Genomic DNA, 144179 nt, shown 5'->3' on the forward strand with positions numbered 1-144179 from the left:
ATAGTCATCCATCAAAAAGATTATTTTTTAGTTTTGGATTTTAAAGCAGTAGTTTGAACCCTATGAAGTTGCCTTTAATTGATAAATCTGCCCTGCAAAAAGAGCAGTTTCATGTTTTGATGTAATGTTACATGTCCCTTTTACAAACTAGGGAAAATAAAAACATATAAAATATTTTTAGCAATTTTACCTTTGAGTTACAATCATTAAAAACATTTAAATAGATCTTTCATACTCCTTTTCATTTTATTTTTTTTTTAATTTTTTTCTTTAATTTTTATTGTTGGTTGTTCAAAACATTACATAGTTCTTGACAAATCATATTTCACACTTTGATTCAAGTGGGTTATGAACTCCCATTTTTACCCGGTATACAGATTGCAGCATCACATCGGTTACACATCCACTGTTTTACATATTGCTATACTAGTGTCTGTTGTATTCTGCTGCCTTTCCTATCCTCTACTATCCCCCATCCCCTCCCCTCCCATCTTCTCTCTCTACCCCATCTACTGTAATTCATTTCTCCCCCTTGTTTTTTTCCCCCTTTCCCCTCACTACCTCTTGTATGTAATTTTGTATAACCATGAGGGTCTCCTTCCATTTCCATGCAATTTCCCTTCTCTTTCCTTTTCCCTCCCACCTCTCACCCCTGTTTAATGTTAATTTTCTTCTCATGCTCTTCGTCCCAACTTTGTTCTTAGTTACTCTCCTTATATCAAAGAAAACATTTGGCATTTATTTTTTAGGGATTGGCTAGCTTCACTTAGCATAATCTGTTCTAATGCCATCCATTTCCCTGCAAATTCTATGATTTTGTCATTTTTTAATGCAGAGTAATACTCAATTGTGTATAACTGCCACATTTTTTTTTTTTTTATCCATTCGTCTATTGAAGGGCATCTAGGTTGGCTCCACAGTCTTGCTATTGTGAATTGTGCTCCTATGAACATTGATGTAGCAGTGTCCCTGTAGCATGCTCTTTTTAGGTCTTTAGGGAATAGACCGAGAAGGGGAATAGCTGGGTCAAATGGTGGTTCCATTCCCAGCTTTCCAAGAAATCTCCATACTGCTTTCCAAATTGGCTGCACCAATTTGCAGTTCCACCAGCAATGTACAAGTGTACCCTTTTCCCCACATCCTCGCCAGCACTTGTTGTTGTTTGATTTCATAATGGCTGCCAATCTTACTGGAGTGAGATGGTATCTTAGGGTGGTTTTGATTTGCATTTCTCTGACTGCTAGAGATGGTGAACATTTTTTCATGTACTTATTGATTGATTGTATGTCCTCCTCTGAGAAGTGTCTGTTCAGGTCCTTGGCCCATTTGTTGATTGGGTTATTCGTTTTCTTGTCATTTTATAGAGGTCAAATCACATTTTGTGCTACTTAACATTATTAACTCTTTCAATTCCATAAGATTATTTTTAAGTACCTCTGGAGATACTGAATGCCTTGATATCCAGAATATTCCATTAATAGGTGTAATGTTGTATGCTTAGGTTGTTTCTATTTTTTTTTTTTTTTTTTTTGCATTATCAATAACACTCCTAGGACTCATTTTGCCAACAGTGCAAACAATTTGTTAATCCTTATACAGATTGTTGGTCAAATTGCTTTTCTATGAGCTTTCACAAAAATTTTAAATTTATTTTATTGTACTCTTATATGAAATAAGTGATTTTAGAATTTCATTGATGCTAATATGCATTGTCATAATTTCTAATGAAGATAAATTTAAAAGTATGCTTACACTTAGAACATTTGTTTGGGTTATGATTTTAAAGTATCCAAGTACTAGAATGGCATCTTATCCATTTATTTCTGTACTTTAAAATTATTTTAAAACAACTCATGTCATTAAAATCAGAATGAGTGTCTTTTGTTGTTTCATCATTGTCGTTGTTGTTACCTCTATTTATTTGCCCAGCCCAATCTGGTTAGGGAGAGAATCCTGTCATGGCTTTCCTGAATTTTGTTTTCTCTGACACTGCCATTTAAATCAGTTTAAAATTAGCAAACATTGCTTAATTGTCTACTACCCGCAAAGCATACCTTCTGACTGTACCTCATTTGATAGCAGAATAAGTAAGGTATCAAAATTCCATTTGCAATTCCAGAGTTAAACTGGGTATTACAAAAGAAGCATACTTCCCATTGCCTGCTAAAAAGTAATTCACTATTTAGCAAAAGTCTTTAGAAGTTACTGGCAACATGAAGAAATATTTTGAAATTGCTATTCTCTATAGCTTTACTCGAGGGGGTATAACCCCTTCTTTTATCTTTATTATTTCTCTGCAAAGGATATTTTCCTCTTATGGTTAGCCATTGTCGTAAGCAAACTGGTCACAAAAGGGCGAAGTCTACAATCCTTATGCTTTCTGGCGGAGGTACTTAAGTCAAAGCACAGGACCAAGTTTCTGATGGACTCTATTATGTCAGTGAAGCAGACAACATTTCCATCACAATAGTGGCATGAAGACTAGGGATGATCAAGGCTTAATTAAAAGTTGTGGTATGTGTTAGACAGTTAAGGCAACTGGACAGATTGTAAAGAAAGGCACAAAAAAAGTTCCAGGTAAATGAATCTTTCAAATGTTTGTATTTTAAAAGTAGAACCATAAATAGTATATATTTAACTAGTTTTTAATTTTTTCTAGTGTGACATTTTCAAAACAATATATTTGGTGCATCAACCTAAGAATATATTTATGTTAATGTGTGATAGGAAAATGATTGTTTGATAACTTGTAGTTTAAGAGTCTATGGGATCAAATGAGATGCAGGCTAAAATAGATTACTTCCTGATTTATGACAACTTTAAATTTTTCTTATGTTTTCTTCATTTGAGGGTGCTTTGCAAGAGATCTAGGGTAAAGAAAACAATTAAATTTAAATTCAATAGAATTCCCCACTTCCAGTGATGGCACATATCCCTGAAGAATAAACTGAGGAGTAGCACACTAAAATACAGGGAATGTATTATCAAAAATTTATAAGTGAAACTTCTTTTAATGCCACTAGATGGCAGACATTAGCTGTGAATCTCACTAAATTTTACAGAGTTCAAGATTTAATGATTCTTGTTATACATGCATATCAGAATATCACTTTGGCACATGAATGTGTATAACTATTGTTTTAAATTAAAAATAACATTATCATATCATATTTTATAAATATTAATGTGTAATTTATTATATAATACATATAAAACCAAATGTTTAAAACAGATTAAAAAATAGAACAGTCATTTTTGACAGTGACTCTATATGTAATGGTCTTTTTTGGCACATGCAAAAGCTCGCAGCACAGTGCCTGTCACAAAGAAGGTGCTCAGGGTACACTCTCTAAGTAAAGAAATGGAAAATCTCTCATTCTGTTAATGTAGTTTAGAGCGTTTATTATTTTCTACATATTGAACTATTCTTGAATCCCAAGGATAAATACCATTTTAACATGGTGAATAGTCCTTTTTTATGTGCAGATGACGTTACTAATATTTGTTGAGGACTTTTGCATCAGTGTTCACTAGAGATTTATCTTGTGATTTTCTTGAAATGTCTTTGTATGGCTTCAGTGTCAGTGTAATTCTGGACTCATATGTTTTTGGAAGAATTTGAAAAGGATTGGTATTCGTTCTTTTTTAAAAGTTTGGTAGAATTTACTGGTGAAACCATTTACTCTCAGGTTTTTCTGTTCTTTTTTGTTGTTGTTTAGGAAGTTTTTGATTATTGACTCAATTTCCTTACTAATTATTGGTTCAAATAGATTTTCTTTCTTTTTTTTTTTTTTGTGATTTAGTTTTGTTAGATTGTAGCTTCTAGGAATTTATCCACTTCTTCTAGTTTATTGAATTTGTGCTGTATAATTGTTCATAATAATCTTTTAGGATTTTTTAATTTTCTGTGGCATCAGTTATAATGTTTTCTCTTTCTGATTTTAATTATTTGAAACTTCTCTCCATTTTTCTTTGTCCTAGCAAAGCTTTGTCAATTTTGTTTTTCTTTAAAAAAAAACTCTGTTTCATTTGGTTTTCTATTATTTTCAAATAGCATATCTTATATGTAGAAATCCTTAAAGTAACAAGATTCACATGCCCATAATTCTAGCTACTCAGGAGGCTGAGGCAGGAAGAATGCAAGTTTGAGCCCACCCTGGGAGAACTTAGAGAAATTCTGTCTCAAAAATAAAATAAAAAGGTGAGAGGCTGAGATAGCCTCAAGTTTAAAGCCAGCCTCAGCAAAAGCAAGGTGCTAAGCAATTCAGTGAGAACTGTCTCTAAATAAAAATACAAAATAGGGCTGGGGATTTGGCTCAGTAGTTGAGTGCCCCTAAATTCAATCCCCAGTAGCAATAATAATAACAATAATAATAATAATAATAAAATAAAAAGATCTCATGATATAGCTCAGTCATAGAACTTGTAGAGCATGTACAAGATGCTGGGTTCAGTCCCAGTACCACAAAAATATAAGCTAAAAACACTTCACAAAATTTGTTAGAACTAATAGGTGAATTTAGTAAAGTTACAGATACCAAATCAATATACAGAATCAATTTATTTTCTATATACTAACAAACAACTACCTAAAAAGGAAATAAACAACTCATTAACAATATCATCAAAAAGACTAAAATACTTAAGAATAAACTTAACCATAATTATAAAAGACTTAATATTGAAAATCCCATACAATAACGATGAGAGAAATGACAAAAGTTTCAAATACATGGAAAGGCAAACCACATTGATGAATTGGAGGACCTGACAATGCTAAATGTCTATATCACCCAAAGTCATCTACAGATTCAATACTATTTGTATCTAACTCACAATAGCATCTTTTTATGAAAGTGAGGGGAAAAAAATCCTAAAAGTCATATGGAATTACAAAAGATTTAGATAACCAAATTAATCTTGAAGTATAACAAATCTAGAGATTTTATTTTTTTCAAAACATATTACAAAACCACGGTAATTAAGAGTATATTTAGACACAAAGATAGATAAATAGACCAATGGAACAGAACAGAGAGCTGAGACTTCAACGCATATACTCATGTTTAATCATCTTGCAAAAAGACTGCCAGCTATACACAACAGGGGAACAATCTCTTCAATAAATGGTATTGGGAAATCGGAAATCTATGTGCAATGAAGGAAATAGGAGACTTATTTTAAATCATATACAAAATCTAACTCAAAATTGATTGAAGACTTAAATTTAAAACCCCAAACTATAAATCTCCTAGAGGAAAACATTGGGTAAACCTACTTGACACTGATCTTAATAATAATACCTTGGATCTTATGCCAATAAGCAATAGAAGCAAAAAATTGACAAATGGGCCTACATTAAACTAAAAAGTATAGCAAAAAGCAATAGTAGAACAAAAAGTCGACCTAAAAAATCATAGAGAAAATAAGGGGTTAATCTTCAAAATACATAAAAAACTCCTACAACCCAATAGCAAAAAAAAAAGAAAGAAAGAAAAAAACCTAAAAGCCCTATTTTAAAATGGGCTAAGAACTTAAATAGATTTTTTTTTCTAAAGAAGACATGTAAATCTCATTTTTATGTTTAATTATAAAGCAGTCATTAAAAATAAATATAATGGAGACCAGTAGAGTAGAGGAAGGAGCTCAGGGAGAAGCAGGAGGGGAGGGTATGCATGTCACAATGAATCACACTATTATGTTTAATTACAATGCATCAATATAAACATTTTGTAAAAGAAGAAATGCTTTATTTTTGAGACGATCAATTCAAAAAATAGTCATGTGGGTCATAGTCAGCAAGGAATCTTCTTGATGGTTATCAACTTTGAATGAAAAATTTGTCTCTACACGAACACAACTATACAAATACATTATCTGAGAAGGACTGCTCTTAATAATGAGTACTAACACATCATGCATCAACTGAGGTCATTCTCACCTATTCTGAGAAAGGAGGCAAGAAGACAAAAGGGAAGAAATTGAGCAGCCCAAATTTTTAAGAGAATCACCTCTCTCATCTCTAGCAGACAGAGGTCAAAAATAACCAGGCTCAGGCCCAGGACATAATTATATGAGGTGTGGAGCTCAGTAAAAATTCAATGCTCAATTCTGGAAGGTCTGTTCTACCAAGGTCAGGACCTTGATTGGAAAGAAGTGAAACTATGCATCAAGGCATCTGGAATGCTATACTTGATCAACTTGAAACAGTCTCCTCTGTACCTTCTGGGTCTACAGAAGTGACCCATTTCTCCTTGTCATTGAGTAGATTTCCCCTTAGCTTGAAGATGCTTTAACATTTATTCTGCAGGTAATTGAGGACTGACTTCCAATTCTTTTACCAGGCCATTAACTAGGATTAAGTCAAAATATAATCCAACAGGGAAAAGCTGACTCTGTCATGGAAGAAGGATCATGCACCAAAGATTCTGCAGATCTGAGCTAGAATGTACCAGCAGAAGCCTCGAGAGAATGTGTGGGACTAAATCCTGAGGGTGCTGAATTTGAAAGATCTAAAGTTCTGTGGCAAAAACTTGATAAGAATGTATCAGTGTGACAGTGGCAATTAAAACACTGGCATAAACCATAAGGAACAGGGCTAATATGTTCCTTGGAGCTTGGGAAAAAATGAAAGGACCACATAAAATGAAGTAAGACTTGCAGAATTTTTATAGCAAATGGTCAGGAAGGAAAGAAATGATTCACGTAAATGTCATTGTAATATAAGTATACTACACAAAATCAGAAAACCCACCTCCAAACTATGTTTCATAAGAGGATCCAAAGAACACTACAATATCAAATTAATAAGGAGTTTGATGATGAGTGACATCACCATCAAGAGGCTCAGTTGATGCTGTTTTCCATAAATCAGAGCTGAGAGAGTTATCAAAATTTTGCACACTAGTTGCAATGAAGATAATAGGATACTAAATAGAGAGAAGCCCGGCTCTTAAATAAGAGTCCAAAAGAAGATGTCTCTCATAATGAGAAACATGGTCAGAGTGGCAGCTACACGTTCTGAACAAGAGAGCTATGGGCATTCTTACTAAGGCACATTGTTCCATATGCACAATTGGTGGATAACCTGTTAGAGTATTTCACAATTTATGCAAATAAGCAAATTAAAAGTTTGTGATCTTGAGATTTAGGGAAGTCCCTCCAATAAAAATCATATCTCATACCCAGTACCCAGAGCTAATTTGCAGACCCGGAATTCATTAATTAAAAAAGCAGTTGAGTCCTTATGAGGAGGAAAAAAAAATCAAAAACAAAAACAAAAATTCCCACTTCAGCAATAATTACCCTTTCTCCCAGGAAATCTTAGGTCATTTACTTCTGGCAAGTGATCTGTGTAAAAAAGGAATATCAGAAATTTTGAGAACCATGAGTCCCAGGGTTCAAGTTTGATTCTTAGGCCTAACATATCACTGTGATCTCAGATTCAGGGCTCATGGGGGGCAGATAAAATATATGGAGTCCAAGTCCAGCTTACTGTCTACCTGTTCAACTCATGTTCCCTCTGGTGAATATTTCCAGGCTGCTCAGGTACATGGTAAAATATAATCAGAGTAGAGATGATTTTTGGCATAAAACACAACATTAATGCCTTTTCTTGTGACAAAGATCAAATGTAAGCTTTTGAAACTGCCCCTGGAAAGGACAGTAAATAAAAAACAGCATCATGATCTGGGGATAGATGGGAATGACAAAGATTAGGGCTGACCTTAATGACTTCAAAGACAGTTGTGGCCCTGTCCAAGCCCCATTTAAATTATAATTCTTTCCTCTACAAAAATTATTTGGCTCCTAATGGAGGAAAGGAAACTACCTCAAACTCAACCAAGAAGGAGTCCCAGTTTCATGGCTGGCCTAGATATAGTGACTTGACAAGAGGAGAACATCTCTGCCTCAGGTAAATAGTATAAGGGCATTGATTTGAGGGGTATGTTATTTTTATTCATACGAGAAATGGATTTACATTCAAGAAGTAGACAATGATATATATTTATGGTCTTTCTCAGGTTTAGGTTAATTCTTTCACCTACCATCACAAGGTAGTTCCATGGGATCATTGTTGTCTGGACATGACATATGGTTCCATTTTTATCTACCCCATTATATTAATTATACATATGAGCAACACATGGTAAGAAAGCTGGAGGCCTGGGTAAGACATCTGCACACAAAGGGTGGAAATGAACCCTATGAAGATTCAGATGAAAAGGCCAGCGCCCTTACCAATTTTTTTCTTTGTTTTTTACCTCCAACTCCTGTGGTTTGGGATATGTTGGGATAATTCTTCTAAATTAAAGGATAATTATTCCATTTTGTATTTCCCATCCACTAAGATAAAAACATAACACCTCAGAATCATACACTGATCTATTTATTCAGTGACATTAAATGGTGACAAATTTGACACTTACAGCAAAAAAGGGATCTTTAGCAGGTCTAAGCTGAAGAGTAGCAACCCTTCCTCTGAACCACATGACCCAACAGGGCTATACTGGAAGACTGTATGGCAAGAAAGATATCATGGGGAGTTTATGGAAAATCCCCCAAATAGTGGACATTAGTGGTGCACACTTGTGAACCCAACTATTGCAATCTCAGCTCCGTAGGAGGTTAAGACAGGAAGATGGCTAGTTTAAGGCCAGCCTGGGCAATTTAAAGACAACTTGTTTCAAAATTAAAATAATAATAAAGGAAATAAAAATGGTGGGGACTGGGTACATAGCTCAGTGATAGAGCACTCCCGGGTTCAATCTCTGATACTAAAAAGCAAGAAAAGTTATAAAATTGTGTACCAAATAAATATTTGATTTTTATTTTGGAAAAAAAAATCAAATTAAGTTTCTGAGTAGCCTAATAAAGAATTTTGTATTATTTCATGGTAAACTTTTTATTTTCTAAATTATTTTCTATGAATTATCTCTATTTTAATGCCTTAATTGTGATTTTTAAATACAATCACAGTCTGAACACAATTGGAATCCTCAGTTTTTTTTTCCATTGATTATTAGAAAGTATATCTATGTAAATTTTTACTCAAAACAACCACATCTCTACAGCATATAAGCCTTGACATAATTGCAGAAGTGAAATTTAGACCTATCAAAATATGTGACAAGCTACACAAAAGTATCTAGCAATGTTGAAAAAAAAGATTATGTTTTATTGTTAAAAAGTTGTGTTTTTAAAAGACCTTTTCAAATAAAGAAAGTGACATGATAACGTGGTGACCTTTATGCTGGTTAAAGTCAAATGTCTCCCATTTGAGTCACTTTCTTTTCTTAATTGTTCAACATCTTGACTTCTCCTGTCTGAAAATTGAATAGATATTGCATTCCTGTCAGTGATAAAAAAGAAAAAAAATATTTGTAAGAACTTGAATGTCTACTAGATAATGGAAATATAAGAACTGTCCAATAAAGGTAAGGGAAATGTTTTATATTTTGTTAAATATAATACTTGATATTTATTTTGTTAAGATGACTTTTACAATTAATCATTGGTTCAATGGCTATAGATAAATTTCAGAAAATGTGATTGAGTATAATTGAAGTCACAATCAACCCCATGGCACCAGGTTCACCAATAGTTAACATCTCAGATTATATATAATGTATGAACAAAGAAAGAGGCTGGAGATTTGGATTATTAATTTTATTCTTCTTTAAAAAACATAATGATTATATTTCTACTGCTTATTGTTCAATTCTATTAATGAATTTCCTTGTCTTACTCTGGAATGCTTCACATGTCTTTTTGAGAAACTCTTATCTTCACTGTCACTAACATCTACTGAATTTATCTCCCAAAACCCTGAAGAACTTTGTCATGGAAAGATTAAGAAAGAGGAGAAATCTTCAAGGTGATACAGAACATATACACAACAGGTACACAGTTATCCAAATATTATGAATCAAAACAGCCAGCCACTCTTTTATTCAACATATTGAGTGTCACCTTAGAGAGGTTGGGTTGCAGGCTCTGGCTCTAATCCACTAGGATTTGAATCCTGTTTTTCACATTTACCAGCTACAAACCTTATTCAAGTTATTTGACTTTTCTCTGTCTTGTATCATCATATACAAGGTGGGACTGGTAAATAAAGTACTTAGCTCCTAGGGTTGTTGTGAACATGAAATGAGTTTATACATGTATGCCTGGTACATAAAAATTGCACAACAGTGTAGGAATTTTTGTCCACTGCTCATAAAGTAGAAATTATTCTTATTTGTAATGTTTTATGTATCCACTGATTTATAAAACTTATATTTAAATCATATTGCCCCTCAATAAAGAAATGGGTTAAGCAGCAGAAAAAGCAGGTAGAGATCAAGAAAGAGCAAGACTGATTTGAGAAAACAGTAAATTTAGCATTTAATAGAGTAGCTGCATCCCCAGACCTGAAGACAACTCATAAACTTCTTGAAAGAGCACTATGTGGGGTTGAGATGTCTCAGTTCCCATATGGAAGGTACTTTGGTATTTAACACTGAGACTGACTTTTACCTATTGTAAAATTTTTATGTATAATACATATTTATTTATTTAATTGTATTGGTTCATATTTGTCATACATGAAGATAGAATCCGTTTTGAAATCATTATAAAAGCATGGAATATATCTTCTTCTAATTCAGACCCCAGTACCACAGCTTTCCCTCCCCCAGCCCCTGATCTATTCCTCTATTGATCTTTTTGCCCTTTATCTATAGTTATATTTTTAATCAGTTTTTTGTGAATGTACATATTGGTGAGAGTCACTGTGGTATATTCATGTATGTACATAAGAAAGTATGTCAGATTCATTCTGCTGTCTTTTCTTTTACTATCTCCTCTCCCTTCCCTTCATTCTCCTTTGTCTAATCCAATGAACTTCTATTCCCCAACCCCTTATTGTGGGTTAGCTTCCACATATCAACTAAAGCATTCAAACTTTGGTTTTGTGGATTGGCTTAGTTCACTTAGCATGGCAGTCTTCAGATAAATCCAATTATTGGCTAATGTCTTAAAGTCATTCTTGTTTATGGCTGAGAAATACTCCATTGTGTGGATATATATCACATATTTTTTATCCATTCATCTGTTGAAGGGGACCTAGGCTGGCTCTATAGCTTAGCTATTGTGAATTTTGCTGAAATAAACATTGATGTGGTTGTATTACTGTAGTATGTTGATTTTAAGTCCTTTGGATATATATCATGGAGTGGTATAACTGAGTCAAATGGTGATTCCATTCCTAGTTTTTTGAGGAATCTGCATACTACTTTCCTGAGTAGTTGCATCAATTTTCAGTCCCACCAACAATGTATGAGTGTTCCCTTTTCCCCACATCCTCACCAACATTTATTTATACTTGTATTCTTGATAAATGCCATTCTGGCTCCATGTAGTTTTAATTTGTATTTTTTCTAATTGCTAGAGATGCTGAACATTTTTTCATATATTTCTTGAGCATTTGTATTTTTTCTTCCTCTTGAGATGAGAATTAATGAAACATTTTAATAGCAAACATGGCATACTTAATCCAATCTTTTTTCCTTATTTTTTTTGACAAAAAAGTCACAGTTATTGACATGGATATGAAACAATGGAAGACATACTGCGGTAAATAAATACAGAGATGAATGAGTTATTTTCTATCTGAAGAAACCACAGTATATGGAGTTGGCCTTCACTGGCTAAGAACACTTGGTCTCCTTTACTGAATACTATAAAACTGTAGATAAACTTCCCTTGAGTACCAGCATACACACAACACCCATGAAATAAGCATTGATATTTACTGGGGTCACATTAGTCCAGGTTGAATGTATGGTGAAGAAAAATATTGGGATAGAAACAAGATTATTATAACAATTGCTTCAGGTTGCACAGGGGGATAGCAGAAAGTTCTGAAAGGAACATCTTTGGAAGAATAAAAACTAATGATGTTGGACGTGAACTATATACAATAGGTACAACTAGAAATAAACTTCTTTTGAAAAACTAGTAAAAACATATTTTTGGATCATTAAGAAAATTTATTTCATTAAGCCATATTTCATATATGAAGCCCACCAAAGCATGCCATGATTACAGAGGATAGAAAGCAGGAAAAATAATGACTCAATCTTACTGATAACAATATCCTCCTTTATGTAGTTTAGAGCCTATAATTCTGGGACTATAGCAGTGGCCTCTAAGGTTGGGGACACACATGAGAGAAGGTGCACAAAGCAATCTAAAAAATGTAGAACATTTTCTAGGAGTTTTATTTATTGCTGTTTTTTTCACATTATAGCATATATTTTGTCTAAATTTTTGAAACATGTCATAAAACAGTACAGTACTTCAAATACAAACACTCTTATGGAATGTTTTAACAAAGACAAGATGTATTGGGATTGTTGCTGAACATGTATTTCCTGGTAGGAGTGATTATATAGCAAATAAAATGGCATGCTTGAATATTATTTGTCTTTCAGTAAGGGATTTACATAACCACAATATAGCATGGATTATAATTTATTAACTTTTAGTATACAATTACAGTTGCCACAGAGGCAGGTGTGTACTAGGGTGACATGGGGTGATGAGGAAGGCAGTTGATTTTCATGACAAGCCTTTGTTATTATTTTATTTTTTACCCTGTTCTTACATTATTTAGGCCTTTCAAAGAAAACCTTATTATTTTCTTAAATTGATTTTAAGGTGAGCGTTCTGTCTTGTGATAGTGGTATCACGTGCTATTATCAAGTGGTACATTAATCAGTCTGGAAGCTAGACAATTATTCAAATTAGGGTTTTCTAACTACTCATGTCTTCACAATAATCCAGAATATTGGTTAAAAATACACATTTCTAAATTCCTCTCCTTAAAGAGCTGGGGTGGGGCCCATAATTATATAATATTTTAAGCATCTCAGATAAATTATTAGGATTGGGCAGTCTTGGAAAATCTTGCTCCTGAATAAATTTCCTGAAATTTTGATGGAGACATGAAGTTGTTATTTTGACAAGTTTTCCATGGCATACAGGAGGTTTATCTGTATCTGGTAGTATATGAAATTTAAAATCTACATGACATTTTTTTATTTTACATATTTCATTCAGTATAAGATGAATAACAGGTAGTAAAAATGTTCATGTGTTTTTATTTTGTTTTAATTTATGTTATTCAAAGCTCATCTGACATAATACTTCTCTCTATCTGCAGATAGATGAACTTTTGGATGCCCCACTTCAATCCCAGTTCCAACAGGAGGAACAACTCCCTCCTCCTATTGGCTATTGTATTCTCAATCTTATCTATAAGCTTCTACTTCTTGCTTAACTTCTTCCTACATTTTTCAGAGCCTATTCCTCCTGATGGGGTCCTCCTATTTCCAATTGTAAATGGGGCTAGAGCAATTGAACGAAAAGGACATTGAATGTCCGTCCTTCTACTTTGGGCAGTGTGTCTCAATCAATCCCGATGCACACTTGGAATCACCTGGGAGATAAGTAGGCCTTTCACACCTCCCAGCCCCAGTCAAGGGGAACTGCTGTGACTAGGACACAGATGTCAGCACCTTTTAATAAGAGTGTTATCTCCAGCTCATGGGTGAGGGAACTGAAAGTTGAAACAGACTGTTTCCTCCAAATTATATGAAAACTAAGTGATGCATTTAGGGTACCAGGATAGCCCTCCGTATTCCCAATCCTCTTTTTGTCCCTGTATCTCTTTAAAATACGAACAAAATTTTATCCATTTTAACTCCATTTGATATTCCAGTAAAATCTCCCTCTTATCATTATACATATATACAGGTAAGAGACAGAGTCAGACATATATACCTGAGAGAGAGTGAGTTTTAACCTGTCCTAAGAAAAGAATATTTTGTCCTAAATACTTTGGATTATCTCTTAAGTCAAAAAGGACTTTTAAAGGACAAAAATAATCTATAGGTATTCCTTTATATTGTGCTACTATTCTTTCTCCCCTTCTGCAAGGAAATCTCAGTAAAGAACAGCTTACACCTGATTACTCATTTCATTCAGTCGTTACTCCCTTGTACCCAGATATTTACCTTCTTAAAGGTTACCAGCAATCTCTTAAATAGCAAATCCCCTCTTAAGAAAATATGTGTGGAGTGCCTAATATTTACTTGGCAGCGGGGATAAACATCCAATTAATATCTCACACTCTCTTCCAAGAAGAAAAACAAAGATAGAAGCCAATGATATCATATGTGATGGTGTTTTAGGAACAAAGTGGAGACACACCCATTCAAGGAAGTTTCTTCAGGTGATTTGATGTCTAAACTGTCTTGTTTTACAAATAGAACTTAGCTGGTTGAGGAAGGGTAAAGGCAGTCAGAGCATAAAATGAAAAAGTGATATAACTAGAATACATGTAATGATGTTCTTCACAAAGAATAAAGGCATGAAACATTGTGACGAATTTACTAAGCTACAAATGGTGCTATACTCATAGAACTGATAAAATGTATTTGGGATTGAATATTTCTAGGGATAGTGAAGACTATGCTCATTTTCATTTGCTAAGGATTTGGAATTTTGACAATATAAATTTAGCTCCCAGTCTCTATTTCCTTGTGGGAAAATTTGGAATGTTATTACCTCTCTGTGGCTTTATGAGGACTGAACATTATGTGTTTTTTGCCCACAGAGACTGGCACTTAGAACATGCCCACACAATATTGTCCATAAATAGTTGTGTCATTACATAGTAATTGTGGAAGTAGTGTTTGAATTTATTTAAGAAATTTAGGAAAGAAACAGGGAGGTCTTGGCAGGCAAAAGTGATTAATTAAGTCTATTCAAGTAGTAATAGGAGATTTATGGCGGATATGGAGAAAGAATTTGAAACTACATAAGAATAGGGTTTGTGAATTTCAGAATATAGATTTTAAGAAAAAGTATGTCAACAATTCATGAATCATTGTGATAAAGAAAAAAATAAATATTTTTTTTAAAAAAACAATACAACAACTTATAATGTACTTGTAATTTTAATCAAAAATAAGCATTTATAATTCTTTAAGTTAAGCATATTTTACATAATCAAAATTTAACATTACACTAATCACTCCATAATGCTGCTCCTTAGTATTGTGAAATTGATCCTGTTTAGAAAGTACTTTTTTAAACATAGAAATATTGATACCATATTCTGCTTCTTGCCAGGATCAATTACATGCCCATCACACTGTTGACAGCTGGAAGAAAACATGTACAATTATTATTTTATTCTAAATTGTCTTCCTAAATGTCAACAGTGACATTGTCAATGACCTTATAATCCCTAATAGAATTACTACTTTGCAATTCACAGGCCCACTATACTAAAGTCATTCAAACTTCAGGAAATCTGACAACTGAATAAAATAATTGTCTTGTTTATCTAATTATTCATTAAGTCATTACTTAAAACATACGGAAAGCCTCTGTATAGTTTCAGAGCAGTTTACTGTACTGAGGTCATATCCAAATATTGCTCACCATTACACAGTGTTCTCAGGGCAGCTAGAAAGATTGTGCTCTATCACCTTCCTATTGACTTGATAACAATAGGTATAGAGAAATCAGAATTAGGTCAGACCTCTCCTAAATCATATGTCATTGGAAATTTATATAATGGCTATTTCAGTGGAGTATCGAATATGTGGAGATCTTTCACTGAGTTGAGTAGATACTTGGAGGAGAGAAATTATGTATAGTCAGCTTATACAAGTATTTTAAAGGATAGTACTCTGCAGAGTAACAGAAAAGAGATGGTTACAGAAAATGTGAACGGGGTCAGAGGAAGTACTTCAGAAGTAGTAGATTTTAAGTCATGTCAGGTAATGCAAATAACCTAGCAGTGAAACATAGAAAATGTATCCATGAGAAGACCAGAGATGTGGGTCCCCAAATTATAACTGGAGTGGATGGATATACCCAGAAACAGGAACACTTCTCTGGACTTGGGATGTAAGAATGTATGGTACTGATGCAGGCATGTTAGTGAAATTGGTTTTTAGAGGCTTAGAGTTTTTAAATCAGATATGTCTTTTGTTTGTAAAATGTGCAAAGAAATCACAGTTCAGAGTGAGAAGAGATGGATGTGTTGAAGATTTGAGAAAAGCAGGAGAGCTGTGAATTTTCATCACTGAAGGTGGTAAAAGTGAATTTATGTGGGATCTATAGTCTGATGTGATTACATTGAGCTACGATTTGAAAACATGGTCATAAATCTGAACTGAGTCCAGAGCACATAATTGTGTTACTTTCAATAGGAACACATTGCTGCTTAAATGCAGCCACAGATTCAATGACAGATTGCTTTAATCAGGACTGAGTTCTTTACCTGAATTTGAAGGAGATGGTAGGACAAAGAGTGAACTCTATGTGAACAGAGTAACAGTGATGAACAATGAAATCCCATCAGGATGACAAGTAAAGTGACATTAGAGAACTAATAGAGAAAGAAAGAGAAACACAGTCTTTAGCATAATGATGTGGAATAAATTAATAAATATCTAAGTATTTTGGATTAAGTTGGATAATAGAGAATATGATATTTGGACACTAGATTTTTGAAGTGTTATGATTATTGATGATGTTACAGTCTTGGGTGTGACCATAGGGATGGGTGTCTGGAATAGGAAGAAGGACAAAAGAGCAAGAACATAGGAGTTAAAAGAATGATCAGCCATGATAAAAGTTGATAATTTCTGTGAAGGTTAAATATGCTATAAGATGCCAGGAAGTATTATAGGATAAAAACCCCGGAAGCCAAGAATTAAAGTCACTGAAGGATTAGGGGATGATAACAAAAATAGGTAAGGATTGTTAAAATCTAATTATATACACCCCAAAGGGCAATAATTTGTAAAGGAGGAAAGAGATGTACACTGTGCAAGGAAGAATTGTAGAAAAGGTAAGTCACTTAGTGCCAGCCTCAGCTTTGACAGAGTGTTTGTGCTTAAATTCCACGGTGGTGTTCTTCAGGGACATTTCCATTAGTGCACAAAAGTGAAAACAATAATGTGGTAGGAGAGCAATGAGGAGATACATGTAGGCCCTGTAGATGCATTTAACTTAGACTGAGTGGTAGAACTGGAGAAGATGACAGGTATGAGAAATGCAAAAGAGAAAGGAATACTGGCCCAAGTGGAAGAAAACTTTGTGAAAGTGTTGGCATTTGTTCACCATGCTTCATGCCAAGACTATGCAACCTTTTCCCACTCTTCCCCATCTATAAACACACACCAATTATTCACCATATCTCCAGTGCTCATTCTTTTACAAAGTCTTCTCTTACTGGTCTACCTCACAAGGACCTTGCTGTTCTCTGAATTCGTATGGAGCTGATTAGATGCACTGTGCATGTTAAGAAAAATTAAAAAAAAAAACTACCATATATTATTCCCTACAATTTTTTACTTATATCTCTACCCAGCTGGATTATGGGTTCTTGAAGAGCAAAAGCCATATTTTATGCTTCCTTAGATTCTCCCAAGTAATCAGAAGAGTGGCCTATGATAGTTAAGTGTTGCATAAATGCCTATTGAATTAATATTATGGATTAGAATAATATATATGCTAATGACCTTGGTATTAAATGGAAAATACCTCTCCAAAGACATTGAATCAAATATGGTTTTACATAAAAATTAATCATGTAATTCAACAAAACATTGCTGTTTGCAATTTAATTTAACCTACCTTTTTTCATCCTTCAAAAGGGAGAAAACATAGTGAAGGAAATTTGAAAGCCATTTCACCAATACACCATCAATATAGATTTCTCTTGCTATATAATTTCATTCGTCACTGTCACCAATGTCAAGCACTTAAAATAGAATGTTAGCTCTTTCTTAATTTTCACTTCCACACTCAACTGAAGTGCATACAATCTCCCATTTTGATTTATGAGTTACCACTTATGACAGTTTATTTGCAAATGCTTTATTGTCTGGACACCATGAAAAATGCAAGAATAACTTCTAGTATCTCTGACATGAGTTCTCTTTTTCCTTACCTGATGATTTCCAGGCAGCAAGTTTGGTTTTGAGTTTGGTTTGGGAACACTACTCAAAGAGTTTCCATGCCTACAAAAAGTGTTAAATAAATTTTTGAAATATTTATTGAATCTTTAATGCAAGTGATATATTTTAGTGGTTATGTACATAAATAATAAATGATGCAATGGTTTCTTTTATAAATCAATAGGTAAGCCAACACTACATAATGCTATATTTAAATAGACTATAAAGTATTTCTTAATAGCCTCCTAGACATTATAAATCAGAATCACTTATGTTCTTAAGATTAATAGAAGTGTTTATTATTAATAATCTCAGATACTATCTCTTCTAAATAAAGTAATGGATCTCGATGCTGTTCTAAGTAAAAGTTTATATATTTCATTTGGTTTCTTGAAACATGATATTTGTTCTCATCCCTGGGACACTTATGCCTCTTATCATTAAATGACTTGAAAACAGTATTAATCCAATTCAATGGCAGCAGAAAACTCATACTAGGTCATAATGAGCATTTGTAAATGCAATTCTGCTCTCTAGTATGCCTCTATAATTGAAATAATATTAGGTAGTCAATAAATATTGATGAATTAAGCTTGGGCTACTTAAAAAAATTGACAAAGAATTTAAGGGTTAAATGTAACTTTTTAAAATATCAATCAAAATCTTATATTTCTAAATTTCATGTCTATTGAAGCATTTAGGACCAGTTTATAAAGCCTAAAATTTCTTTCTTTAAAACATCAAATCTGCTTTTACCTTGGTACCTGCCCTGGATCCTTGGCAGTGAGACTTGGTTGATGCTGCTGATGTTTGTGACAGTGAGGAAATAATCTTGAACAGGCAGGAACACTGAAGTTAAAGGAGGTTGGGTAGGGGACAGGGAAGACATTTACAAAATGAAACCAATGTGCTTATTTTTTTTATCAAATGTAGTTACCTGCTTTAATCTTACTAGCATTGAGCTTCCCAGTTAACCGTTCCCAGGCAAAAAAATAAATAAATAAAATTTAATCTATTAAATATATGCCAGTTAATAAGAATTTCTTTTGAATTTTAAAATGAATATAGTATACTTAATTTTACAAGGATAAATAAATTAGTTTTATAGTTTTATCCTTCATTTTAATAAAACTTCCATAAAAATAATTATTTGGGAATTGGGTGGTATCCTCAAAACTGAGAAAATAGCTTTTTAGATGTTAAAAATATTTCAGAATAACATTTCTACATTTAGGGGGGGACTATGGGATATATATGACATTAGATATCAGGGGAGAAGTTTCTAGTTTGATAGATACTGTATTTTAGCACTTCGATTTCTGTCATGCTTGGTTGTAGCACATCTACAAGACCCCTCCATGATAAGCTAGTTTTAAGACCAGGAATTTCTCATAGGAAGAAGTGGAAATAAAAATAAAAACACTGATTATGCCTTCTTAATTCACTAACTGCTTGTTTTTTAAAATAATAAATTATTTATTCAGGCAGTTGATACTACCATTACAAATCCACATAATATTCTAAGGTATATGTCACCTTCAAAACAGAAATTTAAATTCACTGAACTATCTCCGCTTCATATAAAGGTCACAACCTCTTTATGGTCCTTCCTAAACTTTTACTTTCAGGCTAACCCATATTACCTTGTGGAGTCTACACTCCATCCTCCAGGATAAGAACCAACCTTACTAGTAACTAACATTACTTTCTAACATGAGTAAAACTGTAGAGTTCATATTAACCTATTCACGTTCCATTTCTATCCTTCTCAAAAGAAAAATAAATCACTTTAAAATACATTTTGTGCCTTTTATATTTTTCCATTGGCTCTTTAAAAGCCAGCTTCAGTAGCACTTTGTCCATGAAAATTTCTTACCGAATCCTTCCAGGTGAGTTAGGTATATTGCAGAAACATGTTTAAATCCTAATTAGACCCCTATCACTTTCCTTTATAATCTAATGTAACTATTCATTTTCCTGTGTCCTTTCTACCAGAGATGGTGCTCCTTGAGGGCAGGTATTATCTGTTATCATCTCTGTATTCTGACCACCTGTCACAATATCTAAACCATAAGAACTTAGGTAATAAGTTTTAAATGAATTTGATCCTCCTATAGTTACTATTGCAATTCTTTATCTTACAATTCTTTATCTTTTGAGGACCTCTATCTATCCTTAGGTAGGTAAATATCGTTTATACATATGTACCAACTAAATTTTATGTATTTTTTGTAGTATCTTTCAAAATTTCATTTCTTTTACCTTTTTTTGTTGCGTTTGTTTGTTTGTTTTAATGCTTGTATCATTGGATTGATCACTTAGAGAAAGAACATTAGCTTTTGAACCAAAACATCCTGAATCTAATCTAAAACAGAAGTACTATTCTCTCCAGCTTTGTTGCGATTATCAGCAAAGATAACATTTACCAAGCACTAAAAGTAATAGGTGAATTTATCTCAACCTTTTCTTTCCACTTTCATCCTGGTCTTTTAAAGCCATTCTTGATGTGTTTTATGATATTCAAACAAATTCAAATGGAAGCAAAACTAAAATCTTACTCTTTGAAGAGGCACCATGCACCAGCATAGAGGCACGCCATAAAAAGAGCTCCTGTTAGAGTTAATACTGCAGGAAACCAGTTATCAGGGCTCCAGTAATATGAAATCTTCTTCAAGACAGAAGTAGTAATCTGAGTAATACAGGAAATGTTTACTAAACATTAACAATGCCATTGACAAAAAATATATAGTGTACTCTGAGTTTTTTCATATATCACTGTTTACTCTTTATTATTAAAATAAGATTTTCATATAAAAATTGAAAATATTTCACTTGATATTTATTTGAAAAATTAAAAATCCACATACAGTAAAATACAAGGAGTATCAAACTAACTCCTCTTTCTACACTAAAGACAAACAAACAGTTCTCTTTAGAAATAAATATCTTTGTTCGTAATATTGGATCTGGCCAGAACCCTCTTTCCTGCCTTTCCCTCGTGGTGAGCATTTGTTCCATATCAGTGTCATCCTCTGCCTTTGCTTTTGCAAGAACCTTTAACTTTGGGGGTAGAATTGCCTTACCCACTCTCTTTCCTCCTATTTCTACTGTAACATCTAGAATATTTTACCATATTTATTAGTTTTAATTCTGAATTTTCCTACTGAGAAGTAAATTATTAAAGAAGGACCATTTCTCTGCAGCTCTTGGCACAGAAAAGACATTAAGGGAGTGTTGGCTAAATGACAGGTAGAATGAATCAGCAAGATGTTTACAGGGTGAAGTATTATTTTAAAAATTAGTCAGATCTCTGTTTCCCTTTTCTGCTTCCTATCATAAAAGCACAAAAAGGCTCTTTTTCCTAGGTGAATCCCCCGCATCATCTCAGGGGGAACCACTTAAGAAGCTAGTAATTAACACAAAGCTCACTGTAGATTTTAACTTGGCGTCCTTCACTAAGGAGTATGTTCCCAGCAGATGGCAGCATAAGATAGGATAAATTCTGTGAACACATGCATCACATGTGCCATTGCTTAAGGTAACTTAAGTCAGGAGACTGGCTTCACAGAAATGAAAAATAAATAAGTAAATGAAATTAAAAGGTGTGGGGAACAGACCTTTCCAAAAAGGATTAACAGTGGTGGTAGCAGAAATAGTACTATTTACATGATTCAATGAGAAGAATCCTGATCACTTTCTTGATTGCTGTAGTTGTAGAGATTAAGTATTGTATGACTAAACATTCTATTTACAGTACAATGGTAGGGGCGTGCCTAGACAAGAAAGATCAAGAAACCAGACTAGTCTCCCACAATGTTTGTTGAAATACTGTACTTTTATTTTCCTGAATAAATAATACTCTATTGCATTTCCACATAATAAAAAAAAAAAAAATGAAAAGGATGACAGACAACCTGATTACCACCTAATCACCTAGCTCTGTTTTCAGCTCCTTAAGAAATAATACCCCTACCAAGTGCAAGTGGGAAGAATACTATTACTAATATAAGGAAAGAGACTACAATCTGTACCAGTGTTTCTTCCAAAAATATTTACTGAACACCTACTATATTCCAAGAATTGCTTAATAGAGTATAGAGCCTTACAACTCCAAAGGGTAGAGTTGGCATGCATTATTACCCACCATGTGCCAGGATTTGTCCAAGTCTTTAAGCTATTTCTGTTTCCCTTAATACCCATTCTGAAAGAGAGGTGTTTGCCACCAGCAGTTTACAAAGGAGAAATGAAGGCCCAGAGAGGCTTGGTGTGTTACCTGGAGTTCTACAGCTCCAAGGGGCAGAAATGATGTTCACATATAGATTTGTATATCTTCAAGCACCAGGTTCTTTCCAGCTTTCTATGCTACCTTCTCCCCAAACTGAGGATATTGTGAGAGTTTTTTTTTGTAATGTTTTGAACAATCAATTAAAAAAAAGAAAAGAAAAAATCAAATCTGTATCAAAGGGTTGAGGTACTGTTCTGTAAATCACCATAGTTTTCATGTAAAAGTCATCATATAAGTTTTTGTCCAAGAGAATCCAGCTCCATAGAGCCAATTAAAGGCACTGGAAAATTGCTTAGAAGCTGGATGAAAGAATCATCCTCACTTGTACTTTGCTTGTCTGATAAACAAGGCTATATTTTCCTGTTTCTCTATTATTCCCCATCTTTTTCTCATGTACTTACACAAAACATATCTAAAGCTTTTATTATAAAAGGAACATTTTTTTAACATTTCAAAGCCTAAGACAAGTGGGGATATTACTTTGTTGCTGCAATAATATAAAAAGAGCAAAACCTTTCTACAGGGATTAAATATAATATTAATGGATTATATTTACATAACATGTTTATTACAAGAGCTTTCATATCTCTTGTTTCATTTGATCTCTATAACGTCTTTTGTACAATAGATACAGCTATTCTAATCTCTCTAGTAATCATATACACTGAATAAATATTTAAACGTGTTTTATGTGCAGGCTTGGTGCTTGCAAGCTCTCTCTCTCTCTCTGTACACCCTTTCAATCAGTGATTCAAAACAATTTGAAAAAACTGAATTTGGGGATTAGCATTTCATACACTTGATGTTTCCATAGCTTATTATTCCCTTATGTTTTAATTGCTTTTAAGCTCTTTGGAGCCCCCAGAGGATAATAATCATAAGGACAAAGGCATTTGCTCTTTGTTACTTCTTGTAGTTCAACCTGACTGGACTTGCTGCCTCTGGTCTTTTTTTCTCTATTTAATCCTTGACTCTGCTGGTCTACTTTCGGTTCCGAAACTATCTAAATTGGCTATGTATTATTTATAAAATGAAGCCCAAAGTCCATGGCATTGACTCTGGGTCCTTGTCAATCTACCTAATCTACTTACCTAATCTATTTTTCTGGCCCTGCATCTGGCCACCCTGCTTTATGGACTCTAGACACACTTGGTTGTTCATCTTTGTGAATAATCCATATGATCTCACATCTGTGCCTCCATTTCCATCATTTATGAATATCTTTGCTTCTTATTCTGTTCATCAAAGGTCTTCATCAAATTCAAGTATCCTTTTCATAGACTTTCTCTTATTATTCTTCAAGCCAGATTTTGCTACACTGTCTGGCCTACATCTGTTTACTCTACCTTTACAGCACTGGTCAAAATGACTTGCAATTTCATTCATTGGATATAAATTTCTATACTTACTATGGCTTATAAATCTTTTCAGGATATGACCCCTTTATTCATCACTTCATCTCACTCTTTTTCTTCCAACTCACCAAACTGGTCAGAGGATTCCTCAAATCTGAAACATTTCTCTTGTCTCTTTCACAGTCTCTTTGGTTCTACTAAGTCTGCAAGCTTGAGAAAATTATTTAAATTCCTGATCTCTCAGTTCTCTTTCACAACATAGCAAAAAATAGTTAAAACTTTGAATCTGATTAAATCAAGTGATGGGTTTATTTAATGTAGAAATTTTATGTATGGATGGGCTTACACACAAATTTCATAATTAGGAAATTTTGTTCAAATATTAATTTTATTATTTTCTCCTAAGGGAAAACTATTTAAATTCATTTTAATTATATCCTAAACTTTCTGAATGTCATTTTTAGATCATGTGTATGTTATTGTACAAATTGCACCTTTTCACCCGTTGTAAATATGCTATTAAATTCAGGCTGAAACTTTTTTTTTTCTGTTGCTTGCAGGTTTGCCCAAACAGACAGTACAAAGATACTTACACACTTTGATGATTGAGCAGTTACTCCTCTCCTTTAGGATCATGAGGAGTGATGAAATAAATGGCTAAGGATTGACGGGACACTGGAGTTTGTATGTCATCAGACATTTATCTCACCATTAGGTAAATCACCAGTGAAAACAAAAGAATTTCCCATCTGTCATTTGGTCACGCACTAAGCTCCTTACAGCTGTGTGCAGTTAATTTTGTTTGATTCATAACCTTAATTACTTAACTAGTTATATTTTACAGAAAAGACAATAATGATAATCTTCCCTGTCATGACAGCTTTCGTCGTGGATATTAGAGTCACAGCAGATGTGCAAGGCTATAACCTAATAGAACACAATTTATGTTATTTCTACTGACATTCCAATTATTTCATCTAACTCTCACTGAAGATTTTCTTTAAAAGATTGTCAATAAGAAGTTCCAATTCATGTATGTATTTAACTTCAAGTTAAATATGGACCAGACTTCTATAAGAAATGTTAAGTACTTTTTAGTAATAAAACACTGATAACTTAAGCAGAAATGCTAGTTTTGCCAACTTACTAAAAATATGATTTAAAATTAATAAATATTGTAAAATAAGCTTTAGGAAAAAAATTAGTAATATAAAGAAAACAGGCCATATTTTTCCCCCTCAGTGCAGACTATGCAGGATAACCAGAGGTTTTGTGACTATCTCAGCAATCACTTAAGCCTGAATATTTTTAAAAAATAGATTACTGTCTTCAATCAATGAATTAACATTTATACAACAATTAATACAATACTAGTACAGATTAATGGCCTTCTTTATTGGGCATTTAACTAAGAGGGCTTATGAAATAGCTGTTAATAATTGGAAATGGAGGCTCAAGCCTGGTGATGGCTCAGCACAGGTTTACAGTTATGAACTGGGAGAGCTGGGATTTGAGCCAGGACCCCCTTCATTCTCATGGCCAATCCCTGCTATATACTACTTGGGACTTGAGATTATCTACTCTCAAATGTAAAAACTGGTTCAACAGAGTCTGCGTGAAATGAGACTGTTACCATTTCTTTCATTTCAAACTTTGGGTTGAAAACATTATTTCCCTTTAATAAAGAGGCTTGGTGATACTATGAATGAAAAAATATGATAAAAGTTTTAGAAATTAATGTCTAAAGTGTTTCGTGAGCATTGTTACTATATCAAAAAAAGTCAACTGCTTTACTTTTTTTGAACTCTGATATTACTCCTAAAACTTATTATTTACTTTCCATTCTAGATCCCAATTCAATCAATATGTCATCAAATGAAAATAATACACAAAAAAGAAAAAAGAATATGGAAAATTATTTTAAAATATAAAGACAAAAGTTTAAAATAATTTATTGTCCAACTATCATTTTTCTACAATGGCAGAACAATTAGCAAAAAGACATTACACAATAAAGGAAAATAAAATGATCTAAAATAATTTTTTAAATCTCTTTAATCCTAGTGATTTGTCCCACTTTGATGACCCACATTATTATTCTCTGAAGGCCATGGAAACTTTTTATTTGTTGTAAAATGTTAAATAGATTATTGGCTTTTACTTCTCAGATTACTTTTTAAAATAAATTATACTAGGTTCTGAAAAAATTCTATTTAAAAAATAGTATTAAATGTGATATCAATGTACTAAAATGTATAATTATGTAACAAATATGATACAAATTCAGAATCTGCATCATACACTGAGCATTACTTTATACTTGTACTTCATGCCTGGCTACTTGTTAAAGTTAGATGTCTTCCCACATAAGGAAAATCATATGTAGATGGAATATTTATGTATTCAACTTGAGAAGGTATCACACTTTGTAGGACTTTTCTATAGGAAGTTCAGTTTATGTGACCAAGCACAATCTTCAATTTTACTGGGGGAGGATGGTGATTTATTTACAAGAATTTTATTTCCTAAATGAGATAAACCACCAAATAAGAGACTCGTGTAAGTAATGTTCTCAGTTTTGTTAGGTAAGACACTATTTTCCTTAAAAATAAATTCTAGCTTTGCTATTGAGTAACCCAGGAATACATATTTACTTTTATGCAAAGGAGTAGTTAAACAGTCAGAAAAGAAAATTATGTAGCAATATCCAGGATATATTTTACTTATAAAATGATAGGCTGATGTACTCAATGTTGGTTTTCTTTAATGTTGTCCACACCTTTTCAAATGCCTCCTTCCATAATTCTTATAAGTTATTCTGTATCAATTTCCTACTGGGAGTTAGATGGACACAAAGACCAAGAAGTAAATGAATATAAAATGTGATTCTATTTACTCATGGAACCTTTAAAAATAGACTGGCTAAATGCAGCATAATACACATAGAAATAAATGCTCATACAGTTGCATAATATGTCACTTCTTAACACAGCAGAAAGTGAAATGGCTAAAGGGTCATAAAGAGATTTTATTCCAAGTCACACCTAAAGAAAGAAGGGTGACTTGTATTAGCTTTTTGTTACCATCTGAGAAAAATGAATTAGAGGAGGAAAGATTAATTTTGGCTCACAGTTTCAGAGACTTCAGGTCTTGTTCACTTGGTTAATGTAAGTAATGCTTTACCATGACGGTGGGCAGCTAGTGGTGAAGCAGGCTTACCATGTGGCAGCTATGAAACAGCCGGAGAGGACGGAGTGTGGGGCAGGAACAAGAAATACCCTTTTAGTGTAAGCCATAGTGATCTACTTTCTCCAGCTAGGCCCCATGTTCTAAAGTTTCCACAATAATGCTATTGCCCATAGACCCATTAATTCATTAATGATGACCTCATTGATGAGGTCAGAGCTCTTATGATCTGATCAGTTTCTGAAAGCCCCACGTTTGAACATTTCTGTGTTGAGATACAAGCCTTCAACAGATGAACCACTGGTGGACATTCCAGATCCAAACCGTAACACTGTCTTAGCTGCTTAGTTCCCATGTCTGAAACTTACAGACAGAGGTGAATAGTGGAATGCCTCCAGATATGCAGCAAAAGCCCCTTCCCTAGGTCTAAGGGACCTGTTATTGTTGTTCCACACAAGGATAATATATACATCATATCCCATCATACATAAGTCCTGCATGCTCTGATAGAACTGATAAAAATGGACATGCTTCCCTTAAATATACCTCCTTATAGCCTCCAATTTCTGGCCAACCATAAAGGTATTATCTTTATCATCCCTGAGCCATTACATCAATCTTCTTTACTGATTTATTTTTAGGAATAACTTGAGATAAAAGAGGCAGATTTGTTACACTTCTGCTCCACACCTTAAGATATTATAATCAAATATATATTTTTTTACCTTTTATAAAAAATAATGTAAATCAATGCTGGGTGTCTGGGAGATTTATTTTTCTTCAAAAGGGGTACATGAATTAATCTAGTTTAGGAAATACAGAAATAGTAGAATTGCAGTACAAACATGGCCTGTGGAAACAGACCTAAGCTGTGCTTATGATTTATCACAATTTGGACAAGTCAATTTCTGTTTGGGACACTGCTGCCTAGTTAGTAGGGTTGCTATTAGGAAAAAACATACCTTATGGGAGTTTGTATCATTCTGTAAGCTATCAGTTTGTGACCATTATTAACGCTGCGCCTCTGCTGCTATTTTAGTCATCATATTTGAAAAAGACAAAGAACAAGAGGAGTTTAGTTCAGGAGTAAAAGATGTTGGTTAATCCCAGCGATGCTACAATGAGCTTCACTTTCTAGACTGACAAAACAGAGAGGATATTAAATCACAGCTCACAAGTAAGATATTGCTGTAGTCTCTGCTGTAGTTTTACCAAAAGAAAAGATTAGATTCAAGTTGGCAGAAAGTGCCTGTGACTTGTAATAGGTACTTTGACCTTTAAAAATAGCCATACTACTGAATTACTCTTTGAAGTAAAGGGTAATAATGTAGAATACATATTCCTTTCTGTTTCCATGGCTTCATTTTTGCCTATTAAACTTAAGAATTTGTTAGTCTTACTTTAAGTTTTTTCTACCTTCCCGAGTCTTCTAAAGAGTAATATGGACAAGCCCACTAGTCTACTTGTAAACCAACTCTTAAAATACAATTTTAAAAACCCTGGTATTAGTATTTGTCAGTTTCATGGTATAAATATTTCTACCATAACCTGATTTTTTTTTTTTTTTTTTTTTGCCCTTGGTTACTAGGAATTGAACCCAGGGGCAGTTCACCACTGAGCCACATCCCAAGCTCTATTTTGTATTTAATTTAGAGATAGGGTCTTCCTGAGTTGCTTAGAGCCTCACTTTTGCTGAGGCTGGCTTTGACCTCACAGATCCTCTTGCCTCAGCCTCCCAAGCTGCTGGGATTACAGGCACATAACTTATGTTAATCTACAAAAAATTTAACAATCAAACCATAAGCTTTCTGAGTAGCACTAGGCTTTCATTACTAGGCTCCCATTAGTTGGAGTGATCCTGCTCCAGTACACCACTAGCTAAATTCTTGACTGAGAACAAAGTACCAGGAAGACTGGATTGCAAATTGGCTTATGAGTTATACAATGGTAAGGACTTCTCTTTGATGAGGCAATGCCAGCTTGTAAAAGTAGTGAACCTGTGCAGTGAGCACAACAGTGGAGCAAGCATATAACATTATGAGTCTCTAAGCTGCCATTATATCTTTGGGATTAATCTTTAAAGTTCCGATTAAGTAAAAGACATGGAAAAATCACAAATTTGTCACTCTGTGAACCTAATGCCTCTTCAGTTCTTCACTGATGGGACAAAATTCTTTTTATTATACTTATGCACATCATGAAATATGAACGTGTTATCAGGATGAACCAATGAAAAGATTGACAGACATTTTTTAATAGGCTCTCTCCTTTCTACTTTTCATGTTGAAATAAAGGTCAAAAACAATTATAAATTAGAATGACTTAGAGTTTCTGCTGTCTTCCATATTGTCAAAATGGACATTAGTCCTGGAATTTTTATTATGGGTTCAATTTGCTACAAACAGATCATTTCAGGAATTTTGATTCATCATTCCTTAGGGATTATGTTTGCAGGAAACAGTGTCTAGCCAGTTACCTCATTGTCTTTTTCTACAATCTTGATTTAAAATTGGAAGAATTTCATTCAGTTCATGAAAGATGACTTAGTTTCTTTTTTCTTCTCTACCTGCTCTGAGACTGACCTCTGAATAAGCAGGTATAGGTTCAAAGACTAAGGTGAACCAGGAGATAATGGTTCAGTTTATTTAAGCTAGTTTAGGTTTTTATTTATTTACTACTAGCTTGTTTAACTGTTTCTACATTTAAGATGAAATGATTTCCTCCTATTTTTCTTTTTAAGTGTCAGGTATTATTTTACCAATTCTAGTGTCAAGAAGAGGCTGACAAATGTCAATATATTTAATGAATATTCCACATAGTTTTTTTTTTCTTAAGCTATGTGTTAGTGGCTTATCTTGCAGTGTTTACACTAATGGAAATATATTTTGCTTATGGAAAAGTTTTTACCAATTCAAATGTAGTTGATAAACCCATTTTTAATTGGGGTTTCATAATCCAGGTTCCATGAATGGATTTCACAAGCTGTAAAGTGTAATATAAAGTTGTGTACACACATATATGTGGGCAATGTACTGCAGTGAGGGACTATAGTTTTCATCAGATTCTGCAACAGTTCATGAACCCCCACCTCTACCAATTAAGAGCTATCACATACCTTTCTTATAACATATGGCATGAGTCTTTTGACTTATCAAGTACCATAGTTGGCACTGTAAAATATACAAAGGTCTTTATGGAATGCTTTCAGCAAATTGTAGTATATGAGATACCCTATTCTTTTTCAAGAACCTACAAGAAATTTTTGTTGAAAAGTTTGTCCTCCAGCTGAAGATGTCTTCTATAATATTTATAATACAATTGATCCATTTTTAATTACTTTGAGCTTTTAATCATCAGGCCTTTCTCTAAAATTTACAAGCACGCACTATTAGAAATCTGGTTTAAGAATGTTCTATTTTTGTAAGGGGCTTTTATAGTTATATTTTAAAAGCAGATAAATTTCTGGTGGTGTTCTTTAACCACTTAGAAATGTTTTTATGTTTTCATATCTAATTCAACATTCTAAATTGAAAGATATGCCTTGTAATAATCGTAATAAAACAGTCTATAACTTTAATGACTAAATTTTAAGAGAAATTCTTTTTCCCATGATATATTATAAAAGTACACATTATAATACACCAATTTCAAACAAAATAAGATGGTAAATTCCATTGCTAATGTATATGTGAGATGTAGCATTCATTTCAACATGAAAGTCTTATTTCAAGGCTTAAGTCTGGATTATTAAAACAAGGCTATCTGTGTTCATGTACTCCATCCACCAATATTCCCTTCATGTTTTCTTCATCCTCATTCAAACATCATAAACATATAGAAATATCTGATCTTGCCATCCTTATCTTGTACTCCCTCTTTATCTCCTCCCTGATTGGAAAATAAAGTCCACCTCTCTTAGATTGCTATGCAGATGTTTTCAAGTTTTTGCCTTTACAGTGCCGCCCATTTGCTGAATAAGAATGTTTATTATTTAGACCAAGTTAGATATTCTATTATTTATACCTGCAAAGCTTTTCTCCAACTTATTCAAATTTGTATACCAACAGGCAGACCAAGATTCAACTATATAGTTGGTAAATAGACAGGTGGAGACATAAATGATAATTTTATTACATTCCAAATTATAAATAATAGCTAATCAGTAATAGATTTAATAAGCTTTTAGACATATTAGATGTTTAGAAAACTATCTTAAAATATGTAGGTGTGCTTCTGTGTCTGTTTACTCACTCTCAAGCAGGTGGAAGTTATAACCTACTTTGGTATCATTTCTCCTTCCTGCACAATGGTCAAGTTGAACTATAGACTTTCTAAGGTTTCTTCTGGTCTGGTAATACTTTTTGCAAGAGAAGCACATATATGTCCCTGCAGAGATGTATGCATTATATAAGTACACACATAAACATTAAAGCTCATATGGCTTATGGAGGAAAGCATTTATTCCTTGGAAATAAATTCATAAGTCACAGGTTGGTAATCATTTCCAGACAGCCTTAATTGGTCTGCCTCTTTTAGTAAGCCTAATGTACTTTGCCAAAGGAAGTGTATGGATTACAGTTCCACTTAGCTCAACTACAAATTTAAAACTCCTTTCACATTTTGCTGAAGAATTTATTTATGTTTTATTACAATGCCTTTTGCTTTGCTAGATTTTGCCTTCTTAATCAGGAATTTGGATGGTGGAAATTCATGTGTTAATGTAAGTTAAGATATTTCCCCCCGTAGCAGTACAGGCTAAAATAATCTCTCCCAAAGGAGTAAGATCCAGCGCAGAAGATTGACTCATAATAGGGAGTTAAGGTTCATGTTCAGCCCGAAATAAAAACAATATATTTTAACCCTTTGGAATGTTCTTCTAACATCTTACAATATCACCAACAATATAACTGGATTTCAGGAAAATTTTACTTGACTTATAAAATTGTTTGAACACATATTTGTTGAGTGTGAAAGAAAGTTCCATGATCAATTATACTGGCCTAGGCAGAAAGACTGAGAACTAATTTAGTGATGACCAGAAGACTATTCATGTTTAAAAGCATAAATTATAGAGTTTGACTATATAAGAGGTGTGACAAAAAGCTCTAAAGTAGATAACAGAGTTTTAATGAATAAGAGAGTACTTAATTTATGAGGTATATTTGGAGAACAATTTACCACATAAAACAGTAATAGTTTAACAAAGTACATAAGCCATCATATTATTTCCCTTTCTGTCATTTTAAAACTATCTTGTGATATCTAAAATGTATATGACAGTTCAAAAAACATAGTAACTCACCAGATACACATCACACAATTTAATGACCACAAATTGTGCCGGATTTAATTTTTACTTTTACTTACTCCTTCCCACTTCTGATTATCCTGGAGCAAACATCAGATTTCCCATTATTTCATTCTTAAAAAAGATGTTCTTACTTTGAAGGTACTTAATATTCTAAAAATTTTATCACTAGATTTTTAAAAAAAAAAATTTGGTCCTGAAAAAGCCTTTTCTATCCCAAAATTATTATGATAGTCTCTTATATTCTTTCTAATGTTTAGTTATTTTATTTAGTTTTGTCATTTAAATTTACAATTCATTTGGACTTGATTTAGGCAGAGGATTATTCCTACTTTGTATATACCCATACCGATCATCCAATATAACTTTGTGAATCTATCATTCTTTTATCATTGCTCTGTAGTGCATACATACATCAAATGTCCACATGAACTTGTACAAAATTTGATAATAATTAGGCTGTAAGATAAGTCTTAAAATATTTTCAATGGATTGAAATCTGTCTAAAATTATCTCTGATCTTAAATATTATATTTAATTAGATATGCATAGTGGTGCATATCTATAATCCCAGCAACTCAGGAAGCAGAGGCAGGATGATCACAAGTTCAAGGCCAGCCTCTAAAAGTTAGTGAGACCCTGTATAAAAGTAAAAAAAGGCTTCCCCTGTAGCTCAGTGGTGGAGTGCTAGAAGTTCAACGCCCAGTTTCACAAGTAAATGAATAAATAAAATAAGTAAATAAATAAGTGATAAATAAAATATAACTAGAAAATGTCTCGTATCTTTAGAAGTTAAGAAAATAGGAATATTTAAAAATGAATGAATGAAAAGACTACATAATAAAACTGAGATATATCAAAACCATATATAAAAGCCATAAACATACTCTTAAATACACATTTATTCAGTATAGAATACTAGGTTGGCAGTTACTTTGCAACTTGAACATTTTCATTTTTTCTGGCTTCCCATTGTAAAGTTATCTGTTACGTAGACACTCTTTTGACGGAAATCTCTTTTTCTTGATAGATTTTCATATTCATGTTATATTTGACTTTATGCAGCTTTTCTGTGTGTGTTTAAATATAGATTTCTTTTTGTTTTTCCTATTAGTTTTGAAAAACAATTAGACACTGTGCTGACTTTTGTATTTCAAATCAAAATAAACTAACTGTTCTTCTCATGTTTATGTCCTTGCCTTTTTCTAGTATTTTTTATCACTTTTTTCTTCAAACATCATGCTGAACAGTTTCTTCTGATGTGTCTTCAGTTCTTCATGGACTCTTAAGCTATTTATAATTAGCTATTAAGTGAATTTATTATCATAATTTCATGTATTAAGTTCCTAGATATATTTGATCTGTTTTTAAATATTCTATGTTATATTTACAGTCTCCAATACCCTGGTCAGATTTCAAGCTTGGTTTATGGTTCTTGAACTTAATAAACATAATTATTTATGGTTTGTGTTTGATAATCCATCGCTACATTTGTGTTTCTACATTTATGTTTGTATTACTTCTTGGTTTTAATTTACCTGGCTCTGTTCAATCCTGTGGTATATCCACAGGATTCAAAAGTTGTTAGAAGTAATTGGAAGCATAGAATATTGTTACTTTCCCACAGAGATCATTTTAATTTGCTTATTTTAGGCATATGAGAGAATTAACAGTTCTATGCCATTTTTATCCAATTTACTTTCTTTTTACCAAGGATATTAAAACTTGTATTATAATGATTTTGCATAACTAATACAAAATTTCTTGACATGAAGTCAAGAAATGGAAGAAATTTGCTCAAAAAAGGCTTTTTTAATTCCAGTGTCTCTCTTTGGGTTAACTGAGTTATGTAGAGACCATCATACTAAAGTTAGTGAGGACATGGACATGAATGCCTAGTTGACTGCTTTAAACCCCTCCTATCTGAAATCAAAAAGACCAATTCTATTGCATAATTGATTTTTCTCTTTATTTGCATTTTAAAGATTACCAAACAGGGAGCATTTGTCTTTCCTTCTTTGAAATGGTTATAACTTCCTGTCATTGATATTTGTACTTCTCAGCTTTACAGTCAAGACATCCTATGTTTAATAGTTTACATGTTTATCATGGGCTTCCTTTTTCTTTACTACTGAGATATATCCTCAGCCCTTTTTATTCTGGCAATACTACCTTCACTACCTTCTCAACATTTCCCAGAATACATATTTTTCCCAGGGTAATCCAATTTTTTTTCTTCTCTTTACATTAACACAAACACACACACACACACACACACACACACACACACACGGACTCTCTCTCTCTCTCTCTCTCTCTCTCTCTCTCTCTCTCATCTGTTCGGCAAGAACTACATCATAATTTTTGTCCTCTCTTTGTGAAGAACTCATGGCTTCCTAGAGCAAAAAGCCTATTTTCAATTTCAAAGTTAAATAACATTGTACTATAATTTGTATCATTTAAAACTGTGTATTCTTTATATAAATTGTTCTAAACATGTTAGGGACTAAATGATGTGTTCCCTCAAACTATACACATTGAAATCCTAACCCTCAATATAACCATATGGGGAGGTAAGGTCTTTATATATGATTAGGTTATGAGTGTGACACTCTATTAAATAGCATTAGTACACTTACAAAAGAGACCTCAAAGGTCTCTAACTCTCCACCACATGAGGACATAATGAGAAGTTGGATATCTATGAACCTAGGAATGGACTTAGCAGACCTTGAATTGGCCATTGTGTTAATTTTGGGTTTCCATGCTTACAGAATGGTAGGTCATGAATGTTCATTGTTTCAGCTACTCAGTCTATGGTATTTTCGTTGCTCGAACTAAGACAAAGTATATGTCTTGTCTCTAGTGAGACTATGTTTTTCAAGAAAACAAGTTATCAGATATTTTCAGAAACCTATTATGGTGCTTTGTTTATAACTGTTCTGAGTATTAACTTAAATAAAGAAAAGTACACTATATTTAGAATCTACAAAATTACTAAGTATCCTAAACTAAATGGCATAAAGGCCTGCAAAAATTATTAACGTTGATATATTTATTTTTTTAAGAGAGAGAGAGAGAGAGAGAATTTTTAATATTTATTTTTTAGTTTTCGGCGGACACAACATCTTTGTTTGTATGTGGTGCTGAGGATCTAACTCGGGCCGCACGCACGCCAGGCGAGCGCACTACCGCTTGAGCCACATCTCCAGCCCCAATATATTTACTTTAATTCAAACTTAATAGTTAACAGCTACAATGATTTATCCTTATTTTGATGATGAGAATTCAGCAGAACTAAAGTAATTTTCATTTATGTCTTTCATTGCGAAAACATCAGGATAATCCTGTGAGAGTACCCAAGCACTTTCTATGTTTATGACTAACTCAGACTACTTTAGAATTGCAGTTTATCACTAGATGCTTACTGTAGTTGTGGATGTTTTTGTGGAAGAAGTTGGCTGTGCTGTGGTCCAGGGAAGCACATGAATTATGACTGTGGTAGTAGCTGACAGCTGACGAGCTTTATTCCCACCTAATTCATCAGTGACTTCAATAAGCAACTGGAAAGTCACTGGGTCTTGAATCCCTTGAAATACATCATACTGGAAATTCTGCCTGATGACCAGAGAAGGAGGATCAACACCCAGTCTCCGAAGTGTGAACTGATTATTTGTATTTCCTGAAAATGATGAGGTAATAAAACAGACAAAAAACTACATTATGTATTATTGTTTCTACAGTTTAAGTTTTTATTTAAAAGTATTCCCCAATTTGTTTCAGCTACTACTACAGTTCCCTAATTTGTTTCCAACAGTTACAAAATATCTCACATGGGTATCTTATAAAATAGCAAAGAAGTGATGTATTTGCAATAATCTGTCTTACCTCCTACAATCGAATAGCTCAGATGTTCCTTTGGAGAATCTTTGTCTGAACAGTTGAGGTGAACAAAAGGAGCCTTAACAATGGAGTAAATCCGAGTTTCCAAATGTGGTGGATTGCATACAGGAGGCTCATCATTTATATTCTATAATACAAGGATATTATCTATTTCAGATTATCTCAAAAGAATTGGCGTATTTAATCAATTATTTACTTAAATTTTATAGTACACTAGTTTTGCTTTCAACAATGTTGTTTGCGCACACTTTTACAAATCATCTTAATTATGTTATATTAGAAGAATATATTTTAATGTTTTACCATAAAACTTTTTTGTTTGGAGTTTCCCAGCAGTGAATTCCATATTTTACTTAATAAGTGTCTATTTCATATGTAATATTGCTAGGACAGGTACTCATACTATTTATTATATTTTTAAATTTTAAAAATAGATTGAAAGCTCAATGTGATCTACAGTAATCATTTCCCTTTATTGCAGACATATGTGTCAAAAAGTTTCCTGAGTAATGTTTAAAACGGGGTAATCTCTACCTAAGAAGAAGCACATTTCACTCCTGGAGAGTTTTACTTGCTGGAAACACTGACTTTTGTTTATCTCAAGTATGATTTTTTTTTCTATAAATTCATCCAATTTGTTGTTTTTCAGAAATTTATGATCTAGTATAAAATGTGACTTACATTTCAAACAAATGGATGATTTCAGCAATTAGATTGGCAAGGGAATTTTATTATCTTTAGGAATGTTTGAATCTCAGAATTCTAAGATTCTTTGACTATCATCAGGATACAAACTAATAAGCTACTTGCCATCATCTCCCTTTTCTTTCTCAACTATAGAAGACATTGTTAATCTATTAAAGTAACAGCTTCGTTGATATCTTTCATCGCCAAAACATAAGGATAAGCACTTTCTGTTTGTGATTAAATCAGACTGCATTAGAATTATGTTTTCTCACAAAGTAATTACTATAGTAATTACTATAGTTATTGCTCCTGAAGAATATAGATAGTCTGAGAGGTATTTCCAAAGTACTGTAACACAATGGAATGTGAAATGAAACCACTTTATGTCTGTGATTTGGGAAAATGAAGTGCCTAAATCAACTTGTACATTCCTTATTCCCCTTACTAATATTTCTTGAAGTATTATTACACTTTTTACTTCATGCTAATAAGTTCACACATTTTTTTTTGCCACACTAACCTATTTATATATTCACTTAAAAAAATCTCTGTTCCTTATGAGACATTCTGAACAGTGTAAGTTAATTGAAAGAGGACATTTTTCATCATATAAATGATAGTTGCCGCAGTCCGGCTGCAGCAAAATAACCGGGGGGGGTGACGAATAACTTGTGTACGTTGATACAGCAGGAGTGGGAGCCCTTTATTGCAGGACAGGAGCAGTATTTATACATTCCACACAGCTTATCTAATTAACATAAACTAGATACATCAGTCAACCAATAAGGAATCTCCACACTTAATGGCTTGTTTTTGTTACTTCTCAAACCACTCCCTCTGGCATTTTGCCAGGCACCATCCAGACTTGTTTATGAACTCTAACATTCCCCTGGCAAAATGCCAGGTGTTATTTTGACTTGTTTGCAGACTCTAACAGATAGTCCCTTATAGGTACTCCTATGCTCTTCTAGTCTAGGCAACTGTTTTTTTTTTGTGTGTGTGTGTTTTATAACTTCTTCTTAATTTACCTTAAATATTAACAAAATTTCAATCTCTTTTCCCTCACTAATCAAATTTTATTTTTAATATAGACCTAATGTAATTTAAACATTTTGAATGAAATGTTGCTTATAAAGTATTTAAAAACCTAATATAGGGATCTATGATTCTCTATCAAATGAAAATTGCCCAGTATCCAATTTAATTATTATTATTTTTCATTTTAATATAAAGGGAAAATATATACAAAATGTAGGAGAAAATGCCTGTGTAAAACTAGATATAGAATGGGTATTGGAGGCATAAGCCAAAACACATTGAAGAATAGTAATTGATAGATATAGTAAGATATAGGTGGGATTCTATTAGGCTTAAAATTAATTTCTTCTCATTATTATCTGTTATTGTAAGTTCTTATATGCTGTTTTGTCCTTGTCATATTGTAAGTTTCAGAAAAACTCTTTTCCTTTAGGAGTTAATTTCATGTTAATATTCAGATAATTAAAATATACTATTTATACCAAGGACTCTCATGGGCAATAATGCTGTTCTTTACTTATCCATCACTAGGACATTGATCTTTCTTTTATGTAACAAGTGCCTACTCACCTAATCAGGAGCAAACTTTCCCAGTTTATCAGGAAATATATGATCTGGAACAAGTTGTTCATGTAGTTCTCTTGTTTTGGAGAGTGAAATCCCTAAATTATGTTGTGGATAATTTCCACAGAAGGTACAGATCTGTTTTCCTCTCCACCCCACTCCCCCACACACCCATATCAAGTGGTTAAGATTCTATGATGGCAAAAAAAGATCAAGCTAGTTTAAATCAAAACTGGATTTTGACAGAGTTCCTTGCTTTTCTATATCTGTTCAATGTGTTACTTCACAGAAAATTTATTTTGTCATCTAGTTACCATTGGACTTATTCATTCATTCACCTTTTCCTCTCTCTTCAATTGATTTATTTGTGAAATAAAATAGATAGACCAGACTACTAACAATGGTTGTTTGAATATTCCGTAGCTCTTTCACAAACAATGTATACAAAAGTATATTACTTAGTTTTGAAGTGTCTTACTCTAAAAAGTTATATATAAAAGGCACTTATAGAATCTCCATACTGCTTTCCATATTGGCTGCACCAATTTGCAGTCCCACCAGCAGTGTATGAGTGTACCTTTATCCCCACATCCTCGCCAACACTTCTTGTTGCTTGTGTTTGTAATAACTTCCATTCTGACTTGAGTGAGATCTAATCTTAGAGTAGTTTTGATTTATATTTCTCTAATTGCTAATGATGATGAACATTTTTTCATATATTTATTGATTGATTGTATATCATCATCTGAGAAGTGTCTGTTCAGGTCCTTGTCCCATTTATTGATTGGGTTATTTGTTTTTTGTTTTTTTTTTTTGTTTGTTTGTTTTTGGTGTTTAACTTTTTGAGTTCTTTATATACCCTTGAGATTAGTGCTCTCTCTGATACGTGAGGTGTAAAGATTTGCTCCCAAGATGTAGGCTCTCTATTCACCTCAGAGATTGTTTCTTTTGCTGAGAAGAAACTTTTAAATTTGAATCCATCCCATTTATTTGAAAATTGGGAATGGAACCACCATTTGACCCAGCTATCCCTCTCTTCAGTCTATACCCAAAGGACTTAAAAATAGCATACTACAGGGACACAGCCACATCAGTGTTTATAGCAGCACAATTCACAACTGCTAAATTGTGGAACCAACCTAGATGCCCTTCAGTAGATGAATGGATAAAAAAATGTGGTATTTATACACAATGAAATATTACTCAGCAATAAAATAGAATAAAATCATGGAATTTGGAGGTAAATGGATGGAGCTGGAGGAGATAATGCTAAGTGAAGTTAGCCAATTCCAAAAAACCAAATGCCAAATGTTTTCTCTGATGTAAGGAGACTGATTCCTAGTGGGGTAAGGAGAGGGAGCATGGGAGGAATAGACAAACTCTAGATAGAGCAAAGGTGTTGGAGAGGAAGGGAGGGGGCATGGGGTTAGAAATTATGGTGGAATGTGATGGTCATCGTTATCCAAAGTACATGTATGAAGACATGAATTGTTGTGAATATACTTTGTATACAACCAGAGATATGAAAAATTGTGCTCTATCTGTGTAATATGAATTGTAATTCATTCCACTGTCATATATAAATTTAAAAAATAATTTTTAAAAAGGAAGTTATGGCCCCTAAGTTCTTTGTTAAGGAGGTTCTAGCAGTGTACCATCACTGGAAGGACAATGTGAATGGAAGGTACAACCAGAACTGTGTAAGAATAAGCACTTTACAGTTACAAGGATGAGAATTAAATGGGAGGGTCATGACTTCATGGAGTTGGACTTACTTGTGAATTGTATGCTAAAGCTTGTTACCTTCAAAAATTAAGTTCTTTAATGAGGAATTAATTAACAAGTCTAGATAGAGGAAACATATTGCTAAAAAGGAGGGAGAATACAGGCAAACAAATATTCCTCAGAGGGAAATTGTATAAAGGCTTTCAAAAAAAAACCATTTCTATTATAATTTTTGGCTCTTATTTATTGATAGCTTCCAAATTCATCTTGTGACCTAATTTTCTAAAGCTGTAATTTTCAACAATCTTTTTGATATCTCTATTATATTTTTGAACTCTGGGAACACGTTGGAAAGATAAATTCATCCTTTTCCAATATTGTTTTGACCAGCCTTTAAGCTAGTCCTTAAATTAAGCACAGGGAGACCCTGCCAACCTTGAATCATCAGTTCCTTTTTTCTGAGGTGCTGTTTTTATGGTTTGGGATTTAATATATTATTCCAGAGTTGCTTGCCAGAATTAATTTTGGCAAAAGACCATCATTTCCTTGACTAACTAGATCTCCAATTACAGTATAACAAAGCATATTCATGTCTCTAAGTGTTCTCAATTAAAATATTAGAAGTATAACTAGTTCATGGAAATTTGTTCAATACAAAGTCCAAAGAAAAACTAAGGTTTTACTTGTTATGTGTGATGAAAATTTAAACCTATTAAACTCCTAGAATGTTCATACTCTGTAATTTTATTACATATATTTATTAGCTAAATTTAAATAACTAAAAACAAACTTAGCTAATATATCTGGGAAGTTCATTCAAACCTGTTCCCAATTAAAGAGAAATAAATTGACTTAAGATTATCTTTAACTAACAGGAAAAGACATTTTCAATTTCTGTCTTGTTGCACACTAATCTAAGGTTTTAATAAAGAAACCAAAGCCATCTGTGTTTTTTTTTCTAAATTAATAAACCATTATTATTAGTGTAGGAATTAAAAATTTAAAATATAGTTATAATTTTAATTTTATATTCTGGAGATAGAACGGATTTTCTTTAAAGGTAGAAAGTGTATTGATTCTTAAACTACAAATAAGTTACATTCATGGACAATTTGGGCAGCTATGAACCATTTCCTTGTATAAATTATAGTTAAATAAAAAATACTAAATGGAAACTTAATAAAGTTAACCCAATTTCTGATAATAATTTGCTATGCTAACATTGGCACTGTACACTGATTCTTATTATAAAAAGCAGAGTAGTACAAAAACAAATAATAAAACAAAATTAAGTCTGTAAGAGGATATTAGGGGATTAGTTATAAGTTGATAGGGCATTCTCTCACAAAAATGTTTAGAGAAGGTGTGAGTCTAATATCTAGTTGAAAATGACTGTCAATTATTTGCCTGAATCTTCAGTGCCTGCAGAAAATTCATGAGCAAACAAATGGACTTTCCTATTGCCTACTGTGTTTGGAAGATCTTGGTTCTTACAAACTGGCAAACTAAATAATAATAATATCCAGGGAATGGCAAAGGTTTTTGAATATAGTATTCTACAAATATGTAGAATATTACATCACATGCTAGTTTGTGATGAATTCTTGAAGTTTATATTTTCATCAATCCCTACACGTTTGCTCATAACAAAAAAAAATGGAATTCTGAATTTACCAATGATGCAAGATGACTTGCATATGTTCTAATACATAAAATGATTAATTCTATTGAAGAATCACACTGTATTTCATGTTATTTTAATTATATTTTGCATGAAACCTCTCAAGATCAAGTTTGTATTCAAAACAATAGTTACACCCTATGAACATTACAGTCATTTTTATATTTGTATACTACTTAATAATATAAATGATTCTTCAAAATTTTGGTTAAAATACACATTACTGCCTTCATTCTTGTTGAAATCATTAAGCTGGGCAACTTCTGTTATTTACATTGATATATATTCATTTTAACTAGAACATTAATAATCAAAATCACTCTGTGACATAGTAGATAAACTAAATGTGGTTGTCACTATTTGGTGAAACAGAACTGGGAAGCACAGAATAGAAAAACTGGGTGCCATACCATGTGTTCGTGTTCAACTGCAGAAGCCCCAGTGATAACAGTTGGAAAATACTTTCTAATAAAGGAAGAGGGTCAATACAGTTCATATGTGCATGTTTGGCACAATCTCACAGAAATATATGTGGCTTGTTGGCATTATAAATAATCAAAAGAAAATCATCTTCAAAATTAGGATTTAAATATACATTCATTAAGTTTAAAAATCAATGCATATGTAATTATTAGTTAATGCAAACCCAAATTATTTCATTGACTTTGAAAGTTAGAAGAAATTTAGCTATCTGTATTAGAAGTCATCAGCAGCTCTACACAGAAAAATTCCTGGTGGGCTTTTAAAACATAGCTACTCAAAATCCAATGCCTCATATCTTCTCCCCATTAAATTAATATTCATGCTCTGGTATCTTTAGTTTTCTCACTTGTTTTTAACGTGTGTATGTTCATATATGAATTTACATACATATCTATATATATAATATACTACATTTAGATTTTGATAAATGTATTTTTATATTTATATTTATGCAAATACAATATTATATCTTTGAATGTATTACTATATATAGTCTATATATTTGTATATTTATAGCTGTTTATATACATGTAATTTTATATATATATTCATAATCATGTGTGTGTGTGTATATATATATATATATATATATAATATATATATATATATATATACATACATACAGAGAGAGAGAAAAACAGTGAAACAGAGATACAGACACTGAAAGAAAGAAGACATGGATACCCCACGACATAAATACTAATTGGGAAAAAAAATTAATTCTATATTTTTATGAAAATAGACAATGAGTGAAGGAGAGACTTTTGTATAAAAGTGATAGAGTTGCTTTCTCTTGTTTCAAAACAATCCTTTGCAATCCAGGACACTCCTTTACACTTATACTTGTAGCTGAGGATACATGTGATATCTGAAAAGAGGATAAACCGTAATTTGGACAGAAAGGAGACACTAAAATGCAACTTTGGTATAGTGGTACACAAAAAATTAAGCTAATTCATAAACTCCCAGCCTGGACAAAAACAATGTGATTGTGTTTGTGTAGCATGATCTCTGCCAAATGAACACTTTAAATTTGAATATAATTACTATGTTATATTTGCATATAATTGTACATATAAATATTCATATAGGGCTAGTTATTAACAAAATCATGTCTTTATATACTTTTTAGATATTTGTTCTAAAAACTGTAAGAAAACACTATTACATGATATTAGTGTCTAATGCCAAGGATTATCCTCATCCCAAACTCTGAGACAAAATATTTATGTATTAAAAACTTGGAAAATAAGTGTGCTAAATCAATCATCACAGACTTTCAGAAAACAGGGACATAACAGTTTAAAAAGAATTCTTACCAGAAGCAAATGAACTATATAGTGAAGAAATTCACCTCAAGTCATTATAAATGGCTAATGTACACACACTCAAAATCCTATTAATAATTATAATTGTTTTGATTTTATTAAAAATAAGAATAAATCCAACTGTCAGTTAATTCAGGGTCCATTTATGTAATTTGAGTGGGAGAATCAAGCCAAAGATCATTCAGTCTACTGTCTTAAAACTGATTTAGAATTACCTGGAATTCTTAAAATTTAAAGACACCCAGTTTCCCAAGGATTCTAATTTCCTTAGTCTTTATGGTTCCAAGAATTTCTATTTTGAGCAAGCCATTCATGTGATTATGATGTGCTCAAATGTATGAGATTAGTGATTCACTGAATTATGCAATAAATTCTAGAAAATAATGGTTGGAAATTTGAGGAAAATTATAAGAGTTTGAGATTCAAAATGATAGGTAAATATTCCTAAAAATTTTCCCAATTATATTTTAGATTTGTGGCTTTTTTCTATTTTATTTTACATGTGTGTACTTTGTTCCTTGTAAACTGACAAATTTCTAATAAAAATTATATTTTGTGAGTGTTTTGTCATTTTTTCTAGCACTACTGTGGATGACTTACAATATCTGATATAAGAATAAATTTTTTCATTAATAATCTAAATCAGTAAAAGTTATAATAACAGTACTTCATATAACATCTTTCACTTAATTTAAATGAAATTTCACGACAACTCTAAAATGAGTGATTTACTGTCCTCATAAATATATTCTTGTGTATAAGTTTATTCCCAAGAATTTGAGTTCCAATTCTTGCTATGTTTAATGGGAACTAAAGATTTTATTTGTGTGGTAAAATGTTTAGTTAACCTAAACTTTTACATAAATCATCTGGAACTTGCACTGAAATAGCTCCAAAATATCTCTAAAATAACCTCTAAAAATCTCAAATAGAAATTCAGGAAAAAATGATGATGCTTATTCAGGCAAAATTAAAATAAAAGTGGTAGATAATTCTTAAATTGTTTTTATAAAAATACCAAAATTTTACCTCGGAATATTCTTACATGCTTTGACTGTGTATACTAGTAATTTCCAAGTAGCAAGTTGCAGCAGAATCACTGTCAAGTATTTATTAAGTTTAAGTAATAAAAAATCTATTTGAGAATTTGATTTTGGTAGTAGTTAGACTGGTTGTTCTGAAGGACTCTACTGCTACAAGTAAATCCTAAATTTAAAAGTCATGATTAATACATTCAATGAATCTAAAAATTTGATATTGTATAGTCAGGAAAAAAGAGAGAGAAGGGAATTGGAACTCAAATTTACAAGTAATTGCTAAAGATGACCAGTGACTATACTGTCACTTACATCCTAAAACTTTTTTTTTTTTTTTTGTGGCATGTAAGGCTCTTTTTTTTAATTGATTTTATTTCTAAACTACATGACAGCAGAATGCATTGCAATTCTTATAACACATATAAAGCAAAATTTTTCATATCTCTGTTTGTATATAAAGTATGTTCACACCAATTCATGTCTTCACACATGTACTTTGAATAATGATGTCCATCACATTCCACATTATTCACATTCACATTATTGCTAACCCCATGCCCCCTCCCTTCCCCTCCAACACCTCTGCCCTATCTAGAGTTCCTCTATTCCTCTCATGCTCCCCCTCCCTACTCCAGTATGAATCAGACTTCTTATATCAGAGAAAACATTCGGCATTTGATTTTTGGGATTGGCTAATTTCACTTAGCATTATCTTCTCCAACTTCATCCATTTACCTGCAAATCCCATGATTTTATTCTCTTTTATTGCTGAGTAATATTCCGTTTTGTATATATGCCACATTTTTAATCCATTCACCTACTGAAGGGCATCTAGGTTGGTTCCACAGTTTAGCTATTGTGAATTGTGCTGCTACAAACATTGTGATGTGGCTGTGTCCCTGTAGTATGCTGTTTTTAAGTCCTTTGAGCATAGACAGAAGAGTGGAATAGCTGGGTCAGATGGTGCTTCCAATCCTAGTTTTCCAAGGATTCTCCATACTGCTTTCCATATTGGCTGCACCAATTTGAAGTCCTACCAGCAATGTATGAGTGTGCTTTTTTCCCCACATCCTCTCCAATATTTATTGTCTTCATAATAGCTGCCATTCTGACTAGAGTGAGATGGTATCTTAGAGTAGTTCTGATTTGTATTTCTCTAATTGCTAGGGACGATGAACATTTTTTCATATATTTGATTGATTTTATATCCTTTTCTGAAAAGTGTCTGTTCATGTCCTTGATCCATTTTTTGATTGTTTTTTTTTTGATGCTTAGCTATTTGAGTTCTTTATATATCCTTGAGATTAGTATTCTATCTGATATGTGAGGTGTAAAAATTTGCTTCCAAGATGTAGGCTCTCTATTCATATCAAGTGATGAAATAGAAGACACCATGAGAAGCCTGCCAACCAAGAAAAGCCCAGGACTGGATACATCCTAAAACTTAAAGCAGCAAGAAGTTAAGGGCACTGAACCTCAGAAGTCTTCTGAAAAAAAGATAGTATTTGTTTTATTAAGTAGGCAGCCCTTTCTCCAAGCAGAAGCAAAAGTAATTTGTCTTTAGAAGAAGACATCCTCAATTTTTAAAAAAAGAAGAGGGGTAATACAGTTCAGATGTGTATGTATGGCATAATCTTACAGAATTGTATATTACTTGTTGGCATTATAAGTAATCAGAAAAAAATCTATCATAATTAAACCACTCATATATGAATTAACATGCAAGATCAAATAGAGAAAAGTTGCCCATTATATAAGCAATTGTTGATAACAATTAGCAAGAGTTTTGACCTCTAGGTGCTTTATATATTTTAATTATTATGTGAATGTATAAAATCTAAAAAGAGACTATTAGAAATAAGTAAGAAACCAGAGACTATAAAAATTACTCCAAGAATATTGAAAAAGAAATAAATAAAACTTTAATAAATAAAAAATAATCAATGGAACTTAATGTACAATCAATATGTCAACAGAAGATAAGTCACAGGTAGGAAGAAATAATATAGAATATGATAGGAAATAGAAAATAAAAGGGAGTAATTCAGAGAATTGTAGAATAGAATGGATTGTCTCACACAATGTATAATTGGTATACAAAATAAGAAAAATAAAAAGAAAGAAAAAAATTGCCACGTTTTACAACATGATGAGCATGTATTTTCAAGAACAGATTGATCCACAGGAAGGTGTAGGAAGCAGAGCATAGTTCAAGCAGGGTACACACACAAAAAAGTCTGTATCAGGACACATTAATCACATAACTAATATTGAAGAACATACATTAGCAGAAGTAATATTTCAAGACTTCTCCACCATAACTGCCATTAACTTGTTTCCATTGAATTATCTTTCAATGTTATTTAAAGTAAAATGTTATGATAAAAGGGGATTCATTACTAACATTCCTATATTTTAAAAGCATTTATATAAGAATTTCAAGGGAAGGGGAAATCACAAGAAAAAAAATTCTGAATAGAAGAAAGGATGGAAAACAAATAGAACAGGCAGTATGTAAGTAAATGTGAACACATTTTCTATTGCTATTTTAAAGTGTTGATAATAAAAAATAAGTAAACTGTGCTATTAAAAATACAAACTGAACTACATAGTGATAGCTTGTGTATCAAGGAGGCAAAGGAAATATAAGGGTCATACGATTCTGAAGTTGATTGGGAGTAGCTTTCACTACAAATTAGTAATATTGTTTTTCTAAAATTTTAAAAATTTTTTTTTAGTTGTAGTTGAACACAATACCTTTATTTTATTTATTTATATATGGTGCTGAGGATCAAACCCAGGGCCTTGCATGTGCTAGGTGAGTGCTCTTCTGCTGAACCACAACCCCAGCCCCAGTAATAATGTTTGTTAAATTTTTGTGTTAGCTCTTTGTTGCTGTGATCCAAACACCTGACAAGAACAACTTAGAGGATGAAAGATTCATTTTTGTCTCACAGTTTTAGAGATTTCGTCCCTGGTTGCCTGACTCCAAGGCAGAAACATGGTGAAAGGAGCATGATGAAAAAATGCTTCTTAGCTCATGGCAGACATAGAACAGAGAAGGAGAGAGAGGGGGAAAAAAAGAGAGAGACAGACAGACAGATAGACAAAGGCCAGAGAGAAGACAGACCCTTCCAGGGCACAACCATAGTGACTTACTTCCTCCTAGTAATCTAGTCAGTCATCCATGGATTAATCCCCTGGTGAGGTCAGAGGTCTAAAGGTCTAATCACTTCCCCCAAATCTACTTCTGAACACATGAAAATTTGAGGGACCTTCTAGATCTAAACTATAACAGCTCTTATGCCAGTTATCTAAAGATTGTCTTGAAGGTTCTAATTGCTATTTTTGTCTGGCTTTGTGAAGCTGGAACTAACTAGTCCCTTCTAACTTTGAAACATTCTCTTTGCTAGCTAACACACTTTTACATGGCTTTGAATATGGAAGAGCTTTGGGGTCAGAATATCCACAGGAAGATGTCTCTCTTCCAAGGTGTAATCCTCCTTTTAAGTGGGGGTGGGTGGGTTATTTTTATTTATTTATTTAGGTATGGGATTTATTTTATTTTATTTATATTTATTTTATTTATTTATTTATTTTATTTAGGTATGGGATTCCAGTAACCCTCACAGACTACTTTATCTCTCTCTCAAGTAATACTCCCACTCAGCTGTTCCCAAACAAGTCAGCGGAGGAGCTCCCCAGCAGTTCCCTGCTTGCTTAGCTAGATCTAGATTTGTTCTGTAATCAGTGAACTGAACTGCTTTCTGGGTAATGCCAGTGGTACCATCAGGGTTCTGTCTCTGTTTCTATAGATCAGCTTAGGCCCTGGCCTTTGGGTACCTTTCTTTACCATAGGAAGGCCACAGCCTCTTGTGGTAGCCACACCCTCTTCCAGAGATGATGAGCTCAGCCTTAGGAGAAGGAGGCCCTATCCTAATTCCTCAGTGCTCACATTGTCCTCTCCTTGAGGTGGTGACTCCTCTTTTACACTTGCTGCCTCAGGAAAACTTAGCATTGTCCTTTAGCACATTTGTAGTTAACCACCATGGTTAACTAAACAACTGGTTGTTCTTGTTTTTTAAAGGTCTCTGTATTAAAAGTTTATATTCAATATTTTGTCCTACAGTTTTAAATTCTATATTTATATTAATTTCTATAATCTTATTTGTGCTTTTAAAGTATAATTCTTTCTATTACATTTTGCCTGTTCATATGACTGAATTTCTGTCTACTTGATGAACTCTGACTAGTTCCAAGGAAATTTTCAGAGCAGCCACTATATAATATAATGTATCGTCCTTGAAATAAGTAGAGAGAAAAAGCAGAAAGAAATTCAGTCAACCTAAAAGAAGAAAAATCAAGAAAAGGAACTATAAGCAAAGTTTTTTAAAACATACAAATAAAATTACAGAACAAATCTAGATATATCAACAACTACAGTGAACATAAATATATCAGAATTGCCAATTTAAAAAATACAGACCATAATATTAAATTTTAAAAAGTAGAACTTAGAATTATACACAGAATTGCTTACATATTAAAAAATATAAGACATAGAAATGTTGAAAGATAAAGTGAATATGGAAAAATAAGTTGATAAATATGAATGACAAGTTACCAGTACATATAAACACAGTATTCTTATACTAAAAGATAAAGCAATATGGTCCAAAGCAAATAAGCAAGTGAATAGAGTATCATCAGTCATTAGGAAAATAAATATTAAAATCACAATGTAAACCACTTTGTATCTGTCAAAATGGTTGAAATAAATTTAGTAACCACACCAAATGCTGAGGAAGAGAAATTGAATCTCTCATACTTTATTGATGGACATGTAAAATGGTCTAATCACTCTGGAAAAAAAGTTTGACAATCTTGTTTTTGGGGGGATTTTTGTTTTGTTTTGTTTTTGGTTGTGTTATTTTTGTATCTTAAGGGAATGGCTTAGATTATTAATCTGAGTCTTTTCTGTATGTAGCCATAACAATTTGTTTCCATATACCACTTTAGCTGCATCCCACACTCTGATGTAATTTACAGTTACACATTGGAGTGTATGTATTTATGACGGCTGCTTTAAAATTTTCTTCATATAATTCTAACGTCTGATTCAACTCACCATGGGTGATTTTCCCGGTTCTTGGTATTAATAGGTGATTTCCTATTGCATTGTGAACATTTTATTCCTTATACAAGGAGACGTTTAGTTTTGTTTTTTTTTTTCCCCCTTTTTGCAGTACTGGGGATGGAATGGAGGACCTCATGCATAAGAGACAAGCACCCTATCACTAAGCTAAATTTCCAGCCTTCTTTGTTTATTTTGAGACAGGGCCTTACTAAATTGTCCATAATGGGTTCAAACTTTCTATCCTCAATAGGCAAATGATGTGTGCCACCATCCCTGGCCTTTTGTGTGTGTGCACAGGGGGCAGGGGACAGGGGAGTAACAGGGGTTGAACTCAGAGGCACTCAACCACTGAGCCACATCCCCAGGCCAATTTTTTCTATTTTATTTAGAGACGGAGTCTCACTGAGTTGTTTAGCACCTTGCTGTTTAATGAGGCTGGCTTTGAACTTGTGATCCGCCTGTCTCAGCTTCCTAAACCGCTTGGATATAAGGTGTGCGCCACCATGTCCAGCATCCCTGGCCTTTTTGTTTGTTTGTTTGTTTCTGCAACAGTGACTCTGTTTAGGTTTAACACACAGGTCCTGGTTTGCTTTTCTGTGAGCTCTGTTCTCAGTTACCAATTTAATTTGCAGAACTGTGTAGGTTATTCTGGCCTCCTTGGTTTAAGTGGTACCACTGGGACTACCAGTGCTCACTTTTGGTGCTGCCAAAAATGGCTTTCCCTGGGTAAATGGGACATAACTTCCCTATGTTCATATATGAATATATGACCACTGTAACTCCACATCACGTATATCCACAAGAATGGGAATTTATACTCCATGTATATATGATATGTCAAAATGCATTCTACTGTCATGTATAAATAAAAATAGCAAATAAAAAATAAATTTAAAAAAAAGAAAAGGCTTTCTCCGAATCAGACAACTAGGCACATTTTCCCTCCATCAAGAGGGAAATCGGAGACCCATAGGGACAAACTGGCTTCTCAGTCCAAGGCTTCTGTCTACGTCATTACTTCTGCCTTTCCCATGTTCTCCTGATGAGAAAGAGAAGGCTCAGGCCCACGTGAGTGAAGTAGCTTCTCTGACTTGGGACTCTTTTAGCAAGAAGTCATCTCTTTTGCTTCTGTAGGACAGAGATTACCTCCGGGGTCATATTTTGTTGTGGTAAAAATCACCTAACAGTGACTTCTGCTGTCCTACTGTCCCTCGGTAGGGGATGTGTTATGGTTTAGATGTAGTGTCCCCCCAAAGCTCACATAAGTCCATGCAAAAAGGTTTGGAGGAGAAATGACGGAGTTATAGCCTTAAAATAATTAGTGAGTTAATCCCTGATGGGATTAATTGGGTGTTAACTGGAGGCCAGTTGGTTGTGGCTGGTTCATTGGGGGTGGAGCTATAAGGTATATATTTTATGTCTAGAGAGAGGAGTCTGTCTGCTTTCTGGTCATCAAATCAGCTACTTCCCTCTGCCACACTCTTCTGCCATGATGTTCAGCCTCACCTTGAGCCCTGAGAAATGGAGCCTTCTATGGACTAAGACTTCTGAAACCGTAAGCCTTCAAATACAATTTTCTTCTCTAAAATTCTTCTGGTCAGATCTTTTTGGACTGTAAAAGTTGACTAAAAAAGGAGAGGAATCCCAGGCCTTCCCATGCGAGCAGCCTCCGTGGCCTGGCTGTATTCAGTGGTTGGGTAATGTTCTCAGGTTCAACTCACCTTCCTTGGTACCTATCCACAAAAGACAGGGAGAATCTTGGGAGAGCGCTTCTAATGGCTGCTAATTGTTGGCACAGATCCTGATCCATCCTCCACACGATTGGCCTTCCCTGTGGTTTCCAGAGGAATTCCCATCCCATCCTGAGGAGGAATGAGACTACCTGGACTGCTTCCTGTTTTTCTTAGGGGGTCAGAAAATGAAAGGTCTGGATCTTCTCTTTCTGCTATGTGAGGAAATGAGAGATGATGTGCTGATATGCTGTTCCTTAAATCTTGGGGTTCCAGTGCAGCTCCCCTTCTTCCTAAAATCTTTCAGAATTCTATTTGGTTGTCTCTAATGTTATGTTCAGGATTTATAGATGTGTTTAGCAGAGAAAGAAGAGACTATTATATCTCCATCAGAAGATAACTTGCCATTACTAAAATGTGTCTTAAAACCTAATCCATTCCTGAAAACTTCAAGGCCAGGGAGAAGGAAAGCTGATAGTGTCAATCAGCCCCAGGAAAGGCCTGAGAACCAATGTTGGGGAGGGGATGTGGTGTAACCAGGATCTCTAATATTAAAAGTGGGGAGGATGGATATCCTAGCAGGAGAAGAGAAAGCAAGGATTCCCCCTCCCTCCTTCTTTCTATCCAGACTCTTAGTGGACTGGATGATACTCACCTATTTGGTGAGAACAGATCTTCTTAACACACTCCATGATTCATATGCTGATCTCTTCTAAAAATACCTTCACAGACACACCCAGAAAACATGTTTTCCCAACTTACTGGGAATTTCTTGGATCACTGAATTGTACACAAAGAACTGTCACAATATTTTCCTACAAAATCTCTAGAATACTAAAAGTTGAGGTTACTGAATTGAATTTACAAACAAGAGATGGAAATTTGTTGATGTCTTACTGGAGAGAAAACTGAAACCCAGAACAAGGGTGCAAGTTCACTTTGCATCATCAGATTTGCTCAGATCCAAAGAATGAAAACCTTGGCACTAGTGTCTGCATTGGGACTATGGGGGATTAGACTTTAAGACTCAGAGAAGTAAGAAGTGAAAACTGACAAGTCTATGCAGAATCAGCATTTGTGAGAGATAGCACTCTAGTTAGGAGTGTAGCTACCTACATTCTGTGCAGAGCAGAAAACCTCTCTCTGTCCAGGGCTCTAAAAAGGAAAAGCAAAAATTCCTTGGAATAAATAAAACCTATAACACTGTGCTTTTTCTGGTATAGGGTTCAGATTTGCCCTATTTTTCATACTGTGGGAATCTCAACGAAAGGATTAAGCAATTAATAAAATTTGATCCAGACTATGTAATATTCAGAGTGCCAAGCAAAAATAAAAGCAAATCTGTTCTAGAGAGAAATAATTTCATGAGCCAGACAATGGGCTTTCTATTTTTAAAAAATCCTGAAAAAGGTAAGTATGCAAAACTGTAATGCAAAAAGTTCTTCAGAACATGATAGAATTATCTAAAACAGACAATAAAATAAATGTATTTGAATTGAATAAAGTAAAATTTTAAATATTAAAAACCACCGGAAAAGCATAAGTTCTCATGAAAAATTCAAGATCTGATAAAATGTCATTATTCATACTTCATGATTTGAAATAATAGTAAAAATAATGTAAAATATATTTTTATGTAAGGGAAGAGCTTATGCTAATTGTAGTTTATGATCTCACTACTGAACTCTTGTTTTAATAATTTATAAACAAATACAGAAAATAGCATCCCAAATGGAGAATATGGCATCTCTGATCTCTTTACACATCAGGAGGCTATCTACAACTTAAACAAGATAAATTTGCTTACATCCAACTACTTTACTTCAGGGGAAACTAACACTAATCTAAACTACAAAAAAAATACAGGAAGCCAATGCAATTAATGATGTGTCTGTCTGTCTCTTTCTCTCTCAAACTGGTTGATTTTTGCAAGTAACAAGACAAGGTAACCAGCTGTATAAGGTTTGCTAAGAGAACCAGAAATGACACTTGAACTACTCATCAAATCTTCCTTTTGATTCAGTCCTATTTTCTGGAAATTAGGATAGAAGACTGAAATATATCCCTTAACTGGCATAATGGGATTCAAAAATCATTCCTTTATTATGTTTTTCTTCTTAGTTTATGGGATCAATTTTCCATATGGTATTTGTAGTTCTTACAGAAAAGTTTGTATTTTGGCTTTCTCCCTTGTAAAACACATGTTCTTGAGTTCTTGCAATCTGATTGAACATCTTCTGTCTCAGAGGATGCCTGGAGGCCGTTTTTATGTTATCTCTGGGGTTTAGATACACACAACCTCCAGCCACAAGCTGGACTTTAATTACTTTAACTTAGGAGGGCTTTACAGTTGTGGGTGGGCATGAACATTTTTTTTTCTCTTTGTCTTTTTATCCCCACACAGACTATTCTTGAACCAAAACAGCAAAAGAGTAATAATAATACTTCCCACCCTGGATGTCATCATGGCTACTAAAATTTACTGCATTTCAGAAAAAGACAAAGTAGTGGACTAAACACTGAAAATAGAAGCAAACTCATATCCAGGGTCAAGGAAGCCACAAAAATAAGAATCTCCTCAGCCCCCCAGGCTTCATTTTGGCATTTTTGTCTTTTGGCCAAAGAAAAAAGAGAAAATGCAAAAAGAAAAGCTCTTGTATGGGTGTATGCATCCAACACTGTTGTTGTCTTAATGTTCAGAATCTCAAGAGAAACCTCTGTTTCCATAGCAAGTGCAATTGTATGTCTGACACACTGTAACAATATAAGATGGTATGAATGTTGACAGAAAGGAAAATGGCACTGCAGCCAACATCAGAGTATCTGCTCAATCATAATCTGGAATTTCCTTTGTTATGGTCTGGCAAATTTCCCATTACCAAACTGGAGTAAAAATAGTAGTACTACTGGGGATTCTTCAGTATTAATTTGTCCAAATCTTTTCCATGTTTCTTTTGCTTCCAATACAATTTTTTCTCATTATTAGTATATGGCCCTATCCACTTTAAGTCATTGAGGACATCTGAAATAAGTGTTTTAGTTTTTAGTCCCTAAAATAAAAATTTTGATAACTTTTTGTCCATTGTGCATAAAACATTCTACATATCTATCACACTTAATAATTCTAAAACATAATTTCTCAAGTAAATTCATAATAACACTATAGGTCACATGTATAGAAACAAAATACAGTGCCTATTTGATGACTAAGGAAAGAGACATAAAGTAGCAAATAACTTGGCTGAGGTATCTATATGGTAAGTGATTCAACAGGTCTTGATCCAGATTCTGCCTACTGCCCTACACATTCTGAGTCAGAATTTTGGGTTCAAATCCCGTTTCCAAAACATGTTCTTTGAGCAGGGAACCTACCAATTCCTCGCTTTTAAAACAGGAATTAAAAGCTACCTGTCTTTTAGATTTTTAAAGAATTTAAAGATATGCTGTATATAAAAATATTTAGAGCAGCAACACGAGAGTATGACCTTATTTCAGGTCATTTCTGTCATTATTTCATGAGAAATATATATATATATATATATATATATATATATATTTTTTTTTTTTTTTTCAACTTTCCCGTAGACTTTGTACCCTTGCCTGTATTTCTTTCCTCACTCCAGTCTGTAACTGTCTTTCTACCTTTAACTATTCAGTCTAATCCAGTGTCTACTTTGGATCATTCCTTTCTATTTACCAATATATCCAGATTCTTTTTTACATGGAAAAATGATCATCCTTCCTCAAGTATCATCTTTTCTTCTCCCTCTGTTACTCTGAATATTTTCAAAGAACCACAAAACTTTTAACTTTCCAGCTGGAATGACCTTCTAATTCCTGTTCCTCCTTTCACTGATTAGGCACACAGAGCTTTGGGCAAGGAAACAAGCACCCACCCAAGAAGCAGGAGGCCCTGAAGTCTGTCAGTCCTCCCAAGTGGAAGGAGGAGGGGCTCCTTCACTTGCCTTCACTGTTCAATTATTCATCCAATTATTCATCAATTTTCAGCCTTTTAGATTTTTTTTTTTTTTTGCTACAATACTGTTCTAAAAATGGTAACTATGGATTCACTATCTTTGGCATGCCAAACCTTGTTTACACTTTACATCTCTACTTTCCAATACAACACATGACATTGAGCTTCATTTTTTAATTATCCTTTTAAAATGTACCTTTTTTCTCCCCTCTCTTTTTTCTAAGAAAGATGCTCTACTGACCTTTCATTTTAGCATCATTTCTCACTGTACTTCTACCTTTGGGTCCTAAATTTTCTCATTTTCTTTCAATCATAACAGCACTGCTATTAATTTTCTAAACAGATTCAACAACTCAACATATACCTTTTAAATCCTACTTTTGAAGCATGCCTTGGGCCACACACTGAGTATGGAATTAGAAGGAATAAGATCTGTTCAATCCCAAGCCTCAGAGACCTTATGAATCCTGTGGTGATACACTAGGGTGCTGCTATTTAACAAGAGACTCGACATCCATTACCAAAGAGAAAAAAAAAATCCAATTTATAGAGTTTGCTAAAATGGTATAACAATCTTGAAAATACTCAAAGAAAAGTTGGGAAGACACATTAATAAAGAGCACTTGTAAGCCAATATTAATCGTCTCTAGCATACTGTGAACTTAACATTAAATGTAAAAACCCCAATAAATAGATATTTACAAACTTCATAAATAGTATGCCCAGCTGACTTCTTTCACAAGTATTTGCAAAGAACCTAACTTTTTCCATTATAGAGCTCTAATTCTTCAAAATGCTTTTCATAATCTTTTTGTTGTTTAATAATAGCACTAAATAAAAAAATAAAACAATTGTTACTACAAATATTATTTGGAAGTAAGTTATTCTGTAAGCAGTGTACTCCTTTTATTCTAGTTATCAAATTTTATTTTCTAAGGAAGATTTAGGTTCTGATTAAAACTATGTGGAAAGTATAGAGAGAGGCCATATACTCCTGTTTTCATACATACACAATTTCATTACCTGTTAATATATGGTATCACAGTGGCACTTTGTTACGATCAGTGAATCTATATTGACACAAATACCAATCAAAATCCAGGTTACATTAGGTCCCACTCTTCCTGTTGTACCTTTTATGGGTTTGCACAAAATATGATAGTATGTAGCCACCATTGCAGTTTTATGCAGACCAGTTCTCTGTGTTCTGCCTCTTCTTCCCTTCCTACCCCTAACTTCTTATAACACTGATCATTTTATTGTCTCCACAGTCCTTCTTTGTCCAGAATCTTGTGTAATTGAAACTATATAGTGTATGGTATTTTCAGACTGGTTCTTTTCACTTCTTAATATGCTTTTAAGTTTTCTCCATGTCTTTGTATGGGTCAATCACTTATTTCCTTTTAGTGCTGAATAATATTCAATATTCTATATGTAGTACAGTTTATCTACTCGACTACTGAAATTTGCTCCTTAGTTTAGGCAATTACAAGTAAGCTGCTATAAACAGTTGTGTACAGGTTTTGGTATGGACATGTTTTCAATTCATTTGGGTGAACATCAAGGAGCATGACTGCTGCATAGGATAGTAAAAACACATTTTATTTTGGAAGAAATTATGGATTTCTTACAAACTGGCAGTACCATTGAGCATTCCCTCCAACAAGTAATATGTGTTCCTGTTGCTCCACATCCCTGCCAGCAGTTGGTGTTATCATAGCTTTGGGTTTTACCCCTTCTAATGAATTTGTTATGGTATTTCATTATTGTTTTAATTCATGATGCTCTAAGGACATATAATGTTGATCATATTTTCATATGCTCTCTTGCTCTACATGTCTTCTGTGGGTAAAGTATCTATTCAGGTCTTTTTTCTATTTTTTACTCAAGTTGTTTTTTTTTTTCCTTATTGTTGAGGTCTTATCATTATTTGTGTACCTTATCAGATATGTCTGTTGAAAATATTTTTTCTCAGTGTGATTTGTGTTTAAATTCTCTGAACATTGTCTTTCTTTGAAAAAATAAGTTTAATCAAGCCCAGTTCACCAATTCTTTTTAATGTATCTTGCTTTCCATGTTGGGTCTAAAAAGTGCCATACCAAACTTTCTCTAGGTTTTCTCCAACATTAATGTTAATATAGTTTTGCATTTTACATTCAGAACTATGAAGTCTTTGTCTACATTATCTCTTTGCATGAAGATACCCTCTTGTTAGCACCATTTATTGAGAAAACAACTGCTTTTGCTCCATTGTATCACTTTTTCTCCTTTGTCAAATATCATTAACTACATTATGTAGGTCTACTTCAGGGCTCTCTTTTCTGTTTTATTGCCTTGTCTGTCTGTTCTTTCATCAATACCACATTATCTTGACTCCTATGAATTTATACTGTCTTAAAGTCCAGTACTTTTTCTTAGTCTTCTAAGATTATTTTTCTCTTTCAATATAGTTTTGGCCATTTTGGGTCTCCAGCCTCTCTAAATAAACTTTAGAATCAGTTTGCCAATATCCATAAAAAAATGGCTAAGATTTTTATTAGATTGCACTGAACCTGTAGATAGCATTGTGAAGAAATGATATGTTAAAGACACTGAATCTTCTATTCATAAACAGGGAATAACTTCCCATTTATTTAGTTCTTCTTAAAATTTCCTTCATATGAGCTTTACAGTATTTCTCACTTAAAGCTTGCAAATATATTTTAATATTTATACCTACCTATTTCATTTTGAGGGGTCCTAATATAAGTTGCATATTTAACTTTCCTTTCCACTTATTCCTTGTGGAAACTGGAAAAGAACTGATATTAGAATATTAAACTAGCACCTAAAAACTTATTATAATGGATTATTAGTTATAGAAAATTTTGTTTATTCTTTCAGATCTTTTAAATAGAGCAGTCTGTCATTTGCAAATAAAGACAGTTGTTTAATCTTCATCTATAATCAGTAACTGTTTTATTTTTTATTCTTGTCTTATTACATTAACTATGATTTTGAAAATGATGAGAGAGGACATCCTCACTCTGTTTCTATTCTCATTAGAAGATCTATGGTCTTATTGTTAGGTATGAGTCATTAGTTTAGTTGTTTGTAGATATTCTTTATCAATCAAAGAAGTTCTCCTCTATTTCTAGTTTTGCTTGGATATTTATCATGAGTTGGTGTTGGATTTTGTAAGATGCTTTTTCTGCTTCTTTTATTTGATTTTATATTTTTCTTATTTATTCTATTGATGTGATGAAGTGCAGTGATTGATGAATGTATGTATGTATGTATGTATGTATGTATTTATACTGGAGCATGATCCCAGAGCCTTACACATGGTAGGTATGTGCTTTAATGTGAGAGGGGTCTTCATATAAACCTGCCTCAGATGAAGGAACACTTTTGTGGTTGGATGGCATCACTGCTAATCATCTTTGCTTCGAAGAGGTTAAAAGAAGGATCAGAAAAGCTCTTCTGAAGAAGGCACCTGGTTGTAGGTCTACCACTTGCGCCTGGATTTTGAAAATTTGGGGGAAGTTTGTTCTTCCTGTGTAAAAAAAAAATCTTCACTATTCATTCTATCAGTAGCTAAATTATGAATGTTTCACAATAATTCTGAGTGTTTCATAATATTGTTTTGGGGGGAAAGCAAAAAATGAGAAACAGTCATTCATCTATTATCTTTTTTTTCTCTTCTTTTTTCAAGTCTTCAAATTTTTACCATATCCCTTACTGTAAAAGATCTTAACATTAGTTCTTGATGGATAAGGCAGACATCCTGCTCATAGCACCTATTCTTCAATATCCAATCCACTTCCAGTACTTGCATTGTTATTTAAGCCATAATTTTGCTCTCGATCTAGGTCCTCTTCAGTACATATATAAATAAAGCCTTTCATTAATTTGAACTGTCTTCATCCATTTTTAGGATGTCAGCTTTTCCCTAGTTGATAGATTTTATAAACTTTATTTTTAAAAAATACGATTTTTATATCCTTCAAACAATTTTGCCTGTCTCTTTTATGGCCCATTTGCATGATATGCATGTGCATCATGTATGATCTCCTCTACCTTGAGATGGTACCTTTATAGGTGTCATGTAATTTGGAAAAGTTATGTCCATTAAATTCTAACTATTTTATTTGTCCTCCTTAATTGTCTGAACTAAAATATGACATAGAAAATAGACATATGTGGTTTCAAAAGTAATTGAAATTTCTCCATGGAAAAAGCCTAAATAGGTATTATTTTCAAAATAAAAATATCAAATAATTTAAAAATGTAACTCTAAATTGTTGGCAAAAATAAAATAAAATAAATCAGCAAGTGCCAACCAAAACATTGGTTTCTTTATTTTTAGTTTAATTATAACAGTAAAATCCCTAAAACTAATCCATAATGTTGTCATATAGAATACCATAGTAAATAATTAAAGCAAGAAAGTTTTAGCTGTATAAATAGATGTCTAAGAGGTTAGATTATAAATAATATCTGTATAATTTAAGTCATATTATTGCACTTAAATTAATTATTTTAATCATAATTTTGTACAATATTTCTCAATGTATGTTCGAAGGAACATTATGTTTTCAAGATATGCCATCAACAATTGCTCCATGAACAATGAGTCTGTCCCAACTCTAAACTAATTTCTTATTCTCCCCGAAGAGTCACAGTACATGTATAATAAATACCCTGAAAATTTGATCAGAGGATTAAAAATTTATATTGTATGTTCTATACTTTCCTTTTCTATGATACTTGTGAACATCATTATTTTTTGGAAAAGGATACCTTGCATATTAAATGAAGTTAAGAACAAGTTATATTGGAACAAACTGGGCCCTTAATTCAGTGTGGTATCCTAAAAGGAGGAGACAGACACACAGGGAGGGCAGCACATGAAGACACAGCCAGACATTGCATTGACATTTCTACAAACCAAACGTGTGAGGATTCCTGCAGCAGTAGAAATTAAGAGAGGGCATGGAATAGATTGTTTGAGCATTCAGAGAGAACATGGCTCTGCTGGCATCTGGATTTTAGATTTCTAGCATGTAAAACTGAGAAAATGTATGACTGCTCTTTCAGGCCACCCAGTTTCTGTTACTTTGTTAGGGTAGCTCTAGAAAACTAATACGAGTGACAAAATTTAATAGTTCGAGCTAATAGGTGCATAAACCTCTCATATTTATAGAAACATTTACATACTACTAAGAGATAATTGATATAGAAAATAAATACCATCCCCAAGTCTGCAATGTCATTTGAATAATTATTTTCAAGTTCATTTATATAAAATAATATTAGTTGAATTCTCATTTAGAAAATATATATATACTTATACTCATTTAGAAAATATATATACTTATTGTTATTTCAAAATGCTTTACATGTGTTTGTACTTTATCAATTCTGCTCAAATTTAAATTTAGTACAAAATCCTACTTTTTTAGTTAAAAGTATAGTATACAAAATAAATCCCATAATGTTCGTTAAGTTTGAAGTAATCGTCAAATTCCTTGTCTCTAAATGTGTGTGTGTGTGTGTGTATCTCAACTCTCACTTAGGAAAATTCTGCATGAAGCAAAAGAGTTATAGTAACCAATAAATATGAAAAAAGAGTTATAGTAACCAATAAATATGAAATCTGATTCATTTGGGACAAGGTTAATTTTTGCTCATGTCATAATCAGAATATATATATGCATAGGTGGGTATTTGAATTTTGTGTGTTTTCCAAGATATATCTTAGTTTCTTATAAACATCTATAATAGCTTTCTATAGCATTGAGTCACTATCCCTGGAATAACTGTCTTCCAAATAAAAACAGAAGATACAAATCATAGAGAATGTTCTTCCAAGAAGTTGATTTCATAAATCACTTAATGCTGGAATAAAAGAAATGCCAAAACAGACAAAGTTTAGAATTGTGCAGGTATTTTAGTATTTTTGTGGTTTTTAAAACACATTATTATCTTTTATTATTGAAGCTGTTTTTTTTTTGTTGTTATTTTTGCTAAATAAGTATTAAAATTTACTAGGAAGTCTCTGAACCCTGTATTTTATCATTCAATAATACTGGAAAATTATCAGTCAATCAGAAAATCAGTTTTTAAAAACTCAGCTGAAAAAAATTGAAACCAGTGATTTTTACAAGAACAAGTCCCATATATAAATGATTAAATATTTATAAACTTAAAAAAATATAATATCACAAAAGTTTTTTCTTGATGTTAGAACAGAGTTGTTGGTTACTATCAAACATGGACATATAAAACATAGAAATTTGTGAGAATTTCTATTATTTGAAGGAATCCAACTCTTACTTAGGAAAATTCTGCATGAAGCAAAAGAGACAAGATCATGTTATAGTAACCAATAAATATGAAATCTGATTCACTTGGGACAAGGTTAATTTTTGCTCATGTCACAATCATAAATATTAGGAAGCTCTCCTTGGAGGATCTTTATCAAGGAGCAACTTGGAGATCTTCCTTCCTTTCATTTTGTACTGATTCTAGCTTTAGGAGGAGGTCTTTGGGAAGCACCTTGAAAAGGTGAAGTGAACAATTGCACTGGGGTTTTTATTGCCAGGTTTAGAAAAGTGCTTCTGTTCATATTCTAGTCAGGAACCTCTCATATCATTGAAAAATAATCAGAAAATGTAATATTTCTATGTTCACAGAAAATAAAATAGGATCGGATAAACACAAAATAGCATCTGACAGGACTTCAACATTAGTCTCTATATATTTTGGAACTATCAATAATCATATTCCTTTTGACCACCTAATAAGATAAATCTAAGTTTCTCCTGTATAAAATGAGAGGAAAAAGTTTTTTTTTTTTTTTTTCTGTAAGGTTTTCTCTAGCTTTAAAATTATCATATTCTAAGATAGTTCTTAGGTCTTAATGAATTTTTTTCTACTCAAAGTTTCTGTATATACTTCTCATATATACTTTTATTTCAGTAAATAATTTATAAAATTCTATGCTTATTGGAGATTAAATATACCTAAGAAGAAATAATCTTCACCTCAAGGTCTTAACAACTAAATTGAGTAAAAAATTATTTTAATAAGACAAACCAGAAAGAGCTACACAACAAAATAGAGATATAAAAATATTGGGAAACTGTCAAAGAACAGTTGATATTCCATTTGGCTATCTTCTAGAACTCTGAGGGGGGTTTCTTCTTTTGTTTCCTTCATCTTGCATTCTTTTTTATATTTTCTCAAAATGTGATCTTATAAATAAAATCTGTAGTAGGTTAGTTCTCTATGCTATATTTTCAAATTCCTTAAACTATGCCATATTTAGTGCATGAAAGAAATTGATTTACAGTTTCAGTTTCATATTAACATAAACAATTCAAGAAACATTGCGCTTTTAAAAATATCTAAGCTTGTGACTTTTATGCTGTAGCATTTATTCCATAATTTGCAAAAAAAAAAAAAAAAAGAACATTTTTCAAGTGTTTATCAGTCACACTTAAGTGGTTTCTAGCTTTTGTTTTGATGAGGAAATGATGAAAATCCAATCTCAATACAATATGTAGATTCAAGAGAACAATTTCCATTAGTTTCTTCTCCTGCTGTGGAAATGGAATGTGGCTTATTCATTTATGGAAAACTTGTATAGGTTTACTATGTGCCACTCAGAGCTTTAAAAATATTCAGTTTTTATTTATTTATTTATTTGTTGGTTTATTTATTCTTGTAGTGCTGGGAATTGAACCCAGGGCCTTGTGGATGGAAGGCAAGCACTCTACAAACTGAGCTATATTCCCAGAACTATATTCAGTCTTTTAAAGCCTCATCTCTACTTCGTGAGTAGACAGTACTCTTACCATCATTTTGTAATGAGGAAACAAGGCAAGAAAGATTCAGTTACTTGTCCAACATCACCACAGTAAGGGCTGAAGCTGGGATTCTTATTCAGGCCTATGGCTAAAGAATCTGTTCTCTAAATACCATGCAACGGGTGTGAAAGAAATTTGGCAATTCACTAAATACTTGTACATATAGCGGCTCTCGTGGTTAACAGGCATCCGGGAAAAGGATAAATAGATTCATGTCTAGTTCTTTGACACGAAAAAGTCATCCAAGAGAAAAATAGCCACCAGAAGATATTAAACTGTTGGGATGGTCATTTCTATATTTTCTAAAACCTTTCTGTTAGGAAGTAAACAGATAAAAATTTCCTTTCAAACTAGTTGTTTTATATATAAAAACAGGTAAATTTAGTATGGACATCACTGTGTACTTTCAGACTAGTTACTTAGAACAGGAATGAAGTTTAAGAGTGTGACTACTCTTAAAAACACGCTCAAAGAAAGACAAACACTAGCTTCTAAGTCATTGATTCTATTACTATTTTAGATGTAAAGAAAATCACAGAGCTTTCCACGTTCCAGAAATGAAGTAAGCATCTGGCCACGGGAGAGTCGCTGTACTCCAGTTTGGAAATAAAGGGCATGTGTTTGGTAACAGTTTCTTCAAAAGAATTACAGAAAAGACAGCGATGATTTAGAAACTATCCTCTAAGGAAATTTATCATGCTCTTTGCAGGAGACAAAACAGCCTTCAATTTTGTATGCAAATTCTTGTCAGCAAGTACATTATGGTGTAATAGACAATATATGATCATGCTATGAAATTGTTTTTGTTTGGATTTTTTGTTTGTTTGTTTGTTTTGTTTTGACATTGGTAAAGATATTCTTGATTTGGTTTTCTTCAGATCCAGGCAGGCACATTATTAGTGTGAAGACTTATTTACTTACCTGAGTGCTATAGGTACAAAACTTTTTGTCTTTGACAAGAGAAAACCACATTGCCTTTTTGTTACTTGCTTTGTGTCACAGGACAGAGCTCCTTTTATATGAACTGTTTTGCAAAGTGAGTTATTAGTCATTCTAATCCCATTTATGTAATAATTTATCATGAACCTACTATCTTATATTGTGGATCCTAGACCTACTATTGTATTTCACTGACCTATATATGTATTGACAAGGAATAGATCTTTTAAAAATATTATAGATTTCTAACCTTTGTATATTTGCTAAAACAGATTGGCGTTTGTCTTAGTCTTCTTACACTGCCATAACACAAAACCATAGACTAAGGGTTTAAAAAAACACATTTATTCTCTCACAGTTTGTTTTAGTCAGCTCTCTTGTTGCTGTGACCAAAAAGACCTCAAAAAAGCAATCAGAGGGAGAAAAGTTTATTTGGGGGTTCATTGTTTCAGAGGTCTCAGTCCATAGACTGCTGGCTCCATTTCTTGGGCCATAAAGTGAGGCAGAACATCAAGGCAGAAGTGTGGGGGAGAAAAGTGGCTCAGGACATGGCAAGGAAGCAGAGAGAGCTTGTTCTCAACAAGAACAAAATATATACCCCAAAGGCAGTCCCTAGGGACCCACCTCCTCCAGCCACACTCTACCTTCCTGCAGTTACCACCCAGTTAATCCTTGTCAGGGGATTAATTCAGCGACTGGATGAAGGCTCTCATAACCCAATCATTTAACCTCTAAACCTTGCCTGTCTTACACATGAGCTTTTGAGTGACACCTCACATCTAAACCATAACACTGTTCCAGAGAGTGGGAAGTCATCAAGGTCTAGCAGTGCTTAGTCTCTGGTAAGGGTATTTTCCAGGGTGCAGGCAATCACATTCTCATGTGACCCTCACTTGCAGGGGAAAGTAGGCTCTCTGTTGTCTCTACCTAAAAGAAAATTAATCCCATCAGGATGGAGCCTCACGATCTCTTCATCTACCTCTAAATCTTAACACGCCTCAACAAGACTCCTAAAGTACAAGAAGTAAAATCAATAATCGATAAATGAGATGGTATCAAACTAAAAACTAAAAAGCTTCTTCACAGCAAAGCAAACAATCAAGAACATGAAGAGAGAGCCTACAGAATAGGAGAAAATCTTTGCCAGCTGCACCTCAGATAGAGCATTAATTTCCAGGATATACAAAGATCTCAGAAAACTTAACACCAAAAAACAAATAACACAATCAACAAATGAGCAAAGGAACTGAACAGGCACGCACAGAAGAAGAAATAATAATGGTCAACAAATACATGAAAACATGTTCAATATATCTAACAATTAAATAAATGCAAATTAAAACTACACTGAGATTCCATTTCACTCCAATCAGAATGGCAATACAAGCAATAATAAGTACTGATGAGGATGTGGGGGGAAAGGTAAACTTATACATTTTGCTGGGTGGAACTGCAAACGGGTGCAACAACTCTGGAAATCTGTATGGCGATTCCTCAGAAAACTTAGAATGGAACCACCAGTTGACCCAGTTATGCCCTCCTCGGTATATATCCAAAAGACTTAAAATTATCATACTACAGTGATGCAGCCACATCTATGTTTATAGCAGCTCAATTCACAATAGCTAAACTATGAAACCAACCTTGGTACCCTTCAATAGAAGAATGGCTAAAGAAAATGTAGTATAAATGCACAATGGAATATTACTCAGCAAAAGAAGAATGAAATTATGGCATTTGCTGGTAAAGGGATGGAACTGGAGACTATCGTGCTAAGTGAAATAAGCCAATCACCCCAAAATCAAAGGCCAAATGTTCTTTCAGATATGCAGATGCTAAAAATAGAAGTTCACTGGATTAGACAAAGAGAAATAAGGGAAGGGAGGGACGATGGGAATAGGAAGACAGTAGAATGAATTGGACATAACTTTCCTATGTGCATATATATGAATACATGACCAGTGAAACTCCACATCAAGTACAACTGCAAGAGTGGAATCCTAATTAGAATAAGTTATATTTTGTGCATGTATAATATGTCAAAGTATACTGTTATGTTTTCTATTCTATTTTTTTATTTTAAAAAGAATTTTTAAAATCCTAACACAAATACAAATAACTCTCAAAGACATCACACTGGGTTTAGAGCTTCAATGTGTGGTTTTGAGATGGAGTGTAATCAGTCAGTTCATAAAAGGGGTAATCTTTTATTTTATTAAAGACAGATTTTTGCTGTTTGTTCATTTCTATGGATGAAATCTAGATTCACAGACTTACCTATGAATGAAGTTGTATTATTATGTTTCTCTTCATATGTTCCCTTTTGGGAACAAGGTCTACTTTATAAACAACTGCATTGTATTGGGGAATATGGACCTCAACTTATTTTTCTGAAATATTTTTATGGTTTTCCACCCCAAGTTTGTTTGAAAGTATTAGAAAAAGATATTTAAATTCAATAATGACATCTCAGGCATAAGTTAAGCCCACCCATAAGATGGTAGGAAATGTATAGTTTTTGCCGCATCTCAAGAAATTCAGTACTCATTCCTGTGTAAATTCTTTTTAGTTTCATAAAAGAAGAAATCTGAATGGTTTTATAGATGAAGAACAAAGAGATACTTTGCTCTCATCCCTACTGGAACATAGGGGTTTACACACAAAATGAAAATGGCAATAACCAGTTTAAAGTAGTACAGGCAACAAGGGCATAATACTGATACTCGAGCTGTAACTCAGTATACTTGGGGTGTATTATTTTGGAATCTTGCGTAAGGAAAAGAGGTTCATTAGCTTCTAACATCGTTGAGTCATGGTTGAAACCATTCGAGTCACTTCATTAAATTTCTCTCCACAAAGATTTTGGCCTGGTTTATTGTGTTTTCCAGACATAATGGGCCTATGGTGGGAATTATAACACTGAGTCATGGACAATGCTGACTATTTTAGCTCACCAAGAGCACATATGAAAGTGTTCACCATGCAGGAGTATGCACAGACTCTAAACTATGTCTGTGGCTTTAAATCTTCTTTTATTAGATGTTATTGCCTTTTCTAAAGGATCCAGGGCTGGAATTCATACTGTTCTCAAGTAGCAAAAAAGAATGCAAACAACACCATAAGATAAAGAAAAACTGGCACTCTCTGTAACATTTTTTTCTTTCTGTACAGTTCCACCAATTAATATATGGAACTGTATTGATGTAAGTGTTGAACAAGCCAAGTCAAATTTATTCTTGCATTAAATATTTTAAAAACACTTAGAAGTCCTTTCCTTTCTGCTTCATGTTTTTGAAACTCTGTAGCAGATGTCTCAGAATCTTTACTAGTGAAAATATTAAGATATTTCTTCAGTGAAAACCAGAGGGAGAGACAGAGAAACAGATTAAAATGTGTCAGAGCAACCTCCAAAAACTCTAAGAGTATAAGTTTCTTTGTTTGTTTATGAAAATATATTTATCCACAGACTGATTCTTCCTTCAACTTAAATACAACCAGAGGTATCAGGCATTCTTTACCTAACTTCAGATTTATAGGACAATCAAATTATCTTATAAGTCAAATTGATTAGTTTGCATACAGTGTTAATTTTATCATTGTTTGTTACAGTAAAAATTGCATCACTCTATGAGTTTAGGTCCATTTTGAGGGCACTGAACTAAAACCATTCGCATCCATCCTTTAATTTTACTTCCCAAGAATATGTGCCTCCTAAAGGATAATAGCATCATAAGAAGTAACTCATTCTTACCAGAACATTGATGGTCACCTGAGCAGTAGCCCTTCTTTGTCTGAAGGGGTCAGGAATGGCATCGTTGTCCAAGTCTACAATCCTCACGGTTATCTTATACTGTGACTCCACTTCCCTGTCTAGTGAATCTAGTAGCTTTATCATGCCTGACACGAAAATAATGGGAAACTTGTTACCCCAGTATTACCAAACATCCTCAATGTACGCTGAATTATGAACTATATAAATGAAATATAATCATTACAATAACAAATGGAAATTAACTAGTACAAAACAATGTAGTTATACATTCATACTTCCAAAGCATAATTTTGCAGCCAAATCACAACAGATGTTATTTCATAGTCTTTTAGTCACATTATTAGGTATATAGGCCATACATGCACACAGACTTTCTGGAGTTCAATATTTCAAAGATCAGAGCATCCATACTTTCCTTATAGTACCTGAGAATTTACAGATACATGTCACACATCAAGGTGAAGACAGCATAATTCAAGAGAGAGTTTATTGAAGATGGTCTAATTCTCACCATTTCTATATAAAATAGATTCCAAATGAGCACATGTGACCTCTTTATTTTTATTACTGATTGATGTTTTTTTACAATACCTGTATCTGGTTCAATGTAAAATTTGGGAGGAGTTCCCACATTGCCTCCAACAATGGTATATTTTAAGTTGTTAAATGGCCAGTCTGCATCTGTAAATGTAATTTTTCCAACTAGTGCATCAACTGGACTATTTTCAAATATACTGAAGGTAACCGATGTAGTTCCAACTGGATTCAGTTCATTTATGCGACTCACTCTTACAATGATTGTAAGAATAGCTATGGAAAAAATACATAAACATCATAGGGTAATCATGTCTCTGATATTCTTTATTTTCCTTTTCTGTTTTACTAATACCTTAAATATTAAATATTTGGATTACAAAACATATTTATGTTGATGTTTCATTATTAAATTTTACCTTTTAAATTATAGAGCATTTAAAGCTAAATTTAGATTAAAATACTTTATTAACTGCTTTTGAACACCTGTCAAAACAACTGTGTTCTATAGTATGATTATACTAATCATATATTCTAAATTAAAAATCACAGTTTATCATGGACAACATAATGTTCAATGATTGGAATATGATTATATTATTCCATCCTGACAATATAGTCAATAATAAAGGAAATGCAATTTACTCTGAGAATCTGAATATTAGTATTTTATCTAATGCAGAATTTAAAAAAATTATTTGGAAATCTTTCAAATACACAAAGATTACAGAAAAGTTCATCTTTGACATCATCTTCAAATAACTGCAAATTTCTATATGACACATTTGAACATTATTATCTAACCTGGTTCCAGTTTTAATTTAGTCTTCTGGGTTATAAATAGTAGTACATATGCAGTAAATAAGTTAATATAATATCAATCTATATGCTTTAATGCAACAGATCATAGGAAGATTTTAAATATAAAATACTAAGAAAAATACTAGGCATTTTATGTAACTCAAATTATTTAATATTTCAATTTGTTAACTTCTTACTTGAGAGTGCAGGACTTCCTTCATCAGAAACCCTCACAAACAATGTATATTTGAAGTGCATTCCTGCAAAAATAGCATTATCAAAATCTAAATGTGTAGATCCAATCTGTAGGTGAAAAATATGAACAACAATTTTAATTAAACATCTATTTTTCAACTACATGAATCCAAAGCTAAGAGATGTGACAAATAAGTGAAAAATGAGGATGTACACAGTACTGTGCAATAGAAATAGAATATGGCCCACAAGCACAAGTTGCATGTGTGATTTTAACTTTTCTAGGATCCCATTTAAAAATTAAAAACAAGTGAAATTAACTTTAATAAAGATTCTTATTTAATCAAACATATACAAAATACTGTCATATCAACATGTAATAACATCAAAAATATTGGAGATGTTGACATTTGTTTGTTAGTACTAACTCTGTGAAATCCATGACTTATTTCACAATTGCAGCTTATTTTCATTTGAATAAACCACATTTCTGGAATTCCAAGGCATACATAGCTATAGGCTTCTATAAATTTATTTAAATTAATATTATTACATATTTGGGTAGTTTATATTCTTAAGTTATATTGTCAAGTATAATAATAGCAAAACTAGGGTATTATATTTCATGTTCTTTTGTTTTCACTGATTCATTTACTATAGGTTTCCCCATTTCCTACAATATCTTCATAAACACAGATGATCTCCAAATTACTATGGTTAAACTTACAAGAGTTTTACAGTAGTGCCAAAATGATGTGTATTTAGTAGAAATGTACTTCAAGTTTTGAATCTTGATTCCTGGGCTAGTGATTAGTAGTATGATATTCTCTTTTGAGTCTGGGCAATGGCAGTTAACCATAACTCTGTCAGCTACACCCATCATGAGGGGAACCAATCAATTTTCTGCAGTGTTCTATGTTGATAAGCTGTGATGTTCCTTAGGGTCAGTTATTACATGCATTTTCAACTTACAACATTTACAATTTATGATGAGTTTAATCTGAACGTAACCCCATTATAAGTCGAGAAGCATCTGTAGTTACTATGTTATGTATTTAAGATTTGTTAAAAGAAGCTGTCATGACTTTCTTAACATTCTTTCAAAATGAATTAGATCTGGGTTAGTATTAGTGGGAATAATCTCCCAGAAGTAAGCTTTGAATTGCAAGCTTCAAAATCATGCAAAAACAGAACTTGAGACTGACTCTGTGAGAGAGGTCAAAGCATCTCATATTTTTGCTCTTTCCCTTTACTCTCCAGGGAAGGATGTGCAGGGCAGGCATGATGTTTTCAGGATCTTTAACAATGTTAAATGTAAGGGGGAATCTGAGAGTCTTCCCTCCACAGCTCATGCATAATCACACAATCCTCTGGGTGGTCATAGAATAGACTAGTTGTGAGACCATCTAAGGGAAGAGTGGAAATAATATGATTGCATTCTGTGCCTCCAAGCTTTTCTGAGGTCCTTTTCATGCGTCAGCCACATCCACATTAACTATTTTTCAAACCAGTCAGCATTATTAGGCAGGGGAGTTATGTGTAGCAATTAAGTGATTAGTTGGGACAGAAAAGCATAGGTGAAGAGCATTGTTTTCTTAAGATTCTGGGTTTCAAGAATTTGAGAAATGAGGGACTGTAAATAAGTCAAGTGGGAGAAAAAATAATTTATTTGTGCATGAAGAAGAATATTAGGTGGTCTATAAGGTCCTTTTCAATGTTAACATTCTGTAGTCTGCATTCTAAGTGGCCAAAGGAAGGTAACATAAAGAACGGCAATGGCACTGAACCAAGTATCAGTCAGAAAGTTAGTAGTTCACCCTGGTAATTGTCCTCCAAAATTACTACATGCTTTTTCTCACCCTGTTTATACTATGGCAATGTGGAAAATAGAAATAAATTGAACATTGAGAAAAACTACAACTACTATAAGAAGATAATCAAAGGCACACACAAATAAATATGGATAAATAAATATAACATGGCAGAGCCCTACAGAAATGTTACTGGGAGAGTTAATATTCCAAATGGTAAAAAAAAAGTTAATTGACTCCTTGCTAACTTCCAAACCACAAAATTAATGCCTGTTTTTCCAACAATTTAGGTATGAAGGTCATTGGTTAAAATATTTATAGGAAAATATCCTATATCATATTATGCTTGAATACATCATACAAATCAATAAGGAAAATAAAGCAATAATGGATAAATACATGTTCATCCTGTTCATACAAGTACCCTGTCCAAATACTTGCTGTTTATTCACACAATGGTGAATATATAAAAAGATCTACAATCTTATTACCAAACAAGCTAAACATCGTAATATGTATGAGAATACCAGATATTGAAATAAGGCACTGAAGAAGAACCATGCTTAAACATTGCTGATGAGAGTTCAAGCTGATACAACCAACCAATATGGAAAACAACTTGACACTACTTCATGTAATTAAATGATATAACCTAGAGTACATGTTGCATGAAAGAACCAAAGGAAATGCATAATAATATTCATAATAATATTACACATAATAAGCAAAAAATAGAAGGAACTTCAAACTTGCATTTTTGGGAGAAAGACTAGAATCACCCAATAGAATATTAAAGAATAATATGGAACATTATAATAATCATATTGATTGATATGACCCATATAGAGACAGTCATTAGAAGCACAACATAAATATCAAGTTATGAATCTGCATATATTATATAATTTCTTTTAAAGCTTTTCAATATAGTTCAGGAATACATACATGGTTGATAAAACTAAATTCCTCAAGGTAGTAACAAACACAAAATTCAATATACCTATTTTCTCAGGAAGACAAGTGACAGGGCTCCCTGGCTACTAAGCTATGCTGCCGGCCTATGGGTCCCTGCCCAGCACTGGCAAAGGAGTAGTGGAGCTGAAAAGTGGCAGCCCAGATGGGTGGGGCTGAAGGAGTAAGCCCTGCCCCCCACCACACAGGTGTGGTGGGCCTGAGGCACTGTGAGGCAAGGCTTGCCAAACTATCATCCTTCAACCAGGCCTGGGCATAATACTGGTACCCTGCTTCAGGAGCCTACTCCACACAGTACTGCTGCCCAGAACCTGCAAACATGGAACACCCCAGAACCTCAACCTGTGGCTTCCTGACTGGTGGCAAGAAAATGGAAGGGAGGCTGACCTGAATAGAAATCGGGGCTCAAGAGCTGACCAATAGCATTTGTGATTCCAAACCTTAATTAGCATCAACTTAGACCAATTACATTGGTACTCTTTTCAAACCATAATTAACATAAATTTGGACCAATAGCAGTGGCCCAAAAGCTATATAAACACCTAAACTAGTACAGTTGGAGGGAGAAAACCTGCTTTCAGGTCCTTTCCAGCACTGCTGGAGTTCTGTTCCTAACTATCAGTTAAATCCTGCTCTTACACTCACTCATTCTGGTCTGAGGCTTTCACAAGACAAGAACCCAGAAAGAAGAAGAAATTGAAGGTAAGTCTCTGGGGTCTGCTGCAACATTGGAGGGCATGGCCTGATATTAAGAGCTGCAACACTTCTTGGCTGCAGAGGCCCGCAATCTTAGCAGACCCCATCCACCACCTGCCAGAGAATGAGTTTCCTCTCAAAACTCCAGTTTCACAAGGAGAAGGGTGGGAACAGGTAAATTGGTGTTAGTGATTTTGTAATTCTGAAGTGCAGGGATGGATTCAGTGATTCATTTCATTACTGTGCTGCATAATTTGCAAATCTGTTAATTATGTTATCTTAAAAATATCAGATCATCCTTAGACAATAGTAATTAAGAATGGAATGACTAACAAAATACATAGGATGGGGTGATTTTTTCACATCAATGTCCATTAAAGAGAAATAACCTAATAAAATACAAGACTAACAATACTGACTTAGAGAAATATTCATTTCATTACCTTACTTAAAATTTAAATCTATTGCATATGAAATCATTTGGATTAATTAAATAGTAATTCACTGTTAAACATTAAAATTATACATTTATTCCTGGTATCCTGGTGAAAATCATTCCTTAATTAATTGAGATAACTTTAAGTTAATATACACTAATCTACTAGAGCTGTAATCATTATTTTAAAATAAAGTTTTGATGTTTATTATAAGTCCACATTTTGAATGACTGCTAGAGCTGTTTCTCCTCTTAATATAATACACATGCCAAAGGATGGTAAAAAGAACTAATCACCTCTACATTTACATTTTAAAAAAATTCAAGTTCTAGATTGTAGTCTTTTGTGAGTTTAAAACTTAAGCATTTTTGGAAAACTAAATAGGTTTTCTTTCTATATTCTGCTAATAAATGTTTAATTCACTAAGCATTAAAATTGTATTTCTTTTTACAAACTGGCTTTTCTTCCCTTGCTGCTATAGCAAGATTAGCATGTAACCATCTTAATAACCCTTTTTGAATTTAATATCCCATTTAAGAAAATTGCAATTATATTCAATCCAGTCATATAGTAATTGGGAGAAAAAGATAAAGGGGTTATATCACATATCAGTAAGTTAATTGAAGTTCATATTCTACAATCTCCAGGGATAGGTAGGGGAATCAATGGTTTTCATTCTGTGAATATTGAGACTGGATTTATGTTTAGTCAAAATTAGAGTATATCCAATACAATAATTTTGCTATTGTTTATTTGTATAATTTTGGTTGTTTTGTTTCATTTTTGTTAGAGTTGTCCAAATAGGAAGAATTCAAAGATATATTACATAGTGCCATGATTTTTACCTTCCTAATTGAGAATATTTTGATACCACATTATTTTTCATTATTATCAGGATATGTATATGTATGTGTATGTGTGTGTGTATATATATATATATACATATATATATATATATATATATATATATATATACATATACATATGTATATATATATATAATATAGTTTATATGAATCTATTTTAATATTCTGGTCATATCAGCAATATCTTCTTACTACAAAGAATTGTGAAAAGGTAACCTTGATGCACTTGGCAGTAATTTGTTACTAAATCCTGTCAATGGCTTAAAAATTATTTGAAATTTCAATTTTGTTTATTTATGATTCATTAATGCAGTCTTGATTAATATGTATCCAACCAGCACCAAATATGTCATACTCCTAGTTTAATAACAAACTTTCTTCTTTTACTCTAATTGGGAAAACAGAGGTGAAATATGTGATTAGTGCCAAGGTTAGAGAGCTATAAAATGCTGTGAGAAGCCAAGGAGAGGCACCTCATCCAAACATGAAAGAGAAGAAACATCAGGGATGGCTTCCTAAAAGAAATGTTAATGCAAATTATGAAGGTTGTGCAAAAGGGGACATGGGAAATGGGGACACAAAAAAAAGCTAGGATGGATTTTGAACAGCATTAAGATTGAAAGGCAGAACTGAAAGACATCACAGTATTTTAATGTCATGAAAATTATTCTCTGCCTAAATCACAGTGTGGGACAGCAAGTGGTAAAGATATAGGGGTTTGTTTGAAATGCATCTTGGGTAGAAGTTCAATTTCAATGAAATCAGTATAAAAACTAAGTGAAAAAGTACTTCTTACTTATATTTCACTCATCCAGTCCATGTTGTGTTGTTCATAAGCTAATTGTTCAGATAAGCAACATTTTTTATCACTGTGTTGAACACAGTACATAATTTAATTTCCTGTTTTTTTAAAAAATATATGATATAGCAACATGTAGAATGACTTTATCCTCAAAACTTACAGGAAATAAAATCTATATTTCCCCAATTGGTAAAATATTTTAGCTACTGCATATTCCAAGATATAGCAATAAGTATGCACAATTATTCTAATTATATACCAACCTCACTAGTTATTTAATATATTTATTATATATTTATTAATATATATATATATATATATATCTCCAACATAATATATCCAAAACAACCCAAAGGAGTAGACAGTATTTCATCACAGAACCATTTGTTGAAGGAAATTTGTAACCTTCCTAGTTCAGTTCGCAAGATTAAAATTGCATTCCATTGTTCATCTCAAAGCAAGATATGTTGTTGGCAATTTCAGGTTCAATTGAAAATTCAGGAACAAATTCTGCCATCAGCTATTTGAACTACTGTAGTTCATTAAGAATTTAATAATAATAAAAATAAAATGTTTTTCTATTTAAGGTTAATTACAGGGTCACATTCAGAGAGCAACTTTAAAATACTTACCCTCAGTTCATTGTTAGTGAGAGTAAAGGTTTTATTTGAAAAAGTATCCATAATCAAATGATAAGTTATGTTGTTATTAGGAAGAGTTGCATCCTTATCTGTGCATGTTAGAGAGACTAATAGAGTTTCAGATGGGATGTTTTCAGGAAGTTCAATTCTGTAATGAGTAAAACATAGGAAAAAATGTGGTATAACATGTTAATCAAGATTTATGCAGATGATAATATTTAGCATAAAAGATGTTTTAAAATGTGTTCACAGTTTAAATAACCACTTTGCCAATAAGAAAATCATAGTGTTGATAAAGAATTGTATAATAAATTATCTGGCATTCTTGTTGAGGGCAAAGGAAATGAAGTATTATTATGTTGAATAAATAAGCAGCAAATTAGTAAAATATATATATATATATATATATATATATATATATATATATATATATATATATATATTATTGAACAAAATGACAATTTGTACCCTGTAGCAGATACCATATCATTGTCTTAATTCTTAAAATAAGGAACTGAGAATTCCTTGCTATTAAATTTACAGGAGGGTGAGCTGGAACTGTTGATTCTGACCAGTATTCATATTTCCCTCTGTATGTCCCACTTTCCTTATAGCTCCTGCCCTTGGCTTATATGGAGTCTACTGGCAAGTGAAATGCAAAGGAAGACTGTGCATCAGCTCTAGGTAAGATAGTTACAATTTGGAGTACTTTCCACATGTTCTCCCTCCCTTCTGTCCATGTGGTGGGGAGCAAAAGGAAATAACATCGCAAAGCAAAATTACTGAACAAACTGGGATCCCTGAATCAGTGTGGAGGAGTGCCAACAGTATGGCCAACAAGCCTGTGCTGTTCTTCCCATAAGAGACAAGGACATGCTTATTAAATTTAGCCATTGATATGTACGTTTAATTCATTAACAGCAATTAAGTGGAAAATATTGTGATGAGTTCAAATGACTATAATTGTATGTTTTCCTCAGTTGTCAAAAGGTATTATTAATTTAATCATTGAAAATACCTTAGTACTAAAAAATAATGAAATAAAAGATGAATTTTTTAAATTTGTTAACGTGAAGAATGTTCTGGAAACTAAATTTTATAATATTCCTTCAATAAGAATCTATAGGCTACTAGCTGGAATAGAAAGAGAAGGGAAGCCAGGCACAGTGGCACAAGCCTGTAATCCTAGCGACTCTGCAGGGTGAGACAGGAAGATCTCAAGTTCAAAGCCAGCCTCAGCAAAAGTGAGCTGCTAAGCAACTCAGTGAGACCCCATCTCTAAATAAAAATAGAAAATAGGGCTGGGGATGTGGCTCTGTGGTCAAGTACCCCAGAGTTTAATCCCTGGTATCCTCACCCCCTGCCAAAAAAAAAAAAAAAAAAAGTGAAAGGGAACTACTACAGAGTGTGCAGAAATATTGTTTGTTATTTCAGCCTTTTTTTTTTTTTTTTTTTTTTTTTTTTTTTTTTTTAGCAAAACAACAGGGACAAAAAGTTTACAAAGTAAAACTTGATTCTTTTTGAACCTTAAATTTACTTTTTACCTGGTACATAAAAACATGAAAATGATACATATTCATGAGTACTGTGTGATGTTTTAATATATGCATACCCTGTGCAATGTTTAAACATATCTGTCACTTCAAACATTTATCATTTTTATGGTGAAAGCTTTTGAAATCCTTTCTTTCAGCTTTTGAAATTCACCGCATGTTACCATTGTCTATAGTCACCCTGTTATGCAATAGCACACCAGTACTTACTAATTTAACTGAAACTTAGTACCTGTCGATCAGGTACTTTCTGTCCTCCCCACTGCTGCACCAGCCTCTAATAGCCACCATTTGACTACTGACTTCTATGAGATCATAAAAGTTGAATCTTGAAGTACAACAGAGCAAAGACACTTTTTTCATATTTGGATTTTTTTACTGTTTTATTACTATAAAATGATCAAGTACATATTCTGCGTTTTTTTCCACAAAATATTGTTTAAAATAGAAGATAAGTAATTTGAGGGCAAACTACCCCAAACCTTTCATAACATATAAAATATTATTTCTGCTATTAAAGTAAAAATTCTGATGAATCAGGAGCTTCCCTTTCAACACTTGCAGAACTATCTAAATTTTATTGCATGTAGTTGACATTAATCCCATCCTGGTGACCTTTTGATGCTGGAAGCACACATTTCTATGGTTTCCTCAGGTTTTCTATATACGAGTTAATCATTTGGAATCCAAAAATCCAAAATCTGATATCATGTGAGCACTCAAAGAATTTCAGATTTTAGAGCATTTGAGACTTGTTTTTATACATTGTTTTTTGAGAGCAAATAAAAGCAGATCCACTTGTTTCAGTGAGGAAAAAGAAAGAGAAGCTGCATATTATCTGAAAATAAGATGAGGAAAGAATGAAGGGCTTCTGCTTCCACCAGGGATGGCATGATGGTTACTCTTTATTTCTTTCTTTTATCTTTGACAAAATCCGAAGCTCACATAATTGCTCCTGTAACTTACATGTAAATATCCTGTGAGCACTGAGGTGGATTGTCATTCACATCTTGTAGTATCACTGTGAGTGACCCAGTTGTTGAATGCATCCGTTTGTTGTCATAAGCTCTAATATATAATACCCAAGACTTTGGGGTGGCTACATCCTCATAATCCAAAGGACAGGCAATTGTGATCTCTCCTGAATCTAAAAGGCAAGCAAATGAAAATGTATTCAGCATTCACAAGATGAATAATTTATGATTTAAAATAATGGCATGGATAAAATAGTTCTAGGAACAAAATAAAGGTCAGTTGTTGACCTGTTGTAGCTCCCAAGTGAGTTACATACAACTTTGGATTTCTGAAGAATGGGAGTCAGGTAAGTGACAGGGGAAGAGAGAAGCCTCCTGAGCTGTGTAGATCAGATGGTATTTTGCGGGAGGGTTGTGAGGAGTACACTGTGAAGCTTAGGCTGAGAGTGGGAAAATGAGCACAGAAATCGGAGAGTAGATTGGGGTGGCTTGGATGTGGCTAAGTGGATGTGTGTGAAACTGTGGATAGTACACTGAGAAAAAGAACAAAAAGAAAAATTGATATTAATTAGGAACTGTTTTTTAAATCATTTTTATTGTATCTACATTTTCAGAGCATGTAACATGTACAATACACTGTCTCCTTTATAAACTGTGTTTTTTTATGCTAAATGTAAACACATACTTGATGCTTGATGTCATTTCTTACATTGATAGCTCTCCAAGCATTTTGGTTGTCTAGAGTACATTACCTAATGAATTCTTGAGGAAAAACTATAGGCATAATATTTCTTTATTGCTTTCACCTTCTGAAAATTTTATCTGCTGTCTTTATCTGTGAAATCATTTTGCTGGATATAAATTTTCAACTCTCATTTTGTGTTTTCATGTTTCCTAAGTATGTTACTTCATTAATTGATGGAAAAAATATTGTAAAAAAGTTTGTTTACAGTATGATTATCATTCTCTTATAAGTGACTTAGTCTTTTTGCCTAAAGACTCAAACACTTTTCTAAGTTAACATCTAATAATATACTGGAATGTGTTTCGAATTTAGTCATTCTGGGTTGATTTTCCCAAGAACCTCACATTTCTCGTAATATGCAGCTTCAAATCTCTTATTATAGGAAATGTATTCTTTTCCCCTGTTTTCTTAAAGTTGCAGTATAATTACACATAATAGTGAGATCTGTTGCTACATATTCATATATGCACAAAAGATAACAATATTTGGTCAAAGTCATTCCCCAGTATTTCCCCTTTTCCTCCCCTTCTTCCTTGCTCAGTCCCCTTTATTATACTGATCTTTTTTCTTGCTTTTTTTTTCTTTATCCTCTCTAGCTTCCACATATGAGAGAAAACACAGGACTTTTGACCTTCTGAGTTGGCTTATTTCCCTTAACATAATGTTCTCAAGTTTTATGTACTTTCCTGCAAATTACATAATTTCCATTATTTTATGGCTGAATAAAACTCCATTATTGTAAATATGTCACATTATCTTTTTTAAAAATTTTTGGTTCATGTAGAATTTTATTTATTATTATTATTTTTTAAAGGAGAATGGGAGAAAAGTTTATTAGGTTTACTACTCAAAATAGTAAATATCATGAATATGAGAAATTAAGTTTAATTAAATATCTTACTCCCTCCTGTATGCAAAGTAAATGAATGATTATTACATAGATTTTTTCACATTTCTTTGATAAAGCTTTTCTGAATGTTATTCTTGGCCCTCAGGCATAGGCTTTTGATCTGGTTAAAAGTTTTATGACAGTTATGAAACAAAAATTGAAAGAAAGACACATAAATTTCTTCCTTAAAGAGTCAATTTTTTAAAAAAAATAATAGATTTTTGTACTACTTATATCAAATTTTTAATTTGTTCTATCTTACCATTATAATTAATCTTCATATAAGAAAATGAAAACCTAGGTGCTTTCCATAGTTAATTTAAAATTTTAAAAACTGATACACTGATAGAAGAACAATTTCAAAATTCATAGCCATGAAAACCTACTTTATCCATTTATCCATTGACGGACACCTAGTTTGGCTTCATAATTTGGCTATTGCAAAGTGTGCTAATATAAATATGAGTATACATGTATTATTATAGTGTGATGATTTAAATCCTTTAGACCAAAAATTGTTATAGCTGGGTTTTTTGGTGGTTCCATGCTGAGTTTTAAGGAACTTCTATATCGATTTCCATAGTTGTTGTGCTAATTTACAGCCTACCAACAGTGCAAAAGTGTTCCTTTTTCCCGCCTCCTCTCTAGCATTTATTATTATTTCTATTCTTGATGACTGCCATTCTGACTGGAGTGAGATGAAATTTCGGTATAGTCTAGGAATGTATGCTTGAATGACACTTTTATTTCTTGGGTCGGTTGCTTTGTTTGCTTCCTCAGGAATTTGTAGAATATGATTTAAAGTGTTGGCTTTTCTCTGCCTATCATCAACAGCTATAATTTTTTTTCATTTTTATTTTAAATATAATATAATATTTTAAATAAAAATAAACCTGTGTAGAAGGCTTTTGTTCCAGAATAATCTGAGAGTAAGTTGCTAACATAATGCCTCATCTTCTGAAAATTTGATGTACATTTCCCAAAATATACATGATACAAGCATCAAAATCAGGAAGTTAATATCAATACATTTAATACTGAGAGTCTCATTCAAATTTCACTGATTGTCTCTATTTTTTCATAAAAAGAAGATCCAGTTCATATTGTCATGTGTTGTTAGTCAGTTTCAACTTTTTCAACTAAAAAAAGTTGTTAAATCTTCCCTTGAGTTTTACCACCTTAACCCTTTGAAAGATTTTTTTTTTTAATTTTTTTATTGTTGGTTGTTCAAAACATTACATAGTTCTTTTTTTTTAAATTTTTTATTGTTGGTTGTTCAAAACATTACATAGTTCTTGATATATCATATTTCACACTTTGATTCAAGTGGGTTATGAACTCCCATTTTTACCCCGTATACAGATTGCAGAATCATATCAGTTACACATCCATTGATTTACATGTTGCCATACTAGTGTCTGTTGTATTCTGCTGCCTTTCTTATCCTCTACTATCCCCCCTCCCCTCCCCTCCCCTCCTCTCTCTACCCCCTCTACTGTCATTCATTTCTCCCCCTTGTATTATTTTTTCCCTTTCCCCTCACTTCCTCTTGTATGTACTTTTGTATAACCCTGAGGGTCTCCTTCCATTTCCATGCAATTTCCCTTCTCTCTCCCTTTCCCTCCCACCTCTCATCCCTGTTTAATGTTAATCTTCTTCTCATGCTCTTCATCCCTACTCTGTTCTTAGTTACTCTCCTTACATCAAAGAAGACATTTGGCATTTGTTTTTTAGGGATTGGCTAGCTTCCCTTAGCATAATCTGCTCTAATGCCATCCATTTCCCTGTAAATTCTATGATTTTGTCATTTTTTAATGCAGAGTAATACTCCATTGTGTATAAATGCCACATTTTTTTTTATCCATTCATCCATTGAAGGGCATCTAGGTTGGTTCCACAGTCTAGCTATTGTGAATTGTGCTGCTATGAACATCGATGTAGCAGTGTCCCTGTAGCATGCTCTTATTAGGTCTTTAGGGAATAGACCGAGAAGGGGAATAGCTGGGTCAAATGGTGGTTCCATTCCCAGATTTCCAAGAAATCTTCATACTGCTATCCAAATTGGCTGCACCAATTTGCAGTCCCACCAGCAATGTACAAGTGTACCCTTTTCCCCACATCCTCGCCAGCACTTGTTGCTGTTTGACTTCATAATGGCTGCCAATCTTACTGGAGTGAGATGGTATCTTAGGGTGGTTTTGATTTGCATTTCTCTGACTGCTAGAGATGGTGAACACTTTTTCATGTACTTGTTGATTGATTGTATGTCCTCCTCTGAGAAGTGTCTGTTCAGGTCCTTGGCCCATTTGTTGATTGGGTTATTTGTTATCTTATTGTCTAATTTTTTGAGTTCTTTGTATACTCTGGATATTAGGGCTCTATCTGAAGTGTGAGGAGTAAAGATTTGTTCCCAGAATGTAGGCTCCCTATTTACCTCTCTTATTGTTTCTTTTACTGAGAAAAAACTTTTTAGTTTAAGTAAGTCCCATTTGTTGATTCTAGTTATTAACTTTTGTGCTATGGGTGTCCTATTGAGGAATTTGGAGACCGACCCCACAGTATGTAGATCGTAGCCAACTTTTTCTTCTATCAGACGGCGTGTCTCTGATTTGATATCAAACTCCTTGATCCATTTTGAATTAACTTTTGTGCATGGCGAGAGAAAGGGATTCAGTTTCATTTTGTTGCATATGGATTTCCAGTTTTCCCAGCACCATTTGTTGAAGATGCTATCCTTCCTCCATTGCATGCTTTTAGCCCCTTTATCAAATATAAGATAGTTGTAGTTTTGTGGATTGGTTTCTGTGTCCTATATTCTATACCATTGGTCCACCCGCCTGTTTTGGTACCAGTACCATGCTGTTTTTGTTACTATTGCTCTGTAGTATAGTTTGAAGTCTGGTATCGCTATACCGCCTGATTCACTCTTCCTGCTTAGAGTTGCTTTTGCTATTCTGGGTCTTTTATTTTTCCATATGAATTTCATGATTGCTTTCTCTATTTCTACAAGAAATGCCGTTGGGATTTTGATTGGCATTGCATTAAACCTATAGAGAACTTTTGGTAATATCGCCATTTTGATGATGTTAGTTCTGCCTATCCATGAACAGGGTATATTTTTCCATCTTCTAAGATCTTCTTCTATTTCTCTCTTTAGGGTTCTGTAGTTTTCATTGTATAAGTCTTTCACCTCTTTTGTTAGGTTGATTCCCAAGTATTTTATTTTATTTTTTTTTGAGGATATTGTGAATGGAGTGGATGTCCTCATTTCCATTTCAGAGGATTTGTCGCTGATATACAGGAATGCCTTTGATTTATGCGTGTTGATTTTATATCCTGCCACTTTGCTGAATTCATTTATTAGCTCTAATAGTTTCTTTGTAGACCCTTTTGGGTCTGCTAGGTATAGAATCATGTCAACTGAAAATAGTGATAATTTAAGTTCTTCTTTTCCTATTTTGATGCCTTTAATTTCTTCCGTCTGTCTAATTGCTCTGGCCAGTGTTTCGAGAACTATGTTGAACAGAAGTGGTGAGAGAGGGCATCCCTGTCTTGTTCCAGATTTTAGAGGGAATGCCTTCAATTTTTCTCCATTCAGAATGATGCTAGCCTGAGGCTTAGCATAGATTGCTTTTACAATATTGAGGTATGTTCCTGTTATCCCTAGTTTTTCTAGAGTTTTGAACATAAAGGGATGCTGTACTTTGTCGAATGCTTTTTCCGCATCTATCGAGATGATCATATGGTTCTTATTTTTAAGTCTATTGATGTGGTGAATAACATTTATTGATTTCCTTATATTGAACCAGCCTTGCATCCCAGGGATGAATCCTACTTGATCATGGTGCACAATTTTTTTGATATGTTTTTGTATCTGATTCGCCAGAATTTTATTGAGGATTTTTGCATCTAGGTTCATTAGAGATATTGGTCTGTAGTTTTCTTTCTTTGAAGTGTCTTTGTCTGGTTTAGGTATCAGGGTGATGTTGGCCTCGTAGAATGAATTTGGAAGTTCTCCCTCTTTTTCTATTTCCTGAAGTAGCTTGAAAAGTATTGGTATTATTTCCTCTTTAAAGGTTTTGTAAAACTCTGCTGTATACCCATCCGGTCCTGGGCTTTTCTTAGTTGGTAGTCTTTTGATGGTTTCTTCTATTTCCTCAATTGATATTGGTCTGTTTAGGTTGTCTATATCCTCCTGACTCAATCTGGGCAGATCATATGACTTAAGAAATTTATCGATGCCTTCACTATCTTCTAATTTATTGGAGTATAAGGATTCAAAATAATCTCTGATTATCTTCTGTATTTCTGAAGTGTCTGTTGAGATATTGCCTTTTTCATCCCGTATGCTAATAATTTGAGTTCTCTCTGCTCTTCGTTAGCATGGCTAAGGGTCTGTCGATTTTATTTATTTTTTCAAAGAACCAACTTTTAGTTTTGTCAATTTTTTTAATTGTTTCTTTTGTTTCGATTTCATTAATTTCACCTCTGATTTTAATTATTTCTTGTCTTCTACTTCTTTTGCTGTTGTTTTGCTCTTCTTTTTCTAGGATTTTGAGATGAAGTATGAGATCATTTATTTGTTGTTTTTTTTTTTTTTTCTTTTTTTAAGGAATGAACTCCAAGCAATGAATTTTCCTCTTAGAACTGCTTTCAATGTGTCCCATAGATTCTGATATGTTGTGTCTGTGTTTTCATTTATCTCTAAGATTTTTTTTAATTTCCTCCTTGATGTCTTCTATAACCCATTGATCATTCAGTAACCTATTGTTCATTCTCCAAGTGATGCATGATTTTTCCTTCCTTCTTTTATCGTTGATTTTCAGTTTCATTCCATTATGATCAGATAAGATTCATGGTATTATCTCTACTCCTTTATATTGTCTAAGAGTTGCCCTATGACATAATATATGATCTATTTTTGAGAAGGATCCATGTGCTGCTGAGAAAAAAGTGTAACTGCTTGATGTTGGGTGGTATATTCTATATATGTCAATTAAGTCTAGGTTATTAATTGTGTTATTGAGTTCTATAGTTTCCTTATTCAACTTTTGTTTGGAAGATCTGTCCAGTGGCGAGAGAGGTGTGTTGAAGTCTCCCATGATTATTGTATGGTGGTCTATTAGACTCTTGAACTTGAGAAGAGTTTGTTTGATGAACATAGCTGCGCCATTGTTTGGGGCATATATATTTATGATTGTTATGTCTTGTTGGTGTATGGTTCCCTTGAGCAGTATGTAGTGTCCCTCTTTATCCCTTTTGATTAACTTTGGCTTGAAATCTATTTTATTTGATATGAGTATGGACACTCCTGCTTGTTTCCGAAGTCCATATGAGTGATATGATTTTTCCCAACCTTTCACCTTCAGCCTATGTATGTCTTTTCCTATCAAATGCATCTCCTGTAGGCAGCATATTGTTGGGTCTTGTTTTGTGATCCATTCTACTAGCCTGTGTCTCTTAATTGGTGAGTTTAAGCCATTAACATTTCGAGTTATTATTGAGATATGGGTTGTTCTTCCAGCCATATTTGTTTATTTCTGTTACTAAACATGGTTTGTTTTCCTCTTTGATTATTTTTCCCCCCTTTACTGTCCTACCTCCCACTGTTGGTTTTCATTGTTATTTTCCATTTCCTCTTCCTGTAATGTTTTGCTGAGGATGTTTTGAAGAGATGGTTTTCTAGCTGCAAATTCTTTTAACTTTTGTTTATCGTGGAAGGTTTTAATTTCATCTTCCATCCTGAAGCTTAATTTCGCTGGATACACAATTCTTGGTTGGAACCCAATTTCTTTCAGTGTTTGAAATATGTTATTCCAAGATCTTCTAGCTTTCAGAGTCTATGTTGAAAGATCAGCTGTTATCCTGATTGGCTTACCCCTAAATGTAATCTGCTTCCTTTCCCTTGTAGCTTTTAAAATTCTCTCCTTATTCTGTATGTTGGGCATCTTCATTATAATGTGTCTAGGTGTGGATCTCTTATGATTTTGCACATTCGGCGTCCTGTAGGCTTCTAGGATTTGGGATTCTGTCTCATTATTCAAGTCTGGGAAGTTTTCTCGTATTATTTCATTGAATAGATTGCTCATTCCTTTGGTTTGGACCTCTATACCTTCCTGTATCCCAATGACTCTTAAGTATGGTCTCTTTGTTATCCCATATTTCTTGGATGTTCTTCTCATGGTTTCTTAACAGTCTTGCCGAGCTGTCTATGTTCTTTTCAAGTTGAAATACTTTGTCTTCATTGTCTGATGTTCTATCTTCTGAGTGTTCTACTCTGCTGGTAGTATTCTCAATTGAGTTTTTAAGTTGGTTTATTGCTTCCTGCATTTCTAGGATTTCTGTTTGTTTGTTTTTTATAACCTCTATCTCCCTGTATAGTTGATCTTTTGCTGCCTGGATTTGTTTGTGTAATTCATTGTCGAAGTGATCTTTCATTGTCTGATTTTGCTGTCTAATGTCTTCCTTAATACTCCAGATCATCTGAAGCATGTATATCCTGAATTCTTTATCTGACATTCCATCTGCTGCAGCTGTTACCTCTTCTAAAGTTGAGTTGACCTGCATTGCTTGTGGTCCTTTCTTTCCTTGTCTTTTCATATTGCTTGCGTTTCTTTCTGCTTGGTGAAACTGTTGTGTTTTTGAAAAATTTTTCCCCCTATATATTTATATTGCTCTTGTATAGTTGAAAAGTCTCCCTTGCAGGGTTGGGCGGCGGTCTGCCTACCTTGCAGGCACGGGCGGCGGCTCTGCTCTGCCCCTCCTCCAATTGGTGTGACTTGTCTACCATGCCCGCGGACCCCTGGGCCTGTTCCGGGCGCGGGCAAAGGCTCTGCTCTGCTCCTACTCCAATTGGGGTGATGTGCCTACCACCCCGGCCAGCCGCTGGGCCTGTTCCACCAGTCGGTCGCAGGTCTGCCTACCTTGCGGGAACGGGCGGCGGCTCTGCTCTGCCCCTACTCCAAATGGGGTGACGTGTGTGTCGCGCTGGCAGGCCACTGGGCCTGTTCTGCTGGTCGGTCGCAGGTCTGCCTACCTTTCGGGCACGGGTGGTGGCTCTGCTTTACCCCTACTGCAATTGGGGTGTCGTGACTACAACGCCGGCAGGTCGCTGGGCCTGTTCCGGGCGCGGGTGGCGGCTCTGCTCTGCCCCTACTCCACTTGGGGTGACGTGTGTACCACGCCCGCCGACCACTGGTCCTGTTCTGCCGGTCAGTCGCAGGTCTGCCTACCTTGCGGGTGCGGGTGGCGGCTCTGCTCTGCCCCTACTCCAATTGGGGTCACGCCGGCCGGCCGCCGGGCCTGTTCCAGGCGCGGGCGGCTGCTCTGCTCTGCCCCTCTGGCTTGATGACAAAGTGAGAGAGACTCGGGTGTTTGTGACTCACTTTCTTTACCAGGAGACCAACTGTTTCTGTCGCCGCTGGTATCGATGAAGTTCTCTCCTCCGCCGCTTTCTGATGACATCAGATCTCTGCCATGTTGGTATCCCATGCGAATGGCAGCATTTTGTTCCCTTTGCCGGGTGACCAAAGCAACGGGTGAGTCCTGACCGGCCCTCACAAGCCCCGTCTCAGTCCTGTTGCCACTGCCTATGAAGGCTCGGTTGGTATTTACCTCCACAGTGTTCAGCAGGACCCGGACCGAGAAGCAGTTTCCGCGGATTCTTTAGCCCTGGGCCAGAGCAGTTCCGGGAGCCGGAATTCGGCCGCTCCGTGCTCGGTGTATGTTCTGATAGGAGCAGGCTCCAAGAAGCAGTTTCCGCGGGTTAATTAGCACTGAGCCTGAGTAATTTGTCTGCGAGCCGCAGGCAAATGGCATCCTGAAATTACCTGTTCTATGGCTGAATGAGCTGTGATCAGTCGAAAACAGGGATGGTGACGTCAGCTCTCCAAGATGGTGGCCGCTGGCTTCCTCTGTGGTCTGACTGGTGTGGAGAACCGAATTGGACCGCTTCCTTCCCCCGTCTCAAACCCAGAATTCAGCACTTAGTACGGTGATTGCACAGCTGGCAGAAGCCCGCGGAAAATGTAGCTCTGAATCTTTGCGTTGCTATCTCCTCGTTTCCCAGAGCGCGCCGCAGACTCTAGCCGTGGGGCGATTTGCTGAATAAGCAGCGTGACCCTCCGTGCGAACAAATCTCTCGCGTTTGAGCCCCCGTAGCTGATCCTCGTGCGATGGAAATCCTTCCTTTAGGTTTTGGAGCACCCCAATTTTGCTGGAAATTCCTAACAAGATAGCTTTTAGCCTTTCTAACTTGTCATTCTCCCGCACAGTGACATTGTACACGGGGGTAATGCACTCCCTTCGCCGCCATCTTCCCCCATGTGATTATATAGTTCTTGATATATCATATTTCACACTTTGATTCAAGTGGGTTAAGATTTTTAAAAATAGCAATTTTAGAGAATTTCTCTCAGATTAGATGAGCCTGATGTTTTCTCAATTGATTAAGGTTTTAAAGCTTTTGATTAAATACCACAGAAGTTATACTTTATTCTGTCAGTTTGTTTCATTACTAATCATGTCCATCTTAATTACTTGACTAAGCAGGCATCTGCCAGTTTACTCCATTCCAAAGTTACTGTTTTGCCTTGTGCAAAATATATTTTGTGGAGAAGTATTTGAAACTACATAAGCATCCTCTACCTCATCAAACTGTTATGTTTATTTGCATATTTATGTCTCTGTGGACTCATGGTGTCCCATTTTATTTATGGGTTTTAATGTACAATAAACTTATTTATGTTTATTTATTTATTAAATATGTTTTTTTTTAGTTGTTGATGGGCCTTTATTTTATATATTTGTATGTGGTACTGAGAATCAAACCCAGTGCATCACACATGCTAGGCAAGCACTCTTCCACTGAGCTACAACCCCAGCCCTATTTATTTTTATTGATATATAATATTCATAGATCTTTATGAGTACATTATGATAATTTGATATATATATATACAATGTATAACAACCAAATCAGAGTAATAAATATTTTTATCTACTAAAATCTTAATCATTTTTATGTTTGGGGAACTTTAATACTCCTATGTTCTCATTATTTGGAGATAAATCACACTGTTATGACCAGTGATTGTTCTACTGTGCTGTAGAGAGCCAGAACTAATTCTTCCTACTACCTACCTTTTGGTACCTCTTAATCTCCTTTTCATCTTCCATCCTGTGTCCTTCCAAGTCTCTATGACCTGAGAACATGTATTATCTATCTTTTTTCTCTCTGGCTTATTTCACTTAACAAAATGATATCTAGTTCTGTCTATGCTGTTGCAAATGACAAGATTGCAAACTCTTTTAGAATGGAATAGTATTCCATTGTGAAAATATACTGCACGTACCTCATCTTTTCACCCATTGGTGGACACCTTGGTTGATTCTATGCATGATTATTTATTTTGATATTCCAATGGACCTAGCATTTCCAAAATATAACCAATTTTGTCTAATTTCTTCACCTTATTGACATTCCTTATTATTGTATGAGTAGGTTCTTGCATGTTTGTTCATACTATATTTTAACTGCTCTAGTCTCAAAAGGAACCATTCCTCTAAGGAGCTCTTGTAGGGAAATGGGACTTAGAGGTCAGTATCTGCACACAAAGTATACTTTTGCTATTGTGACATTGGAGTTCTTAAACTCTTTCAATCTTATTGTAGACACAGGTACAGAATGTATGTATGTGTGTATACACATGTAGTTATGTCAATATTTTTTGTGTATTTGTGTATATTATGTATAGACACATATATACAAATATGTATATTGAAATGCATATATTCACTCTGATACCTTCAAATTTTAATTCATCCCCACCCACATGGTTTTCATTTTCTATCTTGATAATTCATCTCTCCTATAGGAGTGTCAGCCTTTCCTTAATGTAGTTATCAATCCCCCTGTATGTAAACTACTGTCCTTTCTCTGCTGCCATCTCCCTCATACCCAGTTCAAGGACCCTTCTTCCCCTCCATTTAAACTGTGACTTGCCATACCTAGCCACCCCTCCATGGGTCATCTTCTTCCTAACCTCAGATTCTGATCCCCTACATGGTGGTCTTTCTATTGATACGGTAGACCATTTATATTTAATCCAATTATGTGTATACCCTCTTTAAAAGATGAGAAATTTTTCTTTCTTCCTCCTCCTCACTTTATACCTAAATTGTTAGAGGCATGAACTTCTAACTTCCAGTCATGTGAGATGTACTCAGAGTTACAAGTGTCACAATCAAGCAGATTAAATTCACTACAGGTCTTCTAAAGAAATTAATCATATGAGTTTGGCTAAATTAAAACTCCTCTCCAGGAGTTATATGATAGATGGGGGTTAGGACAGTAAAACCCCAAAGGGGTTATTATGCATGCAAAGTCCTAGAAGAATGTATGATATAAAAATAAATATTCAATTTATGTTAACTAGTATTCTGGTTTCCATGGGAAAGTTTACTTCTCAGAGGAAAACTATACAATAAAATCCTAGGGAATACTGTTATGGATCTGAATTGTGAGAGTTTCCATACTTCTGAGAAGGAAGAAATGATTACTTGTTACTTCATAGAAATATGTAAATACACTGCTAAATATTTTGAAGATGTTTTCATCCTAATAGAATGATAATCAGGCTTATTTTTAGCTAGTGAAAAATACATTATATTATACTTTCTGAAATGATTAGCCACAAAACTTTTTTACCTTCATTTATAGAAAATTCTTTTTGTGTACCTATAAATTCATAGTGTACTGAGTCCCCTATGTCTCTATCAGTTGCTGTCAACTTGACCAGCATTGTTCCAACAGGCAGATTTTCATAAATATTTATAGGTGCATCTGGTATGTATCTGTGGGACAAAAGAGATTTTTTTTTATCATTCAGTATAAACAAATGTCTCTTTTCATCTATGTCATACAACAAATATTTTAAATTTCTTGTGATACATATTTTGTAACATTTTAAAGCCACTGGTCTTAAATAATTTGTAGATTATTATGTATGTAGGGAATGCGTACATATCATAAATGATCTTATAATATTTTTTCTTCTTCTTTTCTTTTTTTTTTTTCAATTTTTTTTTTACCTAAACTCTTTCTCCAGTCCTTCCAATGACTAGTAAATTATACTGTTTTCCATATGATAAAATTCTACAAACACTCTGGCAATCACATTTTCATTTCATATGTTTGGAAATATTTTAATATCAGCAAGAACTTATTGCCCAAATTCTCTTGAACTGCCACATTGATTCACAACATGAACATATCTCTGAGTTTTCTGTAATATTTTACATATTAAAGTTAATCAGCAAGAAAATAGCAAATGTTAGAATCTTTTCCACCAAAGTATTATTTCTCTTTGTAGTGTTGAAAGCAAAGTAGAAATGGAGTTGATTTTTAATCCTTATTTAAAAAAAGCAATAATAAAAAGTTCATAAAATTTTGATTTCTAATAATTTTAAGAAAATTGTAATAGAAATAGTAAAACATTGATATTTTAACTGCTATTTAAAAAGTTTCAGTGATTTAATCTTAGCACTTAAATATTTAGATAACTCATTGCTTACGTAAGAACAGGACTCTCATCATTAACATTCTGGATGTTTATAGTGATGGTGCCAATACATGACTCCACAGGGAGGTTCTCCTTATTCCTAACAGCAATTACAAACTGGAAATGCTAAAATAAACAAGAGAAGAGAGTACATCTTTATTTTTTTTTCTTGAGTACTTAAAATATGCATCTACCCCTTCATAAAAAGTTCTTTAAAAAAAAAAACAGAAAAAAAACACTCTAAAAAATTCTTAGCATAAAAATGTAGCATCCCAAAAACACTTTAAAATCATTTCTAGAAAAGAACATCTCTTGTATTCTCATGCAGATTCTGCAATTAATGCAAACTTCCCAGTTGTTATGATACTGAGGTTAAATTTTTGATGGTTTTTCAGCATACCACTATAAGGAAATATGTCAAATTTAAATTTGTTAAAATATCAAAATACTATAACAAATTAGAGTAAATAAATACATTTTAAAAATAAATAAAATATCAAAATAAAAGTAACTTTATTGTTTAGGGAAAAATCTCTGAAGCTCAACAACTAACTTTTAGAAAATACTGACTGAAAAGCCTCAAATATTTTAGAAACTTCAGAATAGAAATTTTATTTAAAGAGGTAACATTCCAATGCCATAAACAACAAAGAAGTGTAGTCTAAAGAGGTAATACATAATTTTGATGAAGTCAAAGAATGATTGTAATTTTTTGTTTCATTTTTAAATTTAATTTAATAATAAGTTATATGTATACGCAAAATGTACTTTAAAATACATTTAATCCACAAAATTATAACTTTTTGAGCTTTCTACTTCAGGAATATTTTAAATAAGTGAGAAGAAATTGAAGATCACAGATATGGATATTCTAAAATTTGTATGAACAACAATATATTACATTTAAGCAAATTATTCTTCAGAAAAAAGCACGTTTAAACTATTTGTTTAGAAATAAGGTAGAAAAATGTATAAAATAGATATAAAATACACAATTAGGAAAAAAGTAGGAGAAAACTAAATGTGTGGTACTTAGAAGTAAAGGTAAGAGTTGCAACACAGTACTTGGAAAACAAAAATAGTATTTTTGAACAAATGAATCTGTTGTCTCTATATGTTTTGAATCTTAACAAAACATTGGAAATTGGTAGCTAAAGTTAAATGTTTTCATTCAAAAATTATTTCTCAAGTACTGACTATTTGATGCAAGTGTAATATACTAGAGATAAGAATTATCTTATTAAGATTAGAAATAACCTTAAGTGTGTAGGAAAGCATGTCTAATCGGGAAGATTGACATGTAAATCAAAGGAAGGTGAAAGTTGATCAAGTGAAATTTTGCTTTTAAATCAGATTGAAGTACAGAATAAAATAGTTTTCTGTAATCCTTCAAAAATACTACTGAAATGATATTGTAAGGGGAAAGAAAAAGTGGGGGTAGGGGTGGGATATTACAGGTGAATAGTAACCACATTAACCATCTCCTCTGAGAATTGCCAAGGCATGAAAATAACATATGGATTTCCCAAAGGCCAGTTATGCCAGAGGCATGTCTCACAGAGTCAAATGGTAAATACCCTTTGGAAGAACAGCTCTTCAACACTGTCCAAACAGCTGTGGGGAATGGGGGTAGGAGGGCTACCCAGAATTCAAGTATCAAATGAAACTAAAATATTAATTAAGTGAATTAGCAGTCAATATTGAAAACGATCTCAAATGGGGTTGGTTATATGCTAAAACACAGGATGGTGTAATAGTAGAAAATATGTTTAAGTAGCTTAAAACTTTAATAGATGAAAGAAAAAAGGAAAATGTAATCATTAGAATAAATGGAGAAAAAAAGGTATATAAGTCAAAATCAAACTCCTGATTTTAAAAAAAAACCTCTTAATAAAAGAAAATTAAATAAAGATTAACTATATCCTACAACAAATAGCATTCTAATTTGAACCATTTAAACAATGTTTTTGAAAATCATGACAAGATAAGGATTCTTTCTTATACCATTTCTAGTGAACATTTTTCCCCCCTGGAAGTTCTTATCAGAACAGGAAGGCTTAAAACAAATAAATTAAAATTGTAAGGATTATAGAGAAAGTAGTAACTTTTATTTTTCACAAGCCCTTTATGAATGTTGACACATAAAAAATGAAAAATCACCAAGATAGTATTAGAATCAATAAAAGGATTGAGATTTGCTGTCTTTGAGATCAGGAAACAAAAACCAATAGTTTTCTATACAACTATAAAGAACAATTAGAAAATGGATATTTGACAATAAAATGAAGGGTGGCTAAGAATGCTATACAAATAGTATGAAAAATCTGGATAAATATAAAGTCATTAAAAATTTAAACAAATTTTAAATAATTCTCAATGATGGTTTAAAGATGATGAGATGCCATTATACTTTATAAATTCAATGCAATTAAAATCAGAATGTCAATAAAAGAACAAAAATAATAAAGGCAATTTGTGTCTTTAGGAGTGAGTGAAAAACAGCAAAGTTGACTATATGACACGAGAGCCCATAATACCAGAATGAAAAGTAATTTTATAAATGGCTAACCAGATGTTTTGGTCTTAGAGAAATGGCTGGATTTGTTTGTTTGTTTTGGGTTTTTTTTTGTTTTGTTTTGTTTTGTTTTTCTTTTATTCCTACCTGATGAGAAAAGTTCTGGCCAAAATTTTTGCAGTTTAGGAAGTCAGTATCTAGGTAAGATTAGAGAATAAAGGGGGGAAAAAAACTTGATAGTTTTAGTGGAAGCATCATTGAGAATTATTTAAGAAACTGGAAAACATTTGAAATTTAAATGATTCCATTTCTCAGAACAAGTTGGTAGGGAGAAGTGATTTATTATGTTTCTCCATCTCCTTATACTTTTCTTTCTCAATCTTTTTAAATTTGAAATTTGACCAGGACAATGAGGAAAAAAAGAGGTTAGGTCTCTACAATCAAGTAAAGTCAGACAGATGCAGTTCTCCAGATAATTCAAAACTAAGAAGTATGATCTCATTAAATTACACAGGACATTGTCTCAGTTCTAGGCTTTTGAATATAGAGAGGATCCCTCTTCCAACATTTACACACACCCATAGAAGCACATACAACAATTGAGATATTTTTAAAAGGTCTAAGAAAAAAGTAAGATGAATCAATTAAGTTTTTCATCAGTTTTCTTAATGAGAATTTCTACATGATCTATGTGAATATGAAAAGGCAATTACATAAAATTTGGTATATTTTTATTTCAATTTAGATAAGTTTCAATAATTATTTTTCATTGAAAAAGTATTTAAAGGCATTTGTTATTTTAATTCTCTATTTTATATTTAGTCTCACCTTAGGATTTGTTTCATAGTCCAAAAGAGGTTCAATGGTTTTAGAAATGACACCATTACGTGAATCCAAAGCAAAGTAGGCAGTGGCGTTAGTTGAAGAATTTAATATTAGAAACTTAAAGAAAAAACACAAACATGGTAAATACATTATTGAAAAAGCATGAATTTTGAGCTGACAGTTTTGATGCAGATATTTGGCCAGACCTATATAAAAATTAGTTTTGTAAAAACAGTGCCCATAAATTAAATCTGAACCTACTCTTAGTTCCAGACTTCAAAAACAATTTGAACATTCTTTTCGCATTTTAACTGTACTTTTTCCATTGGTTCATGTGCTTAAGTACTAGAGCATTTTTGTAAATATTTGTCACTGTTTTCATAATTACTTTGTAGTTTCACATATGCAGCTTTTTCCAATTTAAAAAAAAAATGTCACTCCCTCTTGTATACTCAGGAAGTGTATCTAAAGGAGGTACATGCACTAAAATACTTGGAGGAAACCATTTGATGTCATCTCTGTATTGATTTTCTATATGGAAAAAAATAAAATATTGCTTTGGAGACAAAGATTTTATGGGCATAGGCATGTTCCTGTACATTGATGTCACCCATGCCTATAACTGGGCCTAGGTTCAAGATGAATATTAAAGATTTTGAAAAGAATTTCATAGAGAAATGAAATTACAAAAAATTTACATCCAGATTCTGGCTTAAAGAAAAAGAATAAAACTTGGAGATGTGATATCCAATGCCATTTCTAAAAAGTCACAATGGCCATTTTGACGGGCATAACGGCTTACATTTTATTGTCTGTAAGTGAACAACTAAAGTTGGCTTATTTTAGAATAAACTCCACTAAATATTCTTGTGGAATTTTTTTTTGTTTCTCCCCTTACTATTATGGTTTTGAATTATTAAAAAATTATCATCTTCCAAGTCTTTGTTTCTCTTTCCTAATGACTTTTGCAATAAAATCCAAATGTTATAAATTTTACTTATGGAATATACGTGTAAACACATAATTACAATTTATATTTATGGAAACACCAATTCTACACATAGCCAAAACCCCCACATAAACCTACATATTTCAAACGCATAAGACCCCCATCTTCTGTCTTTTTCCCTCCTGAGACACACACTCACACAATGGAGGATCTGAACCTGTAAAAAAGGAATTTCATTTTTTTCCTGTGTTGTCGTCTATACTCCGTCTAAATTCATATGAACAAAACATGTAATCGAGTATGCTAATCAATGCCTCATTGAAATCGGGTCACCATAAAAATTATATATAGGCTTAATTCTCCAGAGATCTGCTCCTCTAAACTTTAGTTTCAACTGAATTCTCAAGTCATGTTTATAAGCCAGTATTTTTGCAACAATTATGAACAAATGGGAAACAATGTAAGTCTCTTCTATGGAGAATTAGAGTTGCTAAATTTAAGGCAGAATGTTCTAATATATTAATATGATTTATAATGTATAATCAAGAATCCAGTTGTTTTCTTAAAAAATATAATTACATTTAGCTCATATTGCACCATTAGAAATTTCTGAGAAAATGCAGTTATGAATAAATTATCTTAAGTTTTTTCTTTACCTCCTCTTAAGCTGTAACCATGTTGTCATCATTACTTATGAATTTTCTATTCTTTAGGAATTATTGCTGAAACCAGAAATAAGGGGGAGATCTAAAATGTCCATTATTCAAATTACATGTATAAGAAGAAAATATGCCTGACTGGAGTGAATAAAAGAAAATAACAATGAAATGACATGATTGAAATGAATAAAAAAAAATAATGAAAGGACATTTCATTAGTGTGTAAATCTGTCATTAGGTGACTACTTTAGTTAAAAAGTTGATGAAATAACTTTTTGCTGATTAAAAATTAGACACTTTTAAATCAATTTTTTTTTTAAATAATAACTGACAGTTAAAAACTTACTTCAACTTCTTGTCCTATATCTGGGTCCCTTGAAAGAATCATATATATAAAAGCAGATGCAGGAATATTTTCAGGAACAGACACTGAAACACCTATAAAATTACCAAAATCATGAACAAAATTTTAAATTCAAACATTCTTTGCCTCATATGGGTGTGATATGTCTTCATGCTGTAAAAATTTCAACTTCAGGTTTTTGTTTGTTTGTTTTTTGTGGCTCACAGAGTCTTTTTATGTTGCTCAGGCTGAGCTTGAACCCCTGGGCTCAACTGATGCTCCTGTCTCAACCTCCTGAGTGCTGACACTATAGGTTTATGCTCCCATGTCTGGCTTTCAGGCAGTTTTCTTAATACATTTTCGGAAAACTAAAAATATTTATTCACATAAACATCTGTATTTTTAAAATCAACATAGTTCCAATTCATATTTCTAAATTTAAATTTAGGACTTGTGTGTGGAATGGGATATAATTGCTCAGTGCTTGTACAACCTCGATAGTCTCTAAGATATTTCATCTGGGATTCTTATATGTTAGAAGATTGAAGTTTTTGTTCTGTTCCACAATAATGTTCACAATGTGGAGCCAGGTAGCAAAGTCAGAAGAAATGAGCTTGAATTCCTGCTTCATCAGTATTCTCATCTGGACAATGCAGATAAAGTACATTTCCAACTTCAGAGTAGTTTTGAGGACTAAATAAAATACCTTACATAAATATTTCACAACTGCTACTCTCATTTCCCCAAACATTTCTTATTTTACATCCAATGTTACCATTGTGATTCTCTCACCCCAAAATCAAATAACACAGATGCATGCACATTTAAATCATTGGGTAGTTTCTTCATCTAGGATTCTCAAAAAGTCTCAGTCTTGGATATAAATTAGGTGGTTCTACAAAAGCCTCATATTATTTGACTATTTCTAAGGATGTTAAGGAATAATTTTTGTGTAAATGGAACTAGCTTTTTTTTGAACTTTTGTTTCAAATTGAACATATATAAACAGATCCTCTAACTTAATGGTTTGCTCTGTGTTAATTATAGAGAGATAACAAACCACAGTGAGGTGAACATGTGTATCAAACCAACAACTTAAAAATCAGATCAACACCTTTTCAGAGAGGCACGTAGTTACCCTGTGTTTCATAGAAAGTAATTTTCCCCTACTATCCATCCATCCCAAGGACACAGCCCACGTAATGGAAAAGAGGGCATCATGATCTTGATAGTGCTTGAGCAGTTTGTGTTGGTTCAGCCAAGTCTGGTAGAAACCAGGTCAAAATGACCTTCATGGGATCCATGTGTATCTTTTTAAATCTTACTATAATTTGGGGAGACTGAATGGAAATTACGGAGAACATCCTATTGTTTCAAAGTGATCCAAAAGATACTATCTTCACAAACATCAAATGGAAAGCTGGCTCATTGCCAGAGCTCACCTAGGGGACTTCTCTTTCAGCCTGAGAACAATCCCTTTGACATAAATTCCTATTTCAGAGATATTTATTAGTATCCATAGCAGAAGGTATGTTTTTGCTCGAAGCAAGAAGTGTGTGTGTGTGTGTGTGTGTGTGTGTGTGTGTTAGAAATTTTGAATTTTCAAAAGGTGATGCTTCTGTGGACAGAGAAGAGGGAACACTGTGAGAAGTCGCTACACAGCTGCAATAGACAGGCACTGGTCCGGGGGAGAGGGAGGAGTGTTTTAATGAAATTTGCCTTGTTCCTCTTGACTTCAACTTTCAGTTTCTCCTAATAGAAATAGGGAGAGGAAGACAAGCACTCAAACAGAAAAGGTAAAAGGAGACAAATAACAAAGTGGCTAAGTTTAATATGACAAATAACGAAGTGGCTAAGTTTAGGAAAAAACAGAAGAGAAAAGGAGAACAAGCAGAACAGATATAATTATTGAGATCCAGCTGACCCAACTAAAATTAAATCAAGCCAATCTGTTTCAGAGCTCCAGTTATGTGCATTGTCTAAATACAGTCAAATGTTTAAAAGAGTTTATTTTTAGAAAGCCTTCATGAAAAAAAAAAACCAACACACATAAGGGTGAGGTTAATGAACAGTATTATGAGGCTCTGAATTATGTAGCACAAAGTATAAGAACATATTTCATTATTTTATATATAAAGGTATACAGATTCCAGTAATTCTCTTTGGAGGAGTAAGGCTATCAGATGTAATGACACTATTATATTCTTAATACACTGAAATTTTATAATTAAAGCTAGAGTTTTTTAATATAAGAGACATTAAAAATTAACAGTAGAGCCAGGCACTGTGTGACTTTGTAGGCTGAAGCAGGATGATTGCAAGTTGGAGGCCAATCTTGGCAACTTAGTAAGAATCTATCTCAAAATAAAAAGTGAAAAGAGCTTGGGATATAGCTAAATGTAAAGTGCCTCTGGGTTCAATCCCCAGCACCCAAAACAGACAGAAACAATAACAACAACAACAACAAAAAATCAGGCATGTTCAGACTAATTTACTGTACTCATACAAAAAGAAATGATTAAATAAAATAGCATATGTTTATAATTATTGGGGGGACAATGTACAATGACATCATTGTACACAAAATTAAGCAAACTAAAGTGTATATCATTGTCATCTCATGCCTATTATTTTTTAAAAGGCAATTTTTAAAGACTAGGTAGTAATTCATTAAAATATATATCAACTTTTGGTCAATTTCCTATAGTTAGACATTTTGGTTATTTCAAAGTTATTCTTATTACAAATTTTGCAATAAATCTTGACCATGTTTTAATATTTTGGCAAAGATAAACTCTAAGAAACAAATTCTGGGAGAAAGATTGTAATCAGTTTTTAAAACAAATATTTACTACCATAATATTCTGTGTGGTTATTAAAAAATCCGAACTTAAAATTGCTAATTTTTCAATGTCTATATAACATTACCTTTTTTTCCTGTTATATTTATGTCTTAAACAATATAGTAGGTGAAAAATATATTTTGTTATTTATATTTTCTGGTATTTGGCATCTTTTAAAGCTACACATTAATTTGTATGTGACAGATAAGCTTAGAATAATTTTGTCATTTCTCCTATCCTCTATCTACCACACAAAGAAAAAAAAACAACAATTTGAATATAGTGTTTTCTTTTCCGAAGCATGTTATATCTTGTATTCAGGATTTAAATTATTTTTAATAAAACTAAGTAAATTTGAACTACAATTCTAGGTTTTACTTTTAAATTTTACTGCTGTATCATTTCATATATTTTTTAAAATAAAATTAACCTGTAATATACCTGCTCCTGTTGAAAAACTTGAGTCACAGGAAATAGGATCATCTATGTTCTCCACAAAAACTGTAAACATGTAAGTGTTGGTATTATTTCCGTTATCTCTGGCCTCAATTTCCAAAGGGTAGGTTTTGGAGTTATTTGGGTTGTCAAGATTCAAAGGCTGGAGAAGAGTGATTATACCTTTAACTAATGAAAGAAATAAAGTAAAGAATTACCAAATCAGTAAGCTTATGTTAGTTTATTTATATTGACAATTTTTAAATTTATTTAATGATATATTTTTCTGTGAATGAGAAAAACAATTGTTAGCAATTATACATTCATTGGAAATATTTCTTTATTTTATAGTTTGCTTCTGCTTACTGTATGCTTATATTTTAAAATAATCATATTTAAAAATTGTTTCATCAAATTTTCCTCCAAGTTTGTAAATTGTCATTTATTTGTTTACAACTACTTGTAAAAAAAAGCAAACACAGACCATTGTATTTCATTTTAATTACAATAATAAATTGTTGCTAATGCTATTGAACCTTAAAAATTAGTAAAAACATTTCGAAATCCTAATCATTCATTGCTTTTGCCTTTCAAATTAATCTCATTGCATAAAAAATGAAAAATGAGTTTAAAGATCAAACTAAAGAAAGTTTGCAAAGCATAAGAGACTATCCCTGCTGCCACCACCTACTTACCTTCCTTCCCAGAATTCCTTCTTTTTGCTCTGGAATCATCTGGCTTAATCCTGAGTGTCTTCCTAACTCTCAAAGGCTTTAGTCTTGCCAAAATTGTCCTTAGCTAGTTTCTTCTCCCAATGACATTTGCATCTTTTAAAAAAATATTTTTTTAGTTGTAGGTAGACACAATACCTTTATTTTATCTATTTATTTTATGTGGTGCTGAGAATTGAACCCAGTGCCTCACGTGTGCTAGGAGAGCACTCTACCCCTGAGCCACAACCCCAGCCTGACATTTGCATTTTAAAGACAGATGCATAAATTGGTAATAACTCTAAGAACTTAAATGAATGATCTCAAATGTTGGTTGATCAGTATGATGATTCTAAAATATGTCAACTCTTCTAAGCCAAATTTTATTTTCCACAATTCTAATTATTGTGTGTGTTTTGACTCATGTGGGTCATAAGGGAGCTTCTTGGCCAATGTGAAGGATGAGGATAGCATCAGCCCTTTCGTTCCTTACATGTGTTTTGGCTGGTCCCCTTCATCACTGTTGGTGTAAACCAGCTAGCTGAGTCTGCAACTACCTGACCTGCTGTAGTTCTTCCAGTTTCTCTGACTTGCTGAACAGGTATGTGTGCTCAGCCCTGTGATGAAATGCCCCAGCTTTCATGAACTACCAACAACACCCAGGTCAGAGACAATAAAAACCAATGTGGGTCTCAGTCCCTACTTGTAGGGTCTATCAGATGCTTCTATGTTCTAGTCTACCCTTAACTTACCACACTTTATACTTGTCTTCTCTTCCTGATTTCTTGCCTTGTGAACTTCAAGTTCTAGCATTATGTTAGAACAGCCTTTCAGAGAGTATTAAAGAAGCTCCCTCAGTGTACCCCTGGTACTTCTGATTGTCTGCTTGAACCCACTATATAGAGATATATAGTGAATGTTTTACTAATAAAATCAGTTATCTCAACAGTCTATAAGAAAATTTCAGAAACGGAATCTTCTCCACATAGAAATCTATCCATAACCAAATATGCTAATCAAATTATCCATGAAAAGTCCCAATCTCTACAAATAAAATTGAGATAATAATTATGACTTATGTGTCATATAGTTTGCAAGGATTTCACAGATGCCTTTGTACTAATTATCTCTAAAAAATGATGGCCACTGGGCTGGGGATGTGGCTCAAGCGGTAGCGCGCTCGCCTGGCATGTGCAGGGCGCTGGGTTCGATCCTCAGCACCATATACAAATAAAAAAAAGATGTTGTGTCCACCAAAAACTGAAAAATGGATATTGAAAAATTATCTCTCCTCTCTCTCTCTTTAAAAAAATAATGATGGCCACTTATAAAAAAATTAGTTTATATCACCCATTATTTCATAAGAATGCCATTTTAACCAATAGGAAAATAGCAATTATAAATGCCATGTTTTTGGTATGTGTGCTTCTCCACATTTAATTTTGAAAGGGTAGTTGAACCAGGCTAAGTTCTATAAATGTATAGAGATATATAATGAATGTTTAACCAAAGTAGGCTCCAAGAAATGTATCTAAAACTCACGAGGGTCCAAACCAAACATTTCCTGCTGAGTTTTAAAGGAATAAGTGATGCTGTTATCTTCATCTCGATCTGTTGCTTTTACTCTTGCTATAATTTCTCCTACAGGTTTCTTTTCAGTCACATTAATAGAATCCAGAGGAAATGGCCTTAAAGAAAGTTAAAGACAGAGTTGAAAAAAACAGTTGGAGATTTACAAATTTACAAATTCTTACACACATAAATGCAAGTTGTGACAAACTTTGAAGAAAGTTTTAGATTTGTGATAATACTACTTCCTCTTGTCAAGAATTGAAGTGTCACGGAGCTATCCAAATGTCGAGAAAATTCATTTGTGGCACAAAGTTACTTAGTTTCTGCAAAAGCATTAATTTTCAATAATATAGTCTCTGGTCCCTTTCCAGGCATCAAAGATACCATGACATAAAATAGATGAAAAATGAAAAGCAAAATGGAATTATATAATTCTGTTATTCCAGATATCCAACGTATGGAATAGCTGCCAATTGAACATAAGGTAATAAATATGGCCATTTTCATCTTATTATCTGGTATGATGAAATGGTAGCCAAAGTTGCAACTTATTAGAGCAACCATGGAGATGATTTTGGGAACTTTATTTTTTTTAAATACTTCTAATTTTTTCTTTTTTTAAAAATAGTTGTTGATAGATTTTATTGTCTTTAATTTATGTGGCGCTGAAAATTGAACCCAGTGCCTCATGCATGCTAGGCAAGCACACTACCACTGAACCACAACTCCAGCCCTGATTTTGGGAACTTTATTGCACACCTTTTTGAGTCATACTTAAAGTCCCTGATCATTCTAGGACATTTTTGAAACTTACATCTTTTTCTCATTCTGCCTTCATTCAAGGCATCAAATACTTATTGATAATCTACCATATGTTATGCTAGTTTATGCACAGATGACTAAGCCTTGTCTCCTAACATTCAAAAATCTCACTGCTAATAGGCAATACAGTTATAAATACCTACTATGCTATGTAATTGTTGAGATGCTAAGTTTGCTGAAAGTTTACAGAAAAGGGAAGACTGATTCTGGGGATTGGAGAGATTTTTCAAGGAAGTCTTTAAAGGAATGTAGTGTCTAAGTAAAGGGAAGTGAGTGAGTGATGCTACTGTTATAGTTAAAGCTTTGTCCCAGGGTTTCATGAACTGACTTCCAGACCACTCATGTATAATCGAATCAAGCCTTTATTGAAGCACACTGGTGGCGGCTGACCAGAACATAAAGCTGTTCCCCTGATCAGCCCCGAACAATTGCAAGGGCACTCCTTATAAGCCTGAAAACCACAAAAGGGATATTCGGGGGGTCTAGCCAATGCAAGCAAGCCAGGTTACAGAAGCAGGACAGTGCAGTCAAGTGGAGGGAAGCCTAACCAATTACAGTTAGCCCAGTCACCCCAGTTACAGAAACAGAGCCTGGTTACCCTAGTTACAGAAACAATGCCCCATTAGGTAGTTCCGTGTTCTTAAAGGTTTCTATAGCAAAAGGAAAAGAACATCTTGCTCCAGTCATGACTCTTCTACTTGGCATGGTTGTTTTACAGGATGAAGTCATAAAACAAAATGGAGTCACATTTGCTCCTATTGTCACACTACGTACTTCATCACCAAATCCAATGTGGTTCTTCCTTTATACCTCAGCATAATGTGACTCCTCATATTGACATTCTGAACCACTTTCAATAATTTCCTTTTCTATTTCCTTAACTGTTATTTAATGTATTATATCTCTAAAGAGATGAAAAATGTGTTCAGGGATGACAATTTGGTAATATTGGTATTGCTTTTATCTAGCATTAAATTCTAGTTATTTAGTAAAAGTAATAATAAATATGCTTACTCAAATTGAGGCTTCTCGTCATTTATGTCTATAATCTTGATAATTAGTGTCCCTTGGCAGAACAGACCTGTTTTATCTGTTGCTCTCAGGGCAAGCTGGAAAACCTGGAAAAGAGTTTTTAGAAACTTTGTAATATACTATTTGGTAATTGGAAATACACATGTATTTTTACAGTGTGTCTCCTGTTAGGTTGTCCTTTTTCTCTCCAATTAGATATAGCTTTTTATTTTTCTTCCAGGTAGTTAAAATAAATATAAGGGCTCTCTTACTTAGTTAGGTTAGTAGTAAATTTCAAAATAGCTGCAATTTATATGGCATTAAATTTACTCAGAGGACTGTATAGTTTGACTATATGTCTAAATATAGGAGCAACTAAACCAAAACTATGAACAAGTTTTAGATTCAATAATAAACCCCAAATCTAATGCATTTGATGGTAAACCCTACACAGGACAAGGAGCTACTCTGGGTTCCAGGACTTGCTATAACTTCTGAAGAGTTGAGAAGCTTAACAGATCTCAAATACATTTCATGTCAGCCTATCATACATCTCGGTCCCTAGCAATTTATTCTGATCATAAGCTGTCCCTTTGAAAACAAAAACAATACACCACTGAGGCATTAAGAGTTCCACTATGAGCTCTTCCTGAGCAAACATTAAATAACCGCCCACAATGTCCGAGACTCTGTTGGGTAAACCCTACAGTGATTGTACCAAACTTCATTTTCTTGGATGGGTAATTCAGGTCTCATTAGGGTACATAGTGGAAAGTTGAAGAAGGACTAAACAGAAAATTGACTGAAGTAAAGGCAGCAGTGGAACTGAGGTAGGGGAGGGTTAGAAGTATACATCTAAAAAATACATAAATACATAGCTCTTAGGCATAACCTCCATTTCTTTTCCACCTCGTTCTAATCTCATATTGTATTCCTAGTACTCAAATTATTTAAAAGCTATGTCACATTGGCCTCTCCGTTATACTCCAACATTCAACAAAACCAAATTATCTTTAAATACAATTTATCTGCTTTCTTCCATTTATGTCTTTCAGACAAAAATGTTGAGATCATCTTTAAATATTATCGCTTCCTTCTCCCAAAAAACTAATCAGCAATACATTCTCTATGTTTACTGTAATGTTTTGCATCTTGCCTTTTGTCCCTTTTTCTTCTGTCACCTTATTGAATCATTACATATGGAGGCATTTCTGAGAACAGAAATGTTTTTACAATAATAATAACAATGGTGATGATGATAATAACATCCTCTATTTCTCAATTTTCACACCTAATTTTAATGTGGAGAGACTATCTCAATAGCCATTTAGCTGGTTTCTTTCCAATCAGCTGTTCCTACTTACATATCCTTTTTCACTCAAAAAAAAATCATCCTCAAAATGCTTTCTTTACATTATGTTTCTCATAGAACTACCAGAAATATTCTTTCCCACCGTGTTAGTCTCAAGTTCATCATAAGGCTTATACTTGGTCCTACCTTGGCTAATATTCTAAGTGAGGCAGGGTATGAATAGTCAGTTTCAATATGAAAACTTGACCATTTTAAGTTTCCTCCATTTCCTTTGATATGCAAAAGGATTTAAATTTTAATCTAAAAGGTCAAGACACAATCAGTATGTTTTGCTAACAATAAGGTTCAGATCTAGACTTTTAGTTAGCTGTAAAAATTCAAGTGAATCTCAGAAAACACTACCCTTCTTTAAAATAAAAATGTACTTAGTTTTTCATGAAGGATTCAAAATTATTTTTAAAAATCCCTTTCACTCTCTATAGAAAAATAAATAAATATATTAATTACATGATATCCAGCTTCAAAGTCCAGGGGGTCTCCACCTTTCAAGCTAACAACACCACTTACAGGATCCATTCCAAAAGAATTTGCTCCTTCCTTTGGTCCAGATAACTGTGTCTCAATGGTGTACTAGAAAAATAAAATATACCAAGGAAATAGAAGATTATTAGCATACAATAATATAGCAAATATAATTAATTTCAATTTTTCTTCATGATCTAGTTAGTATCAGAATCACTGATAAGTTGTAATCCACAGTACTGAAAAAATAATTCAGTTGTTTAGCCTATAAGCACAACGGAAACATCTGCTACTTTTTAATGGAGCTGCCCAACACTCTACATTTTTCTAAGAAAATTTTAAAAATACACATAATTCTGATTTTTCAAATTAATGCACCTTTGATTGAATAACACATAATTAAACTCATCACTTTAAATTTTACAAAACGAAACAAGAATTATGAGTATAAATGAATTTCAAGTATTCATACACTTGAATATGCAATTTGTGATATATTTTATGTTCTTCATTTTACTTTCAATTTATTTGACACCACCTTTGAGGTGAGGGAGAGGCAGATAAATCTTTCCTTAATTTAACATAGTAAATTTTAGCTACAAATGAGATAAAAATTCAATAAAAAAGAAGCTCAATTACTTCTGTGTATTTCTTTTCAATTTAATTTGCATTCTATCCTTAACAATATAATTATTTTTCAAAACACTAAATTTTAAAACAATCACCTTCTGGTACTTCTCATGTTCCTGCAAATGGCAGAGCTAGAAATAACTATTTTCAACTGAACTATAAGTTATTTTTTTAATCTTTTGAAAATATATCATCTAATGGAAAGGATCTCATGTTTCTTAACAATTTTATATCAGCTAGTCTACAACAAAATAATTTTTGGAGCATTCCACAGGGATTTTGAATACTTTGACTGACAGCAAATACATTACTGAAGGTTAGGGAAAGAGAGAAAAAAATCTCTTACAATTGTGGAATCCAAGGGCAGGAGAGATTAAGTGACTTCCCCTGGATCTTATCACTAATAGTGGTAAATCCATAACAGCCCAGTCAGCCAGCTGACAGTCCCACTGACAGTCCCAGCTGACAGTCCCACTGCCATTTGTATATTGTGCTTTCATTACTTCATACTGTGAGTTACTAAATTAGAAATAGTAAACTACTTCAATACGTGTTCAAAAAGAACAGCTGCAGAGCCAGCGTGCTGACTTTTGCAGTTCAGTGCACAACTAAACTCTCCAGATAAGAACTTTATGGGTTATAAGTTCTTTTTATTTTGCCAACTCTTTAAGAGACATTACAACCATAAATCATTTATGAGAAAAGCAAGTTTCTTTGGGTTAAATACTTAGTAATTAGGATACTGAAACATGTATGTATGTGTCTATACATATAAATGTTAATTTATATTTCACATGTGTTATTGACATAGAAAAGTAAAACCATTCTGATTGGCTTTCAAAAAGCAAAGCCCTAGTTTTCCCTCACCATGGATGTTTTCCTCTTAGCCCATACCTCCAGGATAAGTTACTTTATCATTTTCATATAAATTTCAAGAAACTAAAAATACCATTTCCAACATTAACACAAATATTAACACTAAAAATTAACACTAAAATTGCATTTTAGTGATTTCTAACTTCATTATATGCTCTTTAATTATCAAATTGTATCAACTACTCCCAAGAAACATCTCCAGTGCATTGCTCTGTCTGCTGAAGCAATATATGCATCTCACACAATGGAATCCACGTACCATCAGCTGATCACCATTTGCAGAGTCCTCATCTGTGGCAATCACTCTATAAATTGATTGAAATAATGGATAGTCTTCAGCAATTTCCAAGGTAGCTGTGAGAAAAAAAAATCAACATAGTGTATTAAAAATTAAAGTATATTGTGCTTTCATTATTTATTTATTTAGCCAACATTGATTAAATCCAGGGGTGTTTTACCTGGATATATCTATATCTCCAGTTCTTTCCATTTTTATTTTGAGACAGGGTCTGGCAAAGCCTCTGAGATAGGTCTTGAACTTGTGATCCTCCTTTCTTAGCCTCCTGAGCCGCTGGGATTATAAGCATGCTCCACCATACCCAACAAGGGAAGTCTTTTTGATGTCTCAATAAAAAGCTTAGCAGGTTTGGGGAATGATCCCAAGGTCAGCTATCTCCAAAGAGTTGGTCCTAATGTTTTGTTTTATGGCTAATAGATGCTTAGGACCTCCCAAGAGAAGGTATCTTATTGAAGGTCATCAAGATGGCAAGTTGAGTAGTAGTAGCCTGGTCCTCTTCTTGGACTGTCTGGGCTAGTCCAGCCTGAAGAAGTGCTGTCAGTGTGGAGTGCAGAGTCTTGAAAGTCTTACAGAAACTGGTGAAGATGAGGAGTGAGTTCCTCCCCGCCTCTTAGTGCTATCAAGTGTGATAACAGCAGGCACTCATGGAAATGTAAACTAGCACAGACTTTTTTAGTGGACAAATCAGCAATATACAAGGAGGAGTCTTTAAAAGAGGCCTATCCTATGCGTCAGCAACTCATACACAAGCTTATCAGTTATACATTTGAGGTCTCAGCCTTTTCATTTGAGTCCACTGGTAGATTTTCTGACCGGAAATTGAAAACTCCAGCAGAATAAGGAGAGAAAAGGAAGTTGAAAAGCCCACTCCCCCATATGCTCAAGTTCTTATCTCACTGAAGTCTTGCCATAACAGAACTTCCAGGAGGCCTATGGATTCTCTGGAGGTTCATAGACTAGGTTCCAAATACTGGTTATTGGTTAAAATGCTCTTTTCTCAGCTGGGCACAGTGGTGCACACCTGTAGTCCCAGCTACTCAAGAGGCTGAAGCAAGAGGATCACAAGTCTGAGGCCAGCCTGGGCAATGAGGCAAGACCCTGTACCAAAAAAAATAAAGGACACAGGATAGAATTCAGTGGTATTAACACTTGTCTAGTATGCAAAGAGCCCTGGGTTTAAAACAACTTCTTTCCCCAGTTCTACTGCCAAAGTGAGACAAAATATTTTCTTTCCTTTATGCCTTTACAGAGGGTCTAATCTAGCCGCCACCAAAATATGCCACAGTCACTGGCTTTCTGCCCTAATAGCCACCTCTCAACAGGGAGGCTTAACTAAGCCATCTTCATTGGAATGGGCAAGGAGCTCTGGTATTAACTCAAAGATTTTATTCTAAACAGAATACTAGGGTAGTGATGCAAAATCGAATTGTTGAGAGTCAAGCACCGAGATGGTTTACTGAGACACGAAGAGACAAAAACCAAGAATCCTTTCCAGAGGTACCTGCTGAACCCTGGCATTTCAATTGGAAACCTGTTCTGATGACACAGTTAGCTTTTCCCCAGAATGCTCCAGTGCTATCATCAGAATGTTCCAATGCACAGAAGGGATTATAAGGGAAGACACAAGAAGCAGCACTTGATCAGCAACAAATTACCTGCCAATAGGTGAGGTTTTCTGAAGCTATGACTGCACGTAGTGCCTTTTTCTCTTTCACATTTTGATCATCATTTACCCGTGAAAGTATTTTCCCCAATCCCAGGATTCAAACAGTATTGACAGTTTAATTCTGCCTTATATTAAAAATAAAACACATTCAGCTTCATATGTTTAACAAAAATCAAACAGCAGCAAAATGGCTACAAAATGTTACTTCTAACAGGTTGGAAGTCAGGTTATGAGTGTATTTTGTTGTCTCAGTCACATGTAGGAGTTTTGTTCACTTAATTCTGCTTCTGAAATAAGCAACATCAAAATAGCCAGGAGTCAGCAATGTTCCATTTCCCAGGCATACTGCAGAGGGGCCCTTCTTCCTGATCTTACTAAGGTTTCTCCTCCAAACTCTTCCACCACCTACCATCAGGTCAGCTCATGTCTGGGCACTGAAGCACATTAACCAATCATGTACGCAGGGTCTGAGGCTTAGTCTTAAAGGTGACTCTCGAAGTGGGCACTGGGGCCTTTCTGTTCTGTTCTCCTTTGGAGGACAAGAGTGTCTCCTCTTATGAAGACACTGGGGGACTTGAGACCATGATGTTCTGGGAAGTGCTGACCCAGACCAGACACCACAAAAGATCTTTGACCTCATAAATTCAGTCCAAAGCTGAGATGACCAGCTCGAGTCAGCTTTATGTCCCTCCTGAGTTTACAAACAGGTTTTTGTTCTTGCTGATAACCATAATTCTTCTTCCTGAACCACTGTACTATAATTCCCTATAACTTTAAAATGAATTAATTGATTTCTGCTTTTTAAGATAATTTCACACAATACTACTACTAATGGGCCAGTGGTGAAATTCCTCTTGCCACCATACAGGCTACTCCAAACAATCTGCTTAATAGTTTTTTTTTTTTTTCTCTCTCTCTTTTTTTTTTTAGGGGGGTCAGAGGAGGACTGGGGATAGAACTCGGGTTCTTCCACATGGTAAGCTGAGCCACTACCCCCAGTCTCTGTAGACACTCTTCGAACTGCAAGAAGTTTGGAGTTAATTAGCAAAAAGCCTAAAAATCTGGTTATGTATACAGGTACAAAGCTGGTTCATCAAATCTCTGTTCTGTCCCCCAATCCACTGCATTTCAACTAAGGCATCATCCATTTCCTTCTTAATGTTTATCAAACACTTAAATAGGTAATATCAAGCTACTCCTTGGAGGGGCTTCCCCCTACCTTTCAGCCCCTGGGTTGCTAAACTTCTCAGAAGCCTCTGGATCCTGGGCTTCATTGCAAAAGACTTTACAACTCTCTATAACCTCTCTCCTCCCCTTTCCTCACTCCTTTCATCCTCCATGGGTTCTGGGATTTCCGCTTGGGCAGTGGCCCCCAACAATGGCAGACTCACCCTCTGCAGAGCAGACCCCTCAGGGTACCTTCCTGGGGGCATGGGGCCAAATTCTGGCTACTGCCCAATTCTCTGGGGATGGCTTTTCTCTCCTCCAAGGCCTGTATGACATCCTCAGGAGCTCGAGGCACTTCCCTCAGTTGTCTTACTCGCTTTCTTTTCTTTCGCCTTAAATGAATTCAGGAATTTTCCGTGGTTGTCGGGGAAAGACTAGCTCCCTCTTTTCCACAGGGAACTCATTTATGCTAGACCTTTAAATCAGTGAGAATTTTTTCTATATTGTTAAAACCACTATGCCCTCCACTGTCTCAGACCCCAAAGATGATTCTTTGAGGGATAATTCTTTCATCACAGACTCCAACACCACAATGTAATGGGTTTTCCTGGCTTCTCTAATTTTCTTTGCTTACGTGATGGGAATGGTACTGTGATATCATCATAAAAACTCCAAGCTAAGGCCCATCTCATTGACAAAACCTTGACAAAACTCAGTGAATGTAACTTTGGGAACCCCTTGGATGTGAAGTTCTTCCTTCAGTGGAGCCAGGCTACATTTCTTTCCCAGCATACAGCTCTACCACCTTTGCCTTTTTTAAAGCTGTAAACTGTCATAGATGATCATTTAACAAATGCTAATTCAACTCCTTCTGCCATAATCTCTGTGATACCTCCTGTATTTTCAGAACTAGGTGGAGGTCTTTGAGGGTTTCGAGAGTTTACTCCCTAGGCTTCTAATTGTTTGGCAAAAAGGAGTGGGGAGGGTGCTGCACATACAAAAGTTATAGATTATCTCAGATTTTTCTTTAAGACCATCCATCAGGAGTGTCTTGTGGCACTTTTACCACTTTTATGAGATCAGATAAGTTACTCTGTTCCACATTTTTCTTTGCATAGTTGAAATACATATCAAATACTTCTGTAGCAAGGAAATGCCAGCCATTTAAGGTTGCTCCAAGTAAGGTAAGAGATAGATGCAGGATGCCCCTATACCTTCGTCAATTCCTCTTTGGAGAGTACTTTTGTCAGAGTCTTGATGATCAATTAGGTCTTCCACCCAATGAATATAGTTGAGTCTCAATAAATCTGTGGGAAGTAATCTCTCCAATGGGATATCAATAGAAAGTCCAAAATCTTCCTTTAGGAGAGTACAAGTTAGAGCTCTGACTGCTTCAGCGTCTTTAAAATTAACACTTAGTCTTGCATTCAGATTTATCTGAACATGCTGCTTAAAACCTGGGTATTTGGATGTCAGATATGCAAAACCAGGAGGTATATCCTTGTATCTATTTCTTTTGTGCATTAATTTACTCAGAGCCATCTCTGACAACAATGTTCCTGACCAATGATGTGCCTGGTGTGGGTCTATAAAATCTCAGAATTTTAAGCCACCCGCACTTCTTAGCACTATCTGTAGAAACTATAGGTTCATGAGAAAGAGTATGGGCTGACAATCTTTACTGTGTTTACTGAGCCAACAGGGGAGTGTCACACAAGATCTCACTGCTCCAATTTCTAGATTAATGGGGTCATGCAATGAGGAACTCTGTTTCTAACAGAAGCACATGATACATAGATAACTGATTTACCTCCAACTCTCACACACATTTAACATCTCTTTACATCCTTGACCATGAGTAAAAACATCCCAACCCACAATACACATATATGGAATAAAGGATTCAGGTTAAATTAATTATTTCTCTGATTTCTGGCTTATTATTTGTGAATATGTGTGTGTGTGTGTGTGTGTGTGTGTGTGTGTGTGTGTGTGTCATTATACCCTATTTGGAATATAAACTGGAAATAAAGTTTAACTCAAGTTGAGTAACAAGACATTTAAAATTTTTATATTTCTTACGTAAATTGTTGAACCAAATTTATATGTTGTAATAAAATTAAATTGTAACAAGCTGCCCAACAAAATTTAATTTTTCTAACAGTTATGTTTGAAATGAGTGACCAGATTTTGGGGTAACTGAGTATGATGGTGGCCACCTAGAACTATGTTTTCCAATATTATCTCCAAAAACAATATAGAAAAAAGAAGAGATAACATTACACCAAAGCCATGCCCTCAGCATAACCTGAAGACAGAGTATGACCAAATTTCAAAACTTTAAGTAAATTAAAAAATAATAAAGAAATAATTTCAACAAATCCTAACAAAATCTCAAGTTTCCATATTACTGTGAGGCCTTGTATTAAACAAGAAAGAACCCAGAAAAACTGAAGTTAAGGCAAAAAAAATAAAATATTAATATTAGGCTTGTTGTTAGCTTTATTATTTTTTGTTGTTATTACCAGAAAAATTGAGTCTAATATATATATATATATATATATATATATATATATATATATATATATATATATATATATATTATATATATATAATATATATGTATTTATATTTATATTTATATATTTATATTTAGAAAAACCAGAAAATTCTATTCTGTTATGTGTACCATAATTGCTTTATGTTAGATAGATACATAAATGAATAAAACATCCCCAAACTCATTTTACTTAAAGAAAAAAATCAACAATAAAAAAATTGATTTTAAGATAATACAAATTTTTAAAAAGAATGAAGTAAATCATGTGTTAGTAATATGCTTGTATCCAGAACCCCCTTTTTTTTGACTCAAATAGAACAGAGCTTAATGTTTTTTTAACTTTTTTAAAAGTTGGTTAAATATCAGATTTTGCTGTACTTTGCAGAATAAGCCTAATATACTGGTTATAAAGAGAATTATTAGAGGATTGACTGTATTTGACTCTGATCTCTTAAGCAAGTCTCTATTCTGTTACTCTTCAACTTTTTACAACCATTATTTCAAATCTTATCTTTTACCCTAAACCTCTTACCCCTTCCCCTGTCTTCTATCTTGCTGTTCACAAGGGAGCTCTCATCTTATCACACAGAATAAAAAGAAACAATTAGACTAGTGATAGCTGATGTTTTCCCACAGGATATACCAATTTACTTATATGTGTATATTCTTCCCCATTTTTGTGGTAAAGGAGAAAATTTCATCATTAAAAATACACCTTGTTCGTGGCAAGCTGTCTCACCTGTTCTTTCTGTAGTACTTGACTCTTAACTTTACCTCTCATTTAAACTGTTCAAGTCCCTTTCAATACCAAGAAAAAAAGAAAGAAAGAAAGGAAGAAAGGAAGGAAGGAAGGAAGGAAGGAAGGAAAGAAAGAAGGAAAGAAAAAAAGAAAACAAAAATATCCTTTATTCTAAGCATACTCTTGCTATGTTCCTGTCTCTTTCCTACCCCTCAGGGCCACAGTTTATATTCTTCTTCATCTTCTCATCAGTCTTTGCTTCTCTCTACAAATAGAAACTGCTCCCCAAATGTTATTCATTGCCTTCATGATGCCAGACCAATGGACCCCAAGTGAATGCTCACTGTCCATCTTACTTGACTTTTCTTCAACATTTACACAGTTAACCTTCCTTCTCTTGGCAAAAAAAGAAAAAAAAAAAGAGCACTGCACATCTGTAGGAATTACACTAAGATTTCTAAGTACTTCTGGAAGAATTGTCTGGGAAAATCAAAGTTGGCAAGATTCCTGAACAGCCATTAAGTTCTCACAGCAGGTGAAATCCCATATACAGATTCCAAATCTTAACCAGCAAAGTCTTAATAATCCATAATCTCTTGTAGGAGTTCTGTCATCCTTGAGTGTACACCTTCTATCCCCTCATATCCTGGTCAGGGACAGAAGGGAACAGAAAACATAAAGTAGGTGGTTATAAGACTCAAGTGCTTTTAGTGGCCCTTGAGATCCAGGGGTCTAAAAGACCAGGAGGACTCAGGTGAGATGATCTGGTGTCTTACCATTTAACTAAGATAGGAAGAAAAGAAGAAAGGATTCTTGTTACTTATTCAAATGTATATACAAATATCATTATTGAAAGTGGGTTGCTATGTCTGTGTTTGTTTTGAAAAATAACTACACATGTTATCAGAAAACATATGGACCATAGTAAAATTTGATTAAAAATGCTTTTGTAGCAACATAATGGAATAAATGTTATATTTTTAAATGTAATTTGTTTCCTTCTCTAGTTCTTTAGGAATTAGATGTGGGTTTTTTTAAAATTTATTTTAGTTGTTGATAGACCTTTATCTTATTTATTTATTAGTAGTGGTGAGAATTGAACCTAGTGCCTCACATGCCAGGCAAGCGCTCTACCACTGAGCCCCAGCCCCAGCCCCTGGATGTGATATTTGAGCACAGTATAATAGAGTTGCATCTACAAAAATCCTATATTAGTTTTACAGTCAACTTTAAACGGATTTGATATGGCTCACTTAATAAAATGAATAATTTTGTTTTATGGGGTCCAAACTTTAAAAAGGTAAATATTTTGCTTCTTTTCTTAAAATATTTTTTTAGTTGTACTTGACACAATACCTTTATTTTATTTATTTATTTTTATGTGGTCCTGAGGATAGAACCCAGGGCCTCGCACGTGCTAGGTGAGTGCTTTACCACAGAGCCACAACCCAGCCCCTATTTTGCTTCTTTTATGTTTCTAAAAGAAGTTTACAGTTCACAGTTATGATTTTTCAAATCTAGAGATAATAAATATTATTTAGAATAATAGATCATATTTTTGAAGTACTATATTTTAAATGCAATAATCAAGAAAATTTCTGTCAGGCACACACCCAAATGAACTGGGACCCACAACTCTGAAGCACTTTTTTTGAAAATTGTGTTTCAAGTGTAATCTTTGAGATTTAAATTTTTGAGACTTTTTATAGTTGTTAAACATCAAAATAAAATAAAATTGTAAATGTGGGCATGTAAAAGTTTACAAGACAGATGGGTCAGCTAGATTGATAGATGATTCATTAATTTCCACTACACCTTGATTCCATCTCTTTTCTACTATCTTTTTCATGTGTTTTCAACTTCTCCCAATAAAATCAATTCTTCTCCTTTGTAAAATAACCCAGACATCTTCTTTTAAGAAGAAGTAAACCAGGGAGGGAAAGGGAAAGTACTGGGGTACAGAAATGAACAGATTTCATTGTTATATTATGTGATGTGCAAATACATAGCAAAGAATTCCACTAGTGTGAGTAATTATAATGCAACAATTCTTTTTTTTTAAAAGAGGTAAACCAGACACTAGTCTTGAAATTCTTATACAGATCTGCTTTCTCTCTAATTTCACATTCAAATTTCTACAGAAGTGTTTTCTCTTTACAATCTCACCAATCTCCTCCATTCTGTCTTCCACCTTCTATTACCCATAATATCGTTCCCAGACTCATGAGTTATCATTTCTCTTTCATCACCAGTTAAATGCAATGAACTCTGTAATCCCCCATCTTGGTTGACTTGAACTCAGCCAGCTAACCACCTGGCACTCTTTTGAAACCTGTCCCTTTGCCATTCATGGCGTAACTCTCTCCATCTTCTACTACAACCCCAGTCACTCTTTCTTAGTGTCTTTGGCAGGCTCAGTTTCTTCCCCACGTCATTAAGTGTAGGAGTTTTTCAAGGTTTGGCCTTAGGCCTGCTTTTATTCTAATTCTCTATTGTGTCTGAGTGATTTCATCCAAATCCATGGTTTCAATTACAAAACATTTATAGTCCTAAGCAAGACCTCTGAGCTCAACTGCTAACTTAAATCTCTCCTTTGACATAACAAAGACATATCAAATATGACATTCAAGGGGGAACTCAGGATTCTCTGTTCAAATTTGGTTTACTTCTATGCTATCCTACCTTACCTGAGGCTTACTACAACAGTCATGCAAATCACAATTCTGAGATTTGTCCTCCCTTGCTTTCTTTTTAATTCCTCATCAGATTAATTTCTTATCTGAATATCTCAAGACTACCCTTTTCTCTTTATCTCTGTCACCTCCTTAGGCCAAACTCTATCATTCCTTCCCTAGATTATTGAAATAACCTGATAACTTCTCTTCCTCTTTTTACTCTGCTAATCTTCCTGAGCCAAATCAAGACTGATGACTGTATGTGCTCTATGAGCTGAGAGGAGGTTTTAAAGTTTTAAATATAAATAGTTAAAAGTTTTTAAATGGTTTTTAAATATAAATGTTTTTTAAAAACCACAGAATACTAATATTTTGTGATGCATGAAATCTATATGAAATCAAATTTCAGTGTTTATAAATAAAATACTAACAGGCAACATATATACCCCCTTGTTACAGAATGTCTCTTGCTGCATTTTTGCTGCATTGCACATTGAGTGACAGGAATGACACCGTGCATGGTGCTCTCTTCACTTCAAATATGAATTTGAGTAATCCAGTCATAATAGCATTCTCAGTACCATACTGTTCCTAATCACCGTGCCTACCCATCACAGGAAAACAGGAAGAGAAAAGAGGACTTTGAATAATACGATTTTAAGTCATAATGGAGTGTGAAATATGCTGTTGAATTATGTGGTGAAGAAGTGTATTTTATACAATGGCTCTATAACTCTGCTAAAAGAATATAATGCATGTCATGTGAGTTGAGGGTCCCAGTTGACTCAGGCATGTGTTTGACTAAGCTCTCATCCCAATGTCTTCACTTACATGGAAATCAATGGTCAGAAAAAGTAGAAAATTTTAATCTAAATGTTTCATGACAAATTTTATTCACAAAATTAAGACTACAACCAAAATAAGATTCTGAGTAGTTCATTTGTTTAATCAAGCGAGGAAAGTCATTCACTGATAGTGAGTTATTTAAAAATCCTACCCTATAAAGGAATTTTCTATATACGTCAAAAAGAAAATCCATTCTTCTTATTAATAGACCAATAGTAAAGAAAATTTATACTTGTTGTGGTTACTACTATTATACTATGAAAATTTAATCAGGAAAACTGTCTAGCTATTTGTGTTCTTTCTTATTATTTAAATACTGTATAAATAATGTATTCAATTTTGCTTTGTGATATGGTGATATGCATATCTTAAAATATTTATTGGATAGAGCTGGAAAATATCATGCTAATCAAAATAAGCCAATCCCAAAGAACCAAAGTTCTCTGTTTTCTCTAATATGCAGATGCTAATTCACAGTAAGGGGGAGAGGCTAGGGAAGAATAGAGGTACTTTTTATTAGACAGAAGTGAATGAAGGGATGGAGGGGGATGGGAGTAGGAAGGATAGTCTAATGATTTAGACATTGTTACCCTATATGCATATATGACTACACAACATACTACATATTTTACTACAACCTATGTAACTCTACATCGTGTGCAACCAGAAGAATGAGGTTATACTCCACTTATGTATGATGTGTCAAAATGCATTCTACTGTCATGTGAAACTAATTAGAACAAATAAAAATAAATATATATATATTTATTATCTGGCCCTTAGCAATGCTTGCTCACTCAGCCTACTTCTGTCTCCTTCCAATCTTTCTCTGTGTCCAACCAGATAAATCAACTCAAAATACCTATCAGCTTACCATACTTCAAAGGATTCCCACTACCCATTGGACAAGGACAGACATTCTTAAAACTACCTTTATTAGAATTTACCTAAAAGTGAAACTTTTACTTTGTCTCCCCTGACTTATTTCTTTTGCAAGTCCTCACATAAAATCTCTTGGCTGCTGGGCATGGTAGCACTTGCCTGTAATCTCTGCATTTCAGGAGGCTGAGGCAGGAGGATAGCAAGTTGAGGCCAGCCTCATCAATTTTAATGAGGCTCTCAGCAACTAAGTGAAACCCTGTCTTAAAATAAAAATGGCCCAGGATATGGCTCAGTGGCAAAACACCCCTCAATTCAAGCCCTAATTAAAAAAAAAAAAGTGAAAATTTCTATATAGTAAAACTGTTTTCAATCTATTCCATAGGGAGAAATAGGGGTAATGTGTTTTCTTATATACATGAATGTCTGCACATATTTTCATATACTTATATAAACACATTATATACATAATAAAACTTCACTAATCATCTCTACATGAAAAAGTAGCCCTGGCCTCCATTGAAAGTAAACATAGGAAAATGATGTGTGATACCTGTGCCTGAAGAAAACTGTGGATCAGCAGTACAGTTTGGAGGTTCAGGAACATCAATGATATTAATAATCAGAACACGTCTCATGAGTCCTCCAGTATCAACTATAAATAGAAACCTTATTGGATCAGTTTCGTAATTAAAAATTTTGGTAGAAGTGATTACACCAGAACCTAGTAAAGAAATAATCCAAAAATTATAATTATCATCAGTCTAAGAAACATACCTTTTACATGTTAAAAGGTGTTATAATTACACATTTTAACTCTTTTATAAAGAATGTAAATCAGAAATGACATGATCTAACCAATATTACCCAATTAACAAGCATCATATGAATTTTTAATGAATTTTTAAAAGCTAGGAATGCAATTAGTCTGCATTTTTAATTTTTAGCCACCTCATTAAAAAGTATTCAAATATGCAAAAGGATAGCAAAAGCTAGAGTTTTCTTTTCTTTTCAAATTGGTTTATAATTTAGACACACATTCTTAATCAACTGTATTTTCCCCTCAAATATTTTCATTGAAAATCATTGCCAAAGACAACAGGGGCCATCAATGACCGATCATATTGTGAGTACATTCATGTCTACTTTTTATTAAAAGAGCAAAAAATATTATTTTATATCTAACCTCCTTAGTTGTATGATTTTACCATAAAATTATAACACAGGTTTGGCAAGAATTCTCTGTTATCAAAGGAGGCATACTGTCAGAAAAGATGATTATTTGTGCTACTGATTGCAACAGTAACCAATTCCATACTGGACTAGGCTAACACCTGAGAGTAAAAGAACCAGTTAAGACAAGAAAGGTATATATGAAAGGAAGAAAAATATAGACACTGATAAAAATGAAAGTTTTTATTTTGTTACTATTAGCAATATAAGTATTCTATTAAATATGAAATTTAAAAATTAATTTTGAATGGGTGCATTATAGTTACACATAGCATTGTGATTCATTGTGATATAGTTGCACATGCCCATAGCATAATTTGGTTAATTCCATCCTACAGTACCTCCCTTTTCCCTTCCTCCTAAATCTGGACATTTTAAAATGAATTATAAACTATTAGTAAATAAGTTATTTTAAAAGTTGATGCAATATTTGTAATGCTTTTTTAAAGCTTCGAGTCATAAAATCTACTGAATTAGAAAAAAAATTATGAGAAATTCACTATTATCAAATAGCAACGTGTGTTTAAAATATATACTAATTATGCTTTTATAATGAATTTAATAAATATAAAAAAGCAAGTTTCCCTGAAACAAATAAATTTCCTACAAATTTATATAAATTTTGCTTTTCAGCTTTATGGAATGATAAGAGTCAAGTCAAATCAAGACATAACAAGAAACCAGAATAACCCAACCTGAACCTTTTTTCAAACTGAAATGGAGCTTATAGATTCCTTGTACATAATTCAAGAAACTATCTCAAAATGAGGTATTGAATCAAACCTCAAGGGAATATTAATAGAATCGACCATTTGATGTATGTTTAACATGGTGTCTCCTAGTGAGTCTTCTCTAGACTGATTAAAGGAACTAAAACTTGATTGAATGGTCTCATAGTTCTCCTTTAACCCCCAAGAAAGATTTTTTGCTCCATATTTTGGTATGAAGATATAACAGGAAAAGTCCCAGTACCCATATTGACAATGTACCAAATAAGCTGTGGCACACTAGAAACAACTAGAACCATTTAGGGCCTAGAAGCACCAACTATCAAAGGAAGACATTTCTACAGTATGTTATTAAGTGGAACCTATCTTCCCAGTGCTAGTGTAGTCTCAGGATATTGTAGATGGGCCACCAGGAATAGCATCAGAAGGCTATGGTTTCTACTCCAGTTTGTATCTTAAATGTCTCCCAAAGTCCTATGTGTTCAAGGATTGGTTCTCTATCTTGGTACTATTGGAATATGGTGGAATCTTTAAGAAGTACAGCCAAGTGAGAGGTCTTTGGGTCACTGGGGCATGCCCTTGAAGGGGACTGTTTTATTCCAGTCTTTTCTTCTTTCTCTCTTTTACCAGCCATCAGACGAGAGGTTTTTCTCACCAGTGTACTCCCACCATGATGTACTACCTTACCACAGGACTAAAAGCAACAGGACCAACCAAGAATGGATTGTAGCTTTCAAATATCAAAATAAAACTTTCTACAGGTTGAATTATCTCAGATATTTCTCACACTGATAGAAACCTAGGTAACACAGCACCTTAGAGAAGCTAAAAGGAAACAGATTAATTTAGATGACATGGGTACATTAATTTCAGAAACAAACCTGTAGTTTTCTGAGATTAATCAGATCTTTAGAACTTAGACTTAAGAATGAACCCAAGCAAGAACAGGGGAAGAATCATTTAGCCAACTCAGTGTTGTTTAAAGCCACATGTTTTGAAGGAGTGCATTACATAGTCTCTTAAGACAGATAAGGGAGGAATGCAGATTCAAAGTGGTGGGATAAGAACTGGAAATGCAGACATGAATTTATTGGTATAGGGATAGACACTAATAAAACAGGGAAAACAACTGAATCAGGCACAGTCCTTGGGCTCAAGAGGTACAATCAAGGAAATAAAGCTGCTAAATAAAGTGGATTAAAAATACAAAAAGGAATATTTTATGCAGTGTTGAGAGCAGGGTAGATGTTGTGGTTACTTGGGAGGAATTATTTCCAAACTAATAATTGATAGTGATGTGAAAAATTTGGTCAGGAGAAAAGGAGGCAGAAAATATATTGAAAGACCCAGGGAAAGAAGAAAAATTTGCATTAAGAAATATATATTTTGACTAAAATATAAAATATTTAGTGGAAAGTGGTGAACTTTATAAAGTTCACACAAAGGTTAAAGTAGAAGCAGCATTATTGAGTCTAGATTTGAATACTTTAATTTAATATGTTTGAAAATATATCTATGAAGTAGAGACATTGGTCTGGAGTTGAGTCATAATATTTGAACCATGTGTGTGTTTGTGTGTGTGTGTGTGTGTGTGTGTGTGTGTGTATGATCAGATGAATCTTTTTGTAATTGTAGTCAAGGTATACATAGGTGTGGTTTTAGTCAAGATAGATGCAAGGTGAAATGTGCAGTGTATAAATACAAAGAAACCTAAATAGCCCTGAATCACACCCTGCAAACATGTACAGATTAAACAAAGGAAATATAAGAAGAAGGAGAATAAATAAGAAGAACAGGAAAAGGAGATAAGGTGATAAATAGGGAAAATCTGCATAAAATAATGTAAAAAGCAATCTAAATATGAATGTGTTTCAAAAAGTAGGGAGTGATTTTTTTCACTTCCAAATCTTAAAGAGAGATTATATGTGATCGGGACAAAATATGGCATTGTGTTTACCAATAAAGGGGATTGTTCTGTATGGTAACATGAGGTAACCTATCACAATTCATTCTGAACATCATAGAAGAATAAATGAGAGGTGTGGGAGGGGAAAGTGTTGTACAGAACTCTTTAAAGATATTTATCTAGTCTAATGAGAAGTGAGATATTCTATAAAAAGTCAAAAAGAAGACAGGAGAAGGAATGGAACACTTGGCAAGAGTGGATTTTATTGAAATGCAAAAGGCTTAAAAGACTACTTAAAGATTAGGAGAAGGGAAGAAGTAAAAAAGAGAAAATATTCTTTTCTGACTTAAAAAAAAAATTGAAGGATGTCCAGAAAACATTTTGGTTGACATGTTAACATGTTGATTCATGTGATTTTCTCCAAGAATATCCAATAGCTCAAGCATAGCAGGAAACATTAACAATTGGTTAATCTCATGCTGGAATTTTCCAGAAGAGAATTTGCAAGAGGAACCACAGGGCAGGTTATCTAAGGATAAAATGTTAAGGAGGAGTTGAAAGATGGATCAGAATCAGGGGATAGAGAAGAGATGAATGATAGAAAGAAAGAAAACAAATCAATGAACTGGTGACCTTAGAGATAATGGCAACATGATATTATAGTAATAACTGAAAATTAAAAGAGCTGAAAGAGGCCTAAAAGTGAGATTCTGAAGTAAGAGTGCAAAAATGGTTATTCTGGTTGCTGAAGTTCTGGATGCAGCCACAAGAGTAAGTAAATGGTAATTAATTTTAAAGACATGGGAATTTAGGTACAGGATTTACACTGAATAAGGTAAAGGGTCTTACATGTGGGGTGCTGGATAGGACAGAGTGTGAACATCATAGTAACATATGAGATGGTGGCAGAACTTGAAATAGAAACACTGTGAGGGATGCATTCAAGTCCCCAGGGCTTGTGGGGGAGTGATTAGTTTAGTGTGGTGAGGAGCCAAATATCCAGAGCTCCAAATGAGCAGGGATCTTTCCCAAAAAATGTCTGAACAGTGGTCAGGAATCAGCTTTGCAGGGTAAGAAGCATGCTGACTCCCCACTTCCTGACTCAGAGATGCAAGATGTGTGTGGGAGAAGGAAGAATAGCAGCTTAAGGCCCTCTGCAGTTGTCCCTTGGGATGATCAATTTTGGTTAAAGCCAAGAGGTAGAGAATGTCATGAAATAGATTGCAAAAGTAAGGAATTTTAAAAAATTGTATTTATCGATTTATAAATGGTACTTCAGAGGGCATAACATTGCAAAGAGAATACCGGGCCAAGTTAGAGGAAACGAAGCTTTGAGTAGCATGGTGATAAGGATAGGGGAGAGGATACATGCATATTTGTGGCTTTTCATCCTAAGCAACTACCCAGAAGATGAGAGGCAGAGTGGGGCACCGAGTTCCATGGAATCAGATTGAGACATTTCCTTAGTATTAAAGAAGTGGTGTGCAAAGAGGAGGGTGATTCATCTGGGAACCAGGCCATGGTTTATCACTTCTAGCCAAGGTCAAAAAGAAACGGAAAAAAAAAAAAAGACTTGGATCTAGAGGGCAGGCAATCAGCTTCTAGGGAGGTGAGTCTTATTGCAGTCTAACCACCAGGAATCAGAAATCCTGTGCCCCGGGGAAGGTTTTCAGTATCACTAGTCAAGGAAGCAGGGTTGTTCAGGTTTATTCTGAATTTGAGGTTTAGAGTGACGGAGAGGAAGGGAAACAGCCAAGTTGGCAAACATTAGAATTAATCTCTGCAGAAAATGGAACCAGGGGCCTTATTCTTAGAGTATAGAGCTGTGCTCAGCCACCAGTAAAGCATTCTAGGGAAGTGACACTGGCTGATGGCCAGTGAGACATAGTGCTATTTTCAAAAATGTTAAATTTATAAAAATCATAGCAGGCAATATTTTGACATTTCCTGAGCATAGTACAAAAATCAATGTATACATAACAGCTATAGGAAATATAAATAAAACAGTTGTTCTAGCATACATCTCACTTTAGAGTTATCATCTGCTTAATTATAAGTAAGGGAAACGGATCTATTTTTTCACCCACCCACTGATAGTCTACCCTGCCAGCTACCTGACCAGGTATGAGTTCTCCCTGTCTTGGCTAGTTCATTCACTTCGGAGGCGGAGGGGAGGTTTGCAATTCACTTAGCCAAAGTATATTTTAAATTGTTTTTCTAGAAAGTAGTATATATACTGGATCATCTTTTCTATTATTCAAAGGCTGGGTTTTTTTTGTTTGTTTGTTTTTGTTTTCCCTGAAAAGAAGGAGGTGACTCTCAGGTTAACAATGAACAAAACTTTGACTTCTTTCTGGAAACACTGTAGAACACCATGAGTTAGGGGCAAAGCAAGAATCTGAAATCTCTTTAGAGATATTAACTAAAGCAAAGTATGCCAAAAAACTCAATATGCCATTTGAGTATAACTAAGTCATTTTCTTTTAAGCCTAAATCTTAAATAATAAATATAAAATAAATAAAAATATACAAATGCTAATATTCATTTACTTGCATCAATGACAAAATCCTTTGTTTTATTCAGAAAGCGATATGCATCTGCTTTTCCTGCCACATCTTTATCATAAGCCCGACTGAGTTGTGTTCCAGGGGCCATGTTTTCAGGCAAATTCACAGGGTTAATTAATATCTGAATTTCTGCTCCAATGTAGGAAAACACTGAAAAGATAACACAGAGATACTTCTTAAGTAATACCAAGAAAATACACAAATGAAAATTTTTACCAATAATCATTCCAGATATTTATCCCCTAAATTACATACATAGCTGAAATTATATTTGGGAAAAAATTTCTTCTAAAACTGAGTCAATGTTTGTTTGTTTGTTTCTCTAAACTGCATTTAGTATTATGTTTCTATGTTGGGCTATACACAACAAACTTGAAAGAACAAGTTGAGATCCCAAATTTACTATCTTTATTTTTTCATTCAACATGCATACTTATTACCATACAGAATGATTTCTCCAGTCAAGATGGTAGTTTCACTCACTTCCTTATTCAGTTTATAGATCATTTCAGTCAATTTTTCATGTTCACTTGTTATGTTTTTAAAGTTTTTAAAGCCTGCTGTTTTTCAATATTAAATGCTATTTGAAAAAACTCAATGCCTTTGTTTTAATTGACTTATTTTCATTTTTTAAGAAAGAAGAGAGATTAATTTTGATTTAGTTGTAACTTATAAATTGCACTATATTGCACCCCTAGAGTGAAAACCAGAAATAAACACATCCTGAAACTTACTCCCAGACAATGTGGTATGATTAAAAGGATAAACACACACACACACACACACACACACGTAGTTACATAAGATATCCAACAATAGCCTAATATTAAAAATAGTCATAAATGTATACATATTTCATGACTACTTGTTATAAAATAGAAGATTTTTAAAAAGAAAATTAAGCTACAAAAAGAGGACCCTAAAGAAAAACAAAAACACTAAAAGTAGATTCCTATTTGAAATAATTCCAGATTATTTTGAGTCTTTGTTCTTTTAATCTCTCTCTCTCTCTCTCTCTCTCTCTCTCTCTCACACACACACACACACACACACACACACACTACAAGAACAAAATATTCAATAAATTAAATGGATCTCAACAAATTTCTAAACTAGCACTTAAACTTGCATTTATTAAAAGAAAAAAAAACATCAAATCTAAACAAACCTGTATATACCAATAAAATCTTGAAGATATTCATATTTAGACGGGCTCCCTAATGCCCATGGCAATACCATCAACAAATGTGTGGCTATTTATATACAAATTCAGTCTTTACACAAATTAAGCCATCATGTCAACAAGTTGTTACTCAACATGGAAGCCAGTCATTTAATTTTATTTAATTGAGTGATTATGCACATAGGTCATATTACAACTTCTATGTCTGCTTCCCATATAAATCTGATGAGATTATCTCAGCAAAGCTAGGATCACTAAATAACAATTTAATTTGTGTCTTGAGAGTTGATGTGGTGTATACTATGGAGAATTTTTGGCAAGAAGTTCGGGTGATTTGTTCTTTAATCCTTATTGACCTAGTAGAAGGTGCTCTGCAAGTAGAATAGTTTTGTTTTGTTTGTTTTGTTTTGTTTTTTTAAAGATTACTCTTGTCAGGGGAACTTATGTGAACCTTATATACCCATGAGGGACTGAGGATATAGTGCAGAGGTAGAACACTTGCCTACCATGCATAGGACCTGGGTAAGATCCCCAGAACCACAAGAAAGGAAGAAAGAAAATAAATAAAAAAACGTTAATGTTAAATTATTTGTGCCAGAAATAGTGTGGGCTGGGCACTGGACTCCAAGATAAAACCTTGTGGTAGATCCCAGGAAGTACAGTCTTTCTTCCCACTTTGCCACCCAAAGTCGCGGAATGCACTCAGTGTTGTCTGGGTTTCAGTGGCACTGGTCCATCCAGTACTTCCAGCAGGGGTCTGGAGTTTTCCCAGTACCAGATTTCACCATGGGAGGTCTGGTCCTGGGTTTCAAGTCTAAAACCTGACTTCATTCTCTCTTCCCTTCCCAGCAACAGATGTCTCTCCACAGGACTACTTGGCATGATCACTCTTTTCTTCTTACCTTATTCAATGCACCTTTTGAATTCATTATTCTAAAAGCAGGCACTATAGTCTCTGACCTGATTCCCTTAGCTGTTGTGAAGGTGATTTGGTCCTGAGAGTCTTTCACATCTGTGTGTCTGTGGGGAGATAATCACTGGAGCATATTAACTGCCAACTTACTTTGCTTTCTGAGTTGCAGTACTTATAGAAAGTGCATCAAAACATTAAAAACTCTGTTACTATATGTTAGGAATGAATAAAAATGTTTAAAACAGTAAAATATGTATTTGATGCATTGTAATTTAAATGAGAATTAAAATGTTTATGAAAAATCTTTTGAAAAATAATTTCAATAGTTCTAACCTTTTCATCATATAACTTTTATCACAGATCCTTTCTGTGTCTTGGTAAATTTTTTATTTCTTTCTAGTTTGGATCAACTTCCCACATTTTATCTTTTACACTGTCAGTGTTGTGAAATATCTTCACAATTTTCTTGAATATTTTTGAATATATCACATACTCTGGGATGTCCCATTTTTTTATCACAACCAATTTTTTTCACTTATATTGATGTGACCTTCACTGAGCCCTTTGGTGACATACCTCTTTTTTTTTTTTTTTCTTTTTTTAAATAGCAGTAGTGCCAGCATTCCTATCATCATATTTTCTTTCTATTTACTTCATTTATTACTGTAAAATTATTTGCATTGAGAAATTAATTTTTATGTCATACTGCCCACATAGTATTCATTGTTCATTTCTTCTTAGATGCTTTTATGATTTCAAAATTATGCTTCATGTAATATTTAATCCAAAGATCACCTATAAAAATTGCATAATCTCCAGTGATAATGTCAATAGACTGAAAATCCATCTAAAGTTAGCAACAGTTAGAATTTGGAAAAAAAAATCCTTGATTTATGGACTGGATTAATAAAGTTGTGCTTGATAAGAAAAAAATACATTTTTATTCAAGACCCTAAGAAAATCAGAACGGCTAGGAATCTTAACTGGTGGTAGTACTTTTTTAAAAGTTAAATTATTTAAGTAGAACCTCTATACTATGGAGACAGATAAGGATATGTATGATTCAGCCAATTACAGTGCTAAAAACATGCTTTGAAGCATACCTGTCCTTCAACTGTGGCATCAAAATTTATCCAAAAGTAATAGTTTCTGTGATTTAAGTAAAAATTAATTCCATTAATCATGTAATAAAATCCACAAACTTCTGTCTGACACTGACACTGAAATAGAACTTGGCTTACTTACCCAAGTCAAGTTCTAGGAAATGTTTGCATTTCAAGGCTTCTGTGGGATTTCAGATGTGTTAGTTAGAAGTGGTGGGTGATTAGATGTTCTTATATGTTCTCCAGTTCATGTTCACATTGGGTGCAATCCTGGAAGATAATTCTCCCTGGTTTTTCCCATTTCTGAAGGTCTTGTGATCTTAGAACCTAACTATCTTTATTTTAGGCTATCTTTTCAAGGATATTTGTATAACCACCAGTCTTAAAATACAGAAAGTGCCTCCCTCTAGAACAAGGGGCTGCTTTCTTTATTGTATAGTATAATAAAGTCTTCCTCCTAGATCATCCAGTGTCCCTTTTGAAGATTCTGTCATCAGAAAGATGGTCTGAGGAGTTCCTGGAAATGGGGAAGGAACTCAACCTAGGATAAGTGGGGTCTTTGGTGTATGTGACAGAAAAGAATTTCAGTGGATGTCAGAGACACAGATATTTATTAAGAAAGTAGCTTCATTTTCAAGAAAGAATCTGGGCTATCTAAACAAAGAAATAATTTTGGGGGTTCTTAGGCCCTTCTTTTAAAGGAAACTTGGTGAGGGACGGGCATGGGAAGGGTGTGTATGTGAGTATGACATCAGTCTTATGATCAAAGGACAGTATATACCCATCTGCTCCCTCTCAGGATCCTTGTTCTCCTTTGTCTGATTAATAGATAATATTGGAAAATCCCCTAAATTATAAGTTTCTTAAGATGTTGCTTCTGTCTTCACTTGATCTATTTATTGCATGAGCTAGTTAATAGGGCACAAGGTGATTTTTATAACTGAGTGAGTTTATGGTAACTCTCTAATACAATTTACAGATTTCCTAGAAATTTTGGAATGACAGACCTAGGGGAGTGATAGACCTTTAAAGGTAAGAAGAACCTTAAATTAAAATTAGATTTCTTTGTTCTTCCTTTTGTCTCCTTTCTAATTATTGTTATTTCTTCTATTATATCAGAATTTCAGTTCCCTAAGCTCAAAGTTTCTCTCCTCCAATCAACCTACTGCATGTGCAGATGTCATTTGGTCCTCTTTGTCGTACCTTTTGGAATTTGGGACTTAAGGAACCAATGTGAATGTTAACATTCTGATTTCTGCAAGTCTCATGAGTAACAATGTCTTTTGTACTTGAACTAAGTGTTTTATATCTTGTAACAGTGTTCTGGAACCTGAGGAAAGACAATCTCTCATCTTTCAAGGAAGACAAAATCCCAGATCCTTCCCATTTCTTAACACAATAAACTCAATTTATCTTTCAATCTGAAAAAACAGAATATTTCAGTGCACAAACTACAGTAAGGTGCAAACCTGTAGAAGAGAAAACATTTCAGATGTGAGCTATCCCTTAATCACAAAATGCTGCAAATGCCAATGTGTGCCAGATATTTAATGAAGCAGTGTAGTGTTGCATGTGCAATTAAAGGTACCTGAATCAAAAATGCTTTTCTTTCTATGAGCTATTATTTAACCTCCCTAGATAGCATTTTTCTTCATTTATAATATGTGGAAAGTTATAATAACTACCTCAGAACTGTTACGAGGAGTATATGAGGTAATGCATAAAAGGAACTAGCACAGTACAGGATATATGAGAAGCACTCAACAAATATTTGATATTGTTTTAGAATTACTTAGGATACCTCATTAAATAATTCAAGGTCTAGAATGGAATTTTGTAAACCCTCATATTGTATACCCCTTGAGATTATCATTTAAATATTTTCGGAAGTAACCTATCCTGTGCTGAGTTCTGTTCTGCATCAACACTAGCAGTAAGATTCCTATGTAATGTTATAAAGTTTTCCCATAAGAATTAAAGCATCTTTATACATGTATCTACAGGGACCTCTCATGAACAGCTGGCAAGTGTAGGGGATTGCCTGCATGGTGCAATCTATCCTCTCTATCTACTATCAAACAGTTCTATTTTACAAACCTGATTACATCACTCTTCTACTAACACGCTCTTCCTACAGACTAGAGTCAAAATACTCAGAATGCAGTATTTCACATTTTGCTCATTGCTTCTTTACCCCCTCATATACTATGCATTCAGTGAGATCAAGACTTTTTCATTAGTTTTTTCAGTATTTTCATTTATTTTACAGACGTGGTATTGTTCCCAGAAATGCCCCTATCATTTCTTCCTTGTAAAGCTCCATTCATTCTTCAGGAACCATATTACATATCACTTTCTCAGAGAAGCCATTTATGACTTTCTCCAGATAGTTAATAACTCCTTCTTCTTATTATGCAAGAATATTATCATTCTGTATACAACATTATTATGGCATTCCTCATGATATGGAAGGTAATGATTAAGTTACATGAGTCTTTCCCTATTGTCTAACTCAGGTTTGTGTTTTCAGTGCTCAGGAATAGGAAAAACTTACTATATACCTGTTTGGCCTTTGAATGAATGATGGAACAAGAATGTGTCTATCGCTATATTATGGATTAAATTATATCATAAGAATTTACCATTTTGAGTTTTAAGTGTGTTTATTCTCATAGACTCTTATTTTAGAATCTGAAACTGTCTGGTGGTCACATTCTGCCCTAGGCATTGCTGCCTCCGTCACTTTGAACTGACATTTTCTCTGCTTGGAACATGCTTGCTTTGGGTGGTCACAAGTCTTGATCCATCAACTCCTTCAAGATTTTGCTCAATTATTTTCTCATTGAGATTTACCTGCATTAGCTGATTTTTAAATCATCAAATCTTCCAGAAGGCATTGGAGAATATGGCAGACTAGCAGAAAGTGACTTTTCTTACAGCTTTGAAACATGGGACTCAAACAGTGGGAAAACTGCTTCTCTGAGAGGTAGGTGAAAAAAGCACTTCACTAATACTCAATATTGGACAGAGAGCCTTTGGAACTTTGGATATATTACACAATGAAAAGGAACAAAATTGGAGCTGAGCTCCTATTAGGAGAAGGAGAAATTAGTACACAAAGTTGTAAAAGTGTAAAACATGCTGCAGACACTCTTGGCATGGAGAATCCTGGGATCACAGGGGCAGTCTGCAGTGGGCTGACCTAGAGGCTATTCAGCTTATCAACTGGTACACCAAAGTCCCCCTGGGTCTGACTATTGTGCATGGGGAGCTGAACCTGGAGACATTTTGGGATGTCCACACTGCACCAGTGCCAATTCAGATGGAGAACTTACATCTGTGAGTTCAGGGCTGGGTCCAATACCTTAATCGGGCAGATGTTAGCCAGGAGAACTAAACTGAGCGTAGCAAAGCAGGAGAAGTTCTGGCATAGAAAGCATTTTTCCCAGGGGTAATACAGGTACTTTGAATCCAGCCCAGGATCAGTGGCAGGGGCTCAAGAATCTGAAAGGCAGAGTGGGGGGTAAGTGTGTGTGGTTGGGTGAAGTTGCTTAGTACTCAGGAGCAGAAAGGGAAGTATCCACAAATCACAGAAGCAGTGAAAGATTGGCTCCCCTTCCCAAGAGTGGAGCCCTGGGTAGACTAGTGGGGTACAGTCTTATCGATGCATAGATTCACTAACACTTTATAAATTCTCAAGCAATAAAATACCTGGGGTAATACCAGACCTAATCCCCACCCATTGGAGCTTCACTTCCAGAAACTTATCTCACAGAACCCAGAAGCATCTCTATGCTGGAAATTGAGCCAACACAACCTCCCACAGCTCCCAATCCTCCTGAGAAGGGAAGTTGAGAAAATAAAAATACTGTTTGGCACAGAAAGCGAGCATTTACCCTCATTGACTATTCTGTGGTTTGTTTTTTATTAATGTGTACTTGATTGATACATGATGGAGATTTATACATTTGTACATGTACATGTTTATTTCTGCTTTCTCATTTATTGAAAGAAGTTGTTTTTCTTTACTCTGTTGTTAGGGTTTTTAATTAGTGTATTTTGGATTGATTTTGTATTCTCTGTTTCATAACTCTATTCCCCTTTGTTTCTATTTCTCTGTTTTTCTCTTGCTAATAATCAAACTCTACTATTCTTTCACTCTTCCTTTAATTCTCTTACTTCTACTTTTTCTCCTTCTTCCTCATAAACAACAACACATCCTACCTCACCTCTGCATCTGCCCTGTTCACCTCTTGTAAGTACCAACCCCTTTCTACCCCCATCTCTTCTTCTGTACTCTTAATTAATGCTATTCTTAACTTCTCCTAAACTAATTGTTTTATAAAAACTAACTTTATAGCAACAATGAATACAAAAAAGTCATAAATAACATACCTATTGTTTGACTTTATTCCAGATATAATTCATGATTACTATCTTTACTGATTGAAATTGCTGAAACTACCAATTCTGTTTATTGTGTTAATTAACTTTGTAAGCATCAAATAGAAATTAGGTACTTAATTTATTGCTAAATATTGTATGCATAGTTGGTTGTAATTGTTTGGCTCCCCCCTAATCTGTGAGGCATTGGAAACCTATAGGATCACTAAAATCTCATAGAATAGAAGCTGTGCTGCTTCAGATCCATTTGGATAGATGATTAGACACAAAAACAACATTAAAAATCCAGGGAACAAACCATCCCACCCAAACCAGAATGGGTCAATAGCAGACTCCACTGATACCACAGTGGAGGAAATGTCAGAGAAGAAATTTAGAAAGTGTATAGTTAAACTGATCTGCAAGATAAAAGATAATGTAAGTAGTGAAATCAGAAAGAAGATATAAGAAGTGAAAGATCACTTCAATAAGGAGAAATTCTGAAAAAGAATCAACTGGAAATTCTCAAAATTAAGAAATTAATAAAACAAATTAAAAATTCAATGAAAAGCATTATCAATAGACTAGATCATTTGAAAGATATATTTTTCAGGCAATGAAGACAAAGTACATAGTCTTGAGAATAAAGTTGATCACTAAGAAAAAATGTTAAGAGACCATGAATATTTGGCCTTTTAATGTTATCCTATATTTTATGGATAGAATTTTAAAAGCAGCTAGAAAAAAATGACTTGTCACCTTTAGAGGTAAACCAGTCTCGATCTCAGCTAATTTTTCAACCCAGACACTGAAAGATAGGAGGTCTTGGAATAATATATACCAAGCTCTGAAAGAAAATGGATGCCAACCAAGCATACTATGTCCAGCAAAATTAAGCTTCAGATTTAAAGATGAGGTAAAAACCTTCCATGATAATCAAAAGTTAAAAGAATTAACAACTAGAAAGCTGGCACTACAAAACATACTCTAAAAATATTTCATGAAGAAGAAATGGAAAATAAAAATGAAAACTGGCAGAAGGTAAAAGGACACTAAAAGAATAGTGTACCAAATGAGATTCTAATTCAAATTATAAACTAGAAATCAAAATGACAGAAATAAAAATCATGTCTCAATAATAACACTGAATGTTAATGGAATCAACTCATCAACCAAAAGACATAGGCTAGCACAATGGATTACAAAACAAGACCAATTATAACTCATAGGTAAAGATATCCACAGAATGAAGGTGAAAGGATGAGAAAAAAAAAAAGAAAAAGAAAAACCTATCATTCACATGTATCTTGTAAAAAAGCAGGGATTTCTATTTTCATATCTGATAAGGTGGACTTGAAGCCAAAGATCATCAGAAGACATAAAGAAGGTCATTTCATACTGCCTTAAGGGAGTCATACAAAAACAAGAAATAACAATTAGAAATATCTATGCCCCCAAACAAACAATGGAGAACCTATATACATCAAACAAATCCTTCTCAATATCAAGAATTGAGTAGGTCACAACACAATAATATTGGGTGACTTTAACATGCCTTTCATCACTAGAAAGATAATCTAAACAAAACCTAAATAAGCTACAGAACTAAAAAATATAATTTAGACACAATGGATATATATATATATATTATATTATATATATTATATATATTATATTATAAATATTATATATATATATTATAATGGATATATATATATATATATATATATATATATATATATATAATATTTAATCAATCAGTGACTGAATACAGTTTCTTTTTAGCCACATATGGAACGTGTTCCAAAATAGATTATATTGTAGTACATAAAGCAACTCTTAGCAAATACAAAAAAAAAAAACAGATAATAACCTGTATTATATTAGATCTTAATGGAATAAAATTTGAAATCAATGATAAGATACAAAATAGAAATCACTTTCACACATGGAGACTAAATAATTCAGTATTTAATGATCAATGGATAGGAGAAGAAATCATGGGTGAAATTTAAGAAAAGCACTTAGAGGTAAATGAGAATTGCAACTCAACATATCAAAATTTTGGGGACACTATGAAGGTGGTTTTAAGAGGAAAGACTATAGCATTGAACTCATACATTAACAGAATGATACCAAATATAATAATCTAACATTACATCTGAAGGCCCTAGAAAAAGATGAAAAAAAATCAACACCAAAATCAGTAGAAGACAGGAAATAATTATATTCAGAGCTAAAATCAATGAAAGTGAGATGAAAAAAAGTTCAAAAAATCAAAAATTTTTAAAAAAATTGGTTCTTTCAAAAATAAACAAAATTGATAAGTCCTTAGCCAAGCCAACCAAGAAAAAGAGAAAAAAAGCACATTACTAAAATCCATGATGAAAATGGAAATATCACCACAGACACTAATGAAATACAGAGGATAATTAAAAGCTATTTTGAAAATCTATACTCCAATAAGCTAGAAAATCTTGATGTTGATAAATTCCTAGAGACATATAACCTAAATAAATTGAACCAGGATGATATAGAAAATTTAAACAGATCAATTTCAAGTAATGAGAATGAAGAAGTCATCAAGAGTCTACCAACAAATAATTCCTCCTCAAAATATTCCATGAAATAGAAAAGGAGGTAACTTTTCCAAACTCATTCTATGAATCCAATATCACCCTGATACCAAAACCAAACAAAGACACATTAAGGAGAGAACACTATACACCAATATCCATGATGAACATAGATGCAGAAATTCTCAGTAAAATAATGGCAAGTCACATATAAAAACATTAAAAAGATAGTGTACCATAATCAAGTGGGTGTCATCCACCTGGAGGATGCAAGTTTGGTTCAACCTACAGAAATCAATAAATGTAATTCATCAATCATTATCAGTAGGCTTAAAGACAGGAATAACCTGATTATCTCAATAAATGCAGAAAAAGGATCTGAAAATATATGGCATGCATTCATGATTAAAACACTAGAAAAAATAGGAATAAAAGGATCATACCACAACTTTGTAAAAGCTATATATAACAAACCAAAGGCCAACATCATTCTAGATGGAGAAAAACTGGAAAACATTCTTTCTAAAAATAGAAACAAGTCAGGGATACTCATTTTCACCACTTCTATTCAACTTAGTCCTCGAAACTGTAGCCAGAGCAATTAGGAAAAAGAATAAAATATAAGGAATACAAATAGGAAAAGAACAGCTAAAATAAGTTCTGTTTGCCAACAGCATGATCCTATATTTAGAACACCTAAAAAACTGCACCAGAAAACTTCTAGAACTTGTAAATGAATTTAGCAAAGTAACAGTACAAAATTAACACTCATAAATCAATTGCATTTCTACACTCCAATTACATATCAGCTGAAAGAGAAATTAGGAAGACCATCCCAATTATAATACCCCCTCAAGATAAATAGTTGGGAATCAATCTAACAAAAGAGGTGAGAAACCTCCACAAAGAAAATTACAGAACACCAAAGAAAGATATGGAGGAAGACCTCTTAGAAGATGGAAAGACCACCCATGTTCTTGGATAGGCAGAATTAATATTGTCAAAATGGCTGTACTACCAAAAGTACTGTACAGATTCAATGCAATTCCTATCAAAATTCCAATGATGTTCTTCATGGAAATAGAAAAAACAATCATGAAATTTATTTGGAAAACTAAGAGGCCCAGAATAGCCAATGAAATCCTTAGCAATAATTGCGAAATAGGAGGCATCACAATCCAGACCTAAAGTTAGACTACAGAGTTATAGTAGCAAACCAGCATATGCTGGTACCAAAACAAGCAAGAAGACTAATGCAACATAATAGAAGTCACAGAGAAAAACCCATATAAATACAGTTACCACATACTAGACAAAGGTGTCATAAACATACATTGGAGCATAGATAGCCTCTTCAACAAATGGACAGGGAAACTGGAAGTCCACATGTAGTAGAATGAAATTTAATTCCTAACTCTCACCTTGCATAAAAGTTCAGCTCAAAGTGGATCAAGGACCTAGGCATTAGAACAGAAACCCTCCACATACTAGAAGAAAAAGTTGGTACAACACTCCAGTATATCAGCTCAGGAACTAACTTTCTTAATGAGACCCCTAAAGTACAAGAAGTAAAAACAACAGTCAATAAGTGGGATGGCATCAAACTAAAAAGCTTCTTCAAAGAAATGGAAATAATCAAAAGTCTGAAGAGAGAACTTATAGAATAGGAGAAAATATTTACCACCTGCACCTCAGATAGAACATTAATCTCCATGGATATATGAAGAACTCAAACACTTCACACCAAACAAATGAAAAGCAAGTAACTTTATAAAACAAAATGGGCAAAGGAACTGAACAGACACTGCACAGAAAAAAAAATAGTCAACAAATATATGAAAAAATGTTCAACATCTCTAACAATTAGAGAAATGAAAATTAAAACTACACTGAAATTTCATCTCACTCCAGTCAGAATGGCAATTATCAAGAATATAAGTAATAATTAATGTTGGTGAGAATGTAGGGGAAAAGGTGGACTCATACATTGCTGATGGAACTGCAAATTGGTGCAACCACTCTGGGAAGCAGTATAGAGATTTTTTAGAAAACATGGAATGGAACCACCATTTGACCCAGTTATCCCACTCCTTGGTGTATACCCAAAGGACTTAAAATCAGGATACTATAGTGACATGGCTGTATCAATGTTTGTAGCAGCTCAATTCACAATAGCTAAGCTATGGAACCAACCATTGTGCCCTTCAATAGAAGAATGGATAAAGAAAATATGGCTTATATCTACAATGGAGTATTAGTCATAAAGAAGAATGACTTTATGACATTTGCCAACAAATAAATGGATCTGGAGATTTATCATGCTAAGTGAAATAAGTTAGTCCCCCCCAAACCAAAGGTCAAATGCACAGTAGGGATGAGTTGAGGGGAAGAATAGAAGAGCAGTAGAGTAGACAATGGGGAATGGAGGGAAGGAATAGGGGATAGGCAAAGGCAAGAGTAGAATGAATTTGACATTTTCCCATGTGCATATATGAAAACAACATAGTGAATCCCACCATCATGTACATCCATAAGAATAGGACTCTAACTAGAGTAATATATGTTCTATGCTTATATAATTATATCAAAATGTATTCTGCTGTCATTTGTTACTAAAAAGAATCGATAAATAAAAATTTTAAAATGCCAATTCTTCATCCTCCTCATTCTTAGTTCACTGTCTTACTTTATCCATGAAACTTATCTTTCTTTAACACGTGGTATAGTTGTTTAAAGTGTAATATTTATTGTCTGATTAAACTCACTATAATGCAAACTGTATTAAGGAGGAGATGTATTCTTTTTTTTTTCTTCAAGAATTATCTCCAATAACTGGAAAATATTGGGCCTGGTGATTATTTGAAAGATTTACTATATGGGAAAAACTATGGTAAATATTTTCACATCATATCCTATATAAATTCAATATCCTACAAAAATTGTTCAAAGAAACATGAAAGGATTTGGCTGATGATATTTAAATAGATCTGGGAATGCCCCTAACACAATTTCATAGTTCTACCCAAGACCTGGACGGATAGATAAGAAAATTGATTGGTTCCTGTGTTTACATAGTGGGTGTATTATGTTCATTACATAGTAAGTGTATTAAAAGAAGCATCCAACAAATACTTGATATTGCAGAAAAGTTACTTAGGTACTTCACTAAATACCTCAATGTCTAAAATGGAATTTTGTAGACCTCCAAAACCTACATCCCATGAATTGTGATTAAAATCTTTTTGTGAACAGCTTATACTATTCTGATTTCTAAGTTTAGATAGATGATAGATAGATAGAAGATAGATAGAAATTTGTACACAACAAATACAGTAGGTATTGATATATTTATTTAACATTTAAAATTTTAAATATTAATGAGTATGCAAAATATCCAAACATTTGGTAAATAAAACCACCTTTTCTTCTCTTAGTGATTGTATTGGTTGTTTTGCAATATAATAATTTGAAAGCATCTTTGAAAGCTAAGAACTAAGATAAGCAACAGAAGGGCATGGTAAAAACAGTCTATTAATATGTGTGCTCTGCTGAAGCAGAACAGAACAGAAAGTGGGGAAGGGAAAGATGGGGGTTGGGTCTGTTACTCACCCTATGAATCACTGGTTGCGTGCCTGAAAAAATACAGATCTTTCATGAGGAACTCAAGCTCTTTTGAACCAAAGGCTTAAGTAACCCTTGGAGGAAATGGTAGTTTATAATTGGTTTTTGAATTATTATTTAATGTTACACCTGGGACAAATTCCCATCAATCACATGAATTTTTCTCATATATCACACTAACAGATATAGATATGAATTTAATAAGTAGCACTCCATTTTCCACTTGATTTATGTATTTAGGACCACACCATTTATACTAGTATGATTATAAGATCATTCAGATATTTGCTTGTTATTTGGTTGTTCAGTGAGTTTTTGTCTTTTATTCTGGAAAGTTCCCAAATGATTCAAATTGCATTAACTCTAAAAAAAAAAAAATCACTGCTTATTTATGTCTAATAGAAAGGGAATCCAGTTAAAGGCACTCTTTTTAGTTTTGTATTTTATTAATGGCATTTATGCTGATAAATAGAGAACGAAGAGAAAACTCAAGGGCAGATTATTCTTTTTTTTTTTTTTAATTTTCTTTTACCCTTTCTAAAATGTTCTTTTGAAAGTTTCTTTGTTTATAGATTTTGTAAATGTAGTCAACCCTTGAATTCTCAAAGTTATTAACCAGGATATGGATGGCATCCAATCTGTCACAAAATAAAGATTTGAAGAGATTTTTTTCTGAAATTGATGCAGTTATAAAAAGTCAAATTACACTTGTCCCTCAACTTCCTGAGAAGCCTAATTGCAATTCTTTTTATTGTTTCATAAATTCAAAACAGAATATCATGTAGCTCATCTTTCAATTGTACTTACTTTGTCTTTTAAATGGCCCATATACTTTCATTAATGCCAGACAAATAAACTTCTATTCCTGTTTGCCTTCTTCTTACTGCTTTACCAATGGTTTTCCCACCATCATATATATTTTATAATATATGAATATTTTCTTGTTAAAAATATAGTTATATATTTACCTCCTTCCTTTCCTTTTTCTTTTCTTTTTTTTTTTTCTTTTTTTTTTTTTCTTGAGAAAAATATATCCTGTCTTTGGAACAGACATGATCCAGTACAAACACTGTTTGTGATTTCCTATTTTTTCAAAATTTATTTATAGAAGCATGTGGGTATCAGAAATAGGCCTCCTTTAATTATTTCTGTGATTATTGAGAAAATGACTGTCTACCTTAGTTGATTTGAGATGTGCCACTATGGCATGATTTCCAACGGCCTTTTCCCTTTAAGAACTAACATTTAGGGGCTGGAGTTGTGGCTCAGTGGTAGAGCAATTGCCTGGCATGTGTGAGGCCTTGGGTTCAATCCTCAGCATTATATGTAAATAAATAAATTAAAAATTCATTTACAACTAATTTTTTAAAAAAAAATAACATTTAACAAATGTAAGTTTTGAATTATATAGTAAATTCTAGTGTTAGCTGACTGTTTTTTTTATATTTTCACCTACTTTGGTAAAAGACTTTATGATATACTTCTTTCATTTAATTTTCAGTACCTCAGAATTGCAGAGATGTTGCATTATGTTAAAAAATTCTGTTACTATTTTGGTTTCACCTATTACCAAACATTAAAAGATATAGTTATTTTGTAATAAAAATAAGAATTATACATCAGGTAATATAAAACCTTAGGCATTTTTTTCACCATTTTTTATATAAATGAAAATTGCCACTAATTCATTTCCTAATGTCCTTAACCTATCAGACTATTGTCAATTTTTTTGCCTTGACTCTTCTACTGTTGTTTTTTTCAGTTATATGTAACAGTAAAATGTATTTTTTATATTTGTTCTTTTTAGTAATATATGACAGTAGAATGTATTTTGACATATCATGGAGTATAACCTCCCAATCTTCTGGTTGAAAGTAATGTGGAGTTACAATGGTTGTGTATTCATATATGAACATAGGAAAGTTATATCTGAATTATTCTACTGTCTTTCCAATTTCCATCCCCTTCCATTTCCCCATCCCCCCATGCAATCTGATGAACCTTCACTCTCCCCCACCCAACTACTGAGAGTCAGCATCCACATATCAGAACATTCAACCTTTGGTTTGTGGGGATGGGCTTATTTCACTTAGCAGGATAGCCTCTAGTTCCATCCATTTACCAGCAATGCCATAATTGCATTCTTCTTCATATCTGAGTAATATTTCATTGTGTGTATGTACCATGTTTTCTTTATCCATTTTTCTTTTGAAGGGTACCTATGTTGGTTCCAAAGCTTAGATATTGTGAATTACTCTGCTATAAACGTTGATATGGCCACATCACTATAGTATCCTGATTTTAAGTCCTTTGGGTATATACCAAGGAGTGGAATAACTGGGTCAAATGGTGGTTCTATCCCAAGTTTTCTAAGAAACCTCCATGCTGCTTTTTAAAGTGGTTATACCAATTTGCATTCCCACCAATAATACATGAGTGTACCTTTTCTCCCACATCCTTGCCAATATTTGTTACTTGTATTCTTGATAATTGTCATTCTGACTGGAATGACATGAAATCTCAGTGTAGTTTTAATTTTCATTTGTCTAATTGCTAGTGATGTTGAACATTTTTTTTATATATTTGTTGACCAATCATATTTCTTTTTCTGTGAAGTGTCTGTTCAGTTACTTATTCTATTTATTGATTTTGTTATTTGTTTGTTGTTGTTGTTTATTGTGTTTTCTTTTCTTTTTCGGTGTTAAGTTTCTGAGTTCTTTTGTATATCCTGGAGATTAATGTTCTATCTGAGATGCAAGCTGGAAAGATTTTCTTCCATTCTGTAGGCTCTCTCTTCCTGTTCTTTATTGTTTGCTTTGCTGTGAATAAGCTTTTTAGTTTAATACAATCCTATTTATTGGCTCTTGATTTTACTTCTCGTGCTTTTGGAGTCTTGTTGAAGAATTCAGCTTCTCAGCGGACACAATATAGATTTGGGCCTACCTTTTCTTCTGTTAAGTGCAGGGTCTCTGGTTTAATGCTTAGGTCCTTGATCCACTTAGGGTTGAGTTTTGTACAGGGTGAGAGATAAGGGCTTAATTTATTTTGCTACATATGGATTTCCACTTTTCCCAGCACCATTTGTTGAAGAGGCTACCTTTTCTCCAATGTATGTTTTTGGTGCCTTTGTCTCGTATGAGATAACTGTGTGTTTTTCTCTTTGTATTCTATTTTGTACCCTTGGTCTTCATAAATTATACTATCCCTCACAATGGAAATATCAGTGGTTACTGTATCCTAATCTTGTACTACCTAGTTGACCTGGCTGAATTTCTATCTCACCCTATTTTTGTTTAGCTTTGAAAACAGTAGAGCAGAAGTTCCTCTTTAAGCTGATCTATGAGTTTATCTTCCACTTCTCTATTTTTACCAACAATTAAAGTCTCCTTCACTACTCAGTCGGTGCTTGATCTTGTTATTAATTCTACAGTTCTAAGAGGAAAAAAGGACCTAATTCAGGGTCAAAAATTGGTACAACATATGTTTTAAAATTTTATTGCCTCAATGGTACATGCTAGTAATCCCAGCGGCTCAGCAACTGCAAGGTGCTAAGCAACTCAGTGAGACCCTGTCTCTAAATAAAATACAAAACAGAGCTGGGAATGTGGCTCAGTGATCGAGTGCCCCAGAGTTCAATCCCTGGTACCCCCTCAAAAAAAATTTATGTCATATTAATAGACTATAAAAAACTATAAATGAGATGTTTAATTATGTAATATTATATATATGTATATATATAATTTCATGGATAATTAGCTACATTGTCTTTGTATTCTGATTCATAAAAGATTAAAATTACATATTAATTTCAGCACAAATATTCTAAGGCAAGTAACCATCAGACTGAGTCACCATTATGTTCATACAGCAGTTAATAAGTAAGTGTATGCCCATACTGGTGGCACTCTAACAGCCATCATAGTACACAAAGATGATTATTATGCAGTTGATACATGTCAAAATGTATTTGAGAACTGTGCTGCAGAGAAAAACCATCCATCAAACCAGAGGTACTAAGGATGTCCCCAGTCACCAGTTCTCATGATTCCACCAGAAATATTTTCAGACAAGTTCCTCAGAGTAGCAGGTATGAGATTTTTTAGAAACTTTAGCGAAAGAGGAAAAGGGGAAAATTCTTAAGGGTCCTCTCAGATTAGAGAGAGAATGTCACACCCCTCCTTCTTCCTATTTTATTATGGGTTCCAGGTAAGTTTCCAGAAAGTCCCACCCAGATCAACTTCTTGACTTCTCATTGAAGTCAAGAGTAGGACTGCCTCAGATTTTTACGTCCCCACAGCCCATGGCCTTACCCTATGGAGGGGAGAGTTTGCTATTATGGCATTCTTAAGACTCAAGGAAATTCTGAGCCCCCTTGGCCTGTGCTGATGAGTTCTAATTGGAATATGTTCTTACCTATTTTATGGTTAGGGACTATCTCTTTGAGTCCCAGAACCTGGTCTGCATGAAGGTCACAAAGTCTCTCAGGGTAACTTATGTTCTTACCAGGCAAGGAGGAACCTATTGGGCATACACTTCTCCTGCAGATAACAGGTTGTTTGTTGAGGAATGTAACATATCCTATTGACTCAAGACAGGCAGAGCTATGGGTAAACTGCTCTTTTAAAAGAAAGCATATGGGGTCAGCACAGTAAGCCCATTTCATTGAATTATACTCTTAACCTTATGTTCCCACCTTTCAGATCTATTACTTATCAACTAAATATACATATATAATAATATGCCAAGCAATAATGTGAATTATTATCAAATAAACATATAATAAATATTAATGTGCTAAAGAATATAGATGTAATAATAAGGTAATATTCATATTGAACAATGTTCATATTTAGCTTTATGAGGTATTATTCTTCTCACAAATATATATCTTTTGGTTACCACAACTCTGAAAAGAATTTTCTGCTCAAGCCATATGGAACTTTTCGAATTTTTCCCAACTGTGTTCTGCTGTTTGAAATCACATAATCTTTAACACTATCCTCAGATATAATTAATATCTCCTTCCATTATCATTATACTTATTCCCCCAAGAATGTTAACTACTTGCTGATCCATCTCTTCTCCATATCAAATTATAAGCAGCTTAAAGGCAGGGATAATTTGCTTTGATTATTTTTTACTGTGTATCTTACATAATGACAATATGCAAGTCAGTACATAATGAAATGATGAATGAATGTGTGAATTCCATCGATCTATAAGTGAGTATATGAAAGTGTGAGTGAACCATTAAATGTGTAATGGTTATTAATTCTGGAATACAAGCAACCATGAAGAACACAGTTTCTTTATTTACCATTTGTAAAATAACTGAGAGGAAAAAGGGAGCGTGTTTAGATATTATAAGTTAGAAACCCATTCTCTTTTTTTTTTAAAGAGTAAAATACTAATAATTAAAGATCTGGGGATTGTACATAAAAATCTGTTTATTTTTTCCTTTGAAAAATCACAGATTTGGCAATTTATGTTATGTATTCCTGAATGACAACCATTAGATAGTAGCTGCACTCTTTAGTGTGGCATTCACAGTTCTCATTTTTATATTCTTACATACAGAATGGCCCTTTCATTACCAGTTCATGAATTTGACCCCCAGG

The 144179-nt window shown here is 33.6% G+C and overlaps 2 protein-coding genes across 2 annotated transcripts; both read right to left on the reverse strand.

Annotated features, from left to right (window-relative positions):
- Nucleotides 1-15085: 15085 nt before the first annotated feature.
- Nucleotides 15086-108373, reverse strand: LOC114085178 (cadherin-related family member 4-like). The gene is made up of 21 exons (XM_071613501.1): nucleotides 107976-108373; nucleotides 107777-107871; nucleotides 105997-106119; nucleotides 104181-104284; nucleotides 102315-102460; nucleotides 100069-100251; nucleotides 96788-96879; nucleotides 94837-94950; nucleotides 91507-91619; nucleotides 90641-90786; nucleotides 78291-78471; nucleotides 75763-75919; nucleotides 69549-69654; nucleotides 68608-68826; nucleotides 67996-68141; nucleotides 36052-36193; nucleotides 35592-35845; nucleotides 20588-20718; nucleotides 18786-18878; nucleotides 18023-18092; nucleotides 15086-15215 (listed from the first exon to the last, which is right to left on the reverse strand). Exons 2-21 carry the CDS (start codon nucleotides 107777-107779, stop codon nucleotides 15201-15203), a joined length of 2538 nt encoding a protein of 845 aa, XP_071469602.1. The 5' UTR covers nucleotides 107780-107871; nucleotides 107976-108373; the 3' UTR covers nucleotides 15086-15200.
- Nucleotides 108374-110498: 2125 nt separating this feature from the next.
- Nucleotides 110499-112190, reverse strand: Mettl16 (methyltransferase 16, RNA N6-adenosine). The gene is given in 12 exon segments (XM_071607865.1): nucleotides 110499-110698; nucleotides 110700-110788; nucleotides 110791-110837; nucleotides 110839-110901; nucleotides 110903-111152; nucleotides 111155-111241; nucleotides 111244-111346; nucleotides 111348-111493; nucleotides 111496-111631; nucleotides 111633-111702; nucleotides 111704-111834; nucleotides 111837-112190. Coding segments are annotated over 12 exon segments (1656 nt in total). The 3' UTR covers nucleotides 110499-110518.
- Nucleotides 112191-144179: the final 31989 nt, after the last annotated feature.

Source organism: Marmota flaviventris, chromosome 1 (assembly GCF_047511675.1).
Source record: "Marmota flaviventris isolate mMarFla1 chromosome 1, mMarFla1.hap1, whole genome shotgun sequence".
Taxonomy (NCBI): domain Eukaryota; kingdom Metazoa; phylum Chordata; class Mammalia; order Rodentia; family Sciuridae; genus Marmota; species Marmota flaviventris.

What these genes read in the sequence shown, in the direction of transcription:
- LOC114085178 (XM_071613501.1), bottom strand. An exon ending in CAAAAACATCCACAACTACA is followed by an intron (nt 20,719 to 35,591) that starts GTAAGCATCTAG and finishes TGTATTACTCAG; the next exon opens with ATTACTACTTCTGTCTTGAA. An exon ending in GCATGGTGCCTCTTCAAAGA is followed by an intron (nt 18,879 to 20,587) that starts GTAAGATTTTAG and finishes CTTTAACTTCAG; the next exon opens with TGTTCCTGCCTGTTCAAGAT.